The sequence below is a fragment of the Glycine max genome, chromosome 12 (assembly GCF_000004515.6).
Source record: "Glycine max cultivar Williams 82 chromosome 12, Glycine_max_v4.0, whole genome shotgun sequence".
Classification (NCBI taxonomy): Eukaryota; Viridiplantae; Streptophyta; class Magnoliopsida; order Fabales; family Fabaceae; genus Glycine; species Glycine max.
In genome coordinates, this window is record NC_038248.2 from 7,392,057 (window position 1) to 7,535,009 (window position 142,953).

Genomic DNA, 142,953 nt, shown 5'->3' on the forward strand with positions numbered 1-142,953 from the left:
ACGCCGTCATGTCCCGATTCTTTTTGGAAGCACAACAATCATATCTTCTCTTCTCTTTATATTCATTTTCTTTCATTCTCACAATTTTAATTTTTTTATCTAAACACAAAATTTTAAAAATAAAAGAATTTCAATTGAAGAATTTAAAATTCTTAAAAAATGAATTAGGTAGTGTTTCTTGTTTGTAATAATTACTGCATTGAAATTGAATGAAAAGAATGAGAAAAATGTTGGCAATTAACTATTAGCTACTTTTAGAAGAAGAAAACTATGAAAAATGAAAAAAAAAACCATGTATATATAAGTATTAATAGATCGATGAATTGATAATACGACCTTTTATTTCATGAAATTAAAACTAAGCAAGATTTTTTAATTTGAATTTGATAAAATTGTTAATTTGGATATATGTTAAAAAGTAATGAATAATGGAATGTGCTATAAGAAGCACATAATATTTAAGGAAATACTTAATTAAGGTCGTAGTTTAGAATAACAGAGTAACTGACATTGATTTTTTGGGTTGGATGCCAAGTCTCGAACCTGAGTTGCCAGGGACAGGCAAGTTAAACAGACCGTTAGAACAGGTTTGAGATCGACTAACTGATATTGATTTGTTAATACATATATAGTAATCACTTAGTATTTAAATCACATGTTGGAAGCCAATGCATGCACTGATAAACTTGCTAAGAAGGGAGCATCCTCCAGTGAATTGATAGTTACGCTACATCAATGCCCTTTCTGATGTTTTGCCTTGTCTTTCTACAGATGCCATTGGCAATGTTTTCATTCGTTCGTAGTTTCTGCTTTATTTTCTTCATTAACAAAAAAAAGTAATAGTATTTAAGTTACTGACAATTGTTTTTTTTTTTAAAGAGAAGTTAGTGTTATTCGTTACGATAATATTACACTGAGTTACTATAAAATTCTAATTATCATAATTATAAAATCAAGATTCATTTAAGATTTAATGATTTAAATTGTAATGTTGTCATTTTTGATAATATTACACTGAGTTACTATAAAATTCTTAGAAATGCGAAGATAGGAATATGTTTTTTTCATGTTTATTAGAAGATAATAAAAAATATTTCCAGACATAATTTATTCTCTAGAATTCTTATTGTACATGTTTTTTCATTTTTATATTCTCATGTAAAGGGATGAGAATTTTACATTCTTATGGGAATATTTGAAATAATTTCTCAATTTCTTATTATTCAACCTCATCTATTTATTTAATTAATACTTTTATTTTTCAATTAAATTAATTCTCATGAATTAGAAGTATTTATCAAACATCTATGATGAGAATAACATTTTGAGTAATAGCATTCCTAGGAATATTATACCCAGGAATATAATCAAATCCGTAAAACAAACGCTCACTTTTCTCAATTTATTTTCAATTTTTTACATAATTGATAATATCTTTTTTATAAATAAAAAAATTGGGAGAGTTTGGTTGTTGGGGAACAAATCAAGAAACGACGGGAAATATTCTTTTACAAAACTTGCACTGGGATATTTTCAAGTCCACATTCCCAAATATCTTGCTCAATACCTTGAACCTCCATATAGTTTTTTACTTAATTCTAAACATTTATTATTTTTTGTTTAAAGATATAAAATACTTTACTAAAAATTAAAATAAACTATGTAATATTAAATGCAAAGATAAGTTAACAATATTTTTTTAATCAGCTGATGTTTTCCAATCTACTGGTTGTGATTCTTGGTGTATGACCATCATTGACCTAAAAACATATATTTAACACAAATAAAAATCGAACACAATTTTTTTCATTAAATAATTTTTTTTTCCACATATGAATATACAATAAGGTTTACATTATTACATCAATCTTTTGTTTAGTCAAAAAGTTATTACAACTTAAGTTAAATTTAAAAATAATAATTAACCATACTCATTCTAAACTTGTGAGATAAGTTAATTTATTAAATATCTTTATTTTAATCAAATAAAGTTATAAATTAATCAAGTAAACTATATAGATTAACTAAATAAACACACATTTTCTTTCTTTCTTTTCTTTTTTTCTTGAAGATCGAGAGCACACTTTTTCAAGTATCAATTTATCATATTATACTGTTAACAACTGTGCAGAACCAATAAAGCTAGCGGCTCTGCTTAGTTACATAAGAGAAATTCCGATAGCAATAGAAAGAAACAAGAGAGGAAAATGGTAAAAGCATAGTGTGCCATTATTACTACCACCATGGTGGTGATGAGTCGTGCCTGCAGCAGTGCCACCACCTCCACGTCTAAAGACACCACGTCCACCACCTCCACTGCCACCGCGACCTCCACCACCACCACGCCTATTAACTGATACTACTTCAATTTCTGTTAAACTTGTTATAGCCACTGTCCTTGCTAATATCAAGTTAGCATATAATAGTAATTTTCATACATCATCCTTTAATTATATATCAACACATTGCTACATGAATTTGATTTTTAAGTAATTATATTATAATCAAAATCTTTTTAATAATATATATAACATTACATTGAATCATAAATAATTATAAATATATTTTATCCTTTTTTTTTCTCCTTATCTTCTTATATATTTATCTTCTATCCTCACATTACTTATTACATTTTTTTTATTAAATACATTAAAATGTGAGAACAAACTGTTAGCTAATCACCCTAGAATGAAAGGGATGATTTCGTACTTCTTGATATGTGAAGATACATTGTTAGGTATTTCATTTTTTTTCATTGAAACCAAACCTAAACCTATGATTGAGAGATAATTGTCCATATACTGATAAGGCATGTATGAATTCTGAAGAAGAGAGGAGTTGTGGTAGTCCCCCCGGATCGCCTGGATCCCACGAGTGAAAAGAAAGTTGGATCTACATTGGATCTCACCTGAATTGTTCCATCTATCCTTCCTGAGGATAAGTTTGGTTTCAAACCCCGATTCAAACATGAGAAGTACGCCATGCTAATGTGCCTTGGATTACCTCTGTTATGTAAAATTTGATTAAGTTATGAAAATTAAATTTCGATATAATTGCTTGAAGATGAATAGAGGAAGAAGCCCTTCAAAAACAAGTAAAATAGGAAAAAAATTGAGAAACTTGATTACAGTCTAAGGAACTTATTTTTATTAAAATTGTTCATTTTGATAATTTCGTTCACACATGCGAGATTGAAAAACACTCGAGTAAATTATTTTTGGACAAATCGAAGTACCAATTAGCGCGATTATGGAGAAGTTATGCAAAGACAATTTACCAATATTAGATCATTGTATATACGAATACCTTTGTACACGTTTTGAAATCATGTAATTCAATTGTTAGTATTGTAAATTTATACACCGTTGACTGCCAATTTCGGGGGATTGATACACAATCACTTAATTCCTCAAAACACCAACATGTCTACCATCGAAATTGACAAATGTTCAACAGGTCATCATGTATGTATTCAATTCCTCAAAACATTAGTCAAAACAAGTTGAAGAAAATAAGGGATCCTTGTTATTACATTGTTCAAGTATGGGCTCACTTGTCTCAACAACTAGCATGGGAGCAGAGGTATCAATAACAGCTTCGATCCTAACTTGTTCTTCTACAGTTAGAGGGTTATGTTCAGTTTCAATGTTCAGAAGATCATCAAGTGTAGAATCCACCTCAATGGCATTCTTTTCGATTATGGGCTCTGGAATTGATGTTGCCTTGAGGGAGAAGAAGCATTATGGCTTTGAACATCTTGATCTTCTAGATCTTCAGCTTCTCTAGCATTATGAGCATCCATCGTCAAAACTGGTATATCTAAATACATGTATTAATTCTAATTACTTGACATTTAAATCGAAATAGTGAAAATGATTCAAGCTCGAAATGCTTACCAATTGTTTCTTTATTTACACTCTTGGCACTCGAACTGACAGCAGAGGTATCTTGATTTTCTTTTTCCAGTCGAAAGATAAAGAGTTTAGTCTTATAAGTTCAATCCTATAACTGTCAAGAAATTACAATGAGAAAGAAATTATGAACGCTTAGAAATTTACCCCGTTATCATCGCTTTGAGAGGGATCCTGAGATGATGAAAGATCCACTATTTTGTCAACCTGCAAAGTAGAAAGTCAGGATCTATCCCTCAGTATTTCATTCGAAAGATATGTCTCAAGAAACTCTCTAGCTCAAGATATGGTGAAATAAATTTTCTTCAAAGTTTCTTGGAATACCTTTTGCTTTGGGGTAGCAGCAGAAGTAGCTTTGAAAGAGGAACTAACAGGCACATCCTTATCAAAATCATCCAATCCCTTTGAGATATCAATCTTCAATGGTTTGGAGGTGGTAGACTAAAAAGACAAGGAAAATTGGTTAAATTATGAAGATCATAGAAATAAGTTAAACATAAAGTTTCAAACCTTGGATGGTTGTTGTAATTTTGGTGGTTTTGGTGGAAGCCTAATTGATCATCAATCTTGGTTTTACTGGTCTTTTTCGATCCCTACAAGAGAATCGATCATGTTTAGGAAAAGTCAGAAAGCAAAGTCAAGAGTGTTAAAGAATTCGAATACCTGTTGTCTTGTGCTGCTCTAAGAGGAAGTTTTTCACTTTCGAGAGGTCTTCTTCGAAGACCCCTGATCATCATCGTCCCAGTCTTCATTTTCCCCTTGATGAGAAATCTTGATGGGAACAACTGAAAATTGAAACTGAAACATTAAAATATTCAGTAAAGATGGATTCAAGTACCTTGATATGATTAAATACAAAATTTACCGTTTAATTGTTTAGTTTCGATTTCTACACATCGTAGTGGTAAAATGCCTTTTAGGTAATGAAGGTAATCTCCAAGATAAATTTTAGCAAATGCAACTTTTTGAGAAGGAGGAGTATTTTTGAGTTTATACATGGATAAGAAAGGCAATAGTTCTCAAACCCAAGGAGGATTTCGAAGACTCTTACTTAGACCAAAACAAGCTTTTGGAAAGAGAGGAAGGTGTTTTGGGCAATATCGAGAAAATTTGGTGTTTCCTTTCTTGTTAATAACTCTACTAATGGCTCTATTTTTTCTCTATTTTTCCCCTAAGGGCAAAAACAACTTCTCGATAAGTTTGTATGGGACAATTTGGATGATAACAAATACAATAGAAATTTTCGAAGCGAGTAATTTCGACAGATAATTTGTGTTTACCTTTACTCTGCTTGCTGGTGTCTTGCACAGAACTACGAGATTTAATTAGTTTATCTAAGCAAATCACAATCGAAATATGTCTTTTAGAATAATAAGTTGTCCACCAAGAGTGGAAATCTTGCATGCTTAGATAACAATTCTCGAATGACGATGGTTGAAAGTGAAACTTCACTTTTGGGATTCCATTTCGAATGAATTTTAGGATTAATGACTCTTCTCCCGAGAGTTGATTAGGCCTAATCCTTTTCTTGTATAGTGGCACCGGAGGGAGTTGGCACAAACCAAATTGTCTTGCAAAGAGTTCCAGTTGGTAAGGGTAAAATCTAAGATCTTTCGATGTAGTTCCTGTAAAAACGATGTCCCAAGTGAGAAAATTTTGACTAATTCAACTTGTTGACCAGGGGTGTCATAAGGGAATCTTAAGTTTAACCACTTGGGGCCTACCAGATTTGCATTCGAAAACACGACCAAAGTCTTATTAAACTGATCAAAATTCAAGAAAGCTTTGATGTACTTGTTGATAAATATTTGTGTTTTAATTTAAAATTTATAAATATATATTAATTCTATTTTATAAAATAAAATATTTATATTAGATTTTCTTAAGATTTTGTTTTAATGAGTCAACTAGTTTGTTATGTTTGTTGTGACAACTGTAGGTTGGTTTTCCAACGGTCATATTTCTAACGGTCATATTTTGTTGTTGCAAAATGCCTATATATATCTCTCTCCTCTTTTCTAGAAATGATAGACTGAGAGCTCTGGTTTCTTTCTGCCAACAATTTATCTCTTTCTTTTCCTATACAAAACTTAATTTTTGTGAGAGCAAGAGCATTGGTGTTCATAAGGTTCGGGGATCCTTTCGCTGCACACGATCGGAACCAACGGGTTGTCGTATCTTGGGAGAGGAGCGCAATCAGAATTTCTTACCCGTGCAGTGGGGGCGTTTTCTCTCTAAGGATAGCGTTTACGCGCTTCAACCCAGGCTATTTAATTCTTTCCCTTAATTTAATTTTCCCTTGTACTTATTGTATGCTATAATGTATTATTCATGTGTTGTCAATTAAATTTATTTTGCTACTGCTATTTTGTTATTTAATTCAAGACTGTGCATCTTCTTCATATTTATTTTCCTTCATTTTTATTTTATTTTCCAACAGTACTTAGTATAACACTCATAGGTGTAGAACTCTTTGCTTAAAGTCAAATTAGTCAACCAAGCTCCTTCGATCTTCAGTTTAAAATGAGAGGGGATATCTCTTTCAGGAGTAATATGATTGACTAAAATTGAATTTAGCGACACATAATCCACAAAGGTCCAGCTATTGGCTTCATTTTGCCTGGGGTGTCCAGAATTTCGACAGCTTCTTCCATGAATTTGTAGATTGAAGCTAGAAAAAACTTCCTAAGACAAATATTGTCTCCAAAATGAAGAGCTTGGGCTAAATTATAACTATACATGGGAATTTGGAGAGAACGAGTGCAACTGAGGTGTGAAGATACCCAATACATAAAAAAAGCTATATACTCCACATTAGAAATCTGTTTAGTATTCCTCACATTCTTTTCGATGAAATCCCCACAGGACTTATCACTAAAGTCTATGTCAATTTCAGCTCTTTCGATCTGGTCCTTGAATAAACCTAAAGCATAAGTTTTGCCTAAGGGTTTAAGGCCAATAATAGCAACTATGTCTAATAGAGTTAAGCTAACTGGACCATAAGGAAGTTCCAGCGCATGTAAACTTCGATTGCAGAAAAGGAATAAGGCCATCAACATAGGCATATCTAGACTCACAATGTCGTATTTGCTTAACTAGATTAAGTCATAGATACCTATGTTTTTCCAGTGTTGGGATTTTTTCGCTTCTACCCTAGCAAGCCAATTGAAGAAAGTCTCCATATCCTTTGGAGGCGAGGCCCTAAAAATCCCACTTTTTTGCTTCAAAAAATCACTCCTAACGGCTTCCTTATGAACTAGAGGGTACTCTTCCTCTTAAGTGGGGAACCAAGACCCAATGGCCTCGTAATTCATCTCAGGGTTGTACGAACCTACAAATCAAATATCTTTAGAGTTCAGAAAAGCTGGAAGTAGTACCTGGGTCTCCCATACTTTCTTGCATTCCTTTGCATGCCCAAGAACGGAGAGTAGCTCAAGGCCTTGATTTATCCTCGTTGAGGACACGATTGGTGTTGGTAGTGGTGTGCTTCTTCCAGTGTTAGCAGAAGCATCTTGCTCTGAGGGGTTGGTGTGTTAAGAAGAGGCAGTCATTGTTGAAGAAAGGGAAGAGGACGAAGAAAAGAGTAGTCGCAAGAAGTAGTGGAATACTACGGACATATAGTTCAGTATATAAAGTTTAAAAGATTGAAATTTTCAAAATATGAATAATTTAAATATCTTTTAAGACTAATGATATGATCTTACGACATATTAATAAAGTAGGTTGTTACAATCGTAAAATAGGCAATCATCTCCTATCGGCTAGCATGAAAATAGCAACCATGATTAAATGATGTTTCCCATGCATTAAATATTGATTAGACAAGATATTAAAGTAATATCTGAATATTTGTTACAAAATTATTTCATTCTCAAAAGATATTAAAGTAATATCTGAATATTTGTTACAAAATTATTTCATTCTCAAAAGATATTATTTGAATATATTATTTTTGGGAGCATATGTTTCTTTTATTATGTAAATTTTGATTAAGTTGTAGAAATCAAAATTTTGATATAATTGTTTGAAGACGAATGGAAGAAACACTTCAAAAACAATTAAAATAGGAAAAAATTTGAGAAACTTGATTTTGCAATGGAAGGAACTTATTTTGATTGGAATTGTTCGTTTTGATCATTTCGTTCATGTAGTGAGATTGGAAAGCGTTGAAGAGCAAATTATTTTTCAACAGATCAAAGTATCAGTTAATGTGTGCACATATCAAAATTATATAATTCAATTGTTATTATTGTAATACACATTTCTAAATCTTTTATTTTTTTCAATCTTCATTTCTTCTTAAAACTTTACTTTTTCAATCCCTATTTCTTATTACTATCAAATTTTTTTAGAAACTAATCATTAAATCAAAAACATTTTTATCAAAAGTTATTCTATTATCTTATGAATTACAATCTTATTATAACTAAAATGAATATGTTTATCAAAATTATTATCATAATTTGCATTAAATATTAAATAATTCTCTATTAAGTTAAAAATTATAAACTTATTTGTTTAACAAAAAAAAATCATAATCAAAAATAAATTTGATCTCATTTTTAAATATTTATTTGTTAACACAATCATTCAGTAAAAATTCCTTTACTATCTTAAAAATATTTGCTTTTCAAAAAATAGATACAATTTTCACTATTAACACAAACACACACATAATCCTTGCGTGTGGTAGTGGTAGAATTTCTTTTTATTTAAAACATAAAAATGGTTGCTTGTTTTAAGTTGAAGATATATAATATGTGTCATCCACACACAAGAAAAATTTGAAAATTGAACCGGAAACACAAGAAAAAGTTAAGAATTATATGCTACTTGCTGATGAGTTACCCTTCTGAACTCGCTCATAATTAATTGCATCGATGGAAACAGAAACCAATTATTGGCAGATCTAAAGAGTCGTTTAAATTAATTAAAGTACTTTCTTTTTCGTGAATTTGCTCTATCTTTCCTTTCTCTTCCGTTTGATACTCGTCAAATTTTCGACTATTAATTTGATAAATACTGAATTATATACTATTTCTTTCTCGTATCTTTTAATATTTGAATTTTTTAAATTCTTTTCAAAACATTTAATGTTTTAGAATTTCAAAATCTAATTAATACATTTTTCTCAAATACACCGTTATTTAATATTAAATTACAAATATCAAATATTAAAGTATTAAATAAGATCATTTTAGTCCAAATATAATAATTTTTAATTTTCATTAAATATTTCTTAATCTATATGTAATAACCTTAAACATAAAAAATTACGAAAATGAAGTAGTATTTTATAATAAATAAAATATATATGCAGTACTTACTGGAGTTTAGGCAATCGCAAGTTCACAAGAATCACAACTATATGAAAAGAATGGGAAAGAAATACCTGTATGAGAGGAGTTTCGTTGGTGTTCTGAATTAGCCGGAAGAAGAAGCAGCAGCAGCACATGCAATGTAGAAAAAACATGCTTCCTGATGTGTGCCATTACAACTTACAAGCGAGCTCCTTTCAATTCAAGGGGTTAATTTCGATATCAAATCTCAGAGTCACATGCACTAGCATCTTTTTAATTGTATACTTGAAATGGACTAAAACAAAAATCAGTTCTATTCACTAAAATGGTAATGAGTTCTTCTAAAAATGTAGTATCATTTTTTTTAATGAGTAAATGTAGTATATATCACTAAAAATGCAAAAGATGGTATCATACATTAAATTTAATTTGAGTAAAAAATAAAACAATGAGTAATGTATGTGTAAAGCTTTTACAAAAGCACAAAAAATAATGTTTGTATAAAACCTAGAAAGTTTTTTTACGTGGCATAAACAGGCCCAAAGTTGAAGGGGAAAAAAACTGGTAGAAATAAAGACTTGTGGCTGCATACCATTAAAGCCTATGACTTTGTTTTTAGAGGATTAAAGTCTATAATTTAATTGCTACTATATCATCTACTCCTACTCGTCATTTTGCAGTAAAAAAAAATATACTCATCGTTTTAAAGTCACAGATTTCAAAAACAAAAAGTCACGTCTTGAAAATAACGACAAAACATCTCATAATTCATTTTGGGTTCAATTACTTTATATATAGCATGGTTATATCTCATTCATCAAAGACTTTTTTTTTCTTCATTTAATTTAGTCAATACCAGTCATCGTCGCGATTTTATTTACATGACAGTTTAGGGATCGTTTCACATGTTTTCTTAGATCTAAGCATACGATGACTTGAACATGATAACATGACATTTCCCCGTCATCAAGTATGGACTCGATATAAAATAAATTTATGAAATTTTTTAAATAAACATTAATTAGCTAGGTTAAATTTCCAATATGAATATATGATGAATGACTCAACTAGTAAACTATGATTCCAAATGTATTACAAAATTAAACTAGTGTCAAGTTCATTGTATATATGTCTGATTTTGTCCAATTAAGAAAATTCTTCCTCTCAACATATATATAGTCTTTGTTGATGTCAATTGCCAACGAATCTCTCTCTCTTTTCTTCATGATCATATCATAGTATTTCATGTTATCCTTTGATTACATGATGGTCACTGTCTTTGTATAAATGATTATGTAAGATTAATTTAAATGCACCACGGACTTCATTAATTGGTCTTTACATATACATCATCCTTGCACCTTCCATATATACCTGCTCATTGTTCCAAAAAACTATAAAATATATATAACCTTCCCCTATACGAATTATTATTACTATACAAACTCACAAATAACCCTCCAAAAATGAAATTGGTGGTCCTGTTAACGTGATAAGCTTCTCATGGGCATATTGCATGCAACTTCTTTCCCATGGGCATATTGCAACTTTTGCTGCTTCTCTCCACCTATCTACTACTTCACCTTACCACTTACCACTTGATTCTTAAAATCCTATCTTTAATTTACTTTTCCTCCTTGTTCTCTTCTAAACTCTTACGTCTATGACCATTGACCAAGAATTTGTGATAGGTAATTAAACTCTCCTTTGATACGACTTTGCATAGATCGATTCAAATTCTTTTATCTGATTTTGTTAATCATGAGAAAAGAATTAATTTGAGAACATATCACCCAACTTTTGCAGGAAATTCAATGTACCTTATTCTCGATTTAATTTAATTTTGCCAATGTACCGACGAAGTAACTACTTAATTTCTCATAGGCATGTAAAATCGATAATTCTCCTCCTAATTATAGATACCATACCTCTATAAAATGAGATCAATTTAGAATGTGGAGTCTTCCATCGAAGTCAGCATAAGAAATAGGCTTAGCATGCATATTTTACAGGTTAACGGACTAGCTCATAGACTATTAATTGTATTTTTTTTAAAATAGAAATTATATTTAATAATTATTTATTTTATTTATGTTTTTAATATTTGATTGATGTGTTTGAGATATTTGGAAATGCTAATTATTGGTAAATGGTAATGTGTTATTCTCCTTCTTTGTTTGTTGACTCATTTAAATTATCTGGATATTCTATTATTATTTGGTTTGTGCTTTATTAATATATTTATCATATTATTAAATTTTATCAATTGTTGGCAAGTAATATAACATAAAAGGAAGATATAAAAAATTCTAATTTAGACTTTAGTTTTAGTTTAATTACATTTTCTTTAAATTATTTTTTCATCCTTGAACTTGCCCGTTTTAACTGATGGAGGATGAACATCTGTAAAAAAAAAACAAAAAAAAAAACTGATGTATGTGCGCACAAACCAAAAAAATACAGTCCATTTATTTTGCAGAGACTACCAACCTAACCAGTTAAAAATATATCATTACGAAGGGAAATTAAAAGGTAAAAAAAAAAATTCTTTAGTTTAGTCAAATGAATTTATAGATTAATTAAGTAAAATATAAATGAACTAAAACAAATACACTTTTCATGTATCAGTTTTTTTTTTTTTAAGGTTTTTCATGTGAACATCGTATAACACTATACTGTGAACATCGTATACAAAAGTTGTTAAATTGGATAACTGCAGAATATCGACATAAATTAAGCGACAGAATATATGTGCTTAGGTACATAGAGAAATTCCCATGGAAATAGAAAGAAACAAAAGAAGGAAATGATAAAAGCACACGTAAATTAATGTGGCATTACTTTTATTACCATGGTGATTATTATTATTGTTTCTCTGATGAGCAGAGCCTCCAACAGCAGCTCCATATAAAGGGATTGTGCTACCATGCATTCCCATGCTGCTTGCGTGACCACCACCACGACTATTAAACATTCCCATGCTTCTTGCGTGGCCACCTCCAAAACCCCCACGACCTCCACTACCACCGGCATGGCCGCCGCCACCACCACCCCGCCTATTAACTGCTACTATAATTTTTGTTGAACTTGTTATAGCCGTTGTTCTTGCCTTGTCTGCAAGTTATTATAATATATATGAAGTTAATTTTCTTTCATGGTTTAGTATAAGTTTCCATGCATTATCAATTACTTATATATTAACACATCCTTTCATGAATTTGATTTTTCAAGTAATTATATTATAATCAAAATCTTTAATAATATAGCATAACATAATTGAATAGTGGATAATTATAAACAGGGATGTATCCAGAATTTTTTTTACAAGTGGGAACATAAAATAGTCTAATATTTTGTCAAACAAAAATTATATAAGTTTTATTAAAAATGATAATAAAAAAAATTAAAAACAGTAAAATTTAAAAGGATAAAGTGAGTAAATTTAATATCAATTTATTTTTTCTTTTATCTTTTATAACTATTTATATTTATCTTATTGGAACATAATTTATTTTTTATTGAAATAAAAAAATATTTATTTAATATATTCAAATAAAAAAAATTATTTTGTGGGGTAACATTGTTCCCACACTCCAATGAGTGGATATGCCACTAATTATAAACAAGAGAATTTCTACGGTGCCCATGTTAATTTGGAGTATTGATTTTTTAACCAATAGGAGTCAAACTGTATTATTATATTATTATTTTAAAATTTAATGATAATTAAAAAAAATTAATTTTTAAAAAATATTAATTTAAAGAGAAAAATTAAAAATGTGACCATTAACATAATAACAACTAACACGATATGGCAATAAATTCTGAAAGTGATAAAAAATTCACAAATTTTAAAATTTTGAATTCCATTTTCTTTTTTCTCAAAAGAAATAAAAATTCTCTTTTTTTCTCAAAATAAAAATATAATAATGAAATTCATAATTTTAAAATTTGTGGATTTTCTTTAATACTTAATTTGTTGATTGTTATTATGCTATTTGTCATATCCTTATTTTCTTTATTCTTATCTTTTCTTAGGTCTTTGTATTTTAAAAATTTTAGATATAAGAGAAGAGATCAAATTATATCACTATAATTTTGATAATTATTATATTATTTTTATAACTTGATATATAATAATAATATATGTGATGGTTCTAATTATACATGTGATATATGTGCTTTTGTTTCATCACATTATTTTTTATAAAAAAAAAATTATTATTTTCTTTCACATATATTATTGTATACATGTGATATATGTAAAAGAAACTTTCAATTTAACAATAAATTATTTCTAAAAAATATTATTCAGTTGAAAGTGATATAAAATAATATAATAGTTATCATAGATATACTGGTATAATTTAATCTTTTTTTTTTTATATATAATTCTCTTGAGTTGTATATGCCATTTTGTGTTTTTGTCAATTTTTATATACAAAAATATATATAATTCTCTTTAGGTATTTTATAAAAGTTTTTGTTATCCATTAGTGCTTTGACAATTTTTTTACATAATTTTAACATTTTAATTACGTAAGAAATATAAAACAAATTAAGAATTAAACTCTCAATATAATTTTTTAAAGAGAATTATATAAAATACCTAAAATTTGTAATTTGTTGTCATATCGTATTGCTTGTTATTATGCTAATTGGCACATATTTACTTTTTTTTTTGCTTTAAATTAATCTTTTATTAACATTTTAAAAAAATAAAGTTTCTTTTCTCAAATTTTCATTAATTTATTAAATAATAATATAATAATACTGTTTGATTCCTATTTAATTTGTTGAAAAATCAATCATACCAATACTCCAAATTAACGGGCTTACGGTAAAAAATATAACATAATTGAATCGTGGATAATATAAACACGACAAATTCTCTTATAAACATACATATGTACACACAACTTTCTAGTTGTTCTTCCTTTCACTCAGAATTTAAAATAATTTGTCATGAAACCAACAACTATAGTAAAATTAAATGACTATTTAAATTTTTTTTAAATTAAACAAGGGTTTCGAGAAAAAAATTAAACCATAAAATTATTATATTAATAAAGTTAATTAAAAAGTTAAAGAAATTTTAAAAAATTTACACTTGAAGCTCAGCTAGCTCCACCACCCTATAAGAAGATCGAAGAATACACCCCTAGAAATAGCTAGCTATCAAATGATCAGCATATGGCAAAGGCAAACAATGATATATATATATATATATATATATATATATATATATATATATATATATATATATATATATATATATATATATAATTTCTTTTTATTAAAAACATAAAAATGGTTGCTTTGTTTTTAAGTTGAGAATAATATATGTGTGTCATCCACATTTAAAGAAAAAACTTTAAAGTTATATGTTGCTTGCATAGAAAAAGGGAATGTCTGCTATGGCAGTAATGCATATATGCCAAACTCTTTCACATTTTCTTTTCTTCTCTTCTATATATCAAACACAAAAGCGCTAAAAATATCCATGATAATTTTTTAAGGAAATTAAAATAAAGTTGAGTTTCTTTGGCTTCTGATCATGATCACAAGTTTGCATACCTTCAGAATCCTCACACAATTAATTGCATGATCCATGGAAACAGAAACCAAATTAGCCGATCTAATTAAAAATAAAACTTTTTCTTTCTTCATAAATTTGTTTTCTCTTTCCCTTCTCTTACGATTGATACAGGTCAAATTTTCAACTATTATCATTATACATGATTAATTAATTATGATATAGAGTTTGATAAATTCCGAGTTATATATATACGTACTTAATTTATAAATAACTACAATAAGCAGTACCTAGCCTACGCAGTTTAGACAAAATCACAACTAAATGAATAAAATGAGCAATACCTGTATGAGAGGAGTTTCTTTGGTGTTCTGCAGTGACCGGAAGAAGATGATGATGAAACAGCAGCACAATGCAGACTAGCATCACATGCTTCCATATGTGTTCCATTACAAGCGAGTTCCTTTCAATTCAACGGGTTTCAACTTTCAATATATATGTCAAAAAAAATAAACTTTCAATATATATAAACCTCGCACGAACTTCTATTTATATACTTCACAGCGCGTGTACAGCTTCCACTCCCTACTAATTCTTTTCTTTTAACTGAAGCAACTTAGGGGGCTGTATTGGATTAAGATTTCAAAGGATTTTAAAAGACTTTTTTATGATTAAAAAGTCTCGTGGTATTCAATTAAGACTTTTATAAAATATAAACAAATCTTGTGGTATTCAACAATAAATATTTTTTTTTCAGGACAACAAAATCTGTTGGTATTCAATTGAGATTTCTTACCACTTTTAAAATGTCTTTTGGTATTCAAAAATAAATAGATTTTGATGGATTCTTTTGTGGAATGGATTTTGAGAGACTTTTTAGTTAGAAATACACATAAAATACTCCTCCAACAATCTCACCCAAACCCTTGAGACTTTTCATAATCTTCCAAAGACTTTTTCTTCTCCTGCCGAACAAGACACAAACCACTAACAGGTTCATTCTCTTACAACTTTTCAATCAATTTTACCTATTTTTTTAATGGCAATCGATAGTCAATATTGTTCATACTATATGTATATTACGCAAATCAAAAGAAAAGGGTGCTGTATATGCTTCAAGATTTCGTATTCATATTGTTTTCAACGTCCAGGCAATGAATATGCATCAAAAGAATGACAATTGATATGCATCAAGATTTCATATTGCTTTTTTTTTAGTACTGTATATGCAAATCAAAATAAAAAACTCTTTTTTTTTCTGTTTCTTCAACTTGTTTTTTTACAACGTCCATTATTATTATTATTATTTTCTTGTGTTATTATTAAAATGTTAATTATTAATGTGTTATTATTATTTTTTTGACAGCGTGTTATTATTTTTATTATTGTGTTAATAATTTTTTAATTGTTATTGTGTTATTAATCTTCGGCATGCATCCTTAAGGAATGTGATTGAGAGGATATTTGGTATTTTTAAATCGCGGTTCACAATTTTTAAGTCAGCACCTCCATTTCTATTTAAAACACAAGCAGAGCTTGTGTTGGCATGTGCAGCACTTCATAATTTTCTTCGCAAAGAATGTCGTTCTGATGAATTTCCAGTGGAACCTACTGACGAGTCTTCATCTTCATCTTCAGTGTTACCAAATTACGAAGACAATGATCATGAACCCATTGTTCAAACACAAGAGCAGGAACGAGAAGATGCTAATATATGGAGGACTAATATAGGTTCAGATATGTGGAGAAATGCTAATAATTAGGCGAACATGAAGTGAGAATCACTTTATTATTATTTTTTTAGGCAATAATGACTTTGTTATTAAAAGGTTTAAAATTTCTATCGTTTTTATTTTCTTTATTCAAACATTATAATTTATTTATCATCTTTTTCATTCACTTTTGTAACTTCCGTTATTTTTTTGTTTAAAATGTATTAATCTTTCAAAATCTTAAAAATCCATAAAGTACTTTGAAATCTTAAAAATCTGTGTTAAAAATCCATTAAAATCTTGGGTTAAGAATCCTGATTGTAAAAAGTCTTTTAAAAAAAATCTTTTAAAATCCCACAAAATCAATACAATCCCACATAATCTTTTAAAATATTCAAGATTGTTTTTGTCAAAATATTCTCTCAAAATCCCAATCCAATACACCCCCCTTAATTATAACACTTCTAGAAAAAACTATAAAATCCTTTCTTTTTCCTGAACTTTTTTTAAGACAAAAACTATAAAATACGTCTTCACGCATTATCAATTTTGTATCTCTAACCACATTTTTTATTTATTTAAGCTAGTTTAATTCATATTTGAAAGTTGGAACATTGTGTAAATTAATATTCCTTTCTCACTTCTGGACATGAGAACCTGTATGTATATATATAGAGAGAACAAGACTGAAGAAAAAGTCTAACAATTTGTAACTCACTGCTGTGTTTGGATTGTTGGTGGTACCATCCGTTTGCACCCAAGCTCACTTTGGAGGAAAACCTCATCTTCCTTGCTTCCACCATAGATCCAAACATGTATTAAATCAGAGAACAACTTTTTATTCCATGACTAATAATCAAGAAAATCAAAATTATCCCTCCTTTTCTCCTTTCTCTTCCACACGTTCCTACACTGCCACAACCGGTTGAGGAACGAACGCTGCAATTCATCACGATCGAACAGGGCAGGGGAATGAGAATTTTATTCCGCAATGAAGTTCGATAGGTTTTGGCATGTGCTACACCTTGCTACAATATGTTGATATATATATTTGAAGCTATGGCATTTAAATGGGCTGTCCAAGTTTCCTTGCAAATATTCTTAGCAAGAGCTACACTTGTCGAATCAAGCAATGGTATTCTCAACAACAAACTACTTGTAACAATTGGGTATGTGCCCATTTCATATTAAAGTGAATAATATAAACTATAAAAAAAGAAAGAAAGAAAGAAGAAGACAGATGAAGAGGTCAAGAGAAGAACGAAGATGCGTAATCCAATCCAAAAGAAGGAACAACACCAGGTCGTTTAAAGAGGGTATTTCAGTAAATTCCGTGTTATTTTGTCATTGTCCATCAAATTACACATAACAAAAAGTTGTCATGTAATTTGCTTATTTGTGTTGTACTGTACTCCTCCTTCTCTTAATTCTATGTTATTTCTTAATCTAAATTCTTTTTTTTTCTACCATAAATCTCACATACCAGAATTTTTAATTAGTTAAATTGTAAAGTTTTTCACACTAATATTACATAAATAAATAAAAAATTGACATGTATATTTCTTAACGTGAGATTAAATAACATTTAATAAATGTATAAGATATTATTATATTTACACTAAAATACCCTTTTTAATATCTCATTATTTATGATAAATTATAATAGTATTAAACCCAAATTTCATCCTTGATGAAAGTAATTTTTGATCAAATTTTAAATTTTAAATTACTCAAAGTTTCTTTCTTGATAAACAAAAAGATTAAGACATAAAAAACTATTGTGCCAAATATTAATAAGGACTTAAATAAAAATATAATTAATAATATTTAAATTTGTAAAACATTAATAGTTTTGAAATACAAACAAAATACTAAAACATCAATAAATATAGAATAAAAGGTCATAATATTATAGAGTTTAATTTTTATAAATTGTAAATATAAACTTATTTTATATTATTAGCTAATTAGAAATCATCCTATGATTTTTAAATAATTATTACAAAGACATTAATTTTTGCAAAAGTAATTTAATCTATGAATAATACCTGTGTTTTATATAAAAAAAGACAAATTATAATTAGACAATAACATGACAAATGTTTATATTTTCAGTGCATTTTCTTTAAATTATATTTTTATATATAATTTGCCGGAAAGTATCATTGCAGTATATTCCCATGTTAATATGTGATTAAATATTAATTAATTAACCTTATCAAAACATTGTACTAGGAATAAGGCTGGACACTATATTCCCATGGTGTCTTGCATGTACTTTGTAATCTCCAATAATCTTGGGTATCGTCCGAATGGCCTGCAGGTAGATAGATAGAAATTAGAAATCACCTCTTCCCTTCTAAAAAATTCCCAACCAGATATTAACCCTATATATAGAGGCACACACATCATCCCTAATATCCAGTATTTCAAGGTGTTCAACATTACTACCTCTTTAATTTGCTATTAACTGTGTGTAATACATAAAGCAAAGGATGTCTAATTCCACCACCTTGAAAGTTGTCTCAGTTGTCATATCAGCTTTTGCCATCGTGCAAATGGCACTTGCGGGTGACCCAGACATTCTGAGTGACTTCATAGGCCCAATAAATGGCATGATACCAGATGGGAACTTTTTCACCTACACAGGCTTCCGTGTCCTGGTAGGTCAAAACTCACCACCCTCAACTTTCAAAGTATTGAAAGCAACCATGGCAGAGTTTCCAGCACTGAACGGACAAAGTGTGTCTTATGCTGTTCTTCAGTTCCCAGCAAATACCATCAACCCACCCCACACTCACCCTCGTTCTGCAGAGCTTCTTTTTGTTGCACAAGGTTCTCTTCAAGTAGGGTTTGTGGACACCACCAACAAGCTCTTCACGCAGAGCCTTCAAGCTGGGGACATGTTTGTCTTCCCAAAGGGTCTTGTTCACTTCCAACACAACGCCGATGCTAGTAAGCCTGCTCTTGCTATTTCGTCCTTTGCTAGTGCCAACTCCGGCACGGTTTCTCTTCCCAACACGCTCTTCAACACCTCCATTGATGACACTGTCTTAGCTTTGTCCTTCAAGACTAACGTTGCCACCATTCAGACTTTGAAGAAAGGCTTTGCTCCTTAAACCTGATATCATGTTCATGGAGGCCTGCTTAATTTGTTTCGCTCCTTAGTTTTTAACCTGCTGTTTTTTTTCTTCTTCTTTATTTGATTGTTCAATGAGTGCTTAATTGTGCAATTGTTTGATCTTGTTATTGTTTTATGAATAAGGATATGAAATAACAGCATCATTAACATTAGTGCTTTTCACGTCTCACCTTTCTTATTCGATGGCTCATGACTTCAATCTTCTTGACATTGCTTTAAAATATTTATTAAGGGGGATCGATAAGCCAATCTCTTCATAATGCCTATTTCACTTTCACATATCACATTTGTTTTTATTTTTAAAGACATTTTGTTACGAAGAAGACAACACAGCAAGAACCATTATATATGTAATATCATGGCAATGAAGAAATAAAACAATTATTTTCTCACCTTTTCTGGAGGAACCTAGACCTTGAATATTAAGAAATCACTAAGTTTTTTTTTGTATTTCATAACAATTTGGTGTTTTCATTGAGCATCAATGATTGCCTTCGTTTCTTCCACGTCCATTATGGACCGCATCGAAGCCACCATCGCGAAACTCACCTCCGATCAACTCCACTTCATCGCTACTCAAAACTTCATGTCCACCAAACTGGACAAAATTCTTTAGAGGTTGACCCTTCTTGAAATTCACTATCAGTTTTCAATGTGCTCAAGCCTTCTTCGACCTCTTCATCCAAGAAACCCACCACTGGCATGATTCCTCGGTCAAACACTGAAGATGGAGGTGTTGCCGACAAGAAAGTCCCTTGTGACGTCACAGATGAATTTGTCTTTTTTGTGTACAACGGAGCTGCTTGTAGGTACCCCAGCCAAGCCTCAAGTTGTACCTAACCCACCAAACACTCTCCTTGATACCAAGTGGTCAATTGGTAAGTGCTTTGATGATGCTCAAACACAAAAGGAGATGAAAATGGTTCCATTCAGGATTGTTAAGGCTCCAAATGGCGATGCGTGGGTGGAAGCTAATGGGCAACAATATTTCCCTGGCCACATTGGTGCCTTTGTTCTCACCAAGATGAAGGAAATTGTAGAAGCATATCTAGGGAAGGTTGTTGAACCAGGTGAGCTTAGCTGGAACAGCCTTTGGGATCCTAAAGGACTTGGGTAGAAATGGGGTTTGATTGGATTATACTATCCTCTGGTACATGAACGACTGCAGTGCCCTCATTCCACGACGTCGTCACTTGTAGCCGCTGTCGAGTCGGAATCAATGTCAACATATACAATCATTGTGTGTCTTCCACCACTCTGCCTACCACTGTTGTTTCCTTTCACAACGTGCGGACACCTTGAAGTCGAAAACAACACCACCACCGTTTCCACACAAGGGTCTCGAACCCCTTTCTCATATGCGTGACCCTTGTGTTCCTACAAAACTCCACATTTTTTTCCTTTTTCTTTTCTACACCTACCCCACAGTAAGCCCAAATCACCATGGCCCAACTCCACACATGTGCTATTTTTTCTAAAGCCACCCCTGTTTTTCAACAATTTTTTTGTTTTTGAATTGTGTCACCAAGTTGTTTTGAGGTCTGGATTTGAGGTCCCAACACCTTGAAGACAAGGTGTTTTTTGATGGGCCAGGGAATGTTATGAAGAAGGCAACACAACAACAACCATTAGACATATTCGATTAAGAAATGCTAAGGTGGTAGGACTTAATTGGCTAACGAAGCATATCATGTGTGTCATTTATCCTTTTGTTAACTCATTTGCAAGTGTACTAAATTGTCACTAGTAATAAAGTAAACGGAAGTCGGAGTGTCGAGCCCACAAGGACTTTGTACTTAGATTGGTGCAAACTCAATTTTCAAGCAATTGATAGAGTAGAAAAGATAAGGAATTGTAAGTGAAAAATTAAAGGGAAAAAGTAAAAGATAAGAAGACCAGAAAAATAAATAATAATTTGAATGCGAAAGATGATTCAAAATGCAAATGTGTTGGGGCCTAGCATACCAAAATTACTTGTGAAGCAATGTTAATAATTTTTCTCTATCTAATATTATCTCAATTTTTACCCGCGTCTACCATGATACTCTAACTTTGATTCCTCGCATGAAATGACCTAATTTATCTATTTTTTCTCCCAAATTCCTTTGCAAAGACAAAACATTAAATCACATTAAGAACAAAGATGCATGAAATAGGCTAAACAAACATCACTCTATTCCTAGACATGATTTCATTTAGATGTCATTTTCCAATTTTTTAAAAAATAATCATTTTCCAACGTATTACTTCCTAAACAGAATGCATGAGACCACAATCAATAACAATAAAGTACAGAAAAGAACAATAAAAACTAGAATTACATTAAATAGGTAATATGAAAAAATTAGATTACAAGAGTTGACCTCTAGGCTCCCAACAATGGGAGGTTTAACCTCTCATTGCTATGAGAGACTTTACACTTTAGGGATTGACAGGGATGAAAGAATAAGAGAGATGGATAGAAGAAGAGAAGGAGAGAATGACTATAGAAAGAGAGTTTCCCCTATTAGAGTTGTTCAGACTTTGGATGTATTCAATAGAGAGCTTTGAGTTTTAGTGTGTCATTTTCCTTTGCTTCCTACTCCTTTTATAGATCTAAGGTAGCTTAAAATTCACGCGACCTTGCGTGCTTAGCGCGCCCTTCTGAGCTTAGCGGGTATGGCAGTGATCACGTACTTAGTGCAGGATTTACACTAAGCACACATTTGACCTTCTTTGGGGGTCTTCTTCACGTTAAGCTTAGGTAGGCCCCTGAGCGAGGTGACGCGTTGGGCCTGTCTTATACATTAAGTGAACTGTCACAATCTTTAACTTTTTCTTCGAGACTTTTTCTTTAAATTTTTACATCAATTTTCTTTCAAAGCACTTATAATTTTTTTTTTTAATTCTACCAGTTAAGAATTAGAATGATATTAAAATCCTCATTATTCCATTAAAAATAACAATAAAGTAGAGAAATTTTAATCATTCTTAATCAAATTTGACTACTAATTAAATCCAAATTTTGCCGTTATCACCTTTTTTTCATTTGTTTTATCCTTTTTTGTTATTGGCTAGATTCCTGTTACTAATTTGTTAGAATTTGATTAACAGCTTTTTCGAATTAACAAGCCTCAATGATTGATATATATATATATATATATATATATATATATAAAGAAAATGACATTAATTTTGACTCTTTCGACAAATTCGTAGAACTTGTCTTCAATTTGTTTTCTGTTTGTACCATCTCCTTTAGGCTCATTCTCCGGAGAATAAAAATCTTTTCTAAGAGTTTCCTTATCAATGCTAAAATTGTCGGATAACATCATAAGGTTCCATAGAAGAGTATGTTGGGAATTGTATATATATATATATATGAATCATGTAATATCATGGCAATGAAGAAATAAAATAACTGTTTTTTGACCTTTTCTGAAAGAACCTAAACCTCGAATACTAGAAAATCACTAAGCTGTTTTTGCAGCTAGTAACACATTTAAAAATAATAATCTCTAAGTACTCTCGATGTAAACTAATTGATTAAGAAATTATATAATATTTATGATCGGTAAAGCAATTATTTATTATAAAATACAATAAATTTATCATACCTAATAAATTTGATTGGATGATATATAATTGTTTTTGGATATGGCCTATGCTTGGTATTGCTGCGAGGACACAACCCATCCAAGTCACGAAGCATAAAAAAAGGTTTTAGAGAATATACTAGGGGATATTGATGATTATTGAATCAAATTCAAGGATGACCATTTTTCCTTACTTGATTTCCTTTTAAGAGAATTATCAACTTCCTCCACAATAGTCTGAACCAACTATACTCAACAATCTACTTCGATGGTAACCCTTTCAACTTCGGTCATAAGCATTTTCTCCATCACTACTTTGAAATTGAACATGCAAAGTGGGATACAGAGAGTAATTTGAAGCCATTGCTAATATAATTGAGAAATTACCGACGAACAAAACAAGGGTGTCAACTAATTCATTGCTTTATATAACAAAGTAAGTGAATATTTGTAAAGAGAAGGCTACAATTGAAGAGAAAATGAAGAAAATTGAAGCTAAAAAATGACTTTTGAGATATTGCAATACTCGAAATACAGAGTTTGACACTTATGGGGAAATTATAAAAAAAATGATTTTTTAATTAGATTAGATCAGATTTTATATTTGATATTAAAAACTGATCCAATCCAATTTATTTTTAAAGACATTTAAAGAAAGGCTTTGCTTCCTAGCTGCCTGATCATGTTCGTGGGGTTCAACGTTTGTGCCTGCTCTCCTTCGTTCCTTAGTTTTTAATTTTTTTTCCCCTTCATTTGACTGTTCAATAAGTGCTTATGTTCAGTTATTTATTTATTTATTTATTTGTCTATTGCTTTATTAATAACGATATGAAATAAAATCATCGATAACATTTCCTCATTCACTGTTTTTTGGTGGATGCGTTTTTTTTTTCTTGTTTTAAAAGGATTTGTCTGACCAATTCAAATCAAACTTATACATATGCATTTATTTATTTTTTATAAATTTATTATATCACTTATGTTTATTTTTTTATATTCATTATAACCTCTTACTTATTTATAGAAATTAAATATATTTAATTAAATATTATTTTTTAGTAACAATTTGAATAAAGATATATACATACATATATATATATATATATATATATATATATATATATATATATATATATATATATAAACAAATAAAAGTATAATTATCATGTTATGTGTAAATTTATTTTTAATAGTCTATATATGTTTGAAGTGTTATATGGTTATTAGCATCAAATACTTTAATATTTTCACTAGTAAAACTAAATAAAAATTCTAAATATCAAAAAATTTAAATTTGTTTTGCATAATATGATTTTTCAATAGGTCCAGTAGAGTACTATGATTTTCTTATAATCCCAATAGAGTATTATGATTTAATTTCTATGGTTTTAACAATTGAGTTTTCTTTGGCATAGTAATAAAAAGTATTGTATTGTAATATATATGTTGTTTGGCATAATATAACTATGCAATTAAAAAAAAAAATCCAAACTGTAAGTTATTTTAATCATTGAATCAAATACCTTTTAGCTCAAAATTGATCCACACGTGAACACCCACTACTGATAAGTTCGTCTCGATTCGAACCCTTGCTTCAAGATGCTTCATTTGAAACTTAGCTACTCTAAGAATTTCCATTTCTAATTTCTTCAATCTCAACCTTCGTTCGACCTTTGACTCGAATTATAACCATTTTGCCAATATTCTTTGAATTAATTTCAACCTTCCATTTGGAATACGGTTTTTGAAAAGTCGAAATTAACCTATCAAACATGTTTTTCAACACTTGATTTTTTTTTTTTACATATTAACACTAACAATACTATTAGTGTATTTTAGTTAAATTCTTTTTTTACATGTAATTTACTTAGAGGTATATTTGCAATACATTCCCATGTTAATCCTTGGTCAGATGTGAATCAGATATAGAAGTTATTAACTGACCTAATCAAAGATTCAAAGTATATATAATTCGCCAAAGTTTCGATGAAAGCCTAACTTACAGCATTGTTAATTATTGGTGCATGTCTTCTATATGCTAAATAGCTCAATCAAACTACAACCATGCACTGAACCAAGTCTACATTGTAATCTCCATTAATAATTGTGGATTGTGTCGCCCGCATGGCCTGCAGATAATAGATGGAAATTACAAAGGCTCTCTACTCTCCTCCCTTCCTGACAAACCCTATATATAGAAACACACATATCATCCCTAATATCCCAAAAGCACGTATTTGAACCTTATTTCTTATCCTAGCTTCACACACTTCAAGCCTCGTAACATATATATTAACTCTAAAAAACCATGTCTAAATATTCCTCTACCTTGAAACTTCTCTATTTGGTTATCCTATCAGCTTTTGCCATCGTGCAAGTAACAATGGCCAGCGACCCAGACATTCTCATTGACTACAAACTAAGGGAATGGGTGATAATTCTCTCCTCTTTCATTCTTTTAGATGGTATTTATAAGGAGTACAACTAATGATTACTGCTGCCAATCATTAGCTAGCTGTGTAAAATTCACTAAAAACAGAGAATAACAGAATAGAAGAAAATAGAATCCTAGTTTGTTGTCCTTATCCTAAACTTGATTCACATGAAATCATTAAGGTGGGTGGGCCTCCTTGTTGTCCTCTTGGGCCTGGTGGGAATTGCAGTATTGTTGTCATCAACTGCAGTATTGCTATCAGAATACAACAACCCAGATAGGAAATTCTTCACCTTCACGGGCTTTCATGTCCTCGTTGGTCAAAACCCTTCACCCTCAACCTTTAAGGTGTCGAAAGCGAGCATGGTAGAGTTTCCTGCTCTGAATGGACAAAGTGTGTCTTATGCTGTCCTTCAGTTCCCAGGTGGGAATGTCAACCCACCCCACACTCACCCTCGTTCTTCTGAAGTAGGGTTTGTCGACACAACCACCAACAAGCTCTGCACGCAGAGCCTTCAAATCGGGGATGTGTTAGTTTTCCCCAGTGGTCTTGCCCACTTCCAACACAATGTCGATGCAAAGAATCCTGCTCTTGCTATTTCGGCCTTTGGTAGTGCTAATGCTGGCACGGTTTCTCTTCCTAACACGTTTTTTAACACGTCTATTGATGACACTGTCTTGGCTTTGGCCTTCAAGACCGATGTTGCCACCATTCGAAATTTGAAGAAAGGTTTGGCTTCCTAGGCCTGATCATGCATGCATGCGGTTCAACACTTGCAATTAAGTTTTGTGTTGTTTCATGTGATTTTCTGGTTTGAAATTTCCTTGATTTCTTTCTTATTTGAGTGTTCAGTAAGTGCTAATTATGTGTGCAATTATTCCTTCTGTCTATTATTGCTTTATTAAATAATGGTATGAAATAAAAGTATCGAGATTTGTGTTTTCTCCATCTCCCTTTTGATTGCTGGTGGTTTCAATCTTCTTGAAAATCCACTAAAAATAAGTAGGATGTGGAAATATTTTAAGGGGAGTAGGCTACTCTTAATCAAATATGTACTGCTCCATATCAGACCTCACAATTGTTTTGTTTTGGGATATTTTCTAATTAAGATGGCGTTCAATAACGAATTTTAGTTAATTAGTTAGAATACTTTTAAGAGTGCTAAGAGTGCAACAGCGTGTTTGGGTTTGTCATCCCACAAGTAAAGAAAAATGTTTAGTGGACACTCATTGTCCTCTAATACACCTAGACAGAAAAAAATATATATAAATATAATATAATTTATGATATAATAGAAAGACAGATATTAAAGATATAAATATTTAAAATCAAAAGATATTTATGTATCATTGCTTCATAGGTAAAAATTGTCCACCATCTTAAAATTAGAAAAAGTTATGATATTTAGATATCTCAATATTAATAATATTTCATTAATATTTGATACCTCTATTTTTAATTTTATTTATTTTTTCTTAATATCAATTATTTATCTCTTTTTCTTCTTTTTTAATCTTTCTCAAAGTGCCTATACGTCAAAGGATGTCTAAATATAATTTTCTAATTAAAAAAGAAAAATATTTTCTAGACATCTCATATAAATGTAATAGGTATAATATGTATTTGATGTGACAAGAAAATAATGCTAAATTAATAAGGTGTCTAAAATCATTGGAATGTGAAAATATATATCAGTACTCATTAGAAAATATAATATCACTACTCATTAGAAAATATAGTATCTTAATAGTGTATTTAATTGTTATTTACTAGCAAAGTTACGATAAAAAAATTGAGAAAATAAAAAATATATTGTTTTAATTTTTAATGTGGAATTGGGATTGATTATGGAAAATTTAATCTGATTCAAACACATTATTAAAGTTTATGCATATGAAACGACATGATTTTGGATCCAAATTAACACTCATTAATAGTTATCATCTGATGAAAAAAAACTATGTAGCATAAAATTATTAATTTTTTAAGAATGATTTTAAGAATGTAAAAGTTTGAGGTGATTTAGGTTTGAGTTTTGAAATTTTAAAAAATAAAAATTAGTTTTTAGTTTTAGTTTAAAAAAATTTAAAATACAATTAGTTTTAAAATAAATTCATTTTTAAAGTTTTATACTACATTAAAGTTATTTATTTTTTAAGAGTGTTTTTGTGGGGGTGACGATAATGATAACAGTGATGGTGTCATCATCGATGATAATAGAGATACTAGTAGTGATTGCAGTGCAATAAAGGTGATAGTAGCAATATTGGTGTCTGCAATTATGTTAGTAGTGACATCCAATAGTGACGACTGAGATGGTGATAATAATACTGGTGATGGTGGTGATAGTAATGACTGTGGTGACGGTAGTGATAATAGTGATGTTGATGTTGACAAGCAATGGTGGTGGTCATAAAGGTGGTATTGGTGATGGGGACGACAATGATAACGACGATAATAACAAAAACTGTGATGATCAAATATGTGTTTTTTTTTTAAAAAAAATCTTGATTTTCAAAATAAATGTAAAAGTATTTTAAAAATGATTTAAAAACTATTTTAACTCAACTTTATCAAACGTGTTTTATTTTAATAATTGTATTTAAAAACCAAAATCTCATGATCACCTCAAATGAGTCCTTAGAGTTTTATATACTATTTTTTTTTTGGAAAAAAATTATAAATTGTAAGTATAAAATAATTATATTATCGATCAATGAGTTAAATATAAGTTTTAAAATGTTTATTATAAAAAAAATGATAAACTAATCATCAATAAGCAATGAAAAAGACTAATTAGTGTAAAGGGTACTTTTTAGCATATCCTAGTACTGTTTTTAACATGTCATGACAATATTATAATAAAAAAAATGTCATGGCTCATGACAAAAAGTGTTTTGAATAGTGTGTTTGATGTTCGTTTTACGCACGTTTTAGGTCAATTTATGTGTACCGAATACAATTATTGAGGATAACTCCCCTTTTCTATATTAAAAAATTTTAACCGTCCATTTCAGTTACCAAATTTTTTTAACACATCATACAATTATTATTTTTTTATATTAAAGACGGTAAGAAAAAGCCTGGCGATTAGCCTCTTCAGTCTCGTCACCGTTCACCACTCACTGCTCTGCAACCTATTTCCGTTACTCTCACCTTTCCGAACCTAACCGACATGGATTCATTCGGTCCGAACCGGCTCCCGAACCGAAAACTCTCCGCCTCGGAACGCTTCCTCTGCGTTCCGTCTCACGCGCCGCCGCACTTCTCAAACTCCGTGGCCTCCAACGACGAGCTCCACGAGGACGACGTCGTTTTCTTCAGCAGCGACTATGGCGCCGAACACAACCACCACAGCGCCTCCACTTCTTCCTTCTCCTCCTCCTCCTCGTCATCTTCCTCCGCCACTCCGAACCACCACCACCACCACAACCACCACCATCCCCACGGCATCCTCGCCGCGCTCCCCGAGAACGGAACCTCCCGCAACTTCCGGAACGTTTCGCAGCACTTCCACAAGGCCTCAATCTCTTCAATCTCCTCCGCCTCCTCCTCCTCCTCCTCTTCGCGCGTCATTCCCTCCATCCCGCGACCTCCGCCGCCGGCGCAATCGTCCGTCATGTTCCACCAGTCCGCGCCGGTGAACGTCCCGATCCTGTCGATGAAGGCGCGGCGGAGACACTGCGACTTCGATGACAATGACGAGGACGAAGACGGCGAGGAGGACGAGGACGAGGAGATGGTGCCTCCGCACGAATTCGTTGCGAGAAACTCAGATCAATCGCCGATGCTCGCTTATTCGGTTCTGGAAGGGATAGGGAGAACGCTGAAAGGGAGAGATATGCGTCAGGTTCGAAATGCCGTTTGGCGCCAAACAGGTTTCCTCGGTTGATTCATTCAATTCAAATTCTTCAATTAGGGCTTAATTTTAACTCATTGATTGAACTCTATTATATTGAGTCTGAATTTGTCCTGAACTCGTGGATTGCCCTATCTAACGTAATTCATAACATAGGCTTCCCTCACTTTCTCTTTTGATTTTCTTTCTTTGCCTGAGAAAATAATGTGAAATATGCACTTGCGTAAATAAATAGTTAACAATGGAGAGAAAATGAATTTTTGTTTTTTTCGGAACTAGAGTGTCAAACTCTAAACCATTTGCTTATAGAAAGCTCTGGGATCTAACAATTTCATAAGTTAAGTAATTAAAGTGAAGATTAGTGAATGATTTTATATTAACACCTATTTTCTAGAATGTGTTATGTAAATTGGGCTTTAAGATGTTGTGGAATGCTGATGAATATGAAGGTTATATAAGGGTCTGTTTGGATTATCCAGAAGTACTCTGCGGGAAAGAAAAAAAGAAAGATGAAATGAACTTCTCTATAAACATTTCTACTTCTAGGATGATTTAATGCATCCATCTTCTTGAGGTTGAGGGTGTTTGTTTCTCCTACTGGATCCTAAATCTAATGAATGTTGTTGGTACGTTTTAAGCTGTCATGCTCAGTTTTGGTCTAGTTAGGCGTTAGCTCCTTTTCTTTGGGTGTATGATAAAAGAATAATTACTCCTTCAACCCGTAGTCTTACACAGTTTGGTCAGGGCCTTGATTACTTGCTGTAGTTTTGCCCCACAACGAATAGTGAAGGTACCTATCTAGTATCTAGTAAATTTGGGATATGGTGGTTCTGTTGGTTTTGATTATTTCTCTGTTAATGATACTGATTTTTTTTTGGGTCTATAATTTGAAAGAAGTAGATGTGGAGCTATTGTTACTCTGATTGTGTAGGTTAGCAACTAGCAACAACAACAAAAACTAAGTTGTGCTTAGGAATGAAAGAGTGGAATGGAAATAGGGATGGCCATCAGACACAAATTTATTGGGTATTTTAGAAGTTACTTGCAAGGGGTAGGGTTTATACCAATCAAATGGATCTTGATCAGTATAGATATTTACCTAAAATTTTGCAGTTATGGGTACAATAGAGGTATTATAGTGCGTAATCTTACCCATACTTTCATAATGTATTTTTCATATTTTATAGTTGAAATTTGAAAGATTTTTTAAAAAATATTATTACATTAAATACTTTTGTTTGGAATATCTTATAATTAGGAATTGAATATTTTTTAATTAAGGTACATAGTTCAATTGAGAGTGAGCCCCGGCGCAGTGATAAAATTGCGCCTTGAGGTAAGACTGTATACAATGTTTCTCCTCTGTACCTTCGTATGGCAAGGAGCCTTCAAGCGTTGGGGTACGTTAGTTTTTAAGGTATATACTAAAATCAATGCTTTCTTTTTTTAATTTTTCATAATTAATATTATAATAACATTTGTGCTTTACTTGTTTGTCAAACACATGCATTATGTCATTACTCATTAGTATAATGTTAATAATGGTTTCGGATCAGAGTATATAAATAGGCAAGATTACAGATGTAAAAGTTGTTAGCCATGAGAGTAAGGAGACATGCATTGAAGTACTATTTATTGTCTTCCCTAAATAAAGGGTGAGTAAAAATGATCAATGGTCTAGAGCCATTGAGCGTACATTTTAACTTGCATCTTTGGTTTCTCTCTTCCTATTTCACTTTGTTCCACCTAAACGTAACAGAAAGATGGCCTGGAGTCAGTCTACTGTGTGAAGAGTCTTGTTTGCTATGGCTTTTATTATGAAGTTGTGTATGAAGATATTCTCGGATGTATCCCATCTTTCTGTCTTCTTTCGTATGCTTCAGTTTTCTCTAAATTCTTTGTTGTGTTATATTGCTAATAGATTGATAGTCTGTTCTTTGTAATCTTGCAAGTTTTTCCTCTACATTCTCCTTCCAATCTACATATATATTTTGTGTGGATAATTTGGAAAGAAAAGAAGTTAGTTTTTCTCAGCTTATGATGGTACTCTTACAGTTTCTATGGTTCCTCGAGGAGGTGATGACTGATGAGTAATCAAGTGCAGATACTTATATCTTCTGGTCCATTTCCCCCTTTTATTTTTATTTTTTTCATAATGCTTGCAGCTTATTACAGACTGAAAGGTTTGGCTTTGCCCAAGATATAACCCAATTAGATGTTAGTATGGAGATACAAGGTTGACCCGATGGGTTAGGTAAGGATGAAGGGAGAGGGAGAGAAGTCGTGGTTTTGAATGATATTTCTAACAAAACTAATAAACTATCATTTGCCCAAAAAAAGAAGTATGGGTAGTTTGATAAAATGTTTTCTATTTCAATTTTTTTAAAGACTTTTACTAGAATTGATGAAAACATTTTTTTGTCATCACCAAGAAGGTTCAGCAAGTTAGTCGATGGATGAGTTCCTTATGCTAACATAGGTTCGATTCCTTGGTTTTGTATATGGAAAAGACTTTGTTGGGTTTGTTGGGAAAGATAAAACTTATTTCAATGATCTTTACCTCCCAAGGATTAGTAGTATAACTTTTGGCTTTGGGGGATACCTTGTTTCTAGCAAAAAAAATCATTTTGTTCTAAAAAAAATTAAATCAAATCAAATTAACATTTTTGTAATTATTTATGAAAGTAAGAAATGAATTCTGAAAATATATATATTTTCAAACAAATAATAAGTCTTAAGAATTTTGCTTTTGTTGGGTATCAGTAATTTTCGTATTTGACACAGCCTCTGCATACGGCGAATCTTCCCAATAGTGGTGGCATCCAATTAGAAAAAGACAACCATATACTTCGAGTAATTAGCAAGACAGTGCTTTGATTTACGTTCTATCTCTTCTACTCTGCAAAAATTATTTAAGGGGTATTCGACCGTTGTTCAGTTTTGAAGTATCTGAGTCCAGTGTGCGTGGGCTTGTGCTGGGTATAAACATTACTAGATTAGCCATTGTTGTGAGTTAAGTGTGGTAAAGGGAGAAACAGAAAGATTTGCCATTTGCCACAGCCTTATCAAAATATTATTTGCCTTATAAATCCTCTCAATATAAAACTTAAAATATCTTAATAAAAATTATTCTTACACAAAAAATATTTTTATTTTTGTTGTTGTTTTGTTTCTCTTAATCTATCATTTTTATCTTTATTTCTAAATTCAAATTTTATTTTTTTGAATTAAATTTTAATATATTTAAAAGAAAATACCAATAATTAAAAATAATATTGGATTATAATATAAATTATTTATCATAAACTTATGATATAATTTATATGTTCAAAATATTTATAAGAGGGTTCGTTATTGGTTCTTACAATTCCTCAAAATTTTAAAATTATGGAATCATGATTTTGCAATAAGAGGGTTCGTTGTGCACAATTGTTGCACCCCCTATTATGCAACGAAATCACAATCCGTAATGCATCTTGGCATGGGAAAAAATACGTAATAGAATTATGATTTTATTGTGAAAAAAAGGGGTTAAAAGATGACGGTACGACAGAAGTGTGATTCTGTTATATAATGTGTAATTGAATCATATTTTCGTTTTATATTTTTTTAGAATAAAAATATACATTATACAATGAAATCACACTTCCATTTAACAAATTTTCTTTAAAAAAATATACAACGAAAGTGTGATTCCGTTATACATTGTGTATAATGGAATCATATTTCTGTTGTATATTTTTTTTTCTTCAGAATTTTAAAATGTCGACAAAAATGACATGTATTGTGTATAATTTCATAGAAATGTCAACTACATATTAAAAACAAATGCACAATACAATGGGGTCATGAGTCTATTGTGTAATATTTTTTACAATACAATGAAATTATGTTTCTATTGTGTTGCCCAAAGTATTATAAAATGTAATCACGATTCCATTGTGCAATAGATTTTGTTACTCAAAGGAATCAATTTTGTTGTGTAATAACAGTGCAACACATCAAAATCATGATTTTATTGTGTTGCATAATATTCTTTATAAGAAAAAAAATTGATTCCATTATGTAATAAGACATGTTGCACAATGAAATCGTAATTCTATTGAGCAACAATAATATAAATTAAAATAAACAAAATCATGAAAATTGCACAATGAAATAGTGATTTCATTTTGACTATGAAAATGAAAAAAAAAATGGATAGTGTGTGAGTGTCCAAGTCTAAGTTTCCTACACCTCAACCTTCCTCCCTTCATCTCTCCCTTCTTCGTCATGACACCCCACCATCTTCCTCCCATTTTTTTCATCTCTTTTCGTTAGATGCATTTGAGACTTGATAAGAATTTTTAAATTTTTTTTACCCAATGGAACCATAATTCCATTTTTTTATTTTAGAAATTCTTAATGGAATCATGATTTTGTTATTGTTTGGGTTTCGACATACAACAAAATTATTTTCATTGTAATAAAAGTTGTTTCAAAAATACAAAATCGAAATACATTTTTTGCATACAAAATATGCACTGAAAACATATTTTCATTATAGAACGTGGAATGCGTACAAAATCCAAAATGAAAATATGTTTTCATTTCATTTTGTACATGGAAACATACTTTCATTTTGTATTTTTTATGCATTCCTTGTTCTATAACGGAAATATGTTTCCGCATATAAAATTATAATGAGAACATGTTTCCATTGTAGTCTAGGGAGTGTGTACAAAATCCAAAATCAAAAAATATTTTTATGTATAAAATATATTATTTTCATTTTAAATTCTTTATGCACACTACATACTATAATTATTGTATATTTTGTACAATGGAAATGTATTTCCGTGAGAAAGACATTTTTGAAAAAAAAATATTTTCAGCCCATGTGGATAGTGTCAATAGTAATAATATTGCTAGTGCCAATAGTTGTTCCCAACAGGAAAAGGAAATGGTGGGGAAAAGGGAGGATGCCATCTTTTTACCAACTTTTGTGTGAATAATAGTGTTTTCATGTAAGAATTGGTTACATGAATGATGTATTCATATAAGAGTTGTTCTTTGGTCTCATACTTTTCCGAAAAAGAGACCAAGAAACAAGAGAAAGTGCTGTTTGATTATTTTTTTCTTAGGTTTTAATATTGGTTAGACTTTAGAGTAATTTATAGTTCAGGAAAATATTTGAGATTTATTGTAAAATTTTTTTTTTAAAGTTACTCTTAAAGACTATTTTATGGAGGTTAAATATAAAGGTCATAGTGTTATTCTCCCACTAAACTATTCTCATTATTAGTGAAGGAGAGATTTGATCATATATCCTTATATAGCAAATAAAAAAAACTATTGATTAAATTAACTATATAAAATTAACCAGAACTTAGGGCTAATTTCTCTCAATGTGACTAATTAAAATTTAAATTTTCATCAGGAGATTTTTTATATTTAATATCTGATTGTGTCTTGAATATGATTGTCTTTATAAGATATTTGAAAAAATGTAAGATCCTGTTGTTCCTTAAACATGACATGATCTATCTTTTAAATCATGACATATTTTTTACTAAGATGATTCATCGGCTGGGTTAACTTTTGTTGATAATCCATGACAAAAAGTCATATATAAATTGAACGCACAAAAACTAACATCAAAATAACTTGACTAAGTTACATGAATTGAATAGATAAAATTCATATCAATATTATCAACCATTCACAAAAGAAAAAGACGTGGTTAATAGAAATTTTGAATTTGGAAAAATCCAAGTGAATGATCTTGTTGGGAAAGGAAGAAGATTTTAGACCTCGATCAAGCTTTAAATTAAATTTATGTTTGGTTGGAGGAAAGAAAATGAATGAAAATGTGTGAGGGAAGAAAAAAGGAATGCAAAGAAGTGAAAGAGGATGAAAAATAAGCTTGTTTGGTTGAAGGGAAATATGGTGAAAAAGATGTATTTTTAATGCTCATTAAACTTTCATGACATTGGATGTGCTAAATGCTTCCTTAGCATATCAAAATTCGAAAAATAATTCCTTCATTGAGGCATGCATGACACACAACCTCGTCCTTGAGGCTTGGACACTTGCAAGTTGCAGCCTAACCTCATCACAACTACTTGTCCCACACAATCCTCACTTGTCACACTTCACTTGAAGAAACATTGCCTTTTTTAGCGGGTATAGCCATATATCGACCAATTATATGGTCCCTCTTTCGTTCGTTAAGGCTTCGATATGTTGAATCATCATTCGGCTACAACAAGAAAAGAATGCCTTCCTTTATTGCAACCCTATATATAAAATCATTCAATATTTAATAATAATGTCGCGGTGGAATGAGTAACGGTGATATTTTTGTATGATAGATTTCCTTTATTCTGTCGCATGTGGAGGTTACTCGTTTGCTGGATACTGTGTCAAGAAAGCCTAGGAATGAACCAACTTGCATAGGGGCCTAAAGAGGTTATTATTATTTCTGTACTGAGACAATCATCCAAAAGCCTATGTAAGTTAAGTCTGCTATATATCCATTCGGTGTATGTTCTTTACAAATTACAACCGTTAGTTAATGTGAATTTGCGTTCTGTAGTGCCGCAGTATCACTTCATTTCTATGAAAACTTTGGAAAAGAACTAGAACCCTAGAAATATAAGAAAATTCAAGCTCACGTGTACTCAACTACTCATTGTTGAAACTTTACTAGAGGAAAGAAAGGATAGATAAATACGGTTGGCACCCAAAATGTTATTCTATGCCGAAGAGGAAAAAATATATAAATATAATAAGTAATATATGCAATGTTATAGAAAGAAAAAAATGGAGATAAATGAGAAGTGTTAATAGGGTGCTTGACAATGACTATTTTAAATTATAAAAATTTGATTAAACATTATTTTAAAAGTATAAACCTTAATTTCCTCACCGATATTAATACAGAATCGTAATTCTACTTTTCTTGAATGTAGTAGTCATTCTAATTTATATTTAATCATTTTTTTTTAACTAAAATGATTGTAATTTTAGATTCTTAAAAAATATTTTAATTAATCAAAGAACTAATTTTAAAAAAATTCTTTAATTAGTGAGAAGACAAATGATGACAATTTTATCTGTTAAAAAAATAACAATACCAAAACCCACACAATTTTTTGTAGCATCATAGAAACTCTCCTCAATTAACTGACAGATTTTTAAAAAAATAGTTAATTTAGTTAATCATATTAAATTTATCAATAATTTATATTATTCTTTTAAAATTATCTTTCATTTTTCTCTCCAGTTAATTATTTTTACATAATTAATTAATATAATTTCTTCTATTCTCCGATATTAATAAGAGAGATAGTGTAATTAATTAAAGATATTATAAAAAATAAATAATTAGTACACCAAATAATTAAAATTTGATCTTATAAAAAGAGACCAACAATAAAATAAAAATAACAATCTTATATATAGATTATATATAGAAATAGAGATAGTATACAATAATCTGTTGTAAATAACTTACTTATTTATAATAATTTCATTAATTTTTATGGTAATAATTTTCTTAAAAGTTGTAATAATAATCATCTGTAATTAATCAACAGTATAAATTTTAAACAGACGGTGCATAATCATTCAACTCAAATATAAATGGTGCTCGCAATAAATTTTGCTGCTTATTCATTGGGCAATAGCACAGAAGATTTCTTTGACGGCATGCTTCAACAAATTTCTGCGATGTGTGTGACCTTCCCATGCATTCACTAGTACGTTTCCATTGAGTTGAAGATTCAAGCACATCCACAGATGTAAAGTCGCATTAAAGTGAATTGAATGGTATGTCAGAAGTAGGAGTAAAACTGAACACCAATAAACAGCCTGCATGGTCATGGTCCAGTTGAATGTTTTCATCCACCACATGACCTCACTTAAGAAAAGTTTTCTTTTTCTTCTCATAAAGGGATAAGATTATTACGACTTGTTTGTTTACTAATTCTCTTTTTTGGAAAACAGTTTTATGATTTCTAAACTTTGTTTTTTGTGCACATTCTCTTTTTCTTTTTATCCAAGTTGAAAATGTATAAATAACATCAAAATTTATATATTTTTATTTTGTTTTATTTATTTATTATTTTCTTAATATATTCAATGAATGAATTTAGTTGAGAATACACCTCCTTGAAAAGAGATGAAAGAAAAGAAGCCTTAAGTGTGGTTAGACTCCAAATTAAAGATTAGTCTTATAATTAATTTAAAGAACTCAAAATTATAGAAAATAAAATACATCATAGTTTCATTAAAGAGTTAAATATTCTAATTATGACAAATAAATCATTTTCCTAAGATAATGATGAGCAGTAAAATTGTATTTCCTCTAGTCTCGAACATATATAACAAAAATCTCTTTTTTTTATCTTAAATATAAGCAAATCGCAATTACCTATGTCTTATTTAATGAGTTTCTCAAAATATTTCTCATTTAATAAGTTCAAAGATATTTTTATGTTTGATATCAAGTTCTAATAAAGGATAATTTAAGAAAAATATTTAATTTTTAATTGAAAGTAACATAATTTAAGGTTAAATTAGTTTGTAGGTCCTATATTATTACAAAATTTTTAATTAGGTCTCTATACTTTATTTTTTAAAATTGAGTTCCTATATTAATTTTAAATTTGTAATATGATCCCTATGTTAATTTACTTTGAGGAATTTGTGAGACTTAATAGAATATTTTATCATACACACACATAGATGTCAAATGTTATTTCATATCAGTCTAAATGGTTACACATAAAATTATTTATTTTTTTAATTTTTGTATCTAACTCGTCTCAACACTCCTTGTTTTTCATTTCCAATCCATCTATTATCTCCCAAATCATAACTCAAATCCTAAAATGTGGATTTTGTATCCCTCATACCATAACTCCTTGATATTAATTCCTAATTTATTTGAATGTTGTTTGCACCTCCTTAATCACCTTTGTAGTAGTTTGTAATTTAGGATTCACACCTCTATAATTAGCTTAAGTGTATTGGTTTAGGGTTTATAATTAAGTGTGTGTATGTTAAAATATTTCATTAAATCTAATATATTTCTTACAATAAATTAACATAAGAACCTGATTATAAATTTAAAATTAATATAAGAATCCAATTAAAAAATTTAAACTATAAGAATCTAATTTAAAAAATTTGTAATAATACGAGGATCTACAAATTAATTTAACTAATTCATTGAAGTTAACTAATTTTATTGATAAATGTAAAGTATGTTTTTTTTTTTGTTTATAGTTAAGACGGGAGAAAGTATTATTTTGTAAGTAAAAAATTAAGCATTCACATTTAATTTGAACAATCTTTGTCATTAGTTGGAGTTTCAAATTGTCACTGGGGGGGAGTGGGGCATGACCTACCACTTACGGTTCTTTAATATTCGTATCTAATTGATGTCAGCTGTTGTCCACGGTCACACATCACACACCAAAAATTCAAACGAACATTGAAAACCGTTTCTGACTTCGATGTTGAAATTGTTTGTAACTGGTTCATCTGAATTTCTTCCACCATACGAATGCTTTGTTAAGCAATGAAATTTCTCCTACTTAATTAACGAGCTTAATGAAAGAGCAAGAATCAGTCATGTTCCTAATTTCCCTCTGTTAATTGTGACTTTTTTTCTAGCCTTATGTCACAGACAGTTGACAAAATTTTGTATCCTAGAAAAATCTACACTAGTATGAAATTTTCAACGGAACTAATCTGAAGTGATTGCTTGGCTAGAGCTAGCTGTTTAAAACTATCATACTCCTGTTTAGACTTGATTCATGCCACTTATGCACGTTACGATGGAACAAAAAGTATGAGGGGGAAAGTAATTTTCAACACGAAACTTTTTGGTGAAAAAATTGTTTGTATTTTTATTATAGTTGTTAATATTTAATTTTTAATTTCACTTTTTTATTTATTGCATAAATGATCAACGTGATTATTGTCATCAATAATAAGTTTAAACAGATCAAATTTTAAGAGAATTATGACAAAAAAAAAACTTCAATATTTAAAATTAAAATGTAGTAAGCGTTAGTATATGGTTATACTGAAATTGACTATGGACATGTTAAATTTAACATGACTGCTAACTGAGTATATTTTACTAAAAAAATTTAACATGGTCTTGCATGGTTGCACGTTCATGCAAATTAGCATAGATTAATGTAATAAATATTCGGCATGGGTTGTGCAACTTAAATAATGCGTCCGTGCACCTTATTTGATGCGAGCTAGGTTTAGATTTCCCACTTCACTTATAAACACCCCTCTTTAAGGGTTTTAAAGAGCTTTATTCCCCATCTTTAGACTGATCCCAAAATCTCATTCTTGATGTATTGTTAGTTGATTGATTGTCACACTACAATTGATTAATGAAACTATAGGATAAATTAGGTTTGGAGGTTTTGAAAGATCAATCATAATTCTTTTTCTTCAATTAATTATTGAATTAACAAATCTATTAGCTAGAATTTCATACTTCTCTTAATTGTTTCGTTACATGATCATTGAAGGCAACAACTTAGGAAAAATAATATTGGTATTATATGATCATTTGGTGCTCATAAATTTAGAATGCGTTATTAGTTTACGAGATTGATTTACAAACTTACTCTTTTTATACAAAACGTGATTTGAGTTGGTTTTTACATGGTGTTTGGGTCAATTCAAAATGGAATTTTGGTATATTAGAATAGCTTACAAAATTATCTAACAATATTAATGTGAGTAAACTTGCAAACTCCCGATATACATACATTTAACCCATTAGGCAAATCAACCCATGTAAACTCATAATTAAATAGGCCTAAACTGTAACTAATCCAACCTGCACGGGCTAAATTAATGTGAACCGATTTGTGTTCCGTGACTCGCAAACCCACCTTTATGTTTGATCTTAACCCATCAAATCAAAATTTAATGGATGATACACGCTTGTTTGCTCACTTTAGATAAGTAATCCCCATAAAGAGATTTCCTAATGGGTGAGTATTCAATTTTTTTTACCTAAAAGAGGGTGTCTTCAATTTTCAAAACATGTCAACTACGATACAAGAAATAGTACTAAATAAATGTTCACTAGTATATTTAGAACATTGATTAAAAATTAAAAAAAAATTATTAGAATATACAAAATTGTATTATTTATTATTTTTTTATGATTTTCATAATAAATATTTTTTTTATATTGATATGTTAACCAATACTCTAAATACAGTAATAAATACACTAGTTAGTGAGATCCCTAGTATTAGACTATTACACAGCATCAACATAGATATATACGTGGATTCCAGACTATACTTTCTTGTATTAATGCTGATAAGCTCTACGAAAGGTATTAACTCCATCTGTTGACGCCAACTACTAATGTCAGCCAAGGACCCTTTACATTTAATGTGCTCACTCTATTGCTTCTTGTATTTATAAGCTTCAAACTTACCACCTTCTCTTCAATTTATCTTTGCCTTTGATGTTTGTCAGCTTTTTCTTGCTTCCATAGTTCATGGCGTGTGTTCAAGTCATCACAGTTCTTCTCTTTGCATTGGCTCTTGCAAAAATTGACCCCTCAACATGCCAAATGGTGCAGGGCAGAGTCTTCTGCGTTGACTGCACTCACAACTATGACTTATCTGGTTTGTGCCAACTCTAATGCATTATATATCTACTAGCTTTAATTAAATTTAAATAAATGTTCATTCTATCCATTACTCTATTTGTTAGCCAACTACCATCTGTGTGTAATTTTTGTTGTGTACTAGTAACGAAGTTTGATAAACCTAGTACTTCATATGTAAACTATTTAAATCTCTCACCACTAAGCAGACTCTGATAAGTTAATCTGTGTGTATATGTATTCTAGGCAGACGGACGGATCTATTTGAGAGAGAGTGGGAGCAACTGCCCCACTAAATTTTTTATTTTTCTTTACATGATATATATGTGTGGTTATAAATTATTTTAAAAATTTAAAATATAGTTAAAAAATTAAGTTATAATATTAGTTTTGTCCCACTAATTTATATTTGTAAGTATTGTCCCACAACTACCAAATTCTGGATCCGTCACTGGTTCTAGGGATCATATATGAACCTTGGTTCTATATACTTCTTTCATATTTTCAGATATTAAGGTTTCAGTGAGGTGTGATGGTGTGAAAAAACTGGCTTTGGCAACTACAGAAAATGATGGCTCCTTCAAGGTTGATCTTCCCTTAGACCACACAAAACCTTCTTCTGTGAAGAATTGCTTAGCAAAACTTCTTGGCGGGCCAGTTCAGCTTTATGTCTCAAGGGAAAACCAGGTATCCCAAATTATTAAGGGCAAAGAGCAAAACAGCTACACCATCTCCACTCCCCTTAGTTTCAGGACATCATGCCCCCTAAACACAAAATGCAAGGCTGGGAAAAAGGTTGGTTCATCCAAAACTGTGGATCTCCCTCTGCCTCCAGAGTGGGGATTGGCACCAAGTAGCTATTATGTTCCTTTCTTCCCCATCATTGGAATACCTTGATCATGTGCTCAAGACTTCACAAGTGATTTGTAATCACTTGAGTAATAATACTTGTGGGGGGAAATAGACTGTTATATGGTCTTGTATGTTACATATGATTATAGATGTGTCATGTGTAGTAGTGTGAAAGAATGCCACTTATAGTTGTGGAATGTACTGTATGATAGTATGTGAAAAGCAGATAAATACTCTACTGGTTTGTCAACTTATGTTGCCTTGTTATATAGTATGATATTTTGCTAATCTCAGTTATACGTAAAAGATATTTAACTCAAAAAATCCAAATTTCAGTCAAATTTAATATCGAAGTGAAATGGATCATGTAAGGTCGAATCCTAATTAAATTTGGTTTACCCTACTTATATTTCTACAATCAAACCTATGCTTATTACCCGTTACGAGCTTCTTTTTTTTTTTTTTCCTAATTCTGACATTTATATAAGTTTAGCCTAGTCCGCTAGCCATCTTTCATGTTAAGAAGTATAAAAAAAAATTATATAATAGTAAAATTATTGTGTGTTGAAGTATTAGATTGTGAAACAACTACTGACATACTATTTCTATGTTATCCAAAACTGGATGCATTTAATTCTTATTTACTTAATTTTTTTATTTAACAAGTCAAAGATTTTCATTAAAAACAATAAGATGATTTTAAACCATAAAATATGGTTAAAACTTGCCTGCAAATATTATATGTAATAGGCATTAAAGTCTTTTAAGTCCTGAAAAAACAAAAAATGAATTTCTATTATTGCTACTCATTTATGTGTATACGAATTAACCTATTTCAAACATTAAAATATTCAAATCATTAAGTCACTAAAATAATTTTGTAATTTCATTAAAATAATTACAATATTATATTAATAATAATATTTTTGTTAAAATTATAGTGTTACTAATTAGGCAGTCCATGAAGATTAATATATTTTTAAGCCTAAGCTTAACCCATTTAATCGAAAAGGTTTCTTTTAAAGAAATTCAACATCATCTTTTTGTTAAAGTAGCAATAATAGGTCTTCGACAGATAGTTGGACCTATTTTTATCCCTAATTCAAGACATTAAAAATTTTAAATCAAACTTGTATTTAGGAGACTTTAAATATAGTAAAATTTTCTAATATAAGTATTTTTAGGAAATTTTTTATATATTTATAATAAGAATAAAAATATATTGAAGCATTTTTGTTTCCACAAGGAAAAAAGTTACGGAGAAAGTGGGTCAAATCATAAAGTTCAATGTCTGGTTTTTGAGAAACATTTCAGTCAAACAACTCAAATTTTAGTCAAAGTTAATAGTTGATGCAACAAAAATTTTAAATCAAACTTATACTGTAGAGACCTAAAATATAGTCAAATTTTAATATATTTATAAGTAATAAAAATGCTTTGAAGCATTTGTTTTTCTAGAAGGACAAATAATCAAAGAAAAATAAGGCCAAAATATAAAGTGTAATGTCTGACATTTCAGTCAAAATAATCTAAATTCTATTCAAAGTTAATAGCGCATGCATTGAATTTTTTAAATCAAACTTATACTATAGCGACCTAAAATATAGTCAAATTTTAATATATTCATAAGTAATAAAACTGTTTTGAAGAATTTTTTTACAAGGACAGGAAATTAAAGAAAAATAGGCCAAAATATAAAATCCAATGTCTATTAATGTGTTCGACATAGCCTACAAGGCCAAATTATGAGATAAAAATAGAACTTCTCAATGTAAATGGAATTCCATATAAAAAAAATGTAGATGGAATTGGATGAGATATGAAATAATTCACTGGAGTTAATTTTGTGGTGGAGAGTTGGAGTAGTATGTATAAGGTCTTCAATTCTATTTTTATTATTACCTTTATATTAAAAATGAGATGCAAGCATGGGACTACATGCCTTGTCAGGACCCTGAATAAGGGCAATAATTTAGTAAAAAAAAAATTAATAATTATTATGATAAAAGAAAAAAATAAGGATGAATTTAAATATATTTGTTTCATCTCAAAATAAATGTCGCATCTGAAGGAAAATTTTGTCTCAAAATAAGTATCCTATTTAGTTTTTCAATGAAACATTTTAGCCTTTTTTATCAATATCCTTAATAAATGTCACTTTAGTTTTTGAATCCAATATTAATATTATTTTCATATATATTTAATAAAATTAATTTTGTAAAATTATTATCTTTTATTTATTTATTAACTTTTTTTAGTTTGTGTAAAACAATCTAGGACAATATCTATTTTGGGATGGAAGAAGTATAAAATTAGGGAGGGACAAAATATACACATTTAAGATTTTTTTTAAAAAGTGAAATCATTATTATAAGAGTTAAAAATAACTTGATATATCATTTAATTTTATTAATATTGTACTCTATCTAGACTCATATATAAACAAAAATAACTAATTTTATATTGATTACGAAAGTTATAAAATCATTTAATTTTACTAATCTTAAGTAAAAAAAAATAAGAATATATATAAAATTTATTTCATTAAAACTTGATATCATGAATTAAAGAACTTGTATTTGGCATGGATATGGAAGCTTGCAGAGAAAGCTAAAGGAAAAAGAGTAAAGGGAAGGCTAGATAATCATTGAATGAATTAGCTTACAATAGATAGTTATTACAGATTATTATATAATTAGTTACAAGATTAACCAATTTGCAACTAACTAACTCCAACTCTGGTTACATGATGATCAAGCTAAACTAACCAACTAAGCTAACTCTAACTCTGGTTACATGATAATCTAGGCTAAGAGCCCCCCTCAAACTAGGAATGGATGTTAGACATTCCTAGCCTGAAATACAGAAACTGAAAAGCATCGGGCATCAGAGCTTTAGTGTAGATATCTGCAAGCTAATTTGCAAAGGAAATGATGAGTAATTTCACAAGCCTAGTCATCACCTTCTCTTGAACTATGTAACAATTAATTTCAATGTGTTTTGTTCTCTCATGAAACACGAGATTGACAACTATGTGGAGAGCAAATTTGTTGTTACAATACAAAGTAGCAGGGTGTTGGAAATGAACCTTGAACTCTTCCAGTAAAAAAGTAAGTCATTGTAGCTCACAAGTAGCACTTGTCAATGCTCTATACTCAGTCTCTCATGAACTTCTTGAAACAGTTGTTTGTTTCTTAGACTTCCATGAGATCAACGAATTACAAATGTATATGGCATAACCAGTAATAGATCTTTTGGTGTCAAGGCAATCAACTCAATATGAATCACTAAAACCTTTTAGATGAATATTATTGTTAGTAGACAAAAAAATTCCTACACCTAGAGATCCTTTGATGTATCTAAGGATTATTGAGGCAGCTTGTTGATGAGCTGAAATAGGTTCAACAACAAATTGATTCAGATGTTGTACAACATATGTAATATCAGGCTTGGTATTAGTCAAGTAAATCAATCTTCCAATTAACCTTCTGTAAGAAGAAGTGTTCTCGGTTGAAAGAGGAGATCCTAAATGTTTGTGCAATCTAGTGGTGTAATAAGAAGGAGTGAACACTAACTTGGAACTAAGCATCACACTGTCATTAAGGATGTTCAAAGCATACTTTCTTTTGACAAAGATTAATACCAACAAGTGTTCTGACTACTTCAAAGCACAAAAAAATAACCTAAAATCACCTAAATCTTTTATTCTAAAGGCATTGTCCAATAGATGATTAATGCTTTGAGTCTCAACTAAGTCATTGCCAGACAAAACAATGTCATCTACATAGACTAGTAAAGCAATATTTGTCTTGGATCCATGCTTGATGAACAAGGAATAATCAGAGACACACTACTTGTACACATGTGAAGTCAAAAAGGAAGATAACCTAGCATACAACTGTCTACTGACTTATTTTAGGTCATATAAAGACCTTTGAAGCCTACAAACCTGTCTTCTCTGCCTGCAATCCTTCAGGAAGAACCATGTACACTTCCTCATTTAAGTCACCATATAAGAAGACAAGATGTCATTAAGCTAGTTCTAACTCTAATTACATGATAATCTAGACTAAAAATGAATGAAATAGAGTTCTTAAAAATAGAATTATAATTAAATGAATAATATTTTTAGAATAATATCATTAAATAAAAATAAAATTAAAATTAAATATATTTATATTTAAGTCTAATATATATAATATAATTTTTTGCTTATGCATGACTGAGTTCGATTCGGAGAGACAATATTTTTATAAAGTTAATATGTCTATCATCGGATTTATTTCTATCCCTAGTTAGCGGAATATCACGAAAGACATCTAAAACTTAATGATCCAAGCTTTGACATTTGTTTATACAAATAATCACTCTTTTCAAAGCCTTAAAATATTTTTCATTTTCATATAAGTACTTGTGTCATTTTCCAACGTGACATCATTACCAAGTCATAGAGATACATGATTACGTAAGGTATCAACTCTTAGAGGGTGGGCCCAAAGTACCTCCCTAAACGCGTAAAGAACAGTACGAGAGGGCAGTGGCGATGAGTGATTAACCCTAAAGTCCGTGTGTATTGAGATTGCGATTTGATTGTTTTGTTCAAAGAAAAACAGCACACACATGTACACCAACACACCCAAAAGCGATAATTATATATCCAAAAATATTTATTTATATAATAAATTTTATTTCTAGTATAATTTATATATTTCAATTACAGATTTTACACTGAAACATCTGCACTATGTGATGAACTAATTCTAGGATAATTATATATATATATATATATATATATATATATATATTCTCGCACTACTACAAAAATTGCTTTTTATGACATCATTTTTACGACAGTTATAAGGAAACCGCTCTAGAAAGTGGTGCGGTGGTAATTTTGTAATTATTGCCCAGAAAACTGCAATTGACGACGCACATTCTAAGGCGGTTATTGAAAACCGCCAATAAAATTTAAGCCGGTTTCTATTAAAAAACCGTCGTAAATCAAAATAAAAAAAGAAAATAAAATTTTAGAGCCTAATTACCTTCTCGCTGCAGCTTTCGCATTTGAGCCCCTACCCTCTTCACTGAACCCTAACCTTCTCGTTGTAGCTCTCAATCATTCCTCCTTTTCACTCTCTGGGGTCAGGGCCAATCATTGCCACGCTCTTGCTCTGCACCCTTCTCTCCGTCTCTGTAAAGATTTCCCATTTTTCTGCTTCCATCACAAACACCGCATCAACACACACATACACACTCTTGTTTTCTTCACTGTTTTTTTTTTAATTTACTATTGCAACACGTTTCTCTCCAATTTGTTGCATAACCCATTTGGTTTTAGGTGCCAAAAAAGACCAAGTTGTTGTGTCTTGAAGCCAGAAGCCCTCCTCTCTCTCTTAGGGTTTTCTCACCGTTTTTCAGGTATTTCATGGGTTTTCATATGATTCACTATTTTTGGGTTTTCATTTGACATTAATATGAAGTTGACACTTTTATTATAAATAAATGGTAAAACTTTAAGAATGGCGTTGAAAATAACTAAGTCTGAGGGAAAGGAAAATATTTAGAGTTGCTTCCACTTAGCTAGAGCTCTCTCACACTTATTGATAATAGGTTCCCACAAAAAGAAGATTGTATTCCTCAACTTGATGTTTGATTACAAGGCAGCGGTATAGGCAGGGAATTAGGTAAACAACTTTAGGCCTGGAAACTGAGGGTATAATCTCCTCTTAAATGTTGGCGGACTAATTATAGAAAGATTGAGTGGGAGATCTCTCAAATTAATAAAAGAATTTGTTCCTAGCTGTAAAAAGAAAACAGAATCAGAGGATTCGGTCTATTGCTGCAAATCAAGAACCAATCACCTTAAAAATCAGGAACTGATCACCAAAATTTTTGTGAAATAAGTTCATCTAAACTTTTTTAACTCATGCTATGGTATATTGTTCCAACCAGCTCATAGGTTGCAAATTCTATATTGCTTGTTAATCTGGTCATTTTCTTGTAAAGCCATTCGTTTTGTCTGTGCCTAATAAAAAAATTGGCAAGTCTTGTCTCACTAGGTGCTATTGGTTAAATGCATCATTTGACCCTATATATGTCTTTGCATGACAATTAGTTGTGAATCTTGTGATGTAGGTTTGACATTTATATTTCTAGGCTTTCTTGTATATATAGTGCCTGTGTCTCTATTCCTTGTCATCATTTGTGTTATGTTCATTGAAGCCCTGTTCAGTGGGAAGACATTGAGCTGACAATCAATTTGTTTTTTGTATGACAGGCTCTTGAGTTGCATAATACATAATTATTGAGACGTCCCATGGGAGTTGATTTGGCTGAAGAAAAAGGTGAATATACCTACAGTAGAAGGTAATCTACATATCTGGACCTTCTTATAACATATATAGCCATTTTGAACAGGAGAACATTTTTGTTTTTCGTGTGCATTTGCATGGTTTACCGTGTCTTGTAATGTATATGCTCCTTTTATATAAGGTTTATGGGAGAAACTTAACAGTAAAGAAAAGCACTTTCATGATATAGTTTTCTTTTCAGTTTTTTTTCCAGTTAAACTCTACTCCAGCTTTTTTTCCTAACTAGTTATCTTGTGAAAAAAAACTAAACACTAAAAAAGTTTTCTTGTTAGATATTTGTTTTTTGTTTCTTTTATCAACATAAATGCTTTTAAAAATGCTTTAGTCTGTTGTATTGGAACATTTTTGTATCTTGCGATAATAATTTGGCATGCACCCAGTGTGAAATGACTATAGGCATCTCATCACTATCCTTAGAAAAAGATCCTGGAAATGTAAAGAAATCTTATCTCTAATTTGCACTTCATCATCTATCCACTTCCCTTGAATATCTCTAAGCATAAGAATCTTGTTTCTTTTTTTCCTATTTATAGCTTTGAGATGGTAATACTTGGTACGGTCTCCATCTTGAATCCATTTAGTTCTAGATTTCTGGAACCACACTATTTCTTCTTGCCTAAGTACCAAATCCATATCATGCATGATTCATCTCCTTCTCCAACCTATCTAGGAATTTATTAGAACACCCTTGTTGCTGCTTCTTTTAGATAAACGTACGTCGAGTTGGACAAAGAAACTAATTAAGCTGCCACTTTGGTTTGACACAAATGATCAAGAGTTTAGAGTTATTTTTCAGTAATCTTTTTTTCAATAATAAAAACAAAAATATCAAAAGCTAGTCGGGCTTTCAATTTTTCTTATTAATCTAGCTAACTTTTTATGTTTTTATTTGTTTTAAGAACCACGAAAACCAAAATCAATCTTTGTCCAAAGGCAGTGGTTTAGAAGCTTAGAAACACGTAAAAATATAATCCTGAACCAAGGTCAACATGTACTAAATGCTAAAATCTGTCATTGTTTGAAGAAATTTGCATACTAGTTGCCTCCACCCCAAGATAAATTAGTTTATTGTTTTGTGATCTTATCAGTTTGACGTGAATTTCTAAACAGAAAGAATGATTGATGTGCGGCATAGCCTTCTAGAGCTATTTTACTTTATTGTCTTTCTTTAGCTTCCTGCTTCTATTTCATGTCTAATTGCTGAATACATATCTGCATGCTTAATGCTTGACCAAAAGACTAACTTATCTCTGGTGCAGCACTTAAAGGAAGATATGAAGTTAAGTTACCTGGCTTAGGAACTGGTATCAACTGATCGCTTAGCTCCTCAATCTTGGTAGGCTTATTATATTGAACTTCTTTTTTATTATTCAATGTACTGATTTTTATGTTTTCTATTTTAAAATTGTTTCCCTTAAAAGTCATTTCTACTTGCTATTGTCCATAATTACTTTATCAGAGTGGTTCAAACTGCATGGCTTTCTGCAGGCATGTATGCATATGTGTGAGCCAAAACTGTGTTGTATGTTTGCAAGTGCATTTGTTGTTGGCTGATGCCACATTCCAGACATCTATATGATAACATTTGTGTCTATATTCTTAACTACTTCCATTTGAGATACAAAGTCTTCCATATCTGGCCCATTTGTGTATATCACTATTTTTCCTTACATGAGCTATCTTTTTTCAAAAACTTTTCATGAAGTATATTTATATCATTAACATTACCTGCTGTAAAATCATCTTTTATTTATAGGCAGCTTCCCAACAGCTATAAAATCATAATTAACAGTAGCCGACTAACTAACCAACTTACATTTTTTCCTATTTATATTTACATTTACATAACAATACCCCTCCCCCAAAAGAGGACCTTGCCCTTAAGGTTTTTGAACTTCAAACTGAATGGTAGGAGGAAGATAATTTCATTTCAATCCCCAAAGTTTTCAAGAAATTCTTCTAAATATTACTCACAAAATCAGGATCCCCATTACTAATTATCCATTGGGGCTTCATATAATCTGTAAATCTGCTACATGAAGTGCTGAGCAAGTTCAAACTGAATGGTAGGAGGAAGATAATTTCAGTTCAAAGACCGTCTTTGAATGTTGCCAGACACTACATTCAAATACGGTTATTACATAATAACCGTCTTTGAATGTTGAACCAGACACTGCATTCAAAGACGGTTATTACATAATAACCGTCTTTGAATTGTTCTAACTTTCAAAGACAGTTATTTTAATAACCGTCGTAAAAAGCAGTTGCGTTTCAACAACGTTATATACAGTGACGGTTTACAACCGTCGTTAAAAGCACTTAATAACCGTCGTAAAAAACTATTTTTTTAGTAGTGTCGATCTTTTCCATCTTATTTTTACTCTATTTTTTCTTAATGGCACATTTATCACCTTAATATAATCCATTTACAAATTTTACTATCTAAACTTTTAATTTTTACACATTTTATCACTCAAGTTTTTTTTTCACATATTTTATCATCATATTAATAACAAAAATAATATCATTTAGTAAAATTTGGCAACAAAACAAGGTAATTTGGTTTTTTAACTATTTTTTAGTGACACATTAACATCTATCAAATGTGTAAAAATTGAGTGATAAAATATGTAATTGTACTTTTTTTCTTTCTCTTTTTCTCTTATCTTTGCATCATATGTCATTTCTGTCAATTTTTTCTATTTTTTTTCTCTCCATCACTTATTTCTACCCCCAATTCACCCAAAATAGAATGGATGAATATCACTTTTTTAGCTGGTATTTGACCGGAGAGAAAATTTTAGTTTATTGAGAATTTTATATTGAAAATTTTGGTTTCTCATATTTGATATATATTTTTAAAAATAACATTTCCAAAGAATGTTTTTGAGAATATTTTTAAACTAATTTTCCAACAAATTTAAACTTTTTTCTAGGGGGAACTTTAATTTTTTTTAAAAAAAAAATAAATATCAAACATAAAAAATCGAAGTTCTAAACCAACGCCACCTTAATTCTATTTATACCAAAAAAAAAGGTCCTTGAAATTATTTGAAGAATTGGTCTAGGGTACCTATTGACGTTGTTGGAAGTACGTGTAGGCTTGCATCGCCTTACGTGAGCACGCAATTATTCGTGACCTTGGCTTCAAGTCTCTATTTTTTGGGGAAGGCAATAAGAGACTAAAACCACACTATTTTAACTTAAATGTAACAAATAAATTAAAGTGAAACTAATTTTAAAGAGTCTTAAAATAATTCTACTATTAGTAAGTTATGCTCAATATGACATACTTATATCACATGACACGTTATAACTCTACCAAAAGTAAATTACATGAAAAGTAAATGGCTAAAAATTTTAAGCTAATATTTATATCCATAGTGTAAAAAACCCATGGGTAGTAATATTAGTTCATATTCATTCTATTTACTAGATTCAAATAAGAGAAAAATTTGAATCAACAACTTCACATAAGTTGATAAGTTAGATGCATATTTTCTTACACAATTAATTTTAGGCACGCATTTTTGTGTTTATGCTTTTATTGATTAAGTTGCATGTATATAGACTTTATGTCTCGTGAAAATAATGTCCATTGTTTTTGGAAGGTTATACCGATAGAATTCGAATCTAATTCATTATATTATCCTATGACAATTATCATATGAACTACGAAGACAAATAATAATATCTATTATGCAGATAACTTATAGGATAAAAATTATCCGTCTACTTATATATTCTATTTTAATATTATCTTTAATTAATATGAGACTTTGATTTTTCTAATATAAACCATCAAAATTATATTTTATTACATAAATTTAAAATGAAATTAAATTATTATTATTTTGTGGTGAAGAGCACACACATAACATATCTGACTTGTTCCACTTGTTCGCCTTCCCTGGTTGATCAGCCAAAGGAAAGCTCGATTGGCATGTTGACAAATATCCCTGGAAAAACTAGGGTTCAGCAGAAGTGATTAGGTTTGGTTACACAAAAGTAGCTGACTTAACATTAAATGATTGCAATACCAACAACAGAGAGAGAGAGAGAGAAAGCTAAGGTTTTTTTTTTTTCTTTTCTTTTCTTTATCTTATAATGGTTTGGCATAGGGGAGGACTGATTCAAAATGATATTTTATTGGTTAATTTAAGCATGTAGCCATCATAAGGTGCCTAACATGGATTGCATAGACGTTTTCTCGCTCTCATAACCGCGTGAAATGTTTCCATCCAAAATTGCGCAATTTTTTTCTAAATTTACACGGCGAATCTCTGACTTGCCCTTAATATATGCATCCATAACATGCATGTGTATATATATATATATATCTTAATTCAGCTCATTCGAATTATGCAAAAAGTAAAAAAGAACATAAATAGTATATACGAGTCCTAGTTTCATATAATAGTTCCATATAACAAACATTATGGAAGAAGATTATCCACCCGGGTTTCGTTTCTTCCCAACAGAAGAAGAGCTTGTTGGCTTCTACCTACACAACAAGCTAGAAGGCCAAAGAAATGCCATAGCCATAGCCATAGACAGAGTTATCCCAGTTATTGACATCAATGGAGTTGAGCCTTGGAACCTTCCAAGTACTAGAAATAAAATTAACTCTTACATACATTCCCACTTCATTTTTGTTGTTGTTTAATTTTTGGTAAAATGGTTTCTTTTGTTGTTTTTTAGCACTTGCTGGGGAGCTTTGTCGTGGGGACACGGAGCAATGGTTTTTCTTTTCGCCCGGTCAAGAGAGGGAAACCAGGGGAGGCAGACCCAGCAGAACCACAGCTTGTGGGTATTGGAAGGCTACAGGTTCTCCTTGCTATGTTTACTCTTCTCACAACAAAGTCATTGGGGTGAAGAAATCCATGGTCTTCTACAAAGGAAAAGCACCTATGGGAACAAAAACCAAATGGAAGATGAATGAATACAGAGCCATCCATGTCCCTTCCCAATCCACCCCTGCCACCCTTCATGTATGTTATACCTTAGTACTTCCACAACAAACGTTGAATTTATGAAAGAAAAAAAAAACATAAGTTTGATTTTGTTAATAAAAAATATTTTTGTGGTGTCTATAAAAAAAACAAACTAGTATTCACTTGTCTATGATTCCGTACAATTTTCAAGTGACATGTTATTGAGTTTTATTTATTAACTCTTTCTCATATCATCAGAATCATAGACACCAAGTGATTCCAGACTAGATAATAATTTTTGTATTAATACCACTATTTTGTTACTCTTAATTGGAAATTCGTCATGTCATGCTAATTTTTAATTTCACATAACTTTTTATACGGATGATTATCATAATATTTAATTTTGTGTATAGTTGACATGTGAATTCAGCTTGTGTCGGGTATATGTCATATCGGGGAGCTTTCGAGCATTTGATCGACGACCATTAGAGAAAGAAGGAGCAGAGTCGCGGGTTCATAGAATTGAGAATAATTTTGGTGGGGCACGTGCTCACCAAACTTGCCCTCACTCTCAGATGCTAGAAGCTGGAGAATCAAGTATCACAAAGTGGGATGTGAATAATAATAATAATAATAATAATGGGTTCCAACTTCAAGAACCGGTGTGGGAATTGGAATGGGAACATTTTAATTGGCTCTAACTCAAAGCCACATGCTGAGACCTTAAGAAAGACTCCTCAGGGAAATGACTCATTAAAATATGACATCAACCAAGTCTTATATATACATACATAGTCATTGATACGATATTTGTTTAGAATTGGATTAAGGAAAGTTAGCATAGAAAATCATGTCATATTAAGAAGGATTTTTGTTATTTAACCCCAATTAGTTTGCAGATAGCTTGTATGTAGACGATACTTCCATGTATTTCCTTTTCACCCACACCAACCTTGTAAATTATGTCAATTAAACTGACAATAAATTATGTCAACTCATCTGTCCATATATGTTCGGACTTTTCCTTTTAACATGTATTCACAGAATCACAGCCTACGATTTAACAACTTTATCATCAAATCAGGCCTTAAGTTAATTCGATGATGTATTTTTGCATTTGGGACGATTCTTCTCGTGAGATTCAAATTTTTTTAAATTTCTCGACAAAAAATGAATTTGAAAGTTTACTAATGGTTGTGCCCAAGCAGCTGAATTCCTAACCAGGAAATGAAAAATTACAGCGCCAAAGTTTATACTACTTTTCATCAAGATTTTTTTAAAAAAAAAAAATTATACTCATCTTTCCATAACCTCTTATTATTACGGCATATTTTATTCGTAAAAATTATTATTCTATAACGCTTTCTGTACAATTTTAAAAGAGAACTCAACATATTTAATATAAAAATAAATTTACTTAAATTTTATATAATAATAAAATACTAAAATATATTATGAAGGATAGTACTAATTTTTTAAAAGAGTAAAATTAGAAGTAGTTTATCAAAGAATTGAGGTAGATCCGTAGATATTTAATTATTTCTGAATTAAATAAAAAAAAATTATGCATTCATACTTATCCTCTGAAATACTGAAAATGACACTGCCCCCAACCAGGTAGTAACACGTGCGTTGGAATACTCTCACTGTTACTCTATTATTTCACTTACAACAAAATTCATCAAATTTAAAGTATGGTCACAACAAAACAAACCACCGTGGACTCACCGGTACGTGGCCCACTCATGGAATCGCGAACCACCGTATTCAATTCAAATTTTAACCTCACCCAGTAAAAACCAAAATAATAGTTTTAATTATAATAATTAAGTATAATTAAATAATTTTAGGTACGAATTTCCATTGTCAAGTTCTCCATCTTTTGATTTGATAACAACAATCTCGTTGTGGTTTTCCAATGCTGCGAAGTCGAAGATCTAGCTAGAGGCAGAGAACGTTCTCCCTAATCTTCTGCCGATGGCGATCTTCTACGCTTTGGTGGCCAGAGGCACGGTCGTCCTGGCGGAGTTCAGCGCCGTCACCGGCAACACCGGCGCCGTCTCCCGCCGCATCCTCGAGAAGCTTCCGGCGGAGTCCGACTCCAGGCTCTGCTTCTCTCAGGATCGCTACATCTTCCACATACTCCGATCGGATGGCATCACCTACGTCTGTATGGCCAACGACACCTTCGGAAGTGAGTTCTTCTTCTTCTTCTTCTCCTCCTCCTTCGTAATCGTAATCTTAATTTCATATTTATACAATCCGATTTACTTTTAGTTAAGACGTAGATGCTAGTATGAACCTCTAGTGAGTGACATGCGTAGCTTGGAGGAAAATTTCTGCATGACCTCTTTTTTTCGTTTAACGAAAACATAACCGATATTGAGAACGTGTGTTCTGTAAATTCAAAAGTGAGGAGGAGAAAATTAAAAACCCTAGGGTTTGACTAGATATAAGATAGGCAGGGCTGGCCTTGATATCTTTAATTACAGATAATTGTTGGAGTGTTTGAGTTTGATTGGTTTTTTGTACCCAAAGATTGTGAAAAAGTTAAAACTAATCAGCATTTAGCAAAGCTATGACTGAAGTCTGCAAGCATGTATCTGTATCAGTTCTTCGTCGACTTGGAAATTCAACTGCTGTGCAGAGTGCTGTAATTGAGAGTTGTTTGTTTGTAGCTTCTACTGAATGTTGGGGACTGACATGCTCTTAGTATGAGTTGAGAGTTCCCCTATTGGTTAAGCTTTACTGTTATTGACATGGCATTGAGATGACGAGTTGAGAAATATTAGTGTGTTTTGGAACCTCTTTGCATCAGGAAGCAACATTTTGTGTCATTCACATTCTATGACCATTTCCATATGTTCAACTGGCAACCAAACACATGTTAACACAGTTAATGCCCGTGAAAGATGCTTTTCCATGAAGAAATCATCAGAAGTCTATAAAGTATTAATTGCCAGTAACTATAGGAATGTGAATTTTGAAATGTGATCCAAAGCATACTACCCTTACTTTGAGTAAATTTCATGAATCATGATGCACAATGACTAAACTGCTGAGCTCTTAAATGTGTGAGATTGCATTACTTAAACTTCATAAATTAGAGGAAGTCCTCTTAATGGATAGTCATATACAGTTACACACTAATAATGAACCCAAAAAAGGCTTCCAGATTCAGCAGGAGAACAAGTGCCATCTCCCACATGCAAGTCTTTTACTGCATCAAATGAGCTTTTTGAAAAAGGGCTACCCTTTGTGTTGGGTTTCACAGTTTGTCTTTTTCTCCTGCTTGAAGTTTCCTAATTTGTATGTACTAATGCCCGCCTAGATCACTATAAGAAAATTATGGTTTTAATTATTGTGTTACTTTGGTAATCCTGGTAGGGTCTGTTTTGCAAGTGTAAATAATTGGATATCATCTGCAATGCTTAATCCTATGTTTTATGACAGTTGAAACTAACCATTAGTCTTTCTGCATGGATGTCCTTCCTGTTGATGCCTAAAAGATACAGAATTAATGTTCTCTCATAGAGGAAGAGGGGAAAGGACAAGGCAAAATTAGGACCATTTTAACTACATATAACATTCTTCTATAGTGCTATATTAACTCTTAACCTAGAAAGACATTCTCGACTATTCTCTCTATCAGCTAGGTCAGAATCATCAGATTTATTCCAAGGAATCGGCCAATCTATCAGCAAATAGTAATCATATGCAGATATGCTTATAATTGATAGAAAGACATATGCTTATGATCTAATGCTTTTAAATGCATTTTTGTTAATTGGTCATAGATTATTTTTTGGAAGATAGTCACTTATTTTTCAAAAGCTCTGTCATGAAGCTGACAAAAATAAGTAATTATTCCTCCAAAATAAACTGAACCAACCACACACTTAAACCTTTTTACACCTACAGTTGATAAATCTACACCTCTATTTCAGGATCCAAATATCTAGAAACTTCTTCTGGAGAAAATAGATTTTGCTAGTGTTTTTTCAATATTCATTACAGACATAGTTCCTATATTTAATCTTTACTGGTCCAAACTGTTGTTGATTTCTTTTTCTTGTCAAAACCATTAAATGTAAAGCCAGAGAAAATAGATTTTTCTAGTGATTCCACGATAGTCTGATTTAGAGAATTAGTATATTATCTCTCCCATCAACAATAACTAGCATTCATTAACAAAATTGTAGTCCAAGTACTACTATGTTGTTTTAATCTTCTTTTCTGTTTTGAAGTGCTTACTATTGGATCCATTTTCTCTTTATCCAGGGAGAATTCCTTTCTCGTACTTGGAAGATATCCAAATGAGGTTTATGAAAAACTACAGTAGAGTTGCCAATTATGCACCAGCTTATGCAATGAATGATGAATTTTCAAGGGTTTTGCATCAGCAGATGGAATTTTTTTCTAGTAATACGAGTGCCGATACCCTCAATCGTGTGAGGGGAGAAGTTGGTGAGGTAAGTACATTTCAAAGAAAACTTTATCTCTCCCTATTTTTGTATTTCTCCTTTATCCTCTCCATTTCATTTATCTAGCCCAAACTGAGAAGTGAGAAATCGAGTTTTAGAATATGATAGGTGAAGTTGTGCTCTGGTTTTTATGCAACCATATTTTTTTGTCGATAAATTTCCCTTTTTCCTAGATATGGAATGTAAGTGACATAATTTTATTTTACATGTAATCTGCTTATGTGTAAGTTAATACAACAACCAATCTGGTTATGGGACCAAAGAAAAACACAAATATGATATATATTTGTTTTTTTTCCCAGTTTATACCTTCAACAAAAATGAATTCCATTATGAGTTATAATTATATATGGGATTTATCTATATAGAAAGTTGGTAAGCTAAGCAGAGGTGGTATACCCTTGACTTGGACTGTTCTAGTGCCTTTATAAGGTGCTTGGTTCATCCCAAGGAGTGATAGGCAAGAATGCTTTGCAGACATGTTTCTGAAGAGCATTCTATTGGATTTCGGGTTGTATAGATGCTGTAATGTTATTTACTCTATCTATTGATGTTTCACATCATGTGTCTTTGTCTATTTAAGTCCCTTCACTTAGTTTCACACGATGATATTGGAACTTTCATTTCTATCATACAGATACGCACTATCATGGTGGACAATATTGAGAAAATATTGGAGAGAGGTGACCGGATTGAGCTTCTTGTTGATAAAACAGCAACAATGCAAGACAGTGCATTTCACTTTAGGAAACAGTCAAAGCGCCTTCGAAGAGCTCTTTGGATGAAAAATTTTAAACTCCTGTGAGTAAAATTTCGTTCATATGCTTAATATAAAGAAAATACATTTTGGAAAGTATACATTTTAGATCTGGGATATATACCAAACAGTGTTTGGATTTAAAGGTCATAGGACTGAGATGTTTGCCCTTTTCTTCTATCCTTGCCTTGACTCTATGTCTTTTGGTCTTTGACAGGGCCTTATTGACATGCTTGATTGTTGTTGTTCTTTATTTAATAATCGCTGCTTGTTGTGGAGGCATCTCTCTACCGTCCTGCAGATCCTAATTGTCACTCTTGCCAGTTTATTTGTTTTCTGAGCTCTGCAACTATCAAGATCGTACGATAAGCATTGGACGACACTTAAGTATTCCAGATTCAAATTTATGAGCTGAGTGGATAAATTTGATAAAGGATTCAGAAACTGTTACATGTATTTGCTTGTTTATGTCGTTTTTGGTTCTGTATTATAGAAGTTCGCGCTGCAGTCTGATAAGATACTATTCTATGATTATGGGCCATCCTTCTGTAAATGTGGATTTTTATTTTTCATAATCAAAGTTAAAATTGTTTTTTAAGCATTAGAGATGAGAATATTATTTCCCTGTACGTTTTGTTGTGGTCTTGTGGACGGTTCTACATTACAATGCCGATTTAATATGATAAGTTGATAATACATTGCCTAGGAGATATATATTAATTGGCTTATTGGTGACTAATGATGATGGAAGAAACTAAAGATACTAGAAAGTACTTTCTCTCTCGTAAAATGACTGATGTTTAAAATTTTTCACACAGATTAAGATTAAGAAAACAATTGTTTCAAAATAATTAATATTTATTAGGGAATAATTTTATTAAAATATTTTTATTTTTATTAATTTTAATAAATTTATTATTAAGTATTTGAAGATAATACTATTTATTATACGACAAAATTAGAACAGATTTTAATATTTTATTGAAAATTGAGAATATCAAGTCAAATTGATTTTTTTTTAAAAGATTAAAATTGTAATCATTTTTAGACGAAGATGTAATAAATCAATATAGTTAAAAGAAGCTTCAAGTTTTAAAATTGGCGACAAACAGTATGGCCAGATTATCAAGAGAATATCCGTTAAATCCGGTATGTACAATGTGCTAAATTTTGACTAGCCTCTGGACAGGAAGGAACTGCAGCAACAGAGATGTGATTGATGGTGTGGCAAATTGAGTTAAATTTTTACAAAGGCTAAGCTGTGGCAAATCGAGCATCAGGTGTTCGTGTCTTTAATTCTGGGCGATGATTGGGATTTGGGATGAGTTGAAAGGATGTGTAATTTTTTGTGCCAATGGGTTTGTCAGTACTTTATAAGTACTATAAGCCAAGAAACCATGACCGTGAGAAGTTGTTCATGGTACGTTGCCTCACCCTTTTGATTTGGACAAGACAGTTTTCATGGATTGGAGGCACTCCCATCTGGGAATTAAGCCTTCCTTGCCTAGTTGGTAATTCAAGTTTCCTACTTCTCATTCAATTCCAACTAATATTTCTGAAAGAAATTTTGTTAGCCGTTGATATTTATCTTTTGCATGGAGTTAAATAGAAAGAAGGATGACTTCAAAGAAGTTTGCTTAGTTACGCATTTCACTCTTTGGACATGCCACGAATCTTTCCAGGTTTGATTTTGTCAATATGTACCGTAACATTAGCTAGAATGATGAACAATCTTGCTTTGGAATCTGTTGGATGATGGCTAGATGGAAGGTTGTGAAAATACATCTATGACTGCAAAAAAAATTTAACAGCTGAAATTGCATGATTAGTGGGAATACTATAATTTGTCAACAGTAATGGTTTTAGAAATTATTTCAGTTGAATGTGAAATACTATCTCTTTGTTTTAACAAAAAAAATTAATTTAATTAATGATATTAAATTGATCAATTATTTATATTATTATCATTTCAAAATTATTTTTATCTCTTTATTTATTTAATTATTTTTTATTGATATTTGGAGAAAATAATTAAATAAGAAAAAAACTAGAAATTAAAAAATAATATTATAAAGAAAAATAAATAAATTTCTAAAAAAGAGATGAAAGAAATAACACCAATTCTAGTACAAATAATATAGCCTGATTCTATCTGTTGCCACTCGGGCTATAGATGTATGTTTTACATTATGACTCAGTTTTCTCTTTTTAGTTGCGACAGGAATTATTTAGTGTAAACATGGTCATGGGTACCGCTGTACCGGTGGTGGAGCACAATATGGGCACCCCCTACACCTTAAAAAAACACTTGTTCCACACTTACGTACTCAGCTACATCAGAAATCTTAATTACTGCACTATTTGTCTATATCTCTTGTATCTATGCATCCATATATATACATTTTGTTTAATCTTTAAAATAGTATTCTACGACAATTTTGGAACAACAGAAAGCCACAAACCGAAGAAGAGGCATATCACAAATATAAAATATCAAGCATGTCATGTGGTGCAAGTGTCAATCAAACACCAGTTCTGCAGATGCAATGACAATACAATATGAACAATTATTATTTCCATATATTAGAGAATGGCCTCATGGGGTTGCCTGGAGACAATCAAGACATTGTATAGAATAACAGAACAATTCCGAGGGTGGTTTGTGTGCGTAAGCTGCAGAAATTCAATAGTTAATTTGAGCGAATCCTACATATTATGCAAGACCTTTAGTTGATGGGGTCTATAAATGAGAGGCTTTAACAATAGCAATGCAAAAGAATTGATTGGTATCCGCAAGAAGAGTGCTAGCAACATATTCTTTAATTAGAACACCCTCCTTCTCGGCCGCAAACTAGAAGGGGGTGGTAACTCAGTATAGACATGCAGAAGGTGAAGATAGGTTTCATAGGTGGGTGGTGAAAATGTCGAGGATATTAATGCTTTGGTGGTAGCGTATGAGCTGGTCAGGTTGGTAAAAGACAAGGTAGTGTCGGAGGGGCCTTATGCAGTGGCGGATTCTGGTGAGTGACTGGCGGAGCTGGTGCTGGTGGGTCCTTCGAAGCTCCACGAACTGGTGGTGAAGTTGAAGAACATGCTCCTGCTGGTTGTTGTGGTTGGGAGTTCGAGGAGGACGAGGACGGTGACTCAGCGTGGTAGGGAGGAGCCTGTGGCGGGTAATATAATCTTGGAGCTGATCAATGTGGCGAAAGAGCCGGTCCACCTGGTGGCGGCTTTGGGGATGTGGGTGGTATCGACGGAGGTGGGTCAGCCAGGTTGACTGACGAAGATGGCGGAGCACCACCGTGATGCGGTGGAGCGGATAAAACGGTGGGCACCCCGACGCCATGACATTGGTGGACATGCTAGTGCTACATATAAATGAGAAGCCGGAGATGATGGGTACTCAAATTCAGCATTTAGCTAGTAGTATAAATGCAACCAAAGTAGGAAAAATATCAAGACCAATTAGTCTTTGATTCGAATAAAATTAGGTTTGAATAATTTAACTAATAATTCATTCTAAATTTTATGAGATTAATTATTAATAAATATTTTTCATCAATAACCTAAAAAAGTAGAAAGAATAGAGTTTGCAATATATGAGAGAGGTGTGATGCCAGCCAGCTTAAGTTGCGGCAAGGTGGGTGGAATTGATATCTCTAATTTGGTGGCGGATTCATGTATTGGCGGCTACAACATGTGTCAAAGCTAAGTCTCTAGCATGTGTCACTCACAGCATCTATTCATCATGTCTAGGTCATAGGCTGTATATGGCGACATTCTCGGACGTTAATAATGGAATGCTAGATTTTTCTTGCTTTAACATCCAATTTGTACAACATCTATTGTACTGTTGAAAGATCATTTAAAATGGGAGGTAGGAAATAGGAATAACTCGTAACTAAAATGATGCACATTTAATTACTCACGTAGGTAATATTCGAACTCATTTGTGAATTTTATTAAAGAAGATTCCCTCTCCAAGTAGTCCATCTCATCTCTTATATAAGCAACAAAATAATTTTTTATGTTGAATTTAAATATAAACAAATTTTTAAAAAAATTATTTTATTTACTTCTAAAAATCTTTCATTTAATTTTAATTATGTTTTTATTGACTCTTTTTTATTCATGATAATAAGTTTTAATGAAGAGTATTTTAAAAATAATCTTATTTTTTACTTGAAATTAATAAAATTAAATCATGTGAATTAATTTTCTTAATCAGTATAAAATTGATTATTTTTACGATGAAGTATATGTGAAACTAAAAATTAATGCATGATCTGGTGTTAAAATTTAAGATAATAAGATTGTGATAAATTTTTTATATGTCTCTTTTTTAATAAATAGATTTCATCTATTTAATATTTATGAAAGAGAAAAAACATAAAAGTTGAAACGTTATATGTTAAGCATTGGAGAGGATCCATTTTCGTGTGTTAGACGTCAAACATTTTTTTTCTTTTTCTTTTTTACCACCATGTTCTTTTTATTTGTTTATTTTTACTTTTACTTATTTTTAAACATTTATAAGCTTAAATTTTTCTAATACTAATAGTTAAATTAATTTATAACTACTTGTAACTTTATAAAAAAGTAAGGTCCCGGGTGATTTTCTGTTTTTAGTTTTAATATTTTAAAAAATTAAAATCAGTTTTTTATTTTGAGTTTATAGTTTCATTTTTGTTTTGATGTTAGTGTTAAAAAAGCTGTTGCAAATTGAAAATAAATAAAATGAGTCAATCATTTTTTTATCTTGTTTCAATATGAAATAATGGTGACGACAATAATGATAGTGATGATGGAATGATGGCAATAATAACGGTGGCGACGACAACGAGGATGACGATGTGGTGGTGACAATGATAGTGAAATGGTAGTATTGGTGATGATGGTGTGACAGTTTTAGTGGTGGAGAAGACGAAGAGATTGTAGTGGCAACAATGACAATGTGTAGATGGTGATGGTGGCGACAACAACTATGTGATGTTGGTGGTGGCGGAAACATTGATAATAAAAATTAAATTTATAAATCTTCTTTTCTTTTGTTTTGAAAATGAATGTAAGGTTGTTTCCAAATTGACTAAAAAAATCATTTCAACTCCAATTTTATTAAATTACATTTGAAAAAAAAAATCAAAATTCAGAACTGCAAAAATGGGACCGAAAAAAATCTATTTAATTTAGAAGTTCTTAGTTCAAGAATCCAATCCTTAAGATTTACTTTAAAAAATCATGGATAATTTATACTTGATTAGTATTATAAAAACTTTTATACTGAAGATTGATACGAAGTAATTTTTTTTAAGAAACTTCCTTAATTGATGTAAGGGATATGTTAGGTGCACCCAGCAATATTGCTGGTGCACCCAGCAATTCAATGAAAGGTCAATTTTGCCCTTCATTTAAAAAAATAAAAAGCATTTTTTCCCTCTTTCGGAAGCATTCTCTCTTTTTCACTGAGTCTCTTTCGCAAAAGCTTCTTCTCTTCTCTCTTCCCCGACAAGCTTCTTCTCCGCGAGCTTCTCCAACAGCCCTTGGACCCATTTGCTTTCGAGGTAGGTGGCCTTCTTCTTAGCTTTGGTTTTGTTATGCACTACATTAGGGTAGGTTAGTGTAACGTTAGGTTAGTGGAACCTTAGGGTAGAAGACGGAACCTTAGGGTAGAAGACGAAACCTAGGGTAGAAGACGAGAGGGGAGAAGACGAGAGTACGCCGGAAAAAATGGCGGAAAAGGCTGACGGAGAAGTCTTCCGGAAGACCCGTTAGGGGTTCTTCCGGAAGACCCGTTAGGGGTTCTTCCGGAAGTTCCGAAAGAACATTTTCCGGAAAGTTTCCGGAAGTAACCAAACGTCTTCCGGAAGAACCCTTCTTCCGGAAGACTCCCGAAAAACCTCTTTCGGGAACTTTCCGGAAGAAGTGGTTCATCCGGAAGAATTCCGGAAGACGCACTCTTCCGGAAGATCTTTCAAATTTCCGGAAGAACCCCTTCTTCCGGAATGTTTCCGGAAGAACCACTTCTTCCGGAAGTGGTTTTTTTGTTTTTTTTTGTGTTTTTTTTATAAAAATTTTTAAACAGAAATTGTTTTTTTTTTTTAAAATGAATTATTTTATTTATTTTGGTTATTTTGTTTTTTAGATTTTATGTAAAATGAAGTTTAGGTTTTTGATGTCATATTTTTTTTATAATTTAAATTGTGTATTTTTACTAAATATTAATTTGTAAATTAATTTTTTTTATAAAAGTAGTTGTGTTTGTTTTTGTTTATTATTTATTTTTTAAATTAGTGTTTTTTCTTTAAAAATGAAGTTGTCTATTTTTATAATTAAAGTTGTGTGTTTTGGAAGTTTTATAAAAATACTGATTTTTTATAATTAATTAGTTTATTTTATTATAAATGAAGTATTTTATTTACTAAAAAAATTGTGGATGTTTACTAAATAATTTTTTTTACATTAGTTGTTTAATTTTTTTTTAAAATTAAGTTGTGGATGTTTAGTAATGAATTATTTTTATATTAGTTGTGTTTTGTTTTTATAAATGAAGTTGTTTATTTTTTAAAAAAAAAATTAACTTGTGGATGTTTACTAAGTAATTTAGTTGTGTTTTTTTTAGAAATGAAGTTTCTTATTTTTTTTTTAAATTAAGAGTTGGATGTTTACTAATTAATTTTTTTTACATTAGTTGTGTTTTTTTTTATAAATGAAAATATACAACAATTAAATACCATTTAATATTAATCGTTACTAACAAATAAAAGCAGTTGTTAATACCTGTTTGTTGTTGTGTTGCCTAGGTGCATGACCTTATTCGTCCATGCTGTAATAAATTTTTCCTTGTGGGGGATAATCCATGTGTCGTTAACATAGTCAACGAACATCGGCCAAGGCGAACAACCAACTTGAAACTTCTGATATGACTCATGGAACTCGTATTCGGACGGACAATCAACCAAAGTACCCCAGCTATCCATTACATAGTCCCACGCATTTTTTTCCCCGATTAAAGATTTGCACTTCGCCTTCACATTCTTATCGATATGAAACCTGCACAACAAATTAGTAGACTCGGGAAACACAGTTTTCACTGCATTCATCAGTGCTAGGTCTCTGTCAGTGACAATAACAAGAGGGAGGCAATCGTGTCTTAAAAATAGGCCTCGAAATCGTTCCAAAGCTCATACAATATTATTAACACGCTCAGCCTCTAGATATGCAAACCCAGCAGAGAATGTCATCGCCGTTGGTGTCACTCCAACAAAGTCAAGTAGTGGGAGTCTGTACCTGTTTGTTTTGTAGGTACTGTCTATAAAAAATACCAGATGACATGCATTGCATAACTTTACTGCATCTGGGTGACACCAAAACAGATCACGCACCACAACTTCATCCTTCAATCTATGCCAATGAATGTATTGATCACGTTCGAGAAGCTTCATCAGATGCTGCATTTCGGTATCAGCTCCTCTTATTGAAGAACGATATGCACTTCTTGCATTGTAAATTTGCTTTATCGTGATGTAACTGTCGGCATTGTGTTCCTTCAACGTTAGCAAGATGTTTTTCGGTTTCACCATCGACTTTGTCATATCAGCAATAATTTTCTTTTCTTCCTTAGTCAATCGCCCGGCGTATGGATGTCCAACTAAGGACTTCGCCAATTCATGATTATGAATCCCACAGATCAACTTCACCATCCAACCTTCCCCTCCACGCACTGGTTTCCCACGAAGCCTGAAGGGACAACCACATTTTCTACTCCCGGTGTCTTTTCTAACGAATTCTTTATTTCTACACTTGTACGTACCACTCCTTTCACACCCAATTAACACAAATGAACTTCTTCCTCTGCTACCGGTCTCTGTGTCAGATCTCATAATCACTGCAACAAATCCATTTTCATGGGCAACTGTTCGAGCCCATTGCAAAACATCATCTCGAGTAGCGAATACCTACAACGCAACCCTAACACATTAATTTTCATACAAACCATCAATTCAACCAATGACTCAAATTACCTATGATTACCTGAGATGTATTAAAAGCATTTGAACAATCGACATGTGGTTCATTCACTCCACATTCTTCTTGATTATCATAATCATAATCCATATGAACTTCTTGTGACATCGCAAAGTCATACCTCCATTGATCTTCGTCCATCTTAAGGACATATGCATCATACACAAGTACATTCAAATTATCATATAACCATATCCAAAAATTTACTACACCTTAAATAACAAACATATTAATAGGACATATGCATCATACACGACTATATTAAAATTATCACTATATTCTAAATTTATAACTACATTATTTACTTAAACTAAACTTATCACTATAATAAACAACTAATAAAACATTTTTGTACCATTATACATTTAAGTTACCTAAATCATTTAATATTATACCATTATACCTAATTAAATCAATAATCCACAACATATATAAAACAGAAATAAAAAAAATTATAAAACAGAAATATATATATATATATACCATTATAAAACAAAAAAATTATAATTCACAATATATATCATTATACCTAATTAAACCAATAATTCATTATTAACTAACAGAAATATATATATATATATATATATATATATATATATATATATATATAAATTATAAAACAGAAATTAAAAAAAATTACTAACAGAAATATATATATATATATATATATATATAAATTATAAAACAGAAATTAAAAAAAATTACTAATAATTTAACATTCCGGAAGAACTTCTTCCGGAAGTTACGAATGCAAATTCCGGAAGAAGGTCTTCCGGAAGTAGTTTCCGGAAGCACTTCTTCCGGAATTGGCCTTCGTAACTTCCGGAAGACCTTCTTCCGGAAGTGGTCATTCCGGACCTTCCTCCTTCTGTGCCTAAAATTTCTTCCGGATACACTTTTTACTGTTTTTCTTCTCTAAAAACTAACCGGAAAACGAAATAAACGCGTACCTCCGACAAAATAGGAACAACAGCCACTAATAAAACTTCAAATACGGAACACGGGACCACCAAATCTTCAAATACTTCACTTCACGGGACCACCAACAGACTGCTGAAGGGACCACCACCGAAACAACAGCAAACGGAAGAAACAAACAAAGCAAACGGAAGAAGAAACAAAGCAAACGGAAGAAGAAACAAAGAAAGCGCAGTAAAACACAGCCTCAACATGTTAATTTAAAGAAATTTACACAAGGGCAAAATCGTCATTACATACGCATTAAATATTATTTTATTTTTACTTATTATTATAAAATGAAAATTCTTTTTTCTTCATTTTGTTATAAAACAATAATCACGTTTAGGAATTAATTAATTTTTATGGTTTAAATTAATATTTGACATGCGCGTAAAAAACAAATTATAAATATTAGTCATAATTACGTTCACTAATTATTTAATTATTTATGCATAATAATATTAATTATTTTATTATTTAATTATTTATGCATAATAGTATTAATTATTTTATAAATTAGTTTATGCAATTAAAAGTAAATTATTACAAAATAAAATATTTGTTAAAAAAAAAAACTAACTTCCGGAAGAAGCTTCTTCCGGAAGACAATGGAAATCTTCCGGAAGAAGCTTTTTCCGGGAACAATCCGGATGACGTTCTTCCGGAAGTTGTCTGTGAGTACTTCCGGAAGACACAAATTATTCTTCCGGAAGAAGGTTCTTCCGGAAAAGTTCCGGAAATAATTTTTCCGGAAAGTTTCCGGAAGAATCTTCTTCCGAAAGAATAATTGCTGAAGGGCAGTTTCGCCATTTCACTGTTTGCTGGGTGCCCCAGCAATAATGCTGGGTGCACGTAGCAACTCCCTTGATGTAAACACAAGAAAGATACTGGGCCTTCAGCCCATGGGCCTTCACCGTCCAGTTTCATTTTTTTGCCGGGAATTTGTTTTTAGGCAAAACTTGCAAAGTTCCCAGTTACTAGAATCTGTCAGTGCAGGAATCAAAGTGTTTGTTCCAGTTCCTCGAGAAATTTCATGCTCTATATTCTTGAACTGAAGCTGGTTTTCCTATTTTGCGTTACGCGTTCGATATCGAGTCCATGAGACGAATTCAGCTTCCGGAGCCGCCGAGCCCCACCGGCCGGAGTGGCACTCCGGACATCTTCGAATCCGGAGTTCACACGTTTGTGCGGCGCGCCGTCGTAATCGGCAACGGTTTCGCCGCATCGGAGAATCAGAGCGTCGGATTGGTCCGCGCCCTTGGCCTCTCCGATAAGCACGTCTTATATGTAAGAATATATAACAATTTTTTTTCAACTAGTTCTTCGTTCTCCTAACATAGCAACTAAGTGAAATTACTAGTTTAGTTTTGAACTTTGCATTTGACATGAGTGAGAAATGACATGTCTGTGGATAATGTTGTTATGATTTTTAGAAGAGTAAGTTTAGTAGCGGAATTATTGGCTGAAAAATGTTGCATTAGTTTTATTGATCCCTCGATGATGAAATTACCGCTTTAGTCCCTGACATATGCATCGCAGTTGTTGAGATTAGTGTTGAGTTAATGGTGTTAGAGACTAATTTGACAGAGGGAGGACTCAATTGAAGGTTTAGTTTACTCTTCTTAAAATTTCTTATGGTAAGGTTGGACATAGGTAAAGTGGAAATGGAATGTGAAATCAGAGGAGGGGGGGGGGGGGGGGGAATTTGATGTACAAACCATTCAAGCATAAACTATATAGAGTGGTGTTGTTAGAAGTTGAGTTGTGAAAGAAGTTTGTACAATGTAGAAATATAAAACGTGCAGTTAAGAATGTAGTTACTTGGCCCTCTTAGTGCATGTTTGGATTAAAGTTTGCAAATTTAAGTTTGGGTCAAACTTAAGTTTGCAAAAATATCTCAAGTCTTGCTTCTTCAAGACTGAGTTTCCAAGCAAAATTTTATTCTCAAACATACTTTTGGGGGGAACCAAACATGATCCCAAACTAATTTTACTCTCAAACATACTTCTGGACCCTCCCACCAGAAATCCAAAACCCTAGGTATTGCATACTGAATTCACTGTATCACATGCCGCGTAACATGTTGCTTCTAAAGAAAGCCTGTATCCATTCTGCATGCTTGGTATCTATGTTTAAAAGAGCAAGTAAATAATTGAAGGGAAAGCAACATCTATATATGGATTTCTCCAAGTGATATTGGGTAATAGGTCTAGTTTAGAAACATAATTTTAAATTGAGAATGGATATTTTTTTTTGGGTCATGTTAGTTCCTACCAAATGAAGATTTCCTAGGGTGAGAGACAATGAGATTTCCACCAGTTTTATTATAGAAAGTTCAAAGTTGTATAGTTGTATACCTTGATTGGTGTAGCATCTGATTCTGATTCCTATTGTATCCTTACTTGCCTTGTATTACTGTTGGGTGTTTTTCCATTTAGGTTATGTTTGGAGGAAATAGAAAGAAGGTTTTAAGTTTTTCATTTTAAGTAAATGTTCTCTTATTTGAGAATTTTAAAAAACGAAAGGAATAGAATAAGATATTGTCATTGCAACAAGCATTACTTAAAGAGTCATGCTGATGTGATTGTGTTGTCATATGACATTATCTGCAACCAACACATGCTATGTGGGCTACGTGCTTAATGCTAAGGCTATCCCTTAATAAGTTTTAGGGATCTAATTTGCCTTCTTTATAAAGCATAATATTTGTTGATTTTGAAATTGAAAGCACCTCTTAACAGCTGAATGAGTTCACTCATCATTTTATGACTGACTTTTTGCAGCGTGTTACCAGGCCAAAAGCGGGGATTAATGAGTGGCTTCAATGGCTTCCAATCTCTCTCCATAAAAAAATAGATTATATAGTAAGAATGATTCGCGGTTATTCTCAGCTTATGTTGAAATCTCAGGAAAAGAAGCTTATGCCTTCACCTTCAGAAAATGGTGTCAGTGCAGGCTTGTTAGCTGTCTTAGAAGCTGATGTAAAGGAGATAGTTAGTTTTGCTCATGAAACTTATGAGAAGTAAATCCTATTCCTATTCTTTTCCCTGCAAAATGATGTCATTGATGTCTATAGCTTGTCTAAGTAACTTTCTTGTTCATTTCTTGTTGGAGACTGATTCAAATGTCTAAGTGGCCTTACTATTAATAATCTTACTGGTTCAGAACAGTGAACATCCTTTGAACATTAGCAGTATATCTAATATGAGCCTTGATATAAATTATTTGACGATTTATTTCTTGTAAATTTTAATGATTATTTTGTACAACTAAGACATCTACTGGAATTTACAAGATTTCTGGTGCATTAATGTTAAGACATGCTTGTGTGTGCCTGTTGTGATGCTCTGGCCTAAAACTTAATCTTGTGACTTGTTAATTGATATACTGTACAAATCCAATCAGTATTCTGATTCCCATATCAATGTAATATTAGTCTCTCAATTCAGTTTTTTGTACTTTCTTCCTACATTCTTTAGCCTCTTTCTTGTATCTTTATCTGCAAGTCTGCAACTGATTCTTCAGCCACTTACAAAGAATGATATGATTGATATTTTATCCAGGGAGGGACCGTTGTTGGTTGTCGCATGTGGAAGAGATACCATTTCTACTGCAAGTTCCATAAAACGTTTAGCATCTGAGAATGTTTTTGTTGTTCAGGTTTGCAGACTTCATGCATATTATTCTTTTATTTAATTTTGCTATGATATCTTGTAAATTATGCAATTTTGGAGTGTGTACTTAAAAATTTGGAACAATCTACTATCATCAAAATGTTTTCAAGAAAAATGTATATGCTCGATCATAACAAATGCTAGCATCTATGATCTGGTCAAAATTTCATTGTTTTATGGTGCTGTGTTATTGTATTTTGCTCTGATGTTCATTACTATATAAAAATGTCTACTCTTATTTCTTATCTTGATCTCTTTGATTGTTTGTCTCATGACCAGATACAACATCCAAGATTGCATTTGAAAGGATTTGACATGGTGATTACACCTAAGCATGATTATTATCCTTTAACTCCAGAAGGACAGGAACAGGTTCCTCGGTTTCTTCAAAGTTGGATAACTCCACGTGATCCTCCAGATTGTCATGTGGTATGTATAATGTGCATATGACACGACAGTAAATGACTTTTTGCTTTGTGGGAGAAACTGTGATTTTAATACGACAGTAAATGGCTTTTTGCTTTGCTGGAGAAAGTGTGATTTTACTTTGATGTTGGCTACTGTCAATTGCTGAGGACTATTATGTGAAATTCTATATTCAGGTCCTCACCATGGGGGCGCTACATCAAATAGATTTCAGTTCAATACGTAGTGTTGCTGCTTCTTGGCATGATGAGTTTGCACATGTTCCCAGGCCCTTGCTTGTGGTCAACATCGGAGGACCAACGAGTAATTTCTATTGTGAATTTAATTATTTGAAATGTCATTAAAGCCTATAGAAAAGGATTTACATTTAATATTTTCAATGGCCAAAAAAGTTGGGTAACTTGACTGTTGTCCATAATTGATTTAGGAAACTGTCGATATGGTGTAGACCTTGCCAAGGAGTTAGCAGCTTCTTTGCTCAATGTTCTTGCTAGTTGTGGGAGTGTTAGGATATCCTTTTCGGTGAGGACTCCACAGAAGGTATAGCCATTCATTCCTTGAAGTTTCTTAAAATAATATCACTGAACAACTTGTCCATCTCTTAACAATTTTTCTTCTCTGTTTGGTGTTTTAACAGGTGTCCAATATTATAGTGAAAGAACTTGGGAGTAATCCAAAAGTTTATATTTGGGATGGGCAAGGTAAAAATTTGTTCCAGTTTTGATTCAGATATTTAAAATTTGGTTCAACAGATAAACTTGATAGTAATGCAACTTTCAGGACCTAACCTGCACATGGGCCATTTAGCTTGGGCCGATGCATTTGTTGTCACAGCCGATTCAGTTAGCATGATAAGTGAGGCATGCAGCACTGGGTATGGTTGTATAGAAGTATTTCTATTATTAGAATGATTTTATTTAATTGCTCTTGATACAAGTATCTAATATTATGTTATCAAATTATCTTGTTCTACCCCCAGGAAGCCTGTTTATGTTCTGGGAGCTGAGCGTTGCAGATGGAAGTTCACTGAGTTCCACAAATCATTGAGAGAGCAGGGAGTTGTTCGGCCTTTTACAGGTTCTGAGGATGTAAGTTATAAAACAATGATTTTTGTACCAAACATGAGGATTGAAGATTATTGTGGAAGCTTAGAAGGGTTTCTATTCTGGAATTATCATATTGTCAAATATATATTTTTTGTAATGGGTATATGTTTTACTTAAATTTTCAGATATCAGAAAGTTGGAGTTATCCACCCCTTACGGATACTGCTGATGCTGCTAAAAAGGTTCATGAAGCACTTGCTGCCCGAGGGTGGAAACTGAAGGTATAGAATGCAATTTGAAGTTGACAATATACTTTTTACAAAATTATTTGTTTGTCTAAATGGGTAACCATTTGTTTGATCGGAAGACATTGCAATACATAATATTTTATTCATACCACAAATAGGAAATATAGATGGTATGCATGCAATCATTTTCAGCATAGCAATTTTGAATGTGTAATGTAAAGTAAAGCATATTTTTTGGCATTTTCAAGAATGAGGCAAATAAAAAAAATATATTGAAAATTTTCCCTCTATTATCTTTGACAATGAAATGCCGCCTATATGTTATTTAAGGCAATAATGCTGTTTAAGCTGAAGATAATTTGAGGCTTGGTTCACTCTAAAGTGCGAACTGGGAAATAACTTAATTATACAATGCTACTAGCTTGAAAACACCAAGTTGTTGATAGAATAATGTGATTATGTTTGAATTAAATTGCCAGTAGCTTAGCTTTGGTTTCCTTGTTCATGTATGTTCATGTCTACTCCTATACTTCTGCAAACATGAAAATGACCTAAAATTATGATAATTTGAGAATCGAATTCGCCCTACAGACAAAATTATCCTAAAACAAACTAATGTACAAGGGGGTAATTGTTGTCTGGTCAATCCCTACTACTTAGTATGGGAATTTAATGCTAGCGACACTTTCTGTCATTGTCTTTGTGATTAACTGAAATTTTTTTAAAATACCAATTTTGATGCATCTCATCTAAGTCAAGAGAAATAATCATTAAATGATAAGTGAGATACACCAAAATTAGTAATTTTTAACTAATTTTGATCAATCATTGGAAGAGTATTGAAAAGAGTGTAAGAAAGAATGTCATTAGCATTTTTCTTCCTTCTAATACCAATGGTGTTAAAACCCACGAGAGTGAAGTTTTAACAGCATTGGTGAACCAACAGAACTTTTGATTCAAGTTTAATTGATTCAACCAGTCATTTGGTTGATAATACTCTATATACGTAACGAAAAGTAAACGAGAGATGGTTTCCTTCTCCGATTTCAAGCTCACCAATTTTATTTTAGATATATGTTGTGTTAGTTAGCACCGAAAATATGAAGGCTCGTGTGTTAGCCAAGGGACAGAGAGTATCATAAAACCTAAAATGTTCTATCTTTATTTGAATCTATTTAATTAAACTTTCGTGGACATTATACGAACATGAAGTCGTTAACAAAAACATTAGCAGACATTGAGCAGGAAATCGAGGGAGGATCAAAGACTTTTTATTTGATTTTATTATCGTGCAAGGTGGAGCAAGTGAGTTCTTGCCAACAATTCTTCACTTGCCAACTACTTTATTTTTCTATATAAAAGTTTAGAAATATAATTACAAAAAATTTAAAATATAAAAAATTATTAAAAAATAATCAAATGAAAGAGATTTTTCAAATAATTAGACCTAATTAAACAAGTTTGACTGTATATTGCTTTTAAAATTTTAATACACAGTAAAAAAAATTATTACCTGTAAGAATTATGCAAAAATTATTTTTGTAGGTTGGGTTAAAAAAATTAAGAATTTTCTTTTGGTTTGGATGAGTTTTAGGTATTGGCAGTGTCTTGTTGCAAACCTGAGACACAATAATGGTAAAAAAAAAAAAAAGATGAATTATACTAGTATAATTTGGTACGTAAAAAAATATTTTGTTTGCATTTAATTATTTCTAAAAACTTATCAGTTAAAAAATAGTTTTTGAATTCTTATAAAGTGATTTTTTTTTTATTGTAGTTCTATGAACATGTGCAAAGACGTTTCATTTACCAAGGAGTCTAGCCTCTAGCTCATTTTGTTGAGCATTAAATGCTTTAAATTTATTCTAAAAAAATGTTGTATTAATTTTGTGTATTCGATATAAAAATATTTTTTATATAAAAAACTTTTACTATTTTCTATTTTTTGTCCGTGGATGCACAATAAAAAGTTCCTATAAACATTACTTGGCATCATATATGATGTGAAAATGTTAAATATATACATTTTGTACTTTAAATTATTAAATATGGTAAGTATTAAATGACTTCTATATTTTTTACATGTAATATTTTTAATATATATATATATATATATATATATATATATATATATATATATTCTTATTTTCCATGTTACAAAACCTATTAGTCTCTAAAATTCTTGTTAAATATATGACTTGATCACAATAAATAGGAAAATATCTCGGTTGATAATTAAGGATTATACTCATTATTAGTCATTATGTTTTCTTGTATTCAACACTTGATTCATTATAAATTAGAATAACATGTTTGACACACAACATTATAGTTAAAACATTGTTACATGGTATCAGAACTCAGGTTATTTTTTACGGACAATAATGGAAATCATGCTCCACTATTGTACTCGATGGACTTTTCTGCCTGTTACTTGTCTTCCAACACCCCTTCCTCCTTTTCCAATGACTTTTCTAGCGACCATCGCCACCATCATGTGTCAAACAATTTAGATTTTTTTTCTTTTTTTCCTTTCTGTCGCAATGTTCCTTTCACATAAACAATAATGCCCCACATTGCGAGCACACTTACACTATGATCATGTTGCTATCTTGCCGGTGTGACCCTCCGATTAGGAGTGTCCCTCTCCAACGAACCCAATGTTAGAGTTAGTTTCTAATTGATTTGTTAAGCTGTGAATCAGTCAATAACTAATTCTGTTACAGTTAGTTATTGGCTTTGTGTTAGTTGTTGTATGTCTATAAAGCCTATATAAAAGGTTCATTAATGAAAATGACGGACAAGAGAGATTTCAAGCTAAACGTGTGTTTCTAGCCTCCTAAATAGTTTACTAGATACCTAACAGCTGGTATCAGAGCTCCACAAGGGGCCTGATACAAGAAACTGCAGTTTCTTGAAAGAGTGAGAAAGAAGAAAATTGAGTTGAGAAAGTCATGGTTGATGGAAACTATGTTCAACCCGCGATTCCTAGGTTCGATGGTCATTATGATCATTGGACAATGTTAATGGAAAATCTCCTTCGATCGAAGGAATACTGGAGCTTGGTGGAAAATGGGATCACAACAGCACCAACAGGAGCAACCCAAGAACAACTGAAAAGTGAAGAGGATAGCAAATTGAAGGACTTAAAGGCGAAAAACTATTTATTTCAAGCTATAGATAGAAGTATTATGGAGACAATATTAAACAAGAATACTGCCAAGGAGATTTGGGACTCCATGAAGCATAAGTACCAGGGTTTTACAAAGGTGAAAAGAGCACAATTACAAGCTCTTAGGAGGGAATTTGAAATTCTTGGAATGAAAGAAGGAGAATCTGTAGATGAATATTTTGCAAGAACTTTGCCATTGTGAACAAGATGAAATCACATGGTGAAAAGGTGGAGCAGCTTACAATAGTTGAAAAGATACTAAGGTCCATGACTGCCAGATTCGATTATGTGGTGTGCTCAATTGAGGAATCTAACAATGTGATTACTATGACTATTGATCAACTTCAAAGTAGTCTCATGGTTCATGAACAAAGAATGAAAGGGCATAAAGAAGAGGAGCAGGTGCTGAAGATCACTAATGCTGGGAGAACAGGAGGTAGAGGAAGGGGTCGTGGTAGAGGTGGAAGAGGTCGAGGGAGACAGTTCTTTAACAGAGAACACGTGGAATGCTTCAAATGTCATAAATTGGGGCATTTCCAGTATGAATGTCCTATGTGGGAGAAGAATGCCAACTATGCAGAGTTTGATGATGAGGAAGAAATGTTGCTTATGTCCTTCACGGAAACAAAATCCATTGATAAAAAATGAGTGTGGTTCCTTGATTCAGTGTGCAGCAACCATATGTGTGGAATTAAAGATTGGTTCCTTGATTTTGATGATAAATTCAAAGAATTAGTGAAACTGGGTGACAATTCGAGGATGGCAGTTAAGCGGAAGGGCAATATCAAATTGAAAATTGAAGGGATAACTCAGGTAATTATAAATGTGTTTTACATCCCAGAATTGAAAAACAATCTTCTTAGCATTGGTCAACTTCAGCAATGGAATCTCACTATTGTTTTTAAGCAAGACATGTGTAAGGTCTTTCACAACGAAAGAGGTCTTATTATGTCTAGCAAAATGTCTGCAAATAGAATGTTTGTCATAGCTGCTTAAGTGATTGTCCCTTCCTGCTTGCAAATGGAGAGTGAGGGAAGTACACATCTATGGCATTGTAGATATGGTCATCTCAGCATCAAGGGACTGAAGATTCTTGCACAGAAAGAAATGGTTAGAGGCCTACCAAAACTTCAGGAGTCTTGCCAAGTGTGTATAGACTGTATGGTTGGCAAACAACACAAAGAAGCGATTCCAAAGGAGAGTTCTTGGAGAGCCTCACAAAGATTGGAGCTTATTCATTCTGATATCTGTGGACCCATCAATCTAGAATCCAACAGCAATAAAAGGTATTTCATTACCTTTATTGATGACTACAGTAGGAAATCTTGGGTTTATTTTATGTCAGAAAAATCTACTACACTTGATATCTTTAAGAAGTTCAAGATTATGGTTGAAAAGGACTCTGGAAACTCTATTTGTTGCTTAAGAACTGACAGAGGTGGAGAATTTAATTCCTGTGAGTTTAACAGCTTCTGCAGGAACAATGGTATTAAAAGGAAACTTATTGCAACATACACATCACAACAAAATGGTGTTGCCAAGAGGAAAAATAGAACTATCATGAACATGGTAAGAAGTATGTTGTCTGAAAAAAGAGTTCCTAAACAGTTCTGGCCAGAAGCTGTGAAATGGACAATTTATGTGCTCAATAGAAGTCATACTCTAGCTGTGAAAAATGTTACTCCTGAGGAGGCATGGAATGACACCAAACCATTAGTCAAATACTTTAGAGTCTTTGGTTGTATTGCCTATGCTCATGTTCCAGATGCTCAAAGGAAGAAGTTAGATGACAAAAGCATCAAGTGTGTGCACTTGGGAGTGAGTGAGGAGTCCAAGGCTTACAAGCTTTATGATCCTATTACAAAGAAAGTCATTGTTAGTAGGGATGTGATAATTGCCGAGAAAGAAAAATGGAAATGAAACAAGGAAGAAATAGGAGAAAAGAAGAATTTAGCAGAATGCAAAGATGATAATGAAAGTTCAGAAGGGGAAAATGTAGAGATTGAAGCTACACAGAACACTGATAATGAAAATGCAAAATCAAAAGATCAGAATCCTCAAGCGACAGATTCACCAAATCCTGCTCAAGGGAGGAATAGGAGACAACCGGCTTGGACAGAAGACTATGTGACAATTGATGACCTGCAGAACCTTGCTATATTCAGCATTGCAGAAGATCCAAAAACGTATGAGGAAGCATTGCAAAACAATGTGTGGAGGAAAGCTATGGATGTTGAAATTGACGCAATTGAAAGGAATAATACCTGGGAACTGACTAATCTTCTTTCTGGAGTTAATACAATAGGAGTGAAATGGATCTACAAAACTAAATGTAATGAAGATGGAAAGGTTGAAAAGTATAAAGCTAGGCTTGTAGCAAAGGATTACACACAACAACATGGAATCGATTATAAAGATGTCTTTGCTCCAGTAGCTAGATGGGATACAATTAGAATTATTCTAGCTCTTGCTGCAGTCAAAGGTTGGAATGTGTTCCAACTTGATGTGAAGAGTGCATTTCTGCATGGAGAACTGAGTGAAACTATGTATGTTGATCAACTTTTGGGGTACCAGAAAATGGGTGAAGAAGATAAGGTCTATAAGTTGAAAAATGCACTATATGGTCTCAAGCAAGCCCTTCGGGCATGGTATAGCAAGATTGAATCCTACTTTAGCAAACAGGGATTTGTCAAGTGTTCTCATGAACACACCTTGTTTGTTAAGACAAGAAATGAAGGCACGTTGCTTATTGTGAGTCTATATGTGGATGACTTAATTTTTACTGGGAATGATGAAGAGATGTTTGATGTATTCAAGCAGTTAATGAAGGAAGAGTTTGATAGATAGATCTTAGCAAGATGAAGTATTTCCTGGGCATAGAAGTAACTCAAAATGTAGAGGGGATTTTCATCTGTCAAAAGAAATATGGTAGAGAGGTGCTGGAACAATTTGGCATGGAGAAAAGTAACCATGTGACAAATCCAATGGTACCAAGATGCAAACTTTTGAAGGATGAAGATGGGAAGGCAATAGATGCATCTTTCTACAAGCAAATGTAGGAAGTTTGATGTACCTCACCGCAACCAGACCAGACTTGATGTTTGCAGTATGCTTGGTCAGCAGATATGTGGAGAGACCTACAGGAATGCATCTAGCTGCAGTAAAAAGGATTTTCAGGTACTTGAGAGGTATAATTGATTTTGGGATCATATATAGAAGAGGAAATGAGGCTACTCTGATAGCTTACTTGGATAGTGACTATGCAGGAGATGTAAATGACAGGAGAAGTACCTTAGGGTATGTCTTTGTGCTTGGATCAGGTGCAGTATCCTGGTCTTCTAAGAAGCAACCGGTGGTGACTTTGTCAACCACAGAAGCTGAGTTTATAGCAGCAGCTTCCTATGCTTGTTAAAGTGTCTGGCTTAGGAGAATTTTGGAACAACTTGACCATCCTCAACTGAAGCCTACAACTGTATATTGTGATAACAACTCAACCATTAAATTGTCCAAAAACCCCGTGTTGCATGGTAGGAGCAAACACATTGATGTGAGATTTCATTTTCTCAGAGACCTCAGTAAAGATGAAGTTATCAAATTAGTTCAGTGCAGTTCCCAAGAGCATATCTCTGATATTATGACAAAGCCTCTGAAGTTAGAATCATTCTCTAACTTTAGAAGCAGATTGGGGATGATAAAGTTGTATGATTAAACTGAATTACTTGTTGAAAATTCAGTTTAAGGGAGGATATGTTAGAGTTAGTTTCTAATTGATTTGTTAAGCTGTGAATCAGTCAATAACTAATTCTGTTATGGTTAGTTATTGGCTTTGTGTTAGTTGTTGTATGTCTATAAAGCCTATATAAAGGCTCATTAATGAAAATGATGGATAAGAGAGATTTCCAGCTAAACGTGTGTTTCCAGCCTCTTAAACAATTTACTAGATACCTAACACCCAATACACCCTAAACAAAGCGGGATATGGCTTTCACCCAACCAACAACATGCAGGTCATGATTGCCCCTAACCCATTTTTGGTGGGCTAAGATAGGATAGGTTGGCCTGCTTTGCTACCTTTATTCATGTTCATATAAGAAACAAATGAGAGTATTTTTCTTCTAATTATAAGAAATATGCATTTCTTTGAAATGTATTAATTGTTAATTTTCTTTATGCCTTTAATTTATTGTGAAGTCTATTACTGATACATTTGTTCATCTCCTACAAAAGTGAATGCATTTATTGAGTATTAATAATATCAGTCATACTAATTGGTTGAAAATTATTTCTTAAATTACAAATAGTTTCATTAATTATAACTATCACTTAAATCATTTAATTCAATGGTCTTTTTGCAATAAATTTAAATCTATGTCATTATTAATTAAGATTAATTAATTTGATTATTTTTATTGATTTTGATGAATTAAATATTTATTTTTTATGTATAGAACTAGATAAAGTATTAAATATTTAGGTAAATGCTAAGAGTACTAATTAAGGAATAAAAATTAAAAAAAATCATTAAAAATGATATTAATGCACATCTACTATGATTTTCAGTATACACTCAATGTAAATTTCAATAATAAAAAATTTCTATTTTAAAATTTTAAAATCCTTTCCTCACTCTTCTAAATCTCCTAGGTGTTTGTTTTAGGATAAATTTTTTAGTTCCAAGAATATAGAAGAAAATTTATCCCGTGTTTATTACATAGTAATAAAATAATTAATTATGGGAATACTTTGTTTATGGGTAAATCATAATTTCACCTTCAAGTAATATTTAATCCCAATAGAAGGATATAAAATATTTATTTTTGTGGGAGAAAAATCACTCTTGGTGAGTAAAAATACGCATATACTTTCCTTACTAACTATTTCACTATTCTCTTAATGTTTTCCTTCCTTCTTGTACGTTTTTTCTGAATAAAATATAATCATGGGATTGTGATGGTTTGTAGTGACATTTTTTTGGCATTGTTATTTTGGGACTTTTGAGTGGATTGTTATATTTGTACATACTTTGAACACAATTGTATATTTTTTTAACAAACTCTATTAATAAGAATATTTTAGTAATTATTGCATAAAAAAATTCCTAATCATTTTTAATAGATAACCAAACACATTTTTATAATATATCCAAGAATAATATTCATGTTTATTTCAAGTACTAAAAAAATATTCGTGAAACAAATGTTGCTTAATATCGAAGAGGAAAAAAAATAGATGAGAGAAATTTTGTATTCCTCCATTATGTCTCATCTCCTCCCAATTTAACCGAATAGCATAAGTTTAAAAAATAAAATATTTTCCTCTCTCCTATCTCTTTCCAACTAAATACTCTATTTTTTTAGGTTAAACTAAAGGTGTTGGCTATGGTGGGAAAGTAAATTTTCTTGTCTATAGTGCACAAAAAATAACGACCTTTAGATTGATCTCATCCATAGTATTATGGTGCATCCTCCACACCTTATGACCACCTCTCTTCATTTACCCTGTAGTTGACCACCATCATCCCCTCCTCCAGCCATGAGTACCACCTACCTCCTATGCGTGCTACCACCTCTACCACAACACAAATCTTACTGTCAACCTAGATGCCACCAAAATTGTGCTACGATGTCACCTCTGACCCCGACAATGTCATGTGACCCAACTAGGCCCATGCACCCATGATCATCTCTGACCTTGTACCATCGCGCGCCATGTGCGCGCTCCAACACCACCGTATGCTACACTGCCAAACACAACTCGACTAGCAACAACTCCTCTTATCGCCCTCTTCTCTGGCTGTTAATGTAATATCCCTAATTGTCGACTTCTCGATGGCTCACACACTATGACACTTCACTCAACATCCTTGTTGGTCATAACTCTCTACTGGTCAAAATCTTCAGTAGGTAGTCCTTTTCAAGACCTCAAAAATTAGTTTTACCTACTTCTATGATCAATGACTATTCCCACAAACTAACATGAAACTTTTTAACGTACTTTGTCCTCACTCACACACTTTTTGAGAAATTTTCCAGAAGGTCACCCATCCCATAACTACTCCAAGCCAAACATGCTTAACTGTGAAGTTCTTATGTAATAAGCTACCAAAAAGTAGATGCGTATTGTTAATATAGGTAGTACCAATTAATTCCTTTAGGTCATCCTCAACTGTACAATCTAATACCTGCACAACCTCTAGATCCCTCTCTTCCCGATGTGATTCGTCGGAGTGTTACAGTTAACGACATCCACATAAGCACCAAACTTTGTTGTTCAAATCTGGAAACCCAAAAAAACAAATATGGAACCCACTTGTTACTTTTTGTTGTTGTTCTCGTCTATAAATGAGCACACCAAGTGTAGGGGCTATGTTGTTGATTATGTGTTTTGAGAGGTGTTAGGTGGTGTGGTGCTTCGCGTTAGGTGTGGATGATATTGGAGAAGCTTGATTCAATGTTCTCGAGGATCATGATGGTGGCACAAACAAAGTCTAGTGTGCATAGACCGTGGCTAATGACAGAGTAGTTGAGAAGAAGAAAATTGATAATAAAGTGTGAAAAATGCATTATTGTGAAACAAGATCAATCTAAAGATCAATATTTTTTGTGCACCACACAAAAAAAAATACTTTTCCACCGTAGTTTTTGCCTAAACTAATTACTATGTTTTTTTTAGGTTAAACTAAATACTATGTTAAAGACACTCGTTGAATAAAAAAAGAAATAAAAAAAAGACTAGTTTGTAAGAAGCGATATCTGTCACAGTCACATACGATAGGAGTCATTTCTTTGATAATATTCTATTTTATTTTATCTCTTACTATTATTTATCTTAGCCTACAAAAACTGAATTTTTTTTACACACGTGAATTCCATTCGGACAAGGGTAGCATAAAGTGGCACGTGCGATCAAGTGTGTCTGGGTTGCCAGGTGTAAGGTGGCGAAGGAGGGGCCGTTGGTGTTGAAACAAACTCACTCACCGTTAAAAAGTTTCCACACTTTTCTCCTTTCTCTATTCTTCTCTTCTCTTCGCTTCCAAAACCCTAATCAATCCTTCTTTTCAGGTCAGTCACTCAACCACTCCATTCCTCAATCTTCTTCTTCATTCCATTTTTCTTTTCTTTCTCAATTTTCAAATTCATAATAATCATAATTATAATTATAATCACAATTACAATTTTCCGTTGTTTTCTTTGATCCCTTCGATCCGCACTCGAAAATTTTGATTTGGATGCGTGCGTGCGTGCAGGTTTGGGTTCGCGAAGGGTTTTGATTTTTCGGCGGCGGAAAATCTTGGTAAAATTCGTCTTCTTAACCAAAAAAAAGAAAGGTTTTCTTCTTTAAAGTTGGAGGGTTGGGTCTGATGAGAATTGTTAGGGGAATGCAGAGATCGCTTTGCGAGGAATACTACTGCTGCTGCAACAAAGATTTGTTCTTCCAAGGGATTGGCATCACTGCGCCCAAAGCCAGAACCCGCGACAAACTAATGGTCCAAACCCTCTGAAAATTCATCCAAAATTAGGGTTTGCGTTGCGTTACGGTGCGAATTGAAATGACTCGCGTTTTGGTTCAGAGGGGTTCTTCCGGTGGTGGTTCTTCGTCGAACCCGAACCGCAGTGGTGGTGGTGGTGGGTCTTCTTCTAATTCCTCGGTGCGAGCGGAGCCGCAGGTTCCGGTTTTGCCGGAGAATAGTGACGAGGTTGTTGTTGTGTCGGATGAGGTTTTGGAGAGTGGTGATAAGGGGAAGAGTGAGGAGGGTGTTCATTTTGAGCAGGGTGATGGGTCGTGTGAAGATGACGTGGCTGCTGTTGTTGTTGAGAGTGATGTTAGGGAGGAGATTGTGAAGGGGTTGAGTGGGCTTAGAGTTGGTGAAAGAGTTGTTTCGGAGAGTGAGGGTTCGAGTGGGGATTCTTCTTCCCTCCTTGTTGGTGGTGGTTCGTGTCCCCCTCCACCTCCGGTGCCGCCTCCCAAGCCTTCCGTGACGGGGAACTTGAATTCGAGGAGGAGTGTGGCCGGGAGTTTGAATTCCGGCAGCGTCGGATCGTCGAGGAGGGCAGTTACGTGGCCGATTGTTTCGGCTAGGACTTCACCTGCTGGGTCTAGGCCGTCTTCTCCCAGGTCACATAATGAAAGTGAGGGGTACAACAGTGCTGATGAACAGAAGCCTTGCCTGGTTTCATCTTATGATGATTTTGTAAGTTGATCACGTGTCTTGATAAGTACATAAATGTTGCCTGTGTTTTGGATTTTTTTGTTGCTATGAGTCTTGGTATATGATTCTGTTTTTGGCAGTAATGTGTGAGTTGGTTCTAAGGAGAGATTACTAAGGAGTAAGGACTAAGAAATGTGTTAGATAATTTGGCCAATTCTTTGATGTTATAAGAGAATAACCATGTTAACTAAGAGACTATTTAAGTATCCCTTTAGCATTATTTTCCTTGTTATGGATACAGAGTAATTGAAATATCATGATGGCATATTTGTCAACTAGGTATATATCTTTTTAGAATATTGATATAGTAGTATTTCGTCCTAGTTATTGATACAAAGTAATTGAAATATCATGATGGCATATTTGTCAACTAGGTTTTTATCTTTTTAGAATATAGACATGCTACTGTCTCACAATTGGCTGATTATGTCACACAGGGATTGGGGGGATGTGTCTAATTTGTATAAAACACTTTTCATTATTGATCATTCATACTTTACATTTCTTATGCTGGAAACCCTATGTTGTGTTGTATCTTGATGCTTGCTTGTTCTTGTGCAATCTTGTATGTTAAGTTTCTCCATGTGAAGTCAAAGGTCCACCTTGATAATGCTATTCTGTTGCTTGACAGCCTACTGAGATTCCTTATGTCATGTATATATATAAAATATTAAAAATTCAAACTGATATTGACATCTATCGCAGGAAAGGGAGCGACAGTTCGAAATTGATATCAGAAGGGCAAAAGGTTATGAAGTCAAAAAAATGATGGAGGATGGAAATTGTCTATTCCGAGCTGTTGCAGATCAGGTGTATGGGGATTCTGAAGTGTATGATTTGATCAGACAGATGTGCATAGATTATATGGTATGATAATGTTGTATTAGTATTTATTTGTGTCAAATATCCATACTGTATCTGCTTACCGTAGAAGGTAAATCTCTGATTATTCTTTTTATCAGAAGCTGATGTAATTTCTATCGGTTTCACTGATCTTAACAAACAAATAGTGTTGATTTTTTGAAGGATTTAGTTCTCTTTAGCATTTGTATCTCTTGAAGAATTATTCATTTTTAACATATTAGGAAAGGGCCTACCATATATTTTTAAGGCTTTCAAAGTTTTAGAATATTGGATTTTAGGTTTCTTGTTTTAGGATGTATGTACTAATGGTTGGTTAATGGATTCAAGAAAGTCGTGCGACTTTTTTTCTTTATTTTTTTTTTCATTTTCCAGTGGCTAACACATGTATATTTGCACATACTGGTAGAATTTCCTTCAATTATCCTTTAACGTCCTGTTTTGTTGCTTTTAGATTTTATTTTTCTTGCTTTGTTTTTCATAAATATGTTGACTCTAATTCAATTGACAAATTGTTGGCTATTTGAATTAACTTTTTAATATAGTATGACATTTGTTATTTGTAAATCTTTTGGTGGTTCATCAGTATTTTGTGACTCTGCCTGGTGTTTTAAGTATGTACATTTAGCTGAATGTCGATACTTCCTTGATGTTTCTCATGCACATACATTGGTGCAGTTTTATTGAACTTCAGAGGATTAATGGTTTTACATTTCAGGAGCGAGAGAGAGATCACTTTTCTCAGTTTATAACTGAAGGCTTCACATCTTACTGCAAGAGAAAGAGAAGAGACAAGGTATGTGACAGTATAGTTGGCAGAAGTTATTTTTGTTGTTTCAAGGAAAAACTTGCAGTTATTGGGATTTTAGGTTTGTGTTTGGATATGATTACTTTATTTCTCTCCCTTTTCATTTGCTATTGATTGTGTGGAACTTTGTGGTGGAACTGGTCAGTTTTTATTTTTAATATATTTTTGGCAAATTATTTCTTAAACTGTTTAGAATTTTATACCATAACCATCAAAGCTGCATGCTTGTCAATAATGTGGATGTGGATTTGCCTTATAGAGGAATTGGAAAAAAAAAATCTTGCTCTTCCAGACAATATTTTCATAATTAAAGGAATTCTTATTATCCTTATCCTAATCCTTATTTAGTCAATTGAATTAGTGCCATAGTAGTGGGTTCTGAACATGTCTTTAGTGTTCAATTTATGAGCTTAACAGCTTGTAATTTTCTGCACTTATTCCTAGAAAGTAAGCTTGTCCATTATAGAATTATATATGAATGTACTTAGAAAAAAGGTCAAGTGTATTAATAGTTTGGTTATATTGTTTTAGTAGTATTTTCATTTGAAATAGTTCTTTTGACAAGTCCCTTCAGTCTCTTGGTGTTTTGGTATTTCTGTTTCTCATTTTGCAGATTAAATTATATATACTTATCTTTTTTTAACCTAGAAATTGTAGTTTCACATAAACTTGTACTTGTTGGGTTTATGACGTCGACAATCATAAAAGATGCTTAGAAATTGTTGCATTGGCTATTTTTTGTTGGATGGATGTATTAAAGGATGCTTGTAAATAGCCTCCGTCACGTTCTTGAAACATGGTTTGTTGTATTGAGTTGTCTCAAAGACTAGCAGTAGTCTCTCAAGTGTAGAGCTCAATCAGTTCATAGCATTGGCAATTGTGGAATTTATTGTTGTATGGATGTGTTAAAGGATGCATGGAAATAGCCTTTGTTGTGCTAGGCACCTGAAATATAGTTTTAGCTATGTTATATGGGGTTGTCTCAAAGACTGGAAGCCTATGTGCTCTGCCCAAATTTTAAGCCACCCTAAGCACTTAAGGAAAGGTAGTTGAAACATTAGTTATATCTTTTGTAAGTTGAAACATGGGAAGATGAAATTGCATTTATTGTTTATTCACTGTATGTGTAGCCTTCCTTTTTAACATTATTAGAAAATGCAGTTTGTCTGTTAGAATGTGTTTATAGCTGTTTTAAATTTCCAATTTAAGCAAAACTCGTGTTCATCCTTCTTGGCAGGTCTATGGAAATAATGTTGAGATCCAAGCCATGTGTGAAATGTATAATCGTCCAATTCACATATACTCCTACACCACAGGTGAGCCTCTGAAATTTTGATGGCTGTGAATCTGTGATTGTTTATGTGCTATTCAATAACATCAACTATGGATGCAGAACCTATCAATATCTTTCATGGAAGCTACAACACTGACATGCCACCAATACGATTGAGTTATCATCATGGGAATCATTACAACTCCCTTGTTGATCCACGGCGCTTGACAATTGGTGCTGGGCTTGGGTTCAGCAGTCTTCGTGGAGTAAGTACAATGCCTATTATTACTTAATTTGTTGTCATTCTCCTCCTGTGGTATGATTTTAACATTCTATACTCTAATGAAACATCAAGAGTTTAGGTTTATCTGCCAAACTTAAGATTGTACTCTGCAATTAACATTTATAGGAAACCTCAACAATTTTAGGGCTCAGAACTATGGAAGTTGTCACGTTAACTAATTGGTTTGCTAATAGTTGATGGCCCATTTGTGATTTATGATGCAGACAAATGTTGACAAAGATCAAGTCAAGGCTGCTATTAAAGCTCAACAAGACAAACAGATCAATAATGTAAGTATTTTAAATTGTTAGTGAGAATGACAGATTTTTAACTTCTTGATGATAACAATAATTTTTATCTTTTTGCTTTCAACAGGCACTGTTAGCCGAGGGTCGGTTTTACTCTGATCTCGAGCTCACAGAAAAGGAAATTGAACGCATGGTGATTGAAGTTTCTCGAGCTGAGTACCTTGCAGATAGTACATTTAAGCAACAGCTTGGAGACAGAGAGTCCTCTACCTCAAACGCAGAACCATCATCTTCTGGAGCAAGTGAGTCTTTTACTTTGACACCTTTATACAAGTTCTATTTCCCTAAAAACAGTTTGTTACACCCCCAAGGTTTAAGCAAGTGTTTTAGACCTGAACGTGTGAAATTAAGTAAAACTTTGTTCTCATTACTTTTTTATTTTGAGATATAGCTAACTATTTATGTGTTGATGAGAGCAGCCGGTTCATCTGGCACTGATCGCAAGACGGAACATGGGAAAGAGCATGGTTCTGATCTTAGTAGCGGTATGCAGATGTTACTATCAATGGGATTCAGTTACATGCAAGCGATTGAGGCTTACAGCATATTTGGGGACGATGTTGATTCCATGGTTTGTTACCTGTTAGAAACTGGCAGTAGCAGCAGACGTAAAGGCAAGGCCACTGAATGACATGCCATCAAGTCAAATAAATATCTAGTTTTTGAATTGCAACCAAATCAGTTAAATAAATGTATCAAGCTACTTACTCTGTAGTTCAATTTGGTATCTGGCATATTCATGACGGCTATAGAAAGAAAGAACTGAGCCACGATTCAACCTTATTTGGCTAATGAGCAGGTCGTTTTCTATTCAATCCATTTTTTTTTCCTGATGTTTTTAATCCAAGGCTGACCGTGAATGGATATTTAGAAAAATTAATTCTCTTTAAAATTAAGTTCCCATATGTTATTCATCTTTAAAACTGGATTTGTGTGTGCCCTGTTTCTTTAAAAATGAACTTTGTTAATGCCCGAAAGGGTTTTTCAATGAAACATTTTTCTTAATTTAAAGAGGGGGGGCTATTTATGGGACAAATTATACTGATATTTTTATCTTTATTTTCACTACAACTTGCTTCTTAATTTAAAAAGGACCGGAAGGAAGTAGTAACTAATGTTTGTGCTACTTGATAACGAGGATTTTCTTTTAGCTGCATTGATTACAAATTCGACTCATTTCGTCATTATTTATTTCTTTATTTTCATTTTGTATTCGTTTTTGTCTTTCATTACAAATATGTTTTTGTCTTTATCCGTTATTAAATTCTGCTTGTATCATGTGACATTTACATTAATTTATTGATTTTAGATATTAAATCTAGAAACTTGTGATAAGATATTTCTTATTTTTACTTTCAACTTATATTCCTCTTACTGAAATTGCAATATATATACTGTCTTACTTCTCCTTAAGCAATAACTCCTCGTGTCGAAATTGTATATCCAAAGTTTATGTTTAAAGTAAACTACTTCCCTTGAGTCTTCAATTAGAACTACATCATCCAAAAACTATGAAATTATGGATTATTTATATCTTCTTGGTAAGCGAGTCCAAGATTAGATTCAACAAAGACTTGATGGTGATGCATTCCTATCTCTACAAGGAAGTCCTTATTCTTGTTTCTTGAAGTTTTCACATTAGTAGTTATGCTTTTATAATGTATTGTATAGTCTGAATATAAGTCAAATAAACACCTTTCTTCTCTAAAGTCTTCAGAATTACTTCTCTTGATACTTGATTATAAGTTTATCCCAAGTCAATGAAAATCATATGTAGGTGTCTTTTTATTTTAACACCTTTCCATCAATATCTCTAAAAAATAAAAGACTTTTGTTGTAGACCTTCCTGACAAAAAAACTGAACTGATTGTTTACAATTCTTGTTTATTCTCTTAATTTATGCTCAATCACCTTTTCCCAAGATTTCATTGTGACTCAAGTTCTACATTCTAAATATAGGAACCACAGGATTCTTCCTCCATTCCTTTGACATTTTCTAAGATCTCAAAATTTCACTGAAAAACTTGATGAGCCAAATGAATCATTGTTCTCCAACAAGTTACCAAACTTATATAAGATATAGACCAAAAGACGGATTAAGGACTAAAAAAATAATTATTATTATATAAATGAAAATAAAGACAAAAATCATAAAATTTTAATTTATCTAATAAAAAAAATTACATAAGAGGGTGCATTTGCACATCCTCGAGTATACAAAAGTTCACCATTTTGTATATCATGTAAATAAAAATTCAAAAGCAAATGCAATGTAAATCAAATCTAATGCAAATGCAAATTTTGTTTGTCATAAAACCTATTTGACAAATTAGCAAGGAATGAAGCCAAGTTAGGGTGCATTTGCACACCCTTGGGACTATACATAGGTTTGTCACTACTGAACCAATAATTTTACTTCATTCGTTTTTTTAAGGGTCTCTTTTACCTTTTCTATCCGAATTCTACGGTAATAACCCAAAATTTGTTCGTTCTTTTGAATTTCTATTCCTTCTATATTAGTATCCTATCTCTGTACATCATTAAAAAGCTTATAAAAGTAATTCCTCCATCACTCTTTTGATATTGTATTTGTGACCAGAACTTTCCCTTCTGTATCCTTCATGCATGTTGATCCAAATTTCTTGTCTTATTTTCTCTATTGCCAAGCTTATATATCTTGGTTCTCCATTTTTTAAACAATATTAGTTGTTTATTTATTTATTTTTGTTAACAGGAAGATTCAAACTAATAACCTCTTTTGCCCTCCTTACTTTATTTATCACCAAATCAATCTTACATCTTCATTTTGTCGCAAACTCTTGAATAAAAATAGAATGTAAAAAGTGTGAATTCTACTAAAAAAAAAATTACAAAATTTCTTTCCAATATTATTTCTATCTTTACTTCCAAATACACTATTAAAATACACTATTAAGATACATGTTGTCTCAGCCCTAAACCTTTATAAAATTATCTGTATTCTATATATAAACAAGTTTTGCGTACCATCATCCTTAACCCCGAGCGTTATGGAAAATAGGGTAGTTTCATACCCAATTCAGCTCCCATAAAATTGTATAAAGTCCCCTAATCCAATCACTTTTGAGTTTGGGATTTTGATAACAATTATAGATTAAACTTTTGAATTTAATACCTATACACTAACATTGAAAAACAATTTTACATTATCATTCAATCACAAATTCATCGTATATAACAAATTATGATTAAATAATGATATAAAACTTTTTATGCTCAATCCTTTTTCTTTAAACTTTTTAAATTAAAAAAAAATGATGTAACAGTTGACACGACTGGACAAATGAATTTTATTACAATAGGTCTTTCGATTGCAATCTTATGCGGTGTCGGTTTATTAAGCACGCAGCAAACATATATTTGACAAATCAACCAAACGGATCCTTTATTGAGCCGAAACTAACATGTAAACAAGCCTTGCCTATAACAACCCGGGTAACCCTGTGTTCAAAAGGCATGAATTAGTAAGCATTTTTTTTACCACAACAAAAATGCGCCAAATGAAACGGGCAAAAAATATCAAAACTTTGGCGTCGTTAATTTCACACGGCCAAAAATAAATATCTTGCTGTTTTTAACCACTAAAGCAACCAACTTCAGCAAAGGGCGAAAAAAATCCGCTACAAAACTTTTTCATTAGAAACCTCCATCCTAAGAAACTATTTAGAACTTCAGAACTATGTTGGCAAAATCCTGCTAGCCACTATGCAGTTTTCACTTTTCGAGAGGGAGGCCGCCGAAATAGACTGATTAGATCATCAAGACCCTGTCAAACAGCATCCATTAAGATTGAGTGCATACAAATTGGATACCTAAAGTTTTGAAAATGACGTTAGATGATAAAAAGATACCCTAGTGGTGATGACCAAGAAACTGAAGAGCACAATCAAATACGATCCCAGCACTAGAAGCAACAGCAAGTCAAATGTGACACTGGCAACCTGTAAAACCCATAAAACAATTACTTCCAAGGTGTTAAGATCACATATTATTCTGTTATTTATGATTATATAGTAATTAGTGATTTAATCCTTATTACTCATTATTAAATTGATCCTATTTGCTCATTATAAATAAAGGCTTAGTGTGATCATCTATTCACAACAGTACACAGTAAACCCTGTTATATGGTATCAGAGCTAGTTATTGTTGGTTGAGGTATCACAAAAATCATGTCTCACCGGGGACCCACTGTCCCTAGTTGGACCTCCGCTCGTCATCTCTTTCCAGCAACATGTTTAAGCTTTTTCGGTGAACTTTCCTGCCAACAACCTGTGGATCTGAACCACCTTCTACCAATCTACATCACACCATTGACGGTGTCTTGAAACAACCACCAACATGCTCTCACACACATCCTTTTTCTGTGCCAAACAGTCCCTGTTCCTGACATGTATGACCACCGATCCGATTCTCGTTTACAGAGCCAAGCTCGCCAAACTGAGGCGCACAAAGCCCAGTCCTTGCAGCCCTTCTTCAAAGTGAAAAGTACCACACGACTGCCCTAGTTTTGCAGCCTTTTCGACAACCCTGACTCTAATTGCGTCACCGTCTGCCACCACATGTGCCCCCACACGTGGGCATCTCACACTCTTACCCGTGCTCTTGTCACGGATGAACAATACCCATTGCAACTGCAGACCTCCGTTGGCTGCTACCAAGCCATCATTTATCTGGCATGACCGCATGGCTAGAATCGCTTTTTGTTTTTTTTCCCTCTTTTCTTTAGCCCCAACCCCCCTTTTCGTGTGAACAGTACTACGACCGCTGCAAGCACCATTACACCACCACCATGTTGCCTTTTCGCCGGTGTGCCTAAAAGACCGAAAGCATCTCCCTCCGGTGAACCCAACGCCACCAACTCGTCAAAGACCGCCACATCATCCATGTTTGCAGCCAACTCAAAAAACCACCACACGCAGGACTCTGGCGCATTAAGTCGCACACAACGCGTGATGCATCTTCGGCCAGCATTACACTGGTCTTCTCTCCCTCTGCCTCAAGAGGTCCTTGGTAGGCCTTTCTGTTTTTCACAGGTGAAGAGTGCCCATCATCATCGCCAAAGACCGCCACATCGTTCATGTGCGCAACCAACTCAAAATATGGGTGCATGCGGCCCCACGCAGGGCCTTGGCACGTGAAGTTCACGCACACGACATGTGACGCGTCTCCAACGAACCACCTTTAATTTCTATCGGGTTGACCACATTTGTAACAAGCTCGATTCATAGGAGGGGGAGTGTTAAGATTACATATTATTTTGTTATTTATGATTAGATAGTAATTTGCGATTTGGTCCTTATTACTCATTAGATTGATCCTATGTAATCAACACTTATCCTATTTGCTCATTATAAATAAAGGCTTAGTGTGGTCATCTTGGATACACAACATTACACAGTAAATCCTGTTATACAAGGCAACATTTAATTATGAAGACAAAAGTAAAATACTCAAAGCATGTTTGGATTAACGTTTTGGGGCCTTAAATAACCTTTTTGTACACCTTAAGAGATTTTGAATATTTTTTTTCTTCTAAGAATAGCTCAACCAAACATGAATTTATTTAAAAAATAATACAGATTTTGTTTGTCCTGAAAATTCCCTCCTTTTTAACCAGGAAAAGATGTCCTTTAAAAAAGACAAGGGAAAAAAGGTCAGTCAAATAACCAAAAAAATGTTGCGCCCATTTACAAACATGGTCAGGACTTAGGAACGAAGATTGTCTAATAAGCAAGACTCCATCAATGATCCACTAAGTTGATTCAGCCACTAATAATGGCTAACCTTTGTATACAGAACAAGGTACAAAGCAAATAACTTCAAATACCTGATATATGTTCAGCTTTGCCCTGGTTGAATCATAGAAAGTGAACATCCCATCAAGCACATCTCTATGTAGATTTACCTCATCAGTATGGTCTTCTAATTCCTACATACATGTAAGACACTTGGGTAAGTACAGGAGTGAAACTCCAGGTATCGAGAATTGAGAAGTGAGCACCCTCAACTTAACTCTAATCCAGTTGCATTATAATTTTCTATTAAAATGGGACAAGAAGTGAATTCTTGGCCTTTTCTTTTCCAGAAACGTTACACAATATTAGCACATATAATCTCCCTTATCAACAAAAAAATAAAAAACTGTACAAATTTTAATATTGCTACAAATTAAGATGCACATACACTTCTATATAGTAGCTATGTCGTGTTGAGTTGTAACTGTGTATACGTCTTCAAGTAGGACACTGCATGGACACTTGGAATAAATTTAGTTGTATTTTTATAATTTTTTAGTTTAACTTTTATATCAATACAAATTGAAATACCATAATAATTAGATAAATATTGGCATTTTATTATGTTTACAATGGCTCATACTTCTAGAACATGAATTCTTTGTTGTGATTGAAGGTTTTTTTATTTTATTTTACTTATTTGTGTTCTATTATAGTCATGCCGTGTCTTCATGATTTATAAATTTGCCATATATCATATAGTATGTGTCTCTTGTATTTGTGCTCCCTAAAGCTACAAAGATTCCCAATGCTGATCCACAACCAAAACCATCATATTGTGGGTAATCCTTTAACTTGAAACAACAGCAAAATCCATGATAAAACTATACACATTGCAGCAATACTTTTAAGAAATAAAAAGCAAAAATAATGCAATAATACCTTTTTCAGTGCCATTACAAAAGGATCACCTTTTGACAAAAATGGAGCTACTCGAGGCGTTTGGGACAAAACATCTAACCATGATTGAACATAAGAAGGATTGACAGCCAAGTTACTGTTGTCTGCAAAGATCTGAATGTTCTTTCCTTGATGTCCATAGATATGCCTCTGCAGAAAGTAGATCAGAAGAACATTTAAAACAATGAAGTTGGCTTCTCATAAAAAATATATGAAGCTGATGACACATGTCACATCAAAAGATACTGGAAATCCAATATATATCTCTAACATAATTTTTAATTTCCAGGCAATTCTTTAAAAAAGGATGATAAATAATCACCTGAGTTCATGAACATCTACTCAATTTATACTACAGCCTCACTAATTAAGCCAGTTTGCAATAATCAATAAAGGTTGTGCTTGACCCTTTTTTTCAGCTTTTTTCTTAAAAGGAAAAGTAGGCCAAACATTTTCTGAAAATCTCTTAAAAGATTAAGCAACTTAATTTTTATAAATGGTAGCTTTTTAAAAAAGGATAGGTAAAGGAGCATTTTAAAAAAATTACTCCTCATTCTCTTGTCTCTCTCCCCACTCTCTCTATGCTTTTTACTTAAAAGATGGATAATGGAAAGATGAGGAGGAACACATGAATCCATGATGGAAAGAGAGAGGAAGTAAAATCTGTGCCACGAGTAACCCACTGTTTAAGTTAGAATGAATCAAACTACAGAATGGAAACTTTGCATATTCAAGGAATCATGTTAGTGAAATCTCATCAACAACCCTTAACACAATGCTATTATATATAATGAAGAGCATGTCATTTATGAATCAGTATCATCCATATGCACAGTGCTACACAGGCATTAATAATTAGCTAAAATTTAGCTCCATTCACGGGTGTTTGTTGGATAAGACAAAGTAGCATCAAAAGATGCAAACCACCTGGTGCATATATCAAAAAGTATCTACCAAACAAACTCACATTAAATATTATACACAATCACAAAAGAGACAAGTTTTGACATTATTAGAAATACATACTACAAGAAAATATGGTAAATAAATACTAGATTTTCCAAGCATAATTAAGAATCAGTGCCCAGGACAAACAAACAACAAAACACTCCGCATAACTCTTAACGCCAAATTATTAGAAGGAAAAAATTACAAACACCAAAAGGTTACATTCCTAATCTTTTGGGGTTTTCTTGTGTGTGTGCATTGACTTCTACTTTTTGAGGTAAAATTAATCTTACCGCAAGACTCTCAGCAATTAATTTCACACTTCTGACAATAGCCGCTTCATTGACAAAATGCCTGCAGAATGAAGCTCAGTCAGCAAAAATGTACAGAAATAATAAAATTCTGGCATTTAGGTCCAGAGATGAACCTGCCATCAACCAAACCACCAGTCTTCCCTAGCAATTCAGGTGCTGTAGAGAGTTCAGAAAGGGTGGCCGCAGTAACTCTCAGCCTTGAAAACTGTTCATGCTCCCAAGCTACCTACAGCAGATGACCATCTTTAATAACTATTAGAGGTAGCATTTGGACAAAATGCTGGAAGCATGTGCTTGCTATCGGGAAATATTTCAATAAAACATGAAGCACAAGCTGATATGACTGAGAACAGGAAGTGAAAGGCAGCTGTAGAAAATTAGAAGACAAGATACATTGCAGTTTCCAAACCTTTTTTTATAAAATGTGTAAACCATATATAAGGTGTTTGTACATGGTAATATTGTAATAAAATAATGGGACAATGGCAATTGTCTGAAAATACAACCACATTGAGATTGAGCAAAAGCTAAGTATAACTATAAATTACTAAAGAGCTAGGCAGGTGAAACAGAACATTGAGAATATATCACTTACTCGAGGATTGGAAATGTTAATTTTCTTATGCTTCAGATTCACTTTAAAGCCTAATTCTGCTGCAACCCTTGAAAAATCCTACAATATTTTCCATTAAGTCATGAAGATAAAACTGTAAGAAACTCCATTTAGTAAAGCCTGCACCACTTTGACTACTCACTTACTTCATGAATTTTCTTAATAAAGGCATTTTCCGGAGGCTTAGACACATGAATCCACAATTCATTTTCCCAAGAGCCAATACTATCCAAGCAAATAGCATAGTCAATGCTCTCACGCAGACGTTGATCAAAGCTCCTAAGCCACTGAAAAATGCAGAATTGTATGTAACAAAAAGCATAACAAAAGGGAAGGTTGACTACGTGTTAAAGTTCTATCAGCAAATAAATGAACTTCCAAACAGGAAATCTTACCTTATGGGTTCCATTGTAGTTATAAGGCCCACCAGAAGTTAGCCCAAACAGCAGATTGTATTGACCTCTTGTCTTTGGATTAGAATATAAGAGAGAAAACAACCTAGCTACTTCAAGAAGAGCCACAATGCCACTTCCATTACTATCGCTTCCCACTGATAATGCCTGCAATTACAGATGTTTTAACATAATCATGCATTTCAAACGGTTTGGTTTTATAGGTAGAATTCATAAATAACATACAGGAGCAGCCCCAAAGGTGTCATATGATGCAACTATTGCAATGGTGGGTAATTGATGAGCATCATCATCTGTCTTCAGTCCTGCCAACCATCCCTGCAACCATATAAAAGATACATCCAACATCCATACAAGTTCTATTCAAAGAACACCAATTTTAAAAGACTTATGAGATTGAAGATAGATTGTAAATGTTTTCTGTGTAATACAGAAGCATATGTAGGAGCATAATCATTTGCACATAAATATCACAAGTTGTGATTACCATGATGAGTGTGAAACATGTCTTCAACTGTTTTATTTTATCAAGAAGAAGCTGTATTTTTCCATGCTTAAATATAAATCACAAGTTCAAATTTCAATATCTATAATTAATCTGCAGCTTGCACAAACTTTAGAAAATGATTATTCAAGCAATTAAAAAAAAGTAGCCCTATAATGAAGAAAGTGTTCTAGGAAAAAAGAAATGATCAAGAGGAAGAAAATAATAAAGTTGAAAAATAGAGTCGTGCAAGATAAATTAATCCATCAGGAAGTAACTGAGGAGTTCATAATCATATAATTGATTATTTAAACAGGTTACTATAAGTTTACAAAATGCTATCAAACACTTAAGTGGTAATTAAAATGCATGGAGAAAATTAAATTCACCATCCTGGAAAAAGAATAATACAAGAAGCAGATTATATTCATACAACATTAGTTTTATTTAGCATTTCAACCACATTGAATTTTTCTAAAAAGAAGGTTGAACAAACACCTGAATATTTGTAATGGGAGGAGATACAACTTTCTTTGGTTCTGGGGCTGAAACAACAAATTTGTATCTGCAACATCTCAAAAAAGAAAAAGGAAAGAAATCATTGAAAATGTCACTCCCAAAAGAAACATAAACTTGGTAATACAATAACTCAACATACATGCAAATTAACTTACTACAGAAAGAAACTCCAAGAAAGAGAATTAAAAATATAAGAAAAGCAGCAACTACGAAACGAATAGATAATTGGAACATAATCCAAACAAATAGAAGAGAAGGTATTCAATAACACAAGATCTAATACCCAGAAGTTGGAAATATACAAGGTAATCCCATATGTAAGATCCAATGGGTCAAGCCATAAAGTTCCACATCACTTGCTTTGATCATCTAGAGAATTTTGCAAAATTTAATTAAAGCAGTGAAAGCTTTATTCACTGATTTGAACTCACCCGCCAGTTGTTGCCGTAGCAGGCTGACCAGTGACATCATTCTTCTTGATATCAGTTAACACAGCATCAATGTTATCATCCTCAAATGCAAAATAAACAGGATACTGCAACAAGATGCAGCACCTAAGTTAAATTTCTCTCAAAATAACAAAAATAAAATGATACATGATAATGTAATTGGGGAGGGGGGGGACATGCTTCCTCACATACACAGAAAAGGATGTCATGTCACACTTTTTCCCTTAGATAAATGGAAAAAACATTAATTTATGGAAGAACAATTAAATTCAAAGAAGTGTGCACAGCACACTGATATAGGTCTTCTAGATAATTGAGTAACCAATTTCAGTAGTTCATTAACTATGTTGTGCATTGACTACAAGACATACTTTAGGAATCACTAGAAGTTCATGCTGTAAACTAGAAAAATGGTGCTAGAGCAGAAGCTAGGTGGAAAATAGAAGTTAAGAAAATTTTAAAGTTTTGCAACTAATTCTCAGTACTAACTGATCAGTCAAGGACCTAATATGCAAGCAAGCACATAAGGCCAACTAGAGAAGCATAGCCATATGATAGTAGGTTTATAAATCATTTACCGCAAGTCCACAACTAAAATATAAATAAATAATAATTTAATTAAAATAATGAGACAGTGTAAAGGTTTTTTATACTGTCATCCAATCATAGTTGCTATGTATGGTAAGATTGTTTACTTTTGTAATAATTACTTTAAAAGTTATATCTATGGTGATTTCTAATTGGTATTTACACTATCAGTGTACAAAGATTAAACTCGATAAATAAATCATCTGCTGCAAGTGAATGTGCAAGGTCTGTGGACCACCACTACATGCACACAATGACATTTGAAACTCAAACAAGTTTGACATGCACATTATGAGGCTATCCAAAGTCTTCAATCATCATCAGATTGTTGGGACACTTACAAGGCCAATTTCCCTTAATCAAACGAATCAAGAACAATAGAAAGTAATAAATTTGTTTATAAAATCATTTAGGAGATTGGAGGAGAATACAGCTTAGTTGGTCAATCACTGCACAAACTACTTTAAAGATATATAACTTGAGAACATAGTAGTTGGAAAAAAAAATCACCACAATTATTCTAATGTAAAGGAACTCATAATTCATGAACAAATCAATCAAAGATTGCTTTCTCATTTCCAGAAGGCAAAATTTTTATTTTATATGAAATTCCAAAAGAAAAAGAATGAAAACAAAGGAGTTGTTGTTTGAAATTTACTCACAGGTACGTTGGCGTGTATAAGTATTTGTTCAAGTTCATCCAATGCATTCTTCAGCAATTCTTTACTCTCATCTTGATGATTACTTCCCATACCATCTTTGTTTTCAAAACTGAACATCCGGGGAAGCAAAAATATTAAACCCCCAAGAGGCTTGCTTTCAGCAATATATTCTGCCATATTGCAGTCACAAGATTTCGATCTTGTTAAATAATAAGTGAGACAAAATGACATTCTTCAAATAATGATCAACATAAATGACAGGGACAAGAAATTTTAAGCATTCAACTAGAACAATATAGAACACAGTTCAAACTTTGAATAAAATGGATAATATTAGGTTGGGGCAAAACACAGCAACCAACTTGTCAATTTTATAAACACAATAACAATATAACTTTTCCTGCTTGCCTACTGAACAAGAGCCTCTTCAAACTTAATACCTACAGCATATAACCTAATGAGGGTGAATTTGGAAGAATAACATAAGTACTTGTACAAGTGTTTAGAAGAGTTTATGAAAATAGCTTAAAATACGTTCAAAAGTGGTTTTCAACTTATTTCCATAAGCTCTCTCTAAGATAGTTTATAACATATACGGAAAGAGTTTAACCCTATTTTCTCTTCGATTATAGAAGCAACTTATACACAAGTGTTTACATGATAAACACTTATTCAATAAGTGCTTAATTAATTAGTTTAGCTAAACGTCCTGTAGCCTCCTAAGCCATTTTTACAGGTATACAAAGTAAAGTACTTCCCATAGACTATTATGGGTAAAATCTTAACCAATTTAATATTTGTTATTTCTGGTACTGCCAGTAGCACCACTTCCTTCCTCCTCTATATACTTCTCAGACAAGTATATATAAATCGTTTTAAATATTGAATGTTGATTTCTTCCAAGAATTATGCAACTTCATCTTTTCCATACGCAAGAGGTAAACGATAAAATCAAAATCAATAATTACAAAAGAAAAAGTATTGAAGCAAAGAAATCATCAGTGACACTGCAACAACAAATCTGCAGTTTCGCAAAAACCGTCCCTAACTAGCGTAGTTCTGAATTATGTTACCCATCAACATCACACACAACAATTAAGTATGTATCTGAAGAGTGTTCACAAAATTGATTTTGCAAAATCGATTTTAAAGTGATGTAGTATATGTTTGAATTTTTTTTATTTTTGCTGATTGTTTGAATGTTTTTATTATAAATGCAAGTTAGTAAAACTTAATATAAAACATTTTATCTAACGTAAAAGCTATTGCCTAAACTTAAAATCAATTCGGAACTAACAATCAATTTCTCCACACGGAACCAAACATATGAAAAATTACTTAAAATCAACTTCTCAAAATCTGACGTGAAACCAAACACACACTTAGTCTCAGCACAATCAACCAAAAAATAAATAACAACAATAAATAATAAAACCTAAAATTAAAATTTTAAAACAAAAAGCAGAAAGTAGAAGAAGAACCTTTGACAAAAGACATGTTGAGTTCGCGAAGTGGTATGAGGAGGACGGTGCGAGAGAGATCGGCGTGTGGAGAGAAGTGGAGCGAGGCGGCGTGGTGGTTGAGGCTGGCGAGTCGAGATCCGAAGGGGACTCCGGACATGTCGTACTGGATGAGGCGGTAGACGTCGACGACGGTGGCGCCGTCGCAGAGGTCGACGCAGGCGACGAAGATGAAGATGAGCGCGATAACGGACTCGAGCAGCATTTCACGCTCGCGAGGTTTCCTTGGCGCCATAACCACGAACGAACGTGAGATCAGATCTGCTGCTGCTGCTAGCTAGCTAGCTAGGGTTTCCGAATTTGCGATTGACAAGTGGATACAGCACCACGATGCCGATCTACGCTTAAATATGTCAGCCTGTTTCTATCGATCAATATAATAATATTAATTATATTTAATTTTCCATTTCAGCAGAACGTAGGTACAAAATGAAGCTAGAGAGAAAGTGAGTGACGCTGATTCAAGAGGGAGAAGATGAGGGAAACCAGGTATAGTAGCATAGCATGTTACACTTTAGTGAGTAGTACTAGTAGTAGTGGATTTTCTTCCTTTTTTTATCTTTTTTTTTCATTTTGATAAAAAAAATATTTTTAATATTTTTCTTTTCTTTCTCTTTCTGGTAAATCTCGTGGAAACTTAAGAAAAATTACAACCACAATAACATTTAAAGAAAAAATTTATGTGCACAACTAATTTTTCCACCAATGACAAAAAAGAGAAAAACATATATATAGAATGTGGTAGAGAAAATAAGAAAAATTTATTATATTAATTGTTATATGAATAACCCAACTGTTTTTTTTTTTAATGCTCATATGTTTGGTTGGTTGAATGGTTCGGGAAGTTCGAATTAAATTTCATTAAATTTTATATTTCTGAAACTCTCAAGTTGTGTTTCAAACTACTAATTTTGAGTTTTAAATCCATGATGAAGAACTTGAATAATTTTGACCTCCACTTTACAAGAAAATAAGTCTTAGTAAAAAAAAGGTTAAATTAGTTTTTGTCTTTTAATTTATTTTTAATATTTGATTTGATTTTTTTATTCAATTTGATTTTCTAATTTTTAATATTGGTTTGATTTAATCTTTTAATTTTTTTTTTCAATTTAGTCGTCTAATTTTTAGATTCAATTCAATTTGGTCATATCTCATCTTACTCAAGATCATAAGATATCCCACGAGAAGATGTTATGTTCTTGCATAGGGAGGCTGTGAGGCAATTATGGAATTCGCCTTTCCTAATTCTAATGATGTTGAGTCGTGATTGGTACTCAAAGGAATTGACGATCTTAGCTTATATAGCTTTGCTCATGGGGAACATCATTTATCGATAGTAAGGTATCCAAAGTTTCATGAGCAAACCATTATAAACATTCACTGAAAAGATCTAAGTATAAGAAAAATAACTCTCAGAATATCGTCTAAATGTGTGTTTTGTGACGATTTAAAATCGTCACTAAGTGATTTTAAGCAGTCACACAGTGCAGTTTCTTAATACCGTTGGTCCAATTTAGATGACAGATCAAATTGAATTGATTTTAAATATTTAGTTCTTCAATTTTTAAAATCAATTCAATTTGGCCATATCTCATCTTAGACAAATCATAAGATATCCCATGAGAAGATGTTCTCGAATAGGTAGATTGTGAGCCAACTATGGAATCCACCTTCCCTGATTTTGATGTTGTTGAGTTGCGATTGGTAGTGAAAGGAATTGACGATCTTGGCTTTGCTCCTAGGGAACATTATTTATAGATAGTCAACGTATATGAAGTTTCATGAGTAGACTATTATAAACATTTGTTGGAAAAGATCTAAGTATAAGGAAAAAAATCTAAAAATATCATCTAAATGTGTGTTTTGTAGCGAGTTAAAACCGTCACTAAGTGGTTTTAAACTGCCACGGAGTGGGATTTCTTAATACCATTGGTCCAATTTAGATGACATGGCAAATTAAATCGATTTTAAAAATTAAAGGATCAAAGTGAATCTAAATAAAATTAGAGGATCAAATCAAACCTAAAAAATAAATTATATGACTAATAAACTAATTTAACTTTAAAAATGTAATAAATATGCTGATGAAAGAGAAATAAATATATTAGAGCGATCCGTTTAAAAAAATTTTAAAATGAATTTTAATTAAAAATATGTAAATATAATTTTATGGTAATTATATAGTTTTAAAGGGAAAAAACAATTTTAATATTTTTTAAAAAAATATAAAAATACTCCTACACGACATTTTTACACTGATGGAGGATACAAATATGGTAAGGTAACTTTCAAGATCAACTAACATGCATGGGCCGGACACAAAAATTAAAGAGAAAACTTGATTCAGCTTGAACATTTATGATTAAGTGTGCTGGGTAGGGGTGGGAATAGGCTAGGTCGGCCTACAGGGGCCTATGACCTGGCATACATAAAGTTTAGCCTGACCTGACCTATTTAATTAAAAGGTTAGGCTCAGACTTTTTTAAAAGCCTATTAAATTAAATAGATCAGGCTTAGGCTTATTAAAAAGCTTTATAAGTCTGATAGGCCGGCCTATATATATATATATATATATACTTATATTATTTTTTGGGTACAATTAATATTATTTTTTAAAAAACTAGCAAATTTCATCCCTATAGTTAAGTAAAATTTTAATTACAAGGTGTGAGTCACGTGTTCCTTTATATTTCTCATTATTTTTATTAGTTTTCCTATTTCTGTTAACAGTTCCTTTTTCTATTCCTATTAGGTTTCATTCTTCTTTTATTACGTTTCTGTATTCTAGAGCAAATAAAAATCATATTTTATCATATCCTATTACGTTTCTATACAAAAATCATATCCTATTATATCCTATTGCGTTCCTATACAAAAATCATATCCTTTTTCTATCAGGTTTCCTTTTTTTTTTTAACTTCCCTTTCCTAACCAAACAAAAATCATATCCTATCATATCATATTACGTTCATATACAAAAATCATATCCTATCATATCTTATTAAGTTCCTATACAAAAATCATATCCTTTTTCTATCAGGTTTCCTTTTTTTTTATTAACTTTCCTATTACGTTCCTAACCAAACAAAAATCATATCCTTTTCACTTCAAGCTTTTTGATAGAGGTAATTAACATTCTGTGTTTAGCCTATTATAGAAGGTGTGTTATTTTTTTTTTTTTGGTAAAAACAACTAGGAATATTAAAGATTTAATGTGAAGAAGACTTTTAAATAGGTTACCAAGCCTGGCTAGACTTTTAAAAAGGCCAGGCCGAGCCAAAATAAAAGCCTTTGATAGGCTATAGGTCAGGCTCATGTCTCAAAAATTAATCGTAGGTTAGGCTCAGGCCTTTTAAAGTCTGGTCTGGCCTGGCCTATTCCCACCCCTAGTGCTGGGGTTCAATTCGGAGAAGAATATTTATAGCAAGAGAAACGATTTCCCCAAAGATGAGTATGACATTCCCTTTACGTGCCTGGATGAGGTTTAAAGGTTAACGTTACCATTGGATGTGTGAGGCTAATTAAGATTTTTGGATTTTGGCCATGAATCATCATTTGCACGGTAAATAACTAAATACTTAATTAACCTTGTAATAAATGCTTTATTAGTAGAGCTAATTCCATGAAAATAACATCTGATGCCAGTTGCACATAATAATAACATACAGTCACATTAAGTTGTATTAAGTGAAATAAATCATTGATTTTGAAAAAGAAAAAGAAAAGATTAGTTTTTTTTTTAAATCAGATGTATCCTTCACTCAAAATAATTTTATTTGAGTACTATGAGTAACAAAAGGACTAGTGTGATCCATAACAGTGATGACATGGAAATATGTGAGGAAAATATTAATAAATACTCCTATCATTTTGATGATTAATTTGATAGAATTTTTGGATGGTCTACGTTCTGTTTCAACTATTTTTTTTTTGTTTTTTCCCGTTGCAATTTTTCGGGAATTTATTTTCTAAATCTGATCTATTTTTCTTGCACGTTCAACCTTTATCTCTGCAACGTTCAGTAACAAACTCACATCCCTATCCTCAAGCCCACGTCCTGATCATGAATTGGTTGAGTTCTGTGATTGACAAACTCTATAAATAGGATGGGGTGTTCTCAATTTTGTATCACCAAACCTACTTCTATATTCAGAAAAATACACCATTTATTTCAGAGTGAGTAAGGATCTGGAAAAATAAAGTTGTCTTCGGGTTCGTGTTTGCGCCGCTTCGCGCGTTCAAGCTGCAATTGATGGAGGTACGCTTGTGCTTCTTTTGCTTCCGCTGTTTGATCTAAATATGACATTTAAATTGATTTACATGTTTAGATCAGTATGTGTATACTTTTACATTTGGTATCAGAGCTTGTTTGTTGCCTCTGTCTTGCTTCTGTTTTGGAATTATATGGAGTAAAGAAGAAAGATGAACAATGTAATGGTGCTTTAGAATAAGGTACAATACAGCACAAAGTGTAAAATGAAAAATGAAAGTTTGAAAGCGTAAACTTTTATATATTAAAAAAAAAGATTTTGGATCCTCTCATTCTTGAAAGTTGAGTTTAATATTCTAAATATTAAAAGCCTAAACCTTTTGAAAGCGTACACTTCTCATTCTTGAAAGTTGAGTTTAATATTCTAAATATTAAAAGCATAAACCTTTTGAAAGCATAAACTTACATATTAGTGTGTTCGAATTATTTATTAAGATTAATTGTATGTTTATTTTGGTATTTAAGCATGTAATATTAAGCTAAATAATTTATGCACATTAAATTTAATGGTTAAGAGCTTATATGTTTTAAATATTGGATAATCATATGCATATATTATTTATTTACTTTTGAAGTTTTGTGTGTATGATTTTATGATTTTATACATGCGAAATTATCTTGAATATTTTTATGCAATGTTATTCAATTTGTTTACATTATTTAGAATATTATGTAAATATTTAGCTCTTATTAAGAATTAATGTTAAGTGATTAATATGATTTAATTAATTAAAGAATAGTCACAACATCTTTAATTGATTAGGTTTATATATTAAGTATAAAAAATCACATTTAAAAACATTGGTTGTTATTAATCATATTTAATGTGATAAAATATACCCCCAGAAATTTTGTTATGTTTGCATGATTAATTAGAATAAAATATCAGGTTATATTTCTTAATTTACCCACAAGAATTGAGAAAAATGAGCATAATTTGATAGTTTTATCATAAGTATGAATCTAATTGAGTAAGACTTTGACCCACAGGTAAGTTGTATGTCACTAGGTTCATGAACTAATACATATTTTACATTGGTAAAACATGACAATTTATTGAGTCTCAAATTATGAATAATGAGAATGTATTCTTGAACTTTATAGTTAATCAATTTGCAAACATTTCTGATATTAAGTGTGATATTCCCGAACTGAATAGGAACAATTATAAGGTTTGGAGGGAGAGAATTCTCCTTCATTTAGGTTGGATGGATATTGACTATGCTATTAGGAAAGACGAGCCGCTAGGCATTACTGAAACTAGCACTCCAGATGTTGTCGATCTTTATGAAAAGTGGGAGAAATCTAATCGTCTGTCCGTAATGTTCATAAAGACTAATATATCTGCTAGTATTTGTAGTTCCGTCGATCAGCATGAAAAAGTCAAGGATCTTTTGAAGGCCATTAATGATCAGTTTATTACATCTGATAAGGCCCTTGCCAGTACCCTTATAATGTAGTTCTCATCCTTAAAGCTCCAAGGGATAAGGGGTGTATGTGATCACATCATACGCATGAGGGATATAGTGGCTCAACTAAAAGCCTTGGAGGTTACCATGTCTGATTCTTTCCTAGTACACTATATTTTGTGTACTATGCCCTTGCAATATGCTCCCTTCAAAATCTCTAATAACACACATAAAGACAAATGGTCAATTAATGAGTTGATGACCATGTGTGTTCAAGAGGAAAAGTTAATTATGGAAGAGGGCAAAAGGGTGAACTTAACTGTTCATGGAAAGAAGAAAGGGAATCAACCCAAAAACAAGGGCAAGATTCCTGCTCAACTAGTCATAAAGAAAGAGTCCAAGTGTTTCTTTTGCAAGAAGAAAGGACACATGAAGAAAGAATGCTTAAAGTTTAAGAGCTGGATGGACAAGAAAGGTACTTCATTTGCTTTGTTTGTTATGAATCTAATATGGTTAGTATTAATCATAACACATGGTGGGTTGATTCTGGTTCTACAATCCATGTTTCTAATACCTTGCAGGATATGGAAAACCTAAGGAGGCCAGTGGGAAGTGAGCAACACATCTATTCAGTAGGCAAGATGAGCTCACATGTGGAATCCATTGGGACGTGCAATTTGGTTTTAAGCAGCGGTTTCATTTTACATTTAGAAAAGACTTTTTATGTTCCAAGTTTTTCTAAGAATTTGATTTCTTAATCAAGACTTGCGCCATTGAGTTTTTCTTTTAATTTTTCGGATTCTGGTTTTACTTTAATTAATAAATCTAGAATTATTGGTTCTGGTGCATTACTCGATGGTCTTTACTATATTGAATTGCAAAATGATGTTGCTTATAATTCTATGCATATTACCGTCGGGGTTAAACGATGTGTTGTGAATGAGGAATCCTCTATGTTGTGGCACCGTAGATTAGGACACATCTCTATTGAGAGAATTAAGAGATTGGTAAATGAATGAGTACTTAGTACATTGGATTTTGTTGATTTCGAGACTTGCATGAATTGCATTAAGGGTAAGCAAACTAACAAGTCTAAAAAGGGTACAAAAAGGAGCTTAAACCTATTAGAAATCATACATACATATATTTGTTGTCCAGATATGGGTGCAAGTAGTCCAAAATACTTTATCACCTTTATAGACAATTATTAATGATATATGTATCTCTACTTACTTCGTACTAAGGATGAAGCTTTGGATGCCTTTAAAAATTTTAAGGCTGAAATCGAGAAACAATGTGGAAAGCAAATTAAGATCGTGAGATATGATCGAGGTAGAGAGTACTATGGTAGATACACGGAGAATGGACAAGCACCTAGTCTGTTTGCGAAGTTTCTTCAAGAACATGGGATTGTTGCCCAGTACACTATGTCTGGTTCTTCGGATCAGAATGGTGTGGCAGAAAGAAGAAATCGAACTTTAATGGACATGCTAAGAAGTATGAGAAGTAATAGAAAACTTCCTCAATTCTTGTGGATTGAAACATTAAAGACGGCTATGTATATATTAAACCGAGTTCCAACCAAGGTTGTCTTAAAGACACCTTTCGAGTTATTCAAAGGTTGGAAACCGAGTTTGCGACATATACGCGTTTGGGGATGCCCATCTGAAGTGAGAGTTTATAACCTACAAGAAAAGAAACTAGACCCAAGGACTATTAGTGGGTATTTCATTGGATATGCTGAAAAGTCAAAAGGGTATAGATTCTATTGTCCATCACATAACACTAGGATTGTGGAATCAAGAAACGCAAAATTTCTTAAGAATGACTTGATTAGTGGGAGTGATTAATTTCAGGACATTGTTGTTGAAAAGGATCATTATGAAGCTCAACCCTCTAGCTCAAGTGACAAATTGATTGTCATTCACACCCCTCAAGTACAAACAAGTGTTAGACAACCAATGATTGAAAATCCACAAATTATTGGAAACAATCATACAAATCAAGTTATTGATGAGGAATATCAAGATAATGTTGAACAACTTATTGAACAACTGGTTGGGCAACAAGTTCCTCAAGAAAGTGATGAGGTAACATTAAGAAGATCTACTAGAGTCAAAAGGTCAGCAATTTCTAGTGATTATGTAGTGTATTTACAAGAATCAGACTACAACATTGGAGCTGCAAATGATCCTGAAACGTTTTCACAGGCCATGAGTTCTAAAGAATCAAACCTGTGGCACAATGCCATGAAAGATGAGATGGATTCTATGGCGTTTAACCAAGTCTGGGATCTCGTACTGTTGCCTAGTGGTGTAAAAGCCATTAGATTTAGATGGGTTTTTAAAACCAAGAAAGACTCACAAGACAACATTGAGAGACATAAGGCAAGACTTGTTGCCAAAGGGTTCACTCAAAGAGAAGGAATTGATTACACAAAGACTTTTTCTCCTGTATCTAAGAAAGATTCTTTCCGAGTAATTATGGCATTAATAGCTCATTTTGACTTTGAGTTACATCAAATGGATGTGAAAACGACATTCCTTAATGGTCATCTGGAGGAAGAGGTTTACATGAAACAACCTGAAGGATTCTCCTCTACTAAAGGTGAGCACTTAGTTTGCAAGCTTAATAAATCAATCTATGGCTTGAAGCAAGCCTCCCGCCAATGGTATCTGAAGTTTCATGATGTTATCACTTCATTTGGCTTTGAAGAGAACATCATGGATCAATGTATATACCAAAAGGTTAGTGGAAGTAAGATTTGCTTTCTTGTGTTATACGTGGATGACATTTTGCTTGTAACTAATGATAAGGGTTTGTTATATGAGGTAAAACAATTTCTCTCAAAGAACTTTGATATGAAGGATATGGGAAAGACATCTTATGTCATTGGCATTAAGATCCATAGGGAAAGATCTTGAGGCATTTTGGGTTTGTCTCAAAAGACTTATATTAACAAAGTTTTAGAGATTTAACATGAAAGATTGTTCACCAAGTATAGCTCCCATTGTGAAGGGTGACAAACTCGCTTTGAGTCAGTGCCCGAAAAATAATTTTGAGCGGGAACACATGAAGAATACTCCATATGCTTTAGCTGTTGGAAGCCTTATTTATGCTCAGATTTGCACCAGACCTGACATTGCATATGCTATTGGAGTTTTGGAAAGATATCAAAGTAATTCAGGTATTGACCATTGGAAAGCTGCAAAGAAAGTGATGAGATATCTTCAAGGGACAAAGGATTACATGCTCATGTATAGACGAACTGATTGTCTGGAAGTGATTGGCTACTCCGACTCAGACTTTGCTGGTTGCATTGATTCACGAAGATCAACGTCTGGTTATATTTTTATGTTAGCCGGTGGAGCTGTATCTTGGAGAAGTGCCAAGCAAATCTTAACTGCTACTTCCACTATGGAGGCTGAGTTCCTTTCTTGTTTTGAGGCTACCTCGCATGGTGTATGGTTGAAAAGTTTCATGTCTGGCCTTAGAGTTGTGGACTCTATTTCCAGGCCATTAAAGTTGTACTGTGACAACTCTACTGCGGTGTTTATGGCTAAAAATAACAAAAGTGGAAGTCGAAGTAAACACTTTGACATCAAGTACTTAGCCATTAGAGAACGTGTTAAAAAGAAGAAAGTGGTCATTGAACACATCAACACTGAGTTGATGATTGCTGATCCTTTAATTAAAGGCATGTCACCAAAGAATTTTAAGGATCATGTAGTACGAATGGAACTTGGTTCCATGATGTAATTTCATTGTACGTATATTTGTTATTTTCAATGAAACTCTTAGATATTTTCTCATATGGTTTTGTGCACATATTTATTTATTTCGAGAAAAATCATTCGATTTAGATCTAGAATAAACATATGATTTATTCATTAAGTTGAGAGCTAGTGTTGAGAGACTTGATATATTGTGATACATGAAAGATAGTACTCATTATCAGAGGACATATTGCTATGACTCATATATTATGTTTCTTGTTACGGTTGATGTTGAGTTAAATGGACCAAGTGGAAGAATGATGGAATTTTTGGATGGCCCAGGTTCTGTTTTAACTATTTTTTTTTGTTTTTTTCCGTTGCAATTTTTCGGGAATTTATTTTTTGAATCTGATCCATTTTCCTTCCACGTTCAACTCTTATCTCTGCAACGTTCAATAACAAACTCACGTCTATGTCCTTAAGCCCACTTTCTGATAACGAATTGGTTGAGCTCTGTGATGGACAAACTTCATAAATAGAATGTGGTGTTCTCAGTTTTGTATCATCAAGTCTACTTCTCTATTCAGAAAAAATACATCATCTATTTTAGAGTGAATAAGGGTCTGGAAAAACAAAGTTGTCTTCGGGTTCGATCTGCAATGACTGGAGATACACTTTTGCTTCCACTATTTGATTTCAATATGACATTTAAATTGATTTACATGTTTAGATGTGTATAATTTTACATAATTAACCTGATTGCTAACACCCATGCATGGTTCGACCATGCATAATGACACGCAAGCAAAACAACTAGATATCAGTGTATATTTACATCTCATAACCAATACAAGATTATAGATTGGGACTACACGGGGAATACTAACAACCACATTTTACCATTTCAAATTGTCTTCCATTCTTTCAACATCAATGTCAATTTTTATGGGTACATAATAAAAGTGGGCAAAATTCAACAAGAAGATGAATGTAGTGAAGGACTGTAACTTGTAATCAGTGCTCAGTTAAGGATGCAGCTCAGCATTTCCAATGTTCGGGGATATAGTGAGTAGTGTACTCTGCTGAGTGCTGAGCGTAGCAAAATAAATATTTTTCAATAGCTTGATCCCTCTTCATTTTCTGGAAATACAAGCCGTAAGCGTTCATTATCTCTATAAGCTTGCACCAGAACAGCAGCCTTGTAGACAAACATTCCGAACATGGCTGGCACAAGCTAGGGTGAACAAGAGACAATATAAATAAATGACCAATGTGTTTGACCAATGTTGAATAGTAAGGCCATCATTGGATAAACTTCTCCATACGTACATATAGGAGAAGAAAATATGAAAATAAAATGAATTGATTTTCTCCTATAAGCTGAAAGTGAGTTTGTTTAAACTTTAAAATAAGTGTTTTTTATATAAGCGTTTTTTTAAGAAACAGAAAGGATTTGCTTCTTAAAATAAGTCAAAATTATTTTTTTAAGCATAAACAATTTAGACAAATACACTAAAAAAATAAAAAGCTGTTTATTTTATTAAAATAAGCACTTATTTTAGCAAATAAGTTTAAACAAACTGCCCTATTATGCACTTTAACTTTTAGAGCAGTTAAATGAGACTGCTTTTATAGAAGTTAGGTGGATGAGTTGATTTTAACTCAAAGGAGATGCTTAATTTATTTTATCTTCTTATTTTCTTCTTCTATAAGTGGAGAAATTTATCCAAACAGGAAATCTTAGCGACTTAAGATAACTTTTTTTGATATACATGCTGCCAAGGATTACCTGGAAATCAAAAATGTCATTGGTAAAATACTGATGAAACAGAATCCAAAGTCCATATATTGTTGCTGGAATAACTAGCCTAGGAGATGAAAGTGATATACCGCTACCCTTGATTGTCCTCTCCAAGAAATCTTCAAGGTCTTCACTTCTTATACCAATTCTGGTTAAGAAATATTGTTTGACCAAAACAAGGGATAAGAAAATGTCAACTACAGAGAATGCTAACTAGCACAATTAGATCAAATTCAAAGCACAAGTTTTCATTTGTACTTCTTTGACTTCTTTTTCTTGAATATTTGAGGAACATCTTCACTGGATAGGTTGTCTGCATGTTGATACAAGAGTTGAAGGTACAAGCAACTGCATTGAAAATGATATACCAGTTAAGTATAATAATAAGCAATCGTAAGAACAGCTACATCTTTTCTTTTCTCTAACCCACAAAGAAACAATGATGAACAATATCAACTAAGGCTCTAACAGTCACACTAGTGGCCCTTAAGCTCATCAATGAATACTTCGGTAAGACAGTATCCACATATAATAAAATCCAATAACAAACCTGAAAAGGACTCCAATCGCATAACTTATAGCAACCTACACATTTAGGAAACAGCCACACATCAGCGAAATTTGAAGTTAAATCATTATGGTAAGACATTGGCATCCATCTAAAGTTAGACTGATCATGAAGAAAGAGAACATAATTGAGTGGTAAGAAGCACAAAAATGATCTGGTTCTGAATTATAATAGCAAATGGATAAGACTTTTTATTTTTATTTTTTGAGACAGAGCATGCAAATGTAAAGTTTACCTGTACGGACAAAATAACCAAGCAATATCCACTACAAGCCAATCCAATACCCACAGATAGAAGCAGTAATTCCCTCTTGAGCTACAATTAAGAATAAAAGTGACAGAATAAGCAGCTTACACAACCTCTGAACAACTGTAATTGATCAAAACCTACATGCCTTGATGTAAGAAATCATTGATGTCACTAAATGTGAGCTAACAAAGAACAATAACGAGGTCAAGTGAGGTATTGTACAGATTCATATTTGAGCATGTTCAGTTTCTTGCGTCTTGCGCTGCTGTCCTGCAACGCCTGTTGATATATGAAGTTAAGTTTCCAACATTATTGGATGCCCAAGTTATTATTTATTACCACAGCGAGAAGGTGAATTTGAAAAACATTTGACAAAAATAAACTATGCATTGCAACACATGAATTTCATATTTCATATCCAATTTCCCTGACAAGATAATAACATACATAAGAAACTGAAAGTTGGGATGTAAAATGAAAACTACTCTAAAGCATACCTTAGCAGTCACCTTCGTGTTTATTGGTGGAGAATTGTCACCTGTTAACCACTCTTGGGTTCTTGTAAGTTTCAAAAAACCAGCATCATTGTCAGTCTCTATGATCTACAAATATTAGAAAAAGCACATGAAGCTAAATTACTAGACCAATGAATCAATATACAAAATTTGCAATGATCAGCACAAGGTAACAAATTGCCAAAACTGACACTTGATAGAATTTATAAAATTGGACCAGAATGGTTTGAAATTAGATACAATGAGTCTGCTGCACCTGCTCAGTTTGTTGAGAAGTGTTGTTGGTGAGCTCGCTAATATCATAATCACCAGAACTTCTGAAATCTCTTCTCCATAGTAAATCGGAAGCTCTTGATATAAAATCCCCATTTAATTCTCTCTCCTTAAAAAATATTTGCAAGACATCCTCGTCTGCATTACTCACTAAAAAATGAGTTTCAACCAATTAGCTTTCAGCAGAAACAAGGACTGAGTGACAATGACAAGAAAAAAGATACTGTGCCAAGGATTAAGTATTACTTAAGTTGGGGCTAAAATGATAGAGCTAACGGTGGCAGAACTAGTAATTCAATAAAAGTAGAAGTTACAAGGGTGAGGTATTTGTCAATGAATAATTAAGCTACAACTGATGAATATTTTTTGAACACTTCACCCATGAAAGAGCCTTTTTTCAGCCAGAAGAGTACACAATGTGAGTACTTGGCTACCTTTTGCTCAAATTCAATTTTTATTTACACCTGCTCATGTAACAGTGCTATTTTTGGCTTCAGGATAGGATTGAACTCTTGCTTATGCTTAGCTAACTTGTGCTGAAATTCAACAGATGACTAGGACTGAACTCTTGCTTACTTCGCCAAAGAGACTCTAATACCCTGTCAATAGCCAGTTCTCCCAAAAAACATAAGCTACTAGGTTACAGCACATGAATAATGGTTTTTATTTCGAACAGTACATCAAAGGAAGAAAGCTCTAGAATAATGAACAAAATTGTGATAAGAATGTCAAACCACACTAGCTTTTAACTGAGAAGAGCTGGGGTGAAATTTTGCAAGTCTATTATAAATCTAGTAATATACTATATAACAAAAAATATGTTAACAGAATTATAGTAGGAATAACAAATAAAGAGAACTAAAAATGAATAACAATAAGAAACAATAAGAAAGGGAAGCCATTAAATCTCCCGACAAATAACAGAAACCTGTTTTTGACAACAGTTGTTTTCATGTACCCTCAAATTGAATATATCAACAAACTACTCATCCAAGAAAACTAACACTTCAAACTCCTCTTCTTTCAAACGGTCCAACCCTATTCTCTTGCAATCCAAACTCCAAAAAGATACATGCACATAAAAGAGATAATGATTTTAGTCAACCTTAAACCTTGTTATCATGTTAATCTTGCAAAAAAAAAATGGATTTTTAAAAATAATCCAAGCACAATATTATATTTTCAAAGTTTTTCAGACAAAATATTCGGTTGAAACAATAATGTGGAGCTAGCCAGCCAGAATTACTTTTTAAAGAAAGTCCAAATTTTCCAAATTGCAAAATTTTAGAGTGTCTTAAATTATTTTTTCCAATGCGTGGTCTGATTTAACAAACTGTAATACAAAGTATCTCCAATTCAAACAGAAGATGGTGTTTCTCCAGCATAGAGAAACATTCTTCAGACTTCAGACAAACTATGTGCATATAATAAGAACTTACAACCATGATAATTATGCCTGTGCATAGTCCCCATTCTGAGCTTGACACAGCAATTTCAATTGTCTATTACCCATTTCCCCAAACCCCTTCCCCTCTCCAAAAATGCTAACTTTCTCACTAAAGGGATTAAAAAAAACTAATGAAACAAGTTCAGTTGGGACCCAAGAAACAGAGTGAGTGGCAAACCTGAAGGACGAGAAGCTCTTACTCTTAGCACTGAAACCTGGTGAGTGGTTTTGGAAAAAGCATTTGGGAAACGAGATAATGCAGAGATTTTTGGTAACTGAAGGCTGTAACAAGTGGGGAGGAATCTAATCCTTGAGAGGGTATCCATGGCATCGATGTAATGAAAGCCCTGCACTAAAAATGGAGCTACCTTACCCACATTTCAGTACCACCTTTGAAAAAAAAAAAAACTAAATATTCATTTTCGTCTTGAATTCGTGACGCTGACAATTAGGTCTTCAAATGTAGAAAATTAAATTTTTTTCTTTAAATTTACAAAAAAGTAGGACAAATTAACCTTACCATTAATTTTTCCTCAGTAAACACAAACCGATGTGGCAACATGTTTGATGATGATAGTGTTGATGGATTATCACATATTTATTATATCTTATCTATGTGATTGTCATGTATCAAAAATTAATTTTTAATTTTTATTTAATTTTTGTATTTAACAACTTGGTGATATTTTATTTAGTAAATTTAATTACTTACTAATACTTTGATCTATAAATTCAACAGATTATTGTCTTCAATTAAATTTTTTGTTGCATGAAATTATTAAGATAGATATTATAACGATAAAGTATAAAAGGACATAACAAATAAAAATGTTAGAATTATTTTCTTATATATCCTTATGTAATTTTTGTATTGTTATTCAATAACTGACTATTAGAAGACATGATTCATTATAAATTAAAAATATATGATCTATAAAATTAAACATGAAATATAATTCACTCATTATATTTTCAATAGAAAAGATAGTTTTCATTTATCATGTTGAAGTGTCTAATATATATGACTTACAAAATTGAATGTAAAATATAATTTACACATTATATTAGTCATGTCGAAATATATTATTGTTTGTCACTGTTATAATATTATTTGATAGAATTTTAACTTAATAAAATATAATAAATAAATTAATAGTGATTTCAAATATAAAATATAATATTTTTTATTTTTATTCAATTTTCATCACCATAAATAATTATTATCAATATTACTATAAACAAATCTTATTTATTATCATTATGTTAACAATATGTAAGGTGACACTTAATTAAAAATTTAAAAACTAGGTTCAGGAATCAAAATAATCAAGTTCAAGGATCAAAATGTCATTAAGCAATTAGGTCCAAGGACTAAAATGACAACAAAATATTAAGTTCAAAGACCAAATAAAAAAGTCTAACTTTTTGACATGTGACAACAATCGTATTTGTCACATTTTTTTCATGTTTGGGGACAAAATTTAAAATTTTTTATCCTTCAGGAATCTAATTATCAACGTCTAACAGATTCAATGACGAAAATAAGTATTTAGCTAAAAAAAAATATTAGAGGATAAATAGTCAAATTCATCCTTGAAAGTGTAATGTGTTAATAAATTGATCCATAAAAGATGAAAAATTCAAAGTTAGTATTTAAATATGCAAAAAGTGTGATAAATAAGTCCTGCAGTTTAATAACAAATTGACCTCTAAACTTTACAACTTAATGTCAAATTGGTTATAAAAATTTATAACTTATTATCAAATTGGTCTTTAAATATTACAACTTAATGTCAAAATGGACTCACAAATTTAACGATAGGAATAATTTGTCACACTTTTTATATATTCAAGGTTGAATTTATATTTTTATCTTTTAAGGATCAATTTATTACAAAATTATAGTTTATTGAAAATAAGTTTGACTATTTATCGCGTATTATAACAAAAGTGTACCAAAATTTAATCATTACTATGATTTTTTATTTTAAATTTTATGCATATTGGACTTTGGTCCCTATTTTTAGTCTTCTAATTGTAGGAATGAAGGATTGGTAGTGATACCCATGTGAGGTGAAATTTGATTATTTTCAATTGTGACATTTTGGTTTGGTAATTTGCACTATTAGACTATTTTTTTTCTTGAAATTTTATGCAATATGTTAGTATGTTATTCTTTAAAAATGTTAATTTTTTGTAAGTTGAATCATGATAATTTTCCTACTTAAATAATTAACTTATAGTTAACATTATTAATTTTATGCCTTTAATTAATATCTATTTTTAATATATTAGTTTACAAATTTCATGTGTTTAATTTAACTTGTTTTAAAACAATTATTTTTTAAAACTTTTTAAGAGAACTTCTTAAGAAAAATCTTTTTTCATGTGTGTGCATTGTATACTATATTTCTTTTTTTCATTTTAAAGGCTTAATTGTAATTTGATTTTTATAATTTAAATTATTTATCATTATAGTTTTTAATTTTTTCAAGTCAATTAAGTTATTCTATTTTAAAAATTAAACAAATTTAACCATGTCATCAATTGTCTTCTACTTTTTATTTAAGACCTTCACAAATTGAACTATTTAAATTATTTTAAACCTTTTTTCTACTTAAAACTTGTCAACGAAAACATCAAATCTCACCTAAATTTTTTAAAAAAATCCCCTTTCTTCATACTTTACTTTCACATCCTACAAATATTATCATGTTGATGGAGATAGAGCTCCAATGTTTCATGACAAGAGCGTCTCATGGTATTGTCTCAACTTGAATTTTATTCATTGATTATTATAAGAGTAGAAGTATGAAATGAAGTTTCATATAAGGTGAAATATAAGTGAGAAAAAACCCTATAAATTTGAGTTTTAAGATTGTGGGTTAAAGTGTAATTTATTTATATGACTGCTCATAATTTATTGGTGTAAATCTTTATTGTATTTATCTCCTTCTGATACACAATAATTGATACCAAAGTTTTCCTAGAGGGTGAGTTCATGCATTTCATTTACTTCAACTAGTAATATCGTGTACTAAATTTGCTGTTAGTGATGTTGATTATAAGGAAAAACCCCATGAGGCCTCGGTATGGTTCTCTTTCAATTTTCATTGACTTACTTGGCAAAGCCACACACAATTGGGATTTATAGATTTCTTATTGAAGGTATGACAAAATGTATTAATTGCCTAGTAGTAACTTGTCACTGTCATTGGAGACTGCATTAGCTATTTCGGATGTTACTAGGAAACGACCAGGCTTAGAACAAAAGGAGTCAAGACTTTTCTTCTGTGCAAGTTGTTTCGAGGAATTGGGTTAGTTGACAGTGACCCATAAATCATTGTTTCAACAATGCCCTCCTTAATAAATTCAGTTGTTGATAGATTGATAAGTAAATTTGTAAAGGACCATTAACCGTATCTAAACCAATAACCATTGATACAATCTAACCACAGTAATAACAGAAAAATGCTATTTAATCTTTGCCTGCAATTCAATTTTTGACACATCGTGATTTTTTTAATCCCATGTATTGTCAGGGCAACACATAATTGGTTCAGTTTAGACCTTGCCAACATATGCTCATATGGAACTATTGTAGTTTAACTGCAAGACTGGAATTTTATCACATGCAACATGCGTCACTAGAGCCACAGCGCTAAAATTAAGCTATTAGGTTACTGTAACAGGGCGTTAATTTACACTAGGTGAAATCTTGTCTTTGCCGAAGAGGTGGAAACTAATATATTTATTTAGAAAATGGTTTTCTCATCTTGCAAATGCATGATAGACATTTTTTTTATAGGCGAACCTTAATTTGGTAGTGTTGTTAGAAATGTCAATTCAAGAGATTTAAATTTGAGATCTCTCTTTCCTTGTTTCTCTCTTCACCCTTTACCAACTACTAGTAGACATAATTTATTATATGTGTCATTTTTTTTAAACTCAATAATAAAAATTTAATTTTGATAACAAATAAGATATGTATTATACTATACTTTATATTAGTTTGCATAGAGACTAATTGTCTTCTTACAGCAACTTTAGTGTCTGAGTAAGAATCTTAAATTTAAGATTTGGCCTTGTGTGATATTCCGTTAAAGGAGAACCAGAGATCTCTATAGTAGAAAATGAATTATTATATAAGAATCCTGAAGATTTTTGTCATACTTGAAAAAAAAAAACAAAAAAAATATTGAGAACAGAAAACCAGAGATCAACCGGAAGGAAAGAAGGTCGTTGAAGAAGAAAATAAGAGAAGAGGAAGAAAAAAATAAACTTACTTCTTGAGGTGGTCACAAACGATCGCGGTGAAGTGCCGCGGAGGGGGGAGGGGGAGGCCATGAACGGATGGGGAGGCAACGTGAAGTGAGAGGGGAGGGAGAGGGAGGAAGGAGAAGGAAAAAGAAGGTGGAGGGGAGGAGGAATGGTTGGGAAGAAAAAGAAGGAAGTGTGAACGTTAGAGTTGGGAAAAAAAAAGAAAATATAATTAAGTATATTTAATTTAATAAATAATTAAATAAAATATTTAAAAGTGAGATTTATGTAAGACTTGCAACAAATTATTTAAGATCTCAAAATGAGATTTATCATTAAAGAAAAAATGGAAGAAATCTTAAAAGATCTTCAATGAATTTCATCAAATGGGTTTCACCAAAAAGTGATGTATTTTAATTTGAAATCTATCACTTGTTCTTATAATTATTTTATTAATAATTTTTTTTGTCTAGTGTATATGAAAATCGTTTAGGATAAAAAACCTATGAGTTAATCTACATCAGATGGGTCAGATTTCTCTAAAAATAGATTATATTATTTTAGGAATTATAATATATATTTTAAAGAAAAAATAACTCAACAAAACACATGTTTTAATTATTCTTAGGAATATTAAAAATATTTTCAACTAATTTTAATAGTTAATCAAACATATTTCTTAATAATGCTTGAGAATAACATTATTATTTTATATTCCCATAACTAAAATAATCATCCGTAAGACAAACGTCACTTGAGATTATTGCTAAAAATATTATTCGTAAATCAAATTCATTTACAACTTTATTATTACTACCTTTGTTCTAATAAATAAGAATGGAGCTAGTATCATTTTTTATTTTTCATTCATTCATTTTATTGTATTTTTATATTTTAATTAATTAAAATATTTTTAGGGTATTTTAAAAAGATATATTCAGATTTAGAATTTAATTAGACTAAAATTATATATATATATATATATATATATATATATATATATATATATATATATATATATATATATAAAATTAACAATTGGATCACAATTACAAAATTTTTAAAATATCAGAATTGAAATCACTAAAGAAATAATAGAAGAATAAAAAATCACCAATAAAAGTTAGAAACTAAAGTTACAATTTAATGAAGAAAAAAATATATCACTAAATATTTTTAGTCCATGTAAATAGGACAATGTTTTTTTTTTCCTTAAAAAATAAAACATCTTATTTTAATTCTTCATTTATGTGTGTAAGATGTACTCTTTGTAAAAAAATGCAGTTTGTCTTTGATATAAAATTATTTATTTTTGGTACTCCTTTATAGAAATTAGGTTAAAATATAAATTTAGTCTTTTATCTATTTTTTTAAAATTAATTTCATCTCTTAAGTTTAACAAAAATTCATTTTAATATCTCAAAATGTTACTTTAAACTAAAATGATTCTTTCATCAATTTTTTTTACCATGGTTAGATGCCATTAAATAGATCAAATTAGTCTTATAAATTGACGGAAAGATCAACTTAATATAACAAATATACTTTGAACTTATAAAACCAAAATTAACAATTGATGAGGAACCAAAATTATATTCTAGTTTACAAATAAATACGTACTATATTTATATTTATATATAAGGCATTTTCATAAATGTAAGACTAAAAAGAAAAATTTATATTTTAAGAACTAAAAACATTTAAGAAAACCCATAAAAACAAGTGAATCAACTATGGTGAGATCATTTCAGTTCATCAAATGTTTAAAATTTAAGCTTTAAGTGTTTAAGTGTAGAATTAAATATTTAAAGGAAAAACTTTATCATCTATAACGAAAGATACTAACATGTGATCTATAAAAAAAGTAAGAAAAGTTATTTATCAAATACTCTCTCTAATCTACTATAATTAAAACACCATGAAGATTGAATCTAATTAAATGCTATCAATCATATTATTTAAGTTTTAAGTGTGAACTACGAGTTGCCATACCTCATTGATGTTTTTGGCTCCATGGATTATCAAGGGATTAATGTAGACCCCACTTTATCTTATAGGCTCCTATGTGGCACAACGTTATTGCATAACGCTTGCATCCATGCAAACGCAATCCAAACCCAATCTAACTCAATGGAGTCCATTTGGTAGAAAACAACAAAAATAATATCAAGAATAGGAACCCAAAAACTACCATAGCCACTACTGATTCAGAAACTCTTAGGCATAGCGAAAATGACAACCACCTTCGCGACCGTCGCAGGACTCGGTGGTGCATCACTGTCATCCACCTCATCTCGTCTCACCTCAGGTATGATATTGATTGATACACATGCCATGCAATGTGTAAAGAATGGGTGTTTACAAAATTAATTTTGAAGTCAGGTAATTTATATTTAAATGTTTTAAATATAAAATTTTAGATTTAATACAAAAGTTATTTAAATTATTGCAATTCAAAATCAATTTTAAAAGCAGAATTGATTCAATGAGAACCCAAATATGAGAATATTTACCCAAATTCAATGTGATTTTGGATAACGTGAAACTATAGGGTAGGATCAAGAATTCAAGATGAGCATGCTGTGTGGCATGTTTTGCAATTTGTTTGCAGGGTTTGTGAAATCGCCAGTGAGTGCTAGGAATCCCTTGAGGAAAGCTGTGGCAATGGGAAATGGGAGGGTTACATGGTAATTTTAGTACAAGATTAATAATTTGTCTGATTTTGAAATTAAAAAAGAAAAAAAAATGAATGCATGAATGATGACATGACATGTGTGTGTGTATATATATATATATGATGGTTGAAGCTTCGAGAGGAATTGGCTGCGGGCAGATTACAGTGTCATTGGGTTTGGATTGATTGGTTGGCTAGCACCCTCAAGCGTACCGGCTATCAACGGTAAAAGTCTGACTGGCCTCTTCTTTGAGAGCATTGGAGCTGAGCTAGCTCACTTCCCCACCCCTCCTGCCCTTACTTCATCCTTTTGGTTAGTCACTTCACCCTTTGTAGTTTTTTTTCTTTCATTCTTTTTATTATTATTATTATTATTATTATTATTATTATTATTATTATTATTATTATTATTCAATGGTTCTTTACTTCATAGCAACAACAATAATCATATTAATATTAATATTAAGAGAAAGAGGAAGAAGATGATGATGAGAGGCATGAAAAGAAAAATGAAATTGAAATGAGCGACTTGGATGAGTTGGACCTTGCCCAAAGAGAAAACCTAGCTAGTGTGTGTTTGGATTGCTGTTTAGAGTTTGTTATACGGATAATCACACTTTCCAACGTTAAAAACAGCAAAGAAAGTCTTTTTTATCTCGTTGAGATGAAAGTTACGTTCAACAAAACTGATATACAAATTGAGAACAGAAAACCAGAGATCAACCGGAAGGAAAGAAGGTCGTTGAAGAAGAAAATAAGAGAAGAGGAAGAAAAAAATAAACTTACTTCTTGAGGTGGTCACAAACGATCGCGGTGAAGTGCCGCGGAGGGGGAGGGGGGAGGCCATGAACGGATGGGGAGGCAACGTGAAGTGAGAGGGGAGGGAGAGGGAGGAAGGAGAAGGAAAAAGAAGGTGGAGGGGAGGAGGAATGGTTGGGAAGAAAAAGAAGGAAGTGTGAACGTTAGAGTTGGGAAAAAAAAAAGAAAATATAATTAAGTATATTTAATTTAATAAATAATTAAATAAAATATTTAAAAGTGAGATTTATGTAAGACTTGCAACAAATTATTTAAGATCTCAAAATGAGATTTATCATTAAAGAAAAAATGGAAGAAATCTTAAAAGATCTTCAATGAATTTCATCAAATGGGTTTCACCAAAAAGTGATGTATTTTAATTTGAAATCTATCACTTGTTCTTATAATTATTTTATTAATAATTTTTTTTGTCTAGTGTATATGAAAATCGTTTAGGATAAAAAACCTATGAGTTAATCTACATCAGATGGGTCAGATTTCTCTAAAAATAGATTATATTATTTTAGGAATTATAATATATATTTTAAAGAAAAAATAACTCAACAAAACACATGTTTTAATTATTCTTAGGAATATTAAAAATATTTTCAACTAATTTTAATAGTTAATCAAACATATTTCTTAATAATGCTTGAGAATAACATTATTATTTTATATTCCCATAACTAAAATAATCATCCGTAAGACAAACGTCACTTGAGATTATTGCTAAAAATATTATTCGTAAATCAAATTCATTTACAACTTTATTATTACTACCTTTGTTCTAATAAATAAGAATGGAGCTAGTATCATTTTTTATTTTTCATTCATTCATTTTATTGTATTTTTATATTTTAATTAATTAAAATATTTTTAGGGTATTTTAAAAAGATATATTCAGATTTAGAATTTAATTAGACTAAAATTATATATATATATATATATATATATATATATATATATATATATATATATATATATATATATAAAATTAACAATTGGATCACAATTACAAAATTTTTAAAATATCAGAATTGAAATCACTAAAGAAATAATAGAAGAATAAAAATCACCAATAAAAGTTAGAAACTAAAGTTACAATTTAATGAAGAAAAAAATATATCACTAAATATTTTTAGTCCATGTAAATAGGACAATGTTTTTTTTTTCCTTAAAAAATAAAACATCTTATTTTAATTCTTCATTTATGTGTGTAAGATGTACTCTTTGTAAAAAAAATGCAGTTTGTCTTTGATATAAAATTATTTATTTTTGGTACTCCTTTATAGAAATTAGGTTAAAATATAAATTTAGTCTTTTATCTATTTTTTTAAAATTAATTTCATCTCTTAAGTTTAACAAAAATTCATTTTAATATCTCAAAATGTTACTTTAAACTAAAATGATTCTTTCATCAATTTTTTTTACCATGGTTAGATGCCATTAAATAGATCAAATTAGTCTTATAAATTGACGGAAAGATCAACTTAATATAACAAATATACTTTGAACTTATAAAACCAAAATTAACAATTGATGAGGAACCAAAATTATATTCTAGTTTACAAATAAATACGTACTATATTTATATTTATATATAAGGCATTTTCATAAATGTAAGACTAAAAAGAAAAATTTATATTTTAAGAACTAAAAACATTTAAGAAAACCCATAAAAACAAGTGAATCAACTATGGTGAGATCATTTCAGTTCATCAAATGTTTAAAATTTAAGCTTTAAGTGTTTAAGTGTAGAATTAAATATTTAAAGGAAAAACTTTATCATCTATAACGAAAGATACTAACATGTGATCTATAAAAAAAGTAAGAAAAGTTATTTATCAAATACTCTCTCTAATCTACTATAATTAAAACACCATGAAGATTGAATCTAATTAAATGCTATCAATCATATTATTTAAGTTTTAAGTGTGAACTACGAGTTGCCATACCTCATTGATGTTTTTGGCTCCATGGATTATCAAGGGATTAATGTAGACCCCACTTTATCTTATAGGCTCCTATGTGGCACAACGTTATTGCATAACGCTTGCATCCATGCAAACGCAATCCAAACCCAATCTAACTCAATGGAGTCCATTTGGTAGAAAACAACAAAAATAATATCAAGAATAGGAACCCAAAAACTACCATAGCCACTACTGATTCAGAAACTCTTAGGCATAGCGAAAATGACAACCACCTTCGCGACCGTCGCAGGACTCGGTGGTGCATCACTGTCATCCACCTCATCTCGTCTCACCTCAGGTATGATATTGATTGATACACATGCCATGCAATGTGTAAAGAATGGGTGTTTACAAAATTAATTTTGAAGTCAGGTAATTTATATTTAAATGTTTTAAATATAAAATTTTAGATTTAATACAAAAGTTATTTAAATTATTGCAATTCAAAATCAATTTTAAAAGCAGAATTGATTCAATGAGAACCCAAATATGAGAATATTTACCCAAATTCAATGTGATTTTGGATAACGTGAAACTATAGGGTAGGATCAAGAATTCAAGATGAGCATGCTGTGTGGCATGTTTTGCAATTTGTTTGCAGGGTTTGTGAAATCGCCAGTGAGTGCTAGGAATCCCTTGAGGAAAGCTGTGGCAATGGGAAATGGGAGGGTTACATGGTAATTTTAGTACAAGATTAATAATTTGTCTGATTTTGAAATTAAAAAAGAAAAAAAAATGAATGCATGAATGATGACATGACATGTGTGTGTGTATATATATATATATGATGGTTGAAGCTTCGAGAGGAATTGGCTGCGGGCAGATTACAGTGTCATTGGGTTTGGATTGATTGGTTGGCTAGCACCCTCAAGCGTACCGGCTATCAACGGTAAAAGTCTGACTGGCCTCTTCTTTGAGAGCATTGGAGCTGAGCTAGCTCACTTCCCCACCCCTCCTGCCCTTACTTCATCCTTTTGGTTAGTCACTTCACCCTTTGTAGTTTTTTTTTCTTTCATTCTTTTTTATTATTATTATTATTATTATTATTATTATTATTATTATTATTATTATTATTATTCAATGGTTCTTTACTTCATAGCAACAACAATAATCATATTAATATTAATATTAAGAGAAAGAGGAAGAAGATGATGATGAGAGGCATGAAAAGAAAAATGAAATTGAAATGAGCGACTTGGATGAGTTGGACCTTGCCCAAAGAGAAAACCTAGCTAGTGTGTGTTTGGATTGCTGTTTAGAGTTTGTTATACGGATAATCACACTTTCCAACGTTAAAAACAGCAAAGAAAGTCTTTTTTATCTCGTTGAGATGAAAGTTACGTTCAACAAAACTGATATACAAACATACCTTAAGCTTAATATGTTTGGATACGGATTATATCCAAGTTGAACGGAAAAATTATATTTTTTAATATAAAAAAGTCAAAGTAATTTTGTTGTAGCTTTATTTGAATGTCCATTTGCTTTGGACTCAGTTGCTTCACAAACATAAATCTAGTAGTTCAGACTTGCTCGATTTAATTAATTGACACTGCTTTCTAATCTTAAACATTTAAGATGGCTGCATAACTGAAAGAGTTCACCAGAAAAATAGTTGATGAAATAGAGTCAGTACACAGTAGCCTCTTTTGCCAACTTACAGAAAGAATTTTTTGAATAAAATAAGTGTTTTTTTTCAAAAATAATTCCAACCAAAGTATTTAGTAGTATATACTTACAGTATAAAAGGCTTTACAATCCTATTCACTAATATTTCAACACATAATTATTTATTTCACTTATATTAATAAATAAGAGAATAAGGTGGCAATAGACAGTATAGTATTGGAATGTGTTAATATAATATTTTTGATAATGAAAATGAATGATAGTTACTTTCTTATATGGCTTTTGAATATTTATAATAGCTTTGCTTTTGCCTAACTTTAACGACAAAATATGAGAAGAGTGCACTTGAGCCCAGAGTGCAAATGCTTCAATGTTGTAAGCCCATTTTTATAGTGGGCCAGAGTGTTAATTATTAGAACATTTCTATGTTTGACCAAAAACAAAAGAACATTTGTGTGTCTCTGATGCTTGTTTGCTCTATTCTTTTACAACCTCAATTCGAGAAGTTTGACGATGACCGTGGTTGACAAATCCCCTTTTTTTTTTACTTGATATTAAAAATATAATTAATCATTAATTATAAAATAGAGATCAAAATTGCATTTTAGCCTAATATTAATAATTAAATTATTATTATTTATGTATCAACAATTGTTTTTTGTTGCATGGACAAATCGATTCTTGTATTTTCGTTAAGTGTTGAAAAGCTGATTTAGCTCATATGAACTCAGGCTACTGGATTTAGAGTCCAATGTCCTGATCACTAAACCATGGGACCAGCTTTGAAATAAAAATTGCAATTTATTAAAGAAGACAATGAAACACAGAAAAATGCAGTTTATTAAACAAGATGAATAAAACACATCTTCTACTGTTTTCTCTTTCTAAGCATTTTCTTCAAGACAATGAAGACATATTGATAATTAACACGAGGCATACGTCATGCGCAGGTTATGGCTGGTTACGTGGCACCTTGGCTTGTTCATCTGCCTCACTTTTGGGCAAATTGGATTCAAGGGAAGGACTGAAGAGTACTTTTGAATTCCAAACTTATGGTATGCTTTTGCTTTCTCTTTTTTTCTTCATTCCCTTTTGTGCCTTGCAATCTATAATGTATAACTCTATGCTACCTTTTTCCTTCTTACTAGGAGAAATCTGTGTAATATCGCCTTCATAATGTTGTATATTATTATTGTTGTACTTGCTCCTCATCAATGTCCCAACTTCTAGTCCTGCAAAATTTCCAAAGTAACCCTGCAGTTTCAGTAACCTATCATTATCATAATTATTGATCAAGAGAAAAAAAATAATCTCTATTCGTCTAATATATATATATATATATATATATATATATATATATATATATATATATATATATATAAGTGTTAGGAATATAATTTTTTTCGAATGGAATATATTATTTAAATAATTTAATATTCGGGATTTTTATGTATAATAATTTGACAAGAGAAAGATGGTGATTATATTGGAATGTGTATGATGATAATTTTTTTAAAATAGACAATTTTTGAAAATGTAAGAAATAATTAATTAGTATTTTTCATATATTTGGTATCAAGTATATGAAAAAAAAATTATTTACGGTAATTAAAAAGTTAGTTGACATGTTTAATTAAATCAATCTCATTAAAATTATTTTTCAAATTATCATTTATTGAAATTGATATCGAGAATTATAAAAGTGACACTAAAAATAAAGTTTGAGATTTACTTATAATTCAGACTGATATATAAGAGATTTTTTTGGCTTATTCAGTCCCCAATTAACACAGATAAATAAAAACTAATAAATGGAGATAAAAAATAATTTTACAAAACTAACCTTAACATTAATATTATATTAAAAAGTTAAACTAACATTTATGAAATGTATTAGTAGAAAAAAAAAGTAATATTACATTAAAAAGCTAATATAACACTTATTTTGGGATATTTTTTAAAATGTGATATTTATTTTGGAATGGAGAAAGTATTTTTTTTTATCTTTTTTAGAAAAAAGCTTATCCAAATGATATTTATTTTTTAGTTATTTATTTCTTTATCTTTTTAGACAATTTTTTAAGTGTTATTTATTTTGTTTTTATAGTCTTTTCTTTCTTTTTTTGTTTAAAGGATGCATAACCATTACTTATTAACAGATTGGGGATAAAGAAACATTTATAAAATTTTATATACATGATTATTGAGTTGATATAAAAATATTCAACGATTAAATTAATAAAAAATGATGTATATAATTTTTTTTTAATGAGACAACTACGCTCAGTTTGGTTATGCAAAGAAAAATATAATAGATGAAATAATAGAGAGACAATTAAAAAAACACACACAAAAAGAGAGCTTTAAATGTGAGGGTTGTTCTTATTTTATCGGAAGGTTTTGAATTAACATCCTCAATCATATTTCGCTTGAGATTAAAGAGAAAATAGACAATTTATTTTTTCAAAACTATAGTCCTACACAAAATAATATTCTTGTGGTAAGTCTTGTTACTGGTCAGAAATATAATGCTTCTTTCCCAATGCAACCTATCGATACTACTAGTAGGTTAGGATTGACCTAACCACACATGTATAGGTATAACCTTTGCTTAATACTATAAATCTAAAGTTCAAGCATATAAGACTGCATTAATCGTGGATACAAGATAAAAGGAATTAATTCTTTTATTTACAAATTTCACCTTTACAAGTGTGGGTTTTTTTCACTTTTTTTTTTTTTTACTGATTTTGATAAAAAAAAAAAGTAGGATCAAATTGCACAATCTCTATGTAACAAGTGAATGTCCTTTTTTTTAATAAGACATTGTCTACAATTGAAAAGGAAGAGTTATTCATATAATCACTTGATCTTCTCTATGTATGTATGATTAAATAAATAACATTGCATTCGGTTTGGTACCCATTGGCATTTCTATTGAGAAAAAGTACTTTGAATTTTTTTCTAAGTTTGCGGGTGACTTGTCTCATAGGAGTGACTTGTCTCATAGGAACAGACACAAGGAAAAAGTTCATTGTTTTTCCTCCGCTGATCTCTGGTATCAGAGCTTAATGGGAAAGTAGGAATACTGTCTCTAAGGACATATATTAACTGATTTCATGGATCTGAACTTTTGCACAGTAATTGTTTTAGAGAATGTATAGTACTTTTAACTTGAACAGTATATGTTTGAACAGTATTTTCTAGAAGCACAACAGTTTGATATTTTAGTTGAATGATATTGTAGCAGTAAGTTCTGTGGATGAGAAAAAGCAATAAAACTAAGGTGTATTGTTCAAATAAAATATTAAGACATAATAAACTGGTGGCTATAGGAGTAGTGTTTAAACTATATTGTCTGTTAAAAAAAAGTTAAAGTTTTTTTTTTTCAAATCCAAGAAATTTAGTGACATATAATTTTATGGAAACATTTCTATGGAATCACATGAAGGCAAAGATACTAGAGGATGTTTTTAGTATGTCGCATCTTTTACGATCTTTTTCTCGTATTTCCTTTAGATCCAATTCGTCATCATCATCCTCAAATACTTCACCAAAAAATATCAATTACCTCAAAGAACAAGAAAACCAGACCCACGAGGTCGCCCCAAAACATAATCTCTTCGATGAGGAGGTCCAATTTGAAGATATAAATGAAAACATGGATGACTGGAACATTCCATAAATCCCTTAGGATACACTGTACGTTCCTGAGACAATTAAAGACAAACATAATTTTGATTATATAATTAAAACTGTAGAAAATAATATTCCTCTAGGACAAGATATAGGGAAAGAATTTCATTTACTTTCAAAAAACTCAATTTATGAACATAGCCGTAAGTACAAATATTTACACATCGGTTGTGTACAAGTAGCCATCAAGCCCTTAATTGATATGGGCATAGATGCAACAATTTTAATGTGCCTTAGAGACATTAGGCATAACAAATTTGAAGATTCCTTGATAGGTACAGTAGAAACAAGCCTAGGACAAGGTTCGGTATACTTCAATTATTATCCAAACAAAACAGTGAGTCTGATGGATAGAAACATTCTTGACTTTCTGTTCCTAAACATCCACTTTCATGGTCTTGACATGAAAGAAGGATCAATCCCAACAACCTTAATCTATAGGATCTAGTATAAGGTCATGAACACTTGTGCGGCAAGAGTCTTATTAAAGCCTTAAAGAGGAGAGACAACTTTGTTTATCATTGATATGACAAAGGCCAATGTTTCTCTTCCGAGAACAATAAAATGGGATGGGGTAACTCTTCCTAAAAAATGGATCATGGATAAGGTCACACCGTCTGTCCCCCGACCTGCTCCAACAATAAAACAAATTAAACAAGACAACTCTGGTAAGGTAGAGATAACCTTCAACAGGAGAAATTCTTTCTCATCAAGGATACAAGCCTCTAGGTCTGAATATGAGTCAGCAAGAAGGTTTTTCTCGGTGAGAACCCGTTCAATTCCAGTAGGATTAACTAGATCTGAGTCACACAACCAGTTCCCTATTGTAAACCTCCAAGGTTTAGATACCACTTCTAGTATACCTAGAATAACGTACAACCAAGAACAAGAGGACGACCAAAAGTCGATCCAATCTCCAACTTATTCCTCTATGCATGAACCTTATGATATTATCTGACAATTTTAGCATTGATAAGGAAACCCTTAGAAAAGACTTTTATTCTCTGGAGAATGAACCTTAAAGGAGATGATTTTTTCAACATTTTAAGGGTTCAAACAAAAAACAAATCCAAGACAAATTCTATGCTTTTGTCAAAAGAGTCAAAATTAATGTCCTTTTCTTTGATTGGTTCCATGCTTATACCATCAAAAAGGGTATAGATTACCCGTGGAAGCAAGACATCATAGGTGATCCAACAACAAATGTGATAACAAATTGGCAAATTAAGGATGGTGAGTTAATCCAATCAGAATTACCTCCCACAATCGAATATCAACTACCAAAGGTCAAAGGCAGTCATGATAAACCTGTCATGGCCAGTCCATTTAAAACAAAAGATGTCAATGAGGAAGTAACCTCTAAAGACATTAAAAGCTTAAAGGAACAAACAAATTACACCAATAAGTATTTGCAAGTTTTAGGAGAATCCATCAAAACCAAAATAATTCCCAAACATAAAACTCCTGAGGAAACTCCATCCAATATTCCCATAGAAAAACCTTTATTCAAACGTACCATTCAAAATTACTGACAAAGCCAAATAAAAAATAAGGGAACTCAGGAAGAACAAATCCCTTATGGAAGGAGTAGGTGATAATAATAGCGAATTATTAAATAAGCTTGATAGTTTGCTTAGAGTCATCCCCGAAACTCCCCAACCCTCAGAAGGAACATCAAAAATGGTAACAAGAAGTACCTCCAAATTAATTAATGTCATTAATGAAGATAGTGACCAAAACTCAGAAAACACAACTGAGATAGGTTCCGTATAAGAAAAAGACATAAATCCAATAAATTCCAAACACTGGAAAACACCTTCCAAATTATACTACCAAAGACCAACTGCCCTTGACCTTCTATTAGAAGAAAGAGGTGAAAATAATTTTAAGAGTTTCAGTGCAAACAACATCTATGAGTGGAATATAGATGCCCAAACGAAGTATAATATCATGAATACACTCCAACATATGACCATGGCAGCCACAGCCTACCAAACATCCTATGAATGTTCGGAAGAAACCATTATTGATATCTTAGTGGCAAGATTTTCCCGGCAGTTAAAAGGTTGGTGGGATAATTATCTCACTAATAAGGAAAAATAAAAAATTTACAGTGCAGCTAAGACGGATCTCAATGGAAAAATCATTACTAATGATGATAATAAGGAGATTCCTGACACTGTTAATACACTTATATTTACAATAACCCAACATTTTATTGGAGACCCGTCTCTTTGGAAAGATAGGCCTATAAAATTACTATCCAATCTTAATTGTAGAACATTAGCAGATTTTAGGTGGTACAGAGATACCTTCCTAACTAGAGTCTACACCAGAGAAGATAGTCAACAACCTTTCTGGAAAGAAAAATTTCTAGCCGGTCTTCCAAGATCATTAGGAGATAAGGTTAGAGACAAAATCCGTAGCCAGTCTGCTAATGGAGACATTCCATATGAGAGCTTAAGTTACGGTCAATTAATCTCTTAGTCTAGAAAGTGGCCTTAAAAATATGTCAGGATGACAAAATTCAAAGGCAATTAGCCAAAGAGAAAACTCAAACAAAGAGAGATCTAGGATTTTTTGCGAACAATTTGGACTATCAGCCTGTCCAAAACAAAAGAAAAAACAAAATCTTAGAAAAGAATCCCATGAAAATAAAACTATCCATAAAAAGAGATTTCCAAGAAGAAGATACTCGCACAAACCCTTAACCAGCAAGGAGATGGAAACTCCTAAACCAAAATTAAAATCCAAAATAACATGTTACAACTGTGGAAAACAAGGTCACATTAGAAAATACTGTAGGTTCAAGAAAAAATTAAGAAACCTTAACCTAGAACCAGCCATTGAAGAGCAGATTAATAATTTGCTCATAGAAACCTCGGAAGAAGAAACAAACACTTCATCCTCCATACTCTCCGATGAAAATCTCAACATAATACAACAAGATGACCAACTATCATCTACGGATGGTGACAATGAAAGACAAATCAACACTCTAACAAGAGAACAAGATCTCTTGTTTGAGGCCATCAATTCCATACCTGACCCCCAGGAAAAGGTTTTCTTGGAAAAATTAAAGAAAACTTTAGAAACCAAACCTAGACAAAAAGATTTTATCACAAATAATAAATTTGATGTTAGTAACATATTCAAAAGGTTAAAAAATACTACGACAAAACCAACCACAATTCAAGATCTCCAAACAAAGATTAATAATTTAAAAAGAGAAGTTAAAGAACTTCGTCAGCAACAAGAAATTCACCAAATCATCCTTTCTCAGCTTGAAGGAAGCAGTGATTCTGAGAATATTGAAAAGGATGAAGAAAATGAAACTGAAAATCTGGAAGATGAAATGTTTATGGGATTAATCAACAAGATTAAAATCCAAAAATTTTACATAAACATTAGAATCATTATTAAGGATTTCGTCTTAGACACAATGGCCCTATTTGATACAGGGGTTGATTCAAACTGCATTTTAGAAGGATTAATTCCTACAAAGTTCTTTGAAAAAACTTCAGAGAAACAAAGTACAGAGAGTGGATCTAAATTAAAGATCAATTACAAGTTATCTAATGCAATCATTGAAAATCAAGGTCTTAGGATTAATACCAACTTCCTTCTGGTAAAAAACCTTAAGAACAAAGTAATCCTAGGTACTCCCTTTATTAGAGCACTTTTTCCTCTTCAGATATCTAAAGAGGGAATAACTACAAACCATTTAGGAAGAAAAATTAAATTAATTTTTTCTACTAAACTAATCTCCAAAAACATAAATTTCATACAAAATAAAATCAACCAAATCAACTTCTTAAAAGAGGAAGTATCCTTTAATAACATTCAAATGCAATTAGAAAAACCCCAAATAAAAGAGAAAATTCAATCGTTATTACATCATATCGAATCAACCATTTGTTCCAACTTGCCACATGCATTTTGGAATAGGAAAAAACACATTGTTGATCTTCCTTATGAAAAGGACTTTAAGGAGAAACAAATTCCCACAAAAGCTAGGCCAATCCAAATGAATGAAGAACTCCTCCAATATTGCCAAAAAGAAATTAAGGATTTGCTTGATAAAGGCTTAATCAGAAAGAGCAAAAGCCCAGGGTCTTGTGTGGTTTTCTATGTCAATAAACAAGCTGAGTTTGAGCGGGGTATGCCTCGCCTAGTCATAAATTACAAACCTTTAAATCAAGTCTTACAATGGATTAGGTATCTTATTCCAAACAAAAGGGACTTGCTTAACAGATTAAATTCTGCAAAAATTTTCTCCAAATTTGATATGAAATCTGGATTTTGGCAAATTCGGATCCAAGAATCAAATAGGTACAAAACAACCTTCATTGTACCTTTTGGGCAATATGAGTGGAATGTAATGCCATTTGGACTGAAGAATGTCCCTTCAGAATTTCAAAAAATTATGAATGATATTTTCAATCCTTATTCAAAATTTGTCATTGTCTATATAGATGATGTTTTAATTTTTTCTCAAAATATTGACCAACATTTCAAACATCTTCAGACCTTCATTCACATCATTAGACAGAATGGTTTAGCGGTCTCTAAATCAAAAATCAATGTAAGTTGACTTTTTTTTTAATTTTGGTCTATGTAAGTTTTTTTTTTTTTTTTGTAATTTTATGTTTTTTAATTTTAGTTCCTTTAATATTTTAATGTTTAATTTATATAGGGACCAAAATTGAAAAAAAAGTAAACTTATAGGAGTAAAAATGAATAAAATATATTACAAGGGATCGAAATTAAAAAATACGAACTTACAAAAATTAAAATTAAAAAAATAAACTTACAGATAACGAAATAAAAAACATTAACTTACTTGGACTAAAAATAAAAAAATGTTAAGTTATACAAGTTATTTAAGCCAATTCTTAATCAAGTGTACCCACTAGCATTGACACACAAATATTGTTGATACTCTTAGACACAACACTAATTTGAAATCCCAATTGGTATATACCCGTTTTCCTTCCTTCCTCCCCCTACAAAAAGCTTTGAGTTTTACGTCCTTGGAAGGCAAATCTGAGTAGACACCATAGATCTTATAGACAATGCAGTAAAGCAAGCGGTAAAAGGTGCTGACTCAATGGACGAAGATTATAACTTGGTATTAATGCGAGTGCCGTGCAAGTTCCCGCATACTTCCATACATAAAGGCCAAATGTCCAAACGAAACCACACTGTATGTTCCCATTCCAAAAGAAAAGAATCATAATAATAGGCAAAATAACCCCTTGGTGGGGGCCTCCCATACAACAAATTCTGTGTGTTTCCTTTACCACCATTATATTTGCTAAAAGCCACGTTGAACCGTTTTCTGGGCCCCAAACTCTTTGATATGATTTTTTATTAAGTATTTATCGATTTTTGTTAATAATTAATTTTTATCAAAAAAATTTGATTGATTGATTTTGATTAGATTTTTCTTTCTAATTATGTATTTTTCATCCATAAAATTTTAATTCAAGATTTTATTTTAAAAAAATCAAATTGAATATCATTCAAATCAAATAACTTATTAATACTTACGGACATAATTGATACAGTTTTATGTCACAGGAGTACTAGGATTACTTATTACACACCCCACCTCAATTATTATTCCGTACTTGTAATTTTTTGGGCTAACTCTACAAGTACAATCCTATTTTTTCTTTTTGATTTATCTTCCTTTCAATTATCTCATACCTTACCTTCTTCTTTTCTCCATAAACGTCAATGGGATTCTGTCTTAATTTGGCTGTAATGGTTATTTCCATCTGCTGATTAATTTTGCTAGCGGTCAAATTAACAAAACAATAAATCAGCCCTATGACCGCTAATGATTTAGCATTCAATGCATCAATATCTTCCACATGCTGAGACGTGACAATAATTAATCTTTCTCCTACCCTTAATCATCTTTCAATCATATCAAGGAAATTATTGGGATTGGTCCAATTAGAATAAGTTTACAACTTCAAGGACTAATGACAAAAGGAAGAGAAAAGTTATTCCTAGACAACAAAATCAATTTATCGAGCTAGCAAAAATATATCCAATCATAAAAAGAGATATGAAAAAAAATACGTATGAAATAAAATATTTGATATGATAAAAAAATATCATTTAAGTAAAGTTAACTAACATTTTGATTCCTTAAAGTGTATAACATTATCACACTAATCTTTGAAACTAACAAGTCTTTTTTTACCATACTGTATTTTTATATCATTGAAACTATAAAGAATTTATTCCTTAAAGTGTATAACATTATAACACAAATCATTGAAACTAACAAGTCTTTTCTGATCATACTGTATTTTTTTTTTATCATTGAAACTGAAGATTTTACATTTTTCACTTATTACTGAAGTTACAAATTTATTTATTTTTAATTAATTTTGAACTAAAGTAATTGACAAATTGCATGTTGAGAAACACATTTAGAATTTTAAAAGTTTTAGACACTAATATAGCTGTTTATACACCATCCAAGACTAAAACAATAATTTATTTTATTAAAATATATTTGATTTGATTAAATAATATAATTCAAGAAGGTGATGCCATGGATACCGTGAAAAGTCTGCAATGGACAGATTTGAAGAACATTCCAGGTGTGATCAGGGTTTAAGTGCTAAACGGACTATATATTATAGAACTACAGAATAAGAAGGTTGATGAAATGAATCAATACAGTACAGAGAATCAAGCCAATAAATCAAGGCAATAAATTAACGATATCAATTAATGTACCAATATTAAATATATACACTCTTGTGGACGTTTCCTTGAACCTTGAAGTTTTTTAAGTAACACAACACATGCACGTCCCTGATTGAACTCACATGCACCTCACGTGTCTGCCAGTTGTCTCTTTCCATCTTTTTAAGTGAGTTTTTTTCCTATTAATCACCGTTTTAAGGAACTAAAAAAAATATTAAGTATACAAGAATATAAAATAATCATAAATAATATTATTTTTTTCTCTCAATAAAAATATTTTAATTTTAAGTTTATTGATATTCTTGTACTTGGTACTCGATTATCATTTATTATAATTTTTTTAATGACATGACCCATAGATATAGACTGTTATTGTGCACCCTTCCCTCTCACAAGATATTCTCTTTCTCTCTCACTTTTTTTTTCTTTCCCTCTCACAACACCACTTCACACCAAAACTCAACTTAAAGCTTCGGTTTATTTCCATCTCTAAAAACGTATCTTTCCATTTTTTTGACATGTTCATACTTTCCCTGGTCCTCGACCACCACCCTCTTTAGCCGTTCAAAAATAATCGTAGAAGAAGAAGAAGAAGCATAAGAAAGAGAAGATCTTTGATGACCCACTTTGCTAAAAAAGAGAAGATGATGATGATGCTGGCCACAACTGGCACACCTTGCTGCTCCTAGGAACTTTGTAACACACCACACCACACTACACTACACTGCACTGCACTTATCCCGTGTCCGAATCCTCATGTGAATCACGAACACCCGGGATTTTCGGGTACCTCAAACTCCTTCACTCAATTTTCTCATCACCATGCCCTCGAGTCATTACACCACCACCAACAACAACCTCAACAACAAGACTAGGAAACGAGGTTGTTCCTCATCTTCCTCTTCCTCTTTGGTCAGAAGATACCGTTTCAAGAGAGCCATTTTGGTTGGGAAGAAAGGAGGGTCAAGTACCCCAGTTCCCATGTGGAAGACTAACACAAGTTCTTCTCCTTCTGTTCCTACTCAACGACAACAACAGCAACAACAACACCACACGAAGCCTTTGTTGCATTCTTCTGGCTCCATGTTACCCTCCAAGGACAAGGAGCTTTCTGTTTCTGCCAGAAAACTCGCTGCTACACTGTGGGAAATCAATGATTTGCCCCCTTCGAGGGTGAAGAAGGAGTTCGAGGTTGATCCAATGAGAGGCTGCAAGGAGAAGGTTAGAAGCAGAGAGAAGAAGGGTGTGGGTTTGTCCAGATCGGGCTTGTTAAGGCCACAGATGTCAGATCCATCTCATAGTCCTGCCTCAGAGGTGAATTTTGTGTTAAAAGTTCTTTTTTTTTTTTTTTTGATTGATTTTGTGTTAAAGTTCTGTTTTTTGTTTGTTTTGGTTCATTGGTGTGGTGTGATTTTTGGTTTGTGCTTTTGTTTGTGCAGAGGATGAAGGGGCTTGAAGGGGGTAGCTGCAAGAGAAGAGTATCGAGGTTTTCTCATCAGCTTCTGTCTGGTGATTACTATTTGGATGCTCTTGATGCTCATAGCAGTGCCAATTTTATTGAGGTAAAGAGTGAATTTGAATTTATCAGACCAATTAGAAATGTGGTAAGCATGCTGATTGGTCATCATTTTCACAAAGTTCTTTTCTTCCAGTTTTTTTTTTTTATCTGGGGGTTTTGTTTATTTAATGGACCTAAAATAAGATAGATAGATTATGTTAGGGTACAACTGGAAGTTATAGTCCCACATTGGAAGAACTGGAAGGTATAGTCCCACATTGGAAGTATGGAATTTTAGTGTGGGGTTTATTAGGCCTTGTGCTTTCCAATAACTAGCTTTTGTTTTGTTGTGTGGTTTTCCAAAGGTTTTTATCAACTGGTATCAAAGTCTTTCACCATGTCTCTCAACTGCAAACTGAGGGTGTGATATGACCATTGTAGTGTTTGCCCATGACTAGTCAAAGTGCAGAAGGGGGTGGGATGTGGGGTTTATAGGGGCTTGAGTTGTCTAACTACAACAAATGGCACTTGATGCATGTTCTGTCCATGAGACCTTTTAAATTGTTTACTAGGACACTTTTTTAAAAATATAAAAAACAATTGTTTTAAATTTAATGTTAACAATCATGACCTTATAGCTTCTTAATTGGAAATCACTAGTTTAAAGATTAGACTGTTATTATTCACTCTGAATTGGTATATTATGTTCTTTACATTGTATGCTGTATCTAGATTAAAATGAAAAAAAGCAACAGCAAGAAAAAATAGATATAGATCTGATCAATTAAATGATTTACAATTTTGTTGCACGTAATGATGGGCTTGTTCTTTTTCCTATGTTTTTTTGGGAGGGAAGAAACTGAACTATGTTGAAAAGTTGAAATGCAGGAGGTAGAAAATCAGCTCAGAAGCAAGAAGAATCGCGGCAAAGGCACAGGTGATGTTAGGAACCGTCTGAAGGAGGCTAGAAGTGGCCTATCTACATCAAAGAAGCTTCTAAAGGTGTTAAGTCAAATGTGCCTTAGAGAGCAGCAAGCATCAAGCATGCCCCTTGTCTTGGCTCTGGGGAGTGAGCTTGATCGAGTGTGCCACCAAATTGATCAACTGATCCACGAACAGTGCTCGAACCAGAACGATATTGAGTATGTGATGAAGCATTTTGCAGAAGAGAAGGCTGCTTGGAAAAGAAAAGAACGAGAAAGGATTCATCATGCCATAAAACATGTGGCGGAGGAGCTTGCAGTGGAGAAGAAGTTGAGGAGGCAAACTGAAAGGTTGAACAAGAAGATTGCCAAAGAAATGGCTAGTGTAAAAGCTTCCCATTTGAAAGCATCCAAAGAGATTGAAAGGGAGAAGCGTGCAAAGGAGATTCTTGAGCAAATTTGTGATGAACTTGCCAAAGGCATTGGGGAAGATAGAGCACAGGTGGAGGAACTGAAAAGGGAATCAGCTAAAGTTCGTGAGGAGGTGGAGAAGGAAAGGGAAATGCTTCAGTTAGCCGATGTTTTGCGCGAGGAGAGAGTCCAGATGAAGCTTTCAGAGGCTAAGTATCAGTTTGAGGAGAAAAATGCTTTCCTCGAAAAGCTGAGAACTGAGCTTGAGGACTTTATGAGGACTAAAGATGGACAAAATGAGGATGTTTCTCCCGAATGTAAAAAGATCAAGGATCTTGAGTCTTATTTCAAAAATGTCTGTTGGGGATTCCAGAATGCAGAGAAGGAGGATGATTCGGATGTTGAAAATGATGTAGGGCATGAAGGAGATGATGATTCAGATGACAGTGATCTCCACTCCATTGAATTAAACATGGATGATGACAGCAAAGGCTACAAGTGGAGTTTTGCTTGTGAAAATGTTGGTCAAGATAAGAGATTTTCAATTGACAAAGAGAGTATTGGGAGGAAGTCTTTCTCTGAGAAAATTCTGTGGGGAAGTATTTGCTTCAACAAGGGAACATCAAGTGGTAGGAAGAGGGATTTTTCTATAAATATTCAGGAGGTTTCCGATCATTTTGATCCTGATAGGTCAATTGAATTTCTTTCACAAGCTACTTTACAAGATGATAAAGATGAAACTCAGAGCAATAGGTCTAATAAGGGGCTCCAAGACACTGTGTCGTGTGCCAATTCTGACAAGAGAAATAATCTATTATTAGCTTTGCAGTGTGCTGGTGGAGAAGCTGGGGAAAATGCTCTTGCCCTGGAAGGTGACAATTTGAAACAAGAAGTTGCAGGAAAAAAATCTGGATGTTAAGAATTTTGATAGTGGTAGTTAGTAACTTATTTTTATCATATAGATAGCTTAAACTATTTCTGTTCTAAACTGTAAATGCTGTCTTTGATGAGTTAAATATGTTCCAAGGCTTAATATTAATATCATTGTTATGTGTGGTAATTGTTAAAGCCATGGGAAGAAACATGTACATATTGAATAGAGTCACATATTGCAGTTTTGTGCTTAGCTACTCCTGGCTTTATTGGCATTTGAAGTTCAAAGTAAATTTTCCTATTTGAATATTCAGCCGACATAACTATTAAAAGAAAAAAATTGTAATTTGAACAAGTTGTTAATAATCCACCAGGACGAAAATTGCTGGCAAACAATGTCATAGCCACACATGGATTTTGATTCTCCTTATAGTTTCAAAAGGAAATAATGGAGGCTTTTCGGCTTGACCTCAAAACAAATGAGATAAGAACAAAGAGAGTCTGCTACTAAAAACTATTCTGGGGACACAATTATATATCTATGGTGATTTAAATGAAACAGTACTGGCCGTGACAGCGTGACGGATAACATTATCATTGGAAACTCAACTCCAACAATTCAAATATTTGAATTCTCTGTACTCTAATGTTGCCTCCGTTTGGAACTTTGAATCAACCATCGTGTGGTGGGGCCATATTTGATATTATTTGACAACAACGGATTTTACTTTTTGCAAAACAAACATTTCCATATATTAATGTTTTCGTAGCACTTTGTACTGTTTATATTAATTGAACTACTATTTCTTGAAATTATACATGTTGAGTTTATCTTCACATAGTAAAATTTATATGGATCAAAGAATCAAATGTACTCAGAGGAATCTGTTTAGTAACATGCTTGTGTTCTAGCACCCTTTGTTTATGGGACGTATAGAAGAAATACGTGCGGTAAAAAATTAATAGAGAAACTGAGAAAGTACTCATTTCTAAACAACATGAAATACCAAGCATATAACTAGTTTGATGTCCAACTCATTTGACATTTTCCCTACATACACGTAATTTTCAGTCATCAAGTTATACATGCTAAAGACTTGGAGTTGAAGGCAAAAAAAATTAATTACTCATATATCTAGGAGCTAAATTCACTTGGCACATGTAAGTTAGAGAACAAACCTATGCTTTGGTGAAAAATAAGCTAAAGGCATTTGCACTTGCTTCAAATCAGTACGTTACAGTATATCCAAGTACTAGAATGCAAAATGAGTTGAGCCATTCACGAATTATTCAAGTTCAACTCATTAAAATTAGGCTGAATTATTATTTAAATGAGTCAAATAAACATTAATAGCTCGTTTATATATACAGATAAAGAAAAGTTTAAATTATGTAAATTTCACTGTCATACCGTATGTTGGAGCACATATTTTCATTTGTAAATGTTTTATTAAATACTAAGTTGTTAAAGATAAAAAATAATTTAAGGAATTTTCTAGAATTTGACTCGGCTTGACTCATTTACATTTCTATCGGACACAATATAGGTTTTTCAATGTCTAGGTAAGTAACTCGGGTTTGCTTTTCCAGTAAAAAATAAAAAGTCGGGTTTGCTTTCAATTTTGAGTAGAACTTGTCAAAGAAACTATATTGTTATAAGTGCCATTTATTAGTAAAAACTCGATAATTAAAACAACCAGTTGATTTGCTTAAGCTTTCGTGCAAGGTTACTTTCATAAGCTTAATTTTTAGCTTATGAAATTATGTGAAAAATAGCAAATATGAGTTCCAATGTCATTTTAATGTGGTGATATAAACCACGACAAAATGCCCAAATAACCTTTCATATATGGACACAAGAGTTAACATACAAGGGGTCAAATAAGGCTATGTGGACAGGTCCAGAACTGGAGGTTTGGAAGTTGCAAGCCATGAAAGGAAGAAACTACTTGGTCTTGTCTTCAATTTTTGTCGATGTTGATGTAAAAGTAACGGGGTTCGTTGGATGGTCCTTTACAGTTAAGCTAAGCACTTCAGGCCTTGAATAGTGTCCAACCACATCAAAATCAAACTTAGCTCTTGCAATTTCTCCAAGATCTATGCAAAATTTTCAAGAATCACAATGTTAATAGACAAATTCTTTTAATACAAATAAAGTGATCCAACAAAGAATTTCTGA

The 142,953-nt window shown here is 32.0% G+C and overlaps 16 protein-coding genes across 25 annotated transcripts in view; 12 read left to right on the forward strand and 4 right to left on the reverse strand.

Annotated features, from left to right (window-relative positions):
* Positions 1 to 11,764: 11,764 nt before the first annotated feature.
* LOC102664432 (RNA-binding protein FUS) lies at positions 11,765 to 15,271 on the reverse strand. The gene is made up of 2 exons (XM_006592270.4): positions 15,092 to 15,271; positions 11,765 to 12,325 (listed from the first exon to the last, which is right to left on the reverse strand). Exons 1-2 carry the CDS (start codon positions 15,195 to 15,197, stop codon positions 11,967 to 11,969), a joined length of 465 nt encoding a protein of 154 aa, XP_006592333.1. The 5' UTR covers positions 15,198 to 15,271; the 3' UTR covers positions 11,765 to 11,966.
* Positions 15,272 to 18,954: 3,683 nt separating this feature from the next.
* On the forward strand, positions 18,955 to 19,578 carry LOC100776728 (germin-like protein). The gene has a single exon (XM_003540756.1). It carries the CDS (start codon positions 18,955 to 18,957, stop codon positions 19,576 to 19,578), a length of 624 nt encoding a protein of 207 aa, XP_003540804.1.
* A 5,906-nt stretch (positions 19,579 to 25,484) lies between these two features.
* On the forward strand, positions 25,485 to 26,354 carry LOC100777267 (germin-like protein). Its single transcript, XM_026124655.1, has 2 exons — positions 25,485 to 25,610; positions 25,881 to 26,354. The coding sequence occupies exons 1-2, from the start codon at positions 25,485 to 25,487 to the stop codon at positions 26,352 to 26,354; spliced, it is 600 nt and encodes a 199-aa protein (XP_025980440.1).
* Positions 26,355 to 28,684: 2,330 nt separating this feature from the next.
* LOC102664814 (putative protein TPRXL) lies at positions 28,685 to 32,541 on the forward strand. 2 transcript variants are annotated; one of them, XM_006592274.4, is made up of 2 exons: positions 28,685 to 29,489; positions 30,752 to 32,541. In XM_006592274.4, exons 1-2 carry the CDS (start codon positions 28,787 to 28,789, stop codon positions 30,757 to 30,759), a joined length of 711 nt encoding a protein of 236 aa, XP_006592337.1. In that variant the 5' UTR covers positions 28,685 to 28,786; the 3' UTR covers positions 30,760 to 32,541. The 2 variants fall into 2 exon arrangements, with proteins under 2 accessions (XP_006592337.1, XP_040863405.1); XM_041007471.1 differs by having other exon boundaries at positions 31,526 to 32,541.
* An 8,414-nt stretch (positions 32,542 to 40,955) lies between these two features.
* LOC100305605 (uncharacterized) lies at positions 40,956 to 42,275 on the forward strand. Its single transcript, NM_001250880.2, has 2 exons — positions 40,956 to 41,136; positions 41,626 to 42,275. The coding sequence occupies exons 1-2, from the start codon at positions 41,007 to 41,009 to the stop codon at positions 42,012 to 42,014; spliced, it is 519 nt and encodes a 172-aa protein (NP_001237809.2). The 5' UTR covers positions 40,956 to 41,006; the 3' UTR covers positions 42,015 to 42,275.
* A 10,146-nt stretch (positions 42,276 to 52,421) lies between these two features.
* LOC100808618 (NAC domain-containing protein 90) lies at positions 52,422 to 54,314 on the forward strand. Of its 2 annotated transcripts, none has more exons than XM_003539789.5 (3): positions 52,422 to 52,947; positions 53,042 to 53,331; positions 53,691 to 54,314. In XM_003539789.5, the coding sequence occupies exons 1-3, from the start codon at positions 52,779 to 52,781 to the stop codon at positions 53,976 to 53,978; spliced, it is 747 nt and encodes a 248-aa protein (XP_003539837.1). In that variant the 5' UTR covers positions 52,422 to 52,778; the 3' UTR covers positions 53,979 to 54,314. The 2 variants fall into 2 exon arrangements, with proteins under 2 accessions (XP_003539837.1, XP_014620107.1); XM_014764621.3 differs by having other exon boundaries at positions 53,708 to 54,314.
* Positions 54,315 to 54,971: 657 nt separating this feature from the next.
* On the forward strand, positions 54,972 to 59,119 carry LOC100808089 (vesicle-associated membrane protein 714). Its single transcript, XM_003539788.5, has 4 exons — positions 54,972 to 55,471; positions 57,559 to 57,749; positions 58,399 to 58,562; positions 58,736 to 59,119. Exons 1-4 carry the CDS (start codon positions 55,255 to 55,257, stop codon positions 58,824 to 58,826), a joined length of 663 nt encoding a protein of 220 aa, XP_003539836.1. The 5' UTR covers positions 54,972 to 55,254; the 3' UTR covers positions 58,827 to 59,119.
* Positions 59,120 to 68,485: 9,366 nt separating this feature from the next.
* LOC100777791 (mitochondrial fission protein ELM1) lies at positions 68,486 to 73,176 on the forward strand. Its single transcript, XM_003540758.5, has 10 exons — positions 68,486 to 68,790; positions 70,287 to 70,525; positions 71,067 to 71,163; positions 71,457 to 71,606; positions 71,780 to 71,906; positions 72,031 to 72,143; positions 72,241 to 72,304; positions 72,384 to 72,477; positions 72,583 to 72,691; positions 72,835 to 73,176. The coding sequence occupies exons 1-10, from the start codon at positions 68,602 to 68,604 to the stop codon at positions 72,934 to 72,936; spliced, it is 1,284 nt and encodes a 427-aa protein (XP_003540806.1). The 5' UTR covers positions 68,486 to 68,601; the 3' UTR covers positions 72,937 to 73,176.
* A 5,960-nt stretch (positions 73,177 to 79,136) lies between these two features.
* LOC121173201 (secreted RxLR effector protein 161-like) lies at positions 79,137 to 79,481 on the forward strand. The gene has a single exon (XM_041007529.1). The coding sequence runs from the start codon at positions 79,137 to 79,139 to the stop codon at positions 79,479 to 79,481; it is 345 nt and encodes a 114-aa protein (XP_040863463.1).
* Positions 79,482 to 82,948: 3,467 nt separating this feature from the next.
* Positions 82,949 to 88,626, forward strand: LOC100809162 (OVARIAN TUMOR DOMAIN-containing deubiquitinating enzyme 6). The gene is made up of 10 exons (XM_003539790.3): positions 82,949 to 83,130; positions 83,316 to 83,362; positions 83,454 to 84,260; positions 84,984 to 85,145; positions 85,858 to 85,935; positions 87,185 to 87,263; positions 87,341 to 87,486; positions 87,728 to 87,793; positions 87,879 to 88,053; positions 88,231 to 88,626. The coding sequence occupies exons 3-10, from the start codon at positions 83,619 to 83,621 to the stop codon at positions 88,440 to 88,442; spliced, it is 1,560 nt and encodes a 519-aa protein (XP_003539838.1). The 5' UTR covers positions 82,949 to 83,130; positions 83,316 to 83,362; positions 83,454 to 83,618; the 3' UTR covers positions 88,443 to 88,626.
* Positions 88,627 to 91,209: 2,583 nt separating this feature from the next.
* LOC100778865 (nicalin) lies at positions 91,210 to 101,651 on the reverse strand. Of its 2 annotated transcripts, XM_041007460.1 has the most exons (14): positions 101,020 to 101,651; positions 99,539 to 99,708; positions 98,271 to 98,374; positions 97,819 to 97,885; positions 97,062 to 97,154; positions 96,819 to 96,983; positions 96,570 to 96,710; positions 96,406 to 96,483; positions 95,924 to 96,036; positions 95,790 to 95,850; positions 94,531 to 94,698; positions 93,681 to 93,782; positions 91,702 to 91,791; positions 91,210 to 91,616 (listed from the first exon to the last, which is right to left on the reverse strand). In XM_041007460.1, the coding sequence occupies exons 1-14, from the start codon at positions 101,291 to 101,293 to the stop codon at positions 91,554 to 91,556; spliced, it is 1,689 nt and encodes a 562-aa protein (XP_040863394.1). In that variant the 5' UTR covers positions 101,294 to 101,651; the 3' UTR covers positions 91,210 to 91,553. The 2 variants fall into 2 exon arrangements, 1 of the variants encoding a protein (XP_040863394.1); XR_005887586.1 differs by lacking the exons at positions 91,210 to 91,616; positions 91,702 to 91,791 and adding an exon at positions 94,037 to 94,098 and having other exon boundaries at positions 93,675 to 93,782; positions 101,020 to 101,572.
* Positions 101,652 to 111,333: 9,682 nt separating this feature from the next.
* LOC100779930 (uncharacterized) lies at positions 111,334 to 123,159 on the reverse strand. 6 transcript variants are annotated; one of them, XM_041007466.1, is made up of 10 exons: positions 123,028 to 123,159; positions 115,486 to 115,659; positions 113,844 to 114,010; positions 113,570 to 113,674; positions 113,295 to 113,351; positions 113,058 to 113,138; positions 112,805 to 112,839; positions 112,513 to 112,602; positions 112,243 to 112,402; positions 111,334 to 111,677 (listed from the first exon to the last, which is right to left on the reverse strand). In XM_041007466.1, exons 1-10 carry the CDS (start codon positions 123,086 to 123,088, stop codon positions 111,492 to 111,494), a joined length of 1,116 nt encoding a protein of 371 aa, XP_040863400.1. In that variant the 5' UTR covers positions 123,089 to 123,159; the 3' UTR covers positions 111,334 to 111,491. The 6 variants fall into 6 exon arrangements, with proteins under 6 accessions (XP_040863400.1, XP_003540808.3, XP_040863399.1 ...); XM_003540760.5 differs by lacking the exon at positions 123,028 to 123,159 and adding an exon at positions 119,594 to 119,770 and having other exon boundaries at positions 111,334 to 111,687; XM_041007465.1 differs by lacking the exon at positions 123,028 to 123,159 and adding an exon at positions 119,594 to 119,746.
* Positions 121,681 to 122,780, forward strand: LOC121173190 (photosystem I subunit O-like). Its single transcript, XM_041007473.1, has 3 exons — positions 121,681 to 121,875; positions 122,179 to 122,254; positions 122,375 to 122,780. The coding sequence occupies exons 1-3, from the start codon at positions 121,800 to 121,802 to the stop codon at positions 122,763 to 122,765; spliced, it is 543 nt and encodes a 180-aa protein (XP_040863407.1). The 5' UTR covers positions 121,681 to 121,799; the 3' UTR covers positions 122,766 to 122,780.
* A 1,956-nt stretch (positions 123,160 to 125,115) lies between the features above and the next one.
* On the forward strand, positions 125,116 to 129,993 carry LOC100809697 (photosystem I subunit O). Of its 2 annotated transcripts, none has more exons than XM_041007474.1 (5): positions 125,116 to 125,310; positions 125,614 to 125,689; positions 125,810 to 125,989; positions 127,592 to 127,696; positions 129,634 to 129,993. In XM_041007474.1, the coding sequence occupies exons 1-4, from the start codon at positions 125,235 to 125,237 to the stop codon at positions 127,680 to 127,682; spliced, it is 423 nt and encodes a 140-aa protein (XP_040863408.1). In that variant the 5' UTR covers positions 125,116 to 125,234; the 3' UTR covers positions 127,683 to 127,696; positions 129,634 to 129,993. The 2 variants fall into 2 exon arrangements, with proteins under 2 accessions (XP_040863408.1, XP_014620108.2); XM_014764622.3 differs by lacking the exon at positions 129,634 to 129,993 and adding an exon at positions 127,790 to 127,852.
* Positions 129,994 to 137,448: 7,455 nt separating this feature from the next.
* Positions 137,449 to 141,027, forward strand: LOC100780458 (uncharacterized protein At5g41620). Its single transcript, XM_003540761.5, has 3 exons — positions 137,449 to 138,383; positions 138,509 to 138,631; positions 139,456 to 141,027. The coding sequence occupies exons 1-3, from the start codon at positions 137,892 to 137,894 to the stop codon at positions 140,818 to 140,820; spliced, it is 1,980 nt and encodes a 659-aa protein (XP_003540809.1). The 5' UTR covers positions 137,449 to 137,891; the 3' UTR covers positions 140,821 to 141,027.
* A 1,529-nt stretch (positions 141,028 to 142,556) lies between these two features.
* LOC100810230 (bifunctional nitrilase/nitrile hydratase NIT4-like) overlaps positions 142,557 to 142,953 on the reverse strand; it is a 6,928-nt gene continuing 6,531 nt past the window's right edge. Inside the window, exon 5 of the mRNA NM_001254658.2 lies at positions 142,557 to 142,871. Coding sequence (NP_001241587.1) covers positions 142,720 to 142,871 — 152 coding nt within the window. The 3' untranslated portion in view covers positions 142,557 to 142,719. The remainder of the gene's footprint in view (positions 142,872 to 142,953) is intronic.

Excerpts from the sequence above, each read along its gene's own strand:
- LOC102664432 (XM_006592270.4), bottom strand. The coding sequence starts at position 15,197 with ATGGAACACATATGGAAGCATGTGATGCTAGTCTGCATTGTGCTGCTG. Across the intron at positions 12,326-15,091 it reads AAGAAACTCCTCTCATACAG|ACAAGGCAAGAACAACGGCT; the intron begins GTATTGCTCATT and ends AATAACTTGCAG.
- LOC100776728 (XM_003540756.1), top strand. The coding sequence starts at position 18,955 with ATGTCTAATTCCACCACCTTGAAAGTTGTCTCAGTTGTCATATCAGCT.
- LOC100777267 (XM_026124655.1), top strand. The coding sequence starts at position 25,485 with ATGTCTAAATATTCCTCTACCTTGAAACTTCTCTATTTGGTTATCCTA. Across the intron at positions 25,611-25,880 it reads ACAAACTAAGGGAATGGGTG|AACCCAGATAGGAAATTCTT; the intron begins ATAATTCTCTCC and ends TCAGAATACAAC.
- LOC102664814 (XM_041007471.1), top strand. The coding sequence starts at position 28,787 with ATGGATTCATTCGGTCCGAACCGGCTCCCGAACCGAAAACTCTCCGCC. Across the intron at positions 29,490-31,525 it reads TGCCGTTTGGCGCCAAACAG|TTTCTATGGTTCCTCGAGGA; the intron begins GTTTCCTCGGTT and ends GTACTCTTACAG.
- LOC100305605 (NM_001250880.2), top strand. The coding sequence starts at position 41,007 with ATGGCGTGTGTTCAAGTCATCACAGTTCTTCTCTTTGCATTGGCTCTT. Across the intron at positions 41,137-41,625 it reads TCACAACTATGACTTATCTG|ATATTAAGGTTTCAGTGAGG; the intron begins GTTTGTGCCAAC and ends TCATATTTTCAG.
- LOC100808618 (XM_003539789.5), top strand. The coding sequence starts at position 52,779 with ATGGAAGAAGATTATCCACCCGGGTTTCGTTTCTTCCCAACAGAAGAA. Across the intron at positions 52,948-53,041 it reads TGAGCCTTGGAACCTTCCAA|CACTTGCTGGGGAGCTTTGT; the intron begins GTACTAGAAATA and ends GTTGTTTTTTAG. Across the intron at positions 53,332-53,690 it reads CCACCCCTGCCACCCTTCAT|TTGACATGTGAATTCAGCTT; the intron begins GTATGTTATACC and ends TTTTGTGTATAG.
- LOC100808089 (XM_003539788.5), top strand. The coding sequence starts at position 55,255 with ATGGCGATCTTCTACGCTTTGGTGGCCAGAGGCACGGTCGTCCTGGCG. Across the intron at positions 55,472-57,558 it reads GGCCAACGACACCTTCGGAA|GGAGAATTCCTTTCTCGTAC; the intron begins GTGAGTTCTTCT and ends CTCTTTATCCAG. Across the intron at positions 58,563-58,735 it reads ATGAAAAATTTTAAACTCCT|GGCCTTATTGACATGCTTGA; the intron begins GTGAGTAAAATT and ends GGTCTTTGACAG.
- LOC100777791 (XM_003540758.5), top strand. The coding sequence starts at position 68,602 with ATGAGACGAATTCAGCTTCCGGAGCCGCCGAGCCCCACCGGCCGGAGT. Across the intron at positions 70,526-71,066 it reads GCTCATGAAACTTATGAGAA|GGAGGGACCGTTGTTGGTTG; the intron begins GTAAATCCTATT and ends TATTTTATCCAG. Across the intron at positions 72,305-72,383 it reads TTATATTTGGGATGGGCAAG|GACCTAACCTGCACATGGGC; the intron begins GTAAAAATTTGT and ends TGCAACTTTCAG.
- LOC121173201 (XM_041007529.1), top strand. The coding sequence starts at position 79,137 with ATGTACCTCACCGCAACCAGACCAGACTTGATGTTTGCAGTATGCTTG.
- LOC100809162 (XM_003539790.3), top strand. The coding sequence starts at position 83,619 with ATGACTCGCGTTTTGGTTCAGAGGGGTTCTTCCGGTGGTGGTTCTTCG. Across the intron at positions 85,146-85,857 it reads AGATGTGCATAGATTATATG|GAGCGAGAGAGAGATCACTT; the intron begins GTATGATAATGT and ends TTTACATTTCAG. Across the intron at positions 87,487-87,727 it reads GGTTCAGCAGTCTTCGTGGA|ACAAATGTTGACAAAGATCA; the intron begins GTAAGTACAATG and ends TTTATGATGCAG.
- LOC100778865 (XM_041007460.1), bottom strand. The coding sequence starts at position 101,293 with ATGGCGCCAAGGAAACCTCGCGAGCGTGAAATGCTGCTCGAGTCCGTT. Across the intron at positions 91,792-93,680 it reads CAAAGCTGAACATATATCAG|GTTGCCAGTGTCACATTTGA; the intron begins GTATTTGAAGTT and ends TGGGTTTTACAG. Across the intron at positions 91,617-91,701 it reads TCTTGGTCATCACCACTAGG|GGTCTTGATGATCTAATCAG; the intron begins GTATCTTTTTAT and ends GCTGTTTGACAG.
- LOC121173190 (XM_041007473.1), top strand. The coding sequence starts at position 121,800 with ATGACAACCACCTTCGCGACCGTCGCAGGACTCGGTGGTGCATCACTG. Across the intron at positions 121,876-122,178 it reads CTCATCTCGTCTCACCTCAG|GGTTTGTGAAATCGCCAGTG; the intron begins GTATGATATTGA and ends ATTTGTTTGCAG. Across the intron at positions 122,255-122,374 it reads GGAAATGGGAGGGTTACATG|CTTCGAGAGGAATTGGCTGC; the intron begins GTAATTTTAGTA and ends TGATGGTTGAAG.
- LOC100779930 (XM_041007466.1), bottom strand. The coding sequence starts at position 123,088 with ATGGCCTCCCCCCTCCCCCTCCGCGGCACTTCACCGCGATCGTTTGTG. Across the intron at positions 115,660-123,027 it reads GTTTGTGACCACCTCAAGAA|TGCAGGGCTTTCATTACATC; the intron begins GTAAGTTTATTT and ends CTCCATTTTTAG. Across the intron at positions 112,603-112,804 it reads GCGATTGGAGTCCTTTTCAG|TTGCTTGTACCTTCAACTCT; the intron begins GTTTGTTATTGG and ends TTTTCAATGCAG.
- LOC100809697 (XM_041007474.1), top strand. The coding sequence starts at position 125,235 with ATGACAACCACCTTCGCGACCGTCGCAGGACTCGGTGGTGCATCACTG. Across the intron at positions 125,311-125,613 it reads CTCATCTCGTCTCACCTCAG|GGTTTGTGAAATCGCCAGTG; the intron begins GTATGATATTGA and ends ATTTGTTTGCAG. Across the intron at positions 125,690-125,809 it reads GGAAATGGGAGGGTTACATG|CTTCGAGAGGAATTGGCTGC; the intron begins GTAATTTTAGTA and ends TGATGGTTGAAG.
- LOC100780458 (XM_003540761.5), top strand. The coding sequence starts at position 137,892 with ATGCCCTCGAGTCATTACACCACCACCAACAACAACCTCAACAACAAG. Across the intron at positions 138,384-138,508 it reads CTCATAGTCCTGCCTCAGAG|AGGATGAAGGGGCTTGAAGG; the intron begins GTGAATTTTGTG and ends TTGTTTGTGCAG. Across the intron at positions 138,632-139,455 it reads GCAGTGCCAATTTTATTGAG|GAGGTAGAAAATCAGCTCAG; the intron begins GTAAAGAGTGAA and ends GTTGAAATGCAG.